Raw genomic sequence first — 111,918 nt, 5'->3', positions numbered from 1 at the left:
CTTCAGCTGTATCTTCCAGTGTGGTGTCCAGTGTGACTGTAAATAATTCAAGTTTAGGAACTTGACATTTGCCACAAATTTTTCCATTATCCAACCTAAGCTCCTGGTCTCTTATTTGTATGCTGTTATTGTAAGTGACCTTTCAGACCAGCCTAAATATCCACACATACACACAAAAAAAAAAAAAAAGAAAAAGGGGAAGCAGGCTTTTGCCTTACATGTCCTTAGCAGCTACAGTTTAGAGTCAATATTTAGAGCCAAATCCCCACAAGGTATCAGAGCCTTCTGAACATGCCCGTGGTCACAGACCAGGCATCACCGTGACCGTGAAAGGGAGCAGGGACACCAGCTGCAAATACAGTGTTTGTCACTAAGCTCTTTTTTTCCGTGCTGACGACATATTCCCTCTGAAATTGCACAAGGCCCTCTCCTACCTAGGCCTTCATTTTGCAGTCTCTAAGCTGTAACCAGCTATAGAACTATGAGCCAAGCTGCCATCCCTCACACTTTGGAAGGTGTTGGCCTCAAAAGTCTCCAGCCTGCTCTTGCGTTCTGGGGCTCAGAAAGACACCAGTATTTAGACATCTGGGAGCCCCTGTAACTTAAGTTAGAGATTTCAGGTCTTTCTGAGTTCTAGAGAGATTTAAGGGCATTGTCTGACCTTTGAAAATATGTCTTACTGTGTGTTCATCAGGAACTGAAATAGCCAAGCCTGAGCCACTGGGTGAACTCGAAAAATAATCAAGAGCGAAGGGGCTTTTTTAGCTGCTGCCTGAGAGGGTAATATCTTTCAGAAAGTTCAGAAACTTTCTGAAGCCCATGAAGGTCATAAAATAATGGGCCCCAGCCAGAATAGCTGTGTTTGTTTGGCTTGGAATATCAACAAAGTAAATCAGCAATGTTGTAGTGTCAGTATTGAAATCTGCTTGGAAAGCACACTGCGCCTCAGGATACATGAGCACACTTGAGTTTAATTCAAAACACTGGACACTGGGCAAAGCCCAATTAAAAAAAAAAATGTGCACAAGTCTAAGCTCCACACAACTTCACCCAAGGCTGGAGAACATTGGATGTGGAATACAGGATGAATGATCTGTAACTGAGATTAAAACAGACTTTGTTGAAAAGAAAGCTGTTAGCTAAAAATGAGGAAATAATACAGAGAGGAAATATGCTTTAGCATCATAAAACTTCCCCTTTGTAATAAAAATGTTGCTTGGCAGCATCATTGGGGTGAGCTGTAGGGTGCACTTGTGCTGTAGTTACCTTTGCGTTTGCAGTTGCAACACAGTAACAGCCAGGGTGCTCCAGAGAGAACAATGGAGGCTTTCAAAGACAACCTTTAGCCCGGAGGAGGGACAGGGTGGCCGTGAAAACTGTCTGCTCTCTCTGTAGCACGTTGGCTTAGGGGTGTTATCCAGCTCCTCTTTAAAATGATAGCTGGGATTACACGAATTTTAGTCCAACTTTTTGAAAATTAAAATAAGGATTCTTAAGAAGTTTCTTCTTTCCTGATGCTAGGAAAAAATCTGCTCTAAACATATGATACATATAGCCTTGAAATAATATTAATATTTGTTGTTTTAAAAGCATATAGACAAAGCTTAGAGTTTTTAAAATAAAGAGAGGCTGTGATGAGAAACCCTGGCCTGATAATATACATGCTGATGGAAAGGAGCATCTACAAAGGTAATATTTGCAAGAAACATTGTTCTAGGGTTATTAGGGGTTTTTTTTAAAGATACTGCTACTTGACCTGAAAATACTTACAACTTAGAAATGAAAAACTGGTGCTTTGGATAGCAGTAATGTTCCTGCAAGTGTTATTGCAAAAGTTTTCGTACAGCTTAAATGACACAAGAAGATGGAGGAAAATTTGTCTTCTGATGTGAAAGACTGGAGCAGAGGCATTTGGAAGAGGTATGAGTGCCAGAGCGGTTCATTGAGGAGGGAGCAGGAAAGCTAGAACATGGCAGGAGGGAGGGGAGCTGGCTTCTTTCTGGCGAGGAGAGAGGGATGCCAAACCTCTGGTGAGAAGTGTTACTGGAGAGGGTCAGGAGCAAATACCATGCAAGCAAAAAATGTATGAGCTGGGTAAACTGTGGAAGGGAGAAAGGCCAAGCAAGCAGTGTGGAAAAGAAAGAAATCTCAGTAGCTCTGAAATATGTGTGGGAGAAAGCAAGACTATATTGATGATCTTCCAGCGCATCCAGCAAGGAGGACCCATCTCAGGAGACCTTCACTGCAAACCTGACAGGGTTATACTCAACTCCCTTTCCAACTTGTATGTGGAGCAAACGAGAAGCTGGAGTGGATATTGCCAAGGTTTAAAAGCATTGCTAAGGGGTTTTGTTTTGCAGCTTTCCAAGGTTCTGCGCATTGAGCTAGGGGAAGTCAGCACTGGTCTGCACTTGCCTCTTGTACAGCCACAGCTGCGGGCCAGCAGCCTGACCAGTCCTGTGCCTTCTGAATACACAGCACGGATTACACATCTGCCGAGGACTTTTTTTCTAATTACATCAGTTATTTTCTACTGTTATGAAAAAAGGTGGACATATTCACCATAACCTGGACTTAGGGTTGTAATTAGCTTATTGTGGAGGTAATTATGGATAGTAAATGGGGCATAATGAATTCTGTAGTCTACAATATGCTCACCTATAAAAGAAGAGATATGTAGTACACCTAAAAGGCATGCACCTGTGTTTTACAGACAAACTCATGTTCTTCATATCTACTGTAATGCCTACAGATGCAGATTTGTCAAATTTGCTTTAGAAAAAAAACAGAGAGAGAAAGCATAAGAACCTGAGGTAGTCTTACCTAAAAAAAGTGTTTATATATAGCTTTAAAAGTTGGGCCCCACTGTTACTACTTTCTGTATTTTTCAATGGAAAAGTGCTTTCTCCACAGGGTCAGAGGGCTACGTGACTCAGCAACCACCCCTGGCCCACCCCCAGGCCATGCAAGGCTTTACCTGTCTGCTTATGCTCATGAATAGGCCCCTTTTTTCTCTCCACTGCCACAGCAAAAGTGATGCTCTCAGCTGGACAGATTCTGCATGTCGGGCTGGCTCCCCTCCAGTACCTGCTGCACCAGTGCAGGGCAGGACACCACGCAGCGGGGATGCCCATGGGGAGCCTTTATGGAGCAGACACGTGGCCTGTGGGACAGATGCTTTGGCAAAGAAGGATTGTTTGAACAAATTCGGGGTGGGCAAAACATGGCAGCCTGGGAGGGCTCTGAGCAGCACAGAGGCTGCTTTCTACCTATCGTGTGGGCACTCTCTCCTTGGGAAAAATGCGCCTAGCAGTATTGGTTACACAGTCATGTTAACTGTGGTTGGCAAAAGCCTTGGAAAGTACATGTCTTCTCTCAGGTTCTTCATTAAAGTCCGCAAACAGCAGTTAGTTGATTCCCAGACAGGAAAGAAATCAAAGGTAAATAAGGTGTAGCCCTGGACAATGGTCCCTGATCTCTCACGTGTTTATACCAACCACCCACAACAAATGTGTACCTTGCTCTGTCACTGTTTGTGCTCATGCAGACTGGTTGTAGGGCCTTGGCTATAATTTTTTTCTCTGTAGACACACATCTAAAAAAATAAATAAAAATCAGTGTAACATCTCAAGCCAAAGAAATCTCTTAAAACAACTGTTGTTAAATGTTAAATTCTTGTTAAATCCTCATGGCCCTGTGGTTTGGGCAAGAAGACACTCTCGTGACTGCTAACAGCATCACTGGCAAGGTTTCTTTCCTTCACCCTGGGCAATCTGCAGGATGTTTAGCTCCGGCTGCAAGCAAAGGCCCTGCATGACCTGCTGCCTTCACAAAAAGGACAGCAAACATCCCATAGTTTACACTGATTCGTGCTCTTGTCCTTTAAGCAAAGGCATCTTTACTGGAGTGGGACAGTTTAACTTTCACATCTGTGTCGCTTAATAACAGCTTTTTCAGGGCAAGAGGAAGTCGAAGAGGAAAACAGAAGGAGGGTTTGTGTGAAGATCTTCCCAACATTTTTTCCTCTTTCTGTGCAATAACAATAACTCTTCTGCTGAACTAAGGAAAATATTATTTTTCCCCCATCCCCTTCCAAGATAAATTAATTAATGTTTTTTTGGGAAAGACTCTATGCACCAGGTTTGCTGAAAACTGTACACATGCTATAAAGTACAAATCATTTTTGCTTTGGCTTAGAAGACAGTCCCTGAAAGTGACATCTCACTGACAAAGTTCAGATGAGAAATAATCCAGCAGTTCCATTTCTGCTCCCACATCAAGGTCAGTTCCACCTCCTGTAAATTGAGCAGTGAAGTCAGGGTAACATATTGCTTAGCTCCATAAAACCCAAAAACATTCCCAGACACAGAAAAGTCAGCAAAGGGTGGAGGGAAGGGAGGGTCCCAAAATAAAGGATGTTGCAAATGTGGCTGGAGGATTTTCTTGCCAAAACAAAGGCAAATACATTTGTTTTGGTCTTTCTTCATTACAACAGTAGCTGTGTTAATATACAGTGGTTGCTCATGGGTGTACAAGCTCTCCCCAGGTGGGAAGGGTTGAGATTATAACAGTGCAGGAAAGACCCATGAACACACACACAGACATAGACATTGGTGTTTTGCAGTATGTCTATACAGAAATAATCCTCCAGGACGGTGACAAGAAATTTAAGAACATGGGCCCTGTAAGGGATACCCCTAAAATAAGGGATATCTCATTGTTCGTGGTAAGGGGTTTCTGAGGCTCCCAGCATTGCTTTCCAACCTGCCATTTCTCTGGAAAGGGATACATCAAGAGATGCAGCCTAGCTCACTAAAACTGTTTCACAGTTTTGGTGTTCCACAGACAGGCATTTTTGGGTACAGCATCTACCCCTGTTATCACATACATTATACGTTATGCATGTATCATTACAGGTGGCCAGTTCTTCCATGTACATCGAATGAACTTGTTGCTGTCCAGAGCAAACATTCCATTTCTTTCAGTATGTATTCTTGCTTGTCTCTTCAAAACACAGGCACGCTGCTTTCACAGCCACACTGCTGCTGCTGGTGCCTGCACTAGACAGAGGATTTGGTCAGGGCTCACTAGAGGAGATAGATACTACTGATTTTGCCATCCAGGAGTATTAAAAAAAATAAATAAATAAAAAATAAAACCACACCTGAAAACGTGTAAAACTAACTTCAGGTTTGGTTATGAATATTATTCAAGAGAATCAGGCTATAAGTTTTGCAAAATCAAGCTTCCTAGGAAAACTCTGACCTTCCTCAGGAGTGGAAACAAGACTAAGCTGTGTTAGGATCTACAACAGGGACACCCTTACCTTGCCACACAGACTCAACCACTGGGTCAACAAATATTTCAGTGTTCAAGAAGTGCAAGTCTCTGTACTGGGTGTGGAACAACCCCAGACATCAACAGCTGCTGGGGTTGACCAGCTGAGCAAGTGACCTTGGGAGTTACAATGGAAATCAAGTGAAAATTGAACCAACAGCACACTTACTTACATTGTGAACTGGGGAAACGGCGCAATGGGCTATGTTTGAAGAAGCATGGCCAGCAGACCAAGGGAACTTGTTACTCCTGTTCGGCAGGGAGTAACACCACACTGGAGTCCTGTGACTTGAACCCTCATAGATCAAGAAGAGGGATGCCAAGAAGCTGGAGAGGATCCAGCAGAGATCTACCAAGGCAGTAAGAAACCTAGAGGACATAAGCTGTAAGAAGAGGTTGAAGGAAATGCGCTTGTTTGGCCTGGTGAAGAGGAGGCAAAGCAAGGATGTAAAGCAATCTATTAGTACTTGAAAATAAGTTCCAGAGCTAACATAACCAAACTTGTCACAGTAGTGATAGGTAGTGAAGCAAGGGCCAACAGGGCATCAGCATCATGCTGAGGCTTGGGAGATTCAAATTGGGCATTAGGAAAAAACTTATCAGGACAGTGATGCCATGCTAGAAATAGCTACTCAAAAAGGTCAGAGACACTTCCACCCTTACCACCTATGAAGACTTGGCTAGAAAAAAACAGCATGGTACCATGGTATTTCCTACTTCATGCACAGTGCAAATGGTGACATCTCCAGTGCCACCAAGACAGTTGTTGACAGTAGATGACAATTCAGTGGTACTTCTGGTTTTGCTCACTTTTAGTACCATATAATTTCTACAGGATTTTAAAAACTTCTTGGCATAAAGCCAGGTTGGATGGGGCTTTGATCAACCTGGTCTAGTGGAAGGTGTCCCTGCCCATGGTAAGGGGTCGGAACTAAATGATCTTTAAGATCCCTTCCAACCCAAACCATTCTCTGATTTTATGATTCTATGATTCTATAACGTGAAAGAATAACAAACCATTTTAGGTTCATGGGGATAGAAAGAAAAATTCTTCAAGCTAACTTTAGCTGAAGATTAGGAAATATTTTCCAGTTGAAGGCAATCTCATGCACTAGTTGGGGATTTAAATTCCATGTGGCCCTGCCTAGCTACAAGAAGCAGACCAGAGCAACTAACATTAGCATTAATTTGTTTTTGGCCAATGACAAGATGTTTTGACCTTCTAGTAGCATAAAGAAAATACTTTTCTTATTCCCCAGCACAAAGCTTAGCTACACAGCAAAGCAGATATTTTTTCACAGGTTTTGAATGCTTCTGTACTCCTGTGTTGTTGTTCTAATCAAGTCAAGAGTTCTTCCTCCATGAAATTTCATACAAAACTTACCTGAAAGGAAAAATACATGTTGAGAAAAAAACTTCCATGAAGTGGGACTTAAAATTGTCACTACAAAAGATCTTCCCCACACCTATTTCCAGAATCCACTGTATTTTTGCTTGAGCTTTGATTTTTCACAATGCTGACAGCTTCCTTTATCATACTTTTATGCTTTTGTCCTCTCCTTTCAGTATAACTCTCACATTACAGCTGTAATAGTCATCGTCAGTCAGATCAGGACAGTTTTGGAAATTCCTTTAATCAACTCACTAATTAGGGCCTTATATGTGAGCCCCACATCAAGAAGCAGTCTGATCTCTTACAGGACTTGGAGTCTTGCCTAAATGAGCCGCTCAGTCAGTTGTGAAAAAGGCCTCAGATAAGGAGGAAACCTAACCTTGTCCATTAGCTGTTTTCACCAGCTATAATCAATAGATGGCTTCCAGACAGATACAAATCTTGGGCCCTCCATGTAAATGCATAATGTGTCACTTATTTTTCTCGTTACGGTTTCTACATTAATGTTAATTACCATGTTCAGTAGGTAAAAATATTAAAGGTTGTCATTCGTTAGAGTGCTAGAACTTGGATGTATAGATTAATTTTAGTTTATGGGTCTTCATTAATTGTGTGTGGGGGGGTTCCCTTACAGATTAAAATCAGGGAGGAAAGGGGACAAAGATAATAACATACTGTAGAAACCACCTTAATTTGATTTTTTTGGAGCTTCTTTTGTAACTAATATGATAACTTAGAGATTATTTATTCATTTATTTATTTATTTAACAGCTGCCACTTAGAGACGCTAGGTATAAACAAGTGGTGGTTAAAGAAGTGTCCATGGAGATTGATCTTGGATTTTTAAACATATTTAGAAACCTAGTACCTACTTAGGTAAGGGGAATGGGAAAAGACCTAGGCCTGTGGGTAGCAGTTAATAGATGGGTAAAGTTGTATTGCATCTGTCAGTAAATGCTGAACAAAGAGAAAGGAAGAAATAGATATTGTAGCTCAGGAGAGAACAGCCCAAAATCATGTGAAAGAACTTCATACTGAAATAATTTCTTCGTTATGCCTCCAAGGCAGATTGCTACAGTAATCTATTTTAACAGCAGTAATGAAGTTGGAGATAGTTTGTTCACAAGATAAATCCTGTGTTTCTTTCCTAGTTGATGTAAAATTTAAGTAATATCTACCAAAATCCCCATGTCTCAGCAATTATGCTGTATTGGTCAGCCTCAGTTATAGTTCTGTGAAAATATATGAAATAGTCAGCAGTGATTACTAATAGAAGATTTGTTAGTCTTGTCCTTACAAAACTGAGATTCATGCCACTCTGCAGAGCCCAAGCACAGAGTCCAAATACAAGGTAATTGAGTAAGTGGTGGTAAGTGATTTAGGAACCACCAAAGACCTTGTCATGTAGGAAAACCTCACCCTGGAGTCTTCCTTTCAAAATGTTTGAGGCCTTAAGAAGCCTAGTTGCCACCAAGAGTCAATATATAAAAATTGGAATTTTTATTCCTAAAGAATGTAGGAACTTTAATTAAAAATCATATAATGCCACTTAGGAATAGAACTGCCCTTATATATGAAAGTACAGAGGAAACAACAACATGAAAACTATGCTCAAACTTCATTCTCTGTATCGGGGTCATGGTTCAGAATGTACTGCAGGAAAAGACCAACAAGTTTTACCTGTTCTTGAAGAGTTTACTGGATTCCTGTGCCCAAAGTTAATCTATTTATTGGTGCTCACCTGTCAGATCAATGAAAGGCTCTTGGCACTAGTAAAATCTGTTATGAACTAAGTGCCCTTCAAAACAACCAGTCTTCTCTGGCATTGTCTAGAATAGCAGTGGATGAATTAACCTCATCTTTGCCATCTCAAACACACAAGGACATAGCTCCATTCTACCCTAAAATATCCACCTCAAGTAAATTTCCAGTGACAATCCATGGCACTTCCTCAGCAAAGTACTCATGCAGTAGTTTGTTGTTGTTGATATTGCTTTTTAATCCTTTGAAAAAGCTTATTGAAAGGACTGTTGTTACACCAAATGGAATTTTCTCAGTGTCTGCTAGGAACACACATGTATGTGAAATGAATGTACAGGGCTGCATGCCACAAAAACAAAAAAAAAAGGTCAAAGATACTACCAAAGCTCTTCTTTAGGACAATGGGAATCTCCATAGCAACTCAGTGTTTCAGAGCAGTGTAACAGTTTAGAAACAAAACAATCACCATTCCTGGCAATACTCACTTGTCCCTGTGGAGCTGGAGGCAGTAATACGATATCAATCAAATATTTTCGTTTAAAAGTGCACAGTTATATGACCATAAACTAACTTGTAAATCTGCTGCCCTTTTTTTTTTTTTTTTTTAATTTATTTTATTTAACAGTCTTCTCTGGTTTCAGTAGATACATCACTTTGGCAGGAAGCTGTTCTTTACTGATATCCTGTAGCAGCAACGGACACTGTGGAGCCCTCCTGAGCATAAAGCACACGTGGGTGCAAGGCTATACATCAACTTTTCATCCTTGCTGAAAGAAATAAGGAAGGGAAGACCTACCTAACTTACAGATACAGTTGGGCAAGGATTAGAGAAGACAGAAATGTATTGGGTTAGGGTTTTTTTTTTTTATAATGTAGTTTGTTCTTACTATTTAAAAAATGAATTAGATTTTCCAAATGTGTAAGTAATCCATCCATACTACAGCTCAGCATGCCTGACCTCAGGTGTATAAACCGCCTGACTCAGACAGTCCTGCAGCCCAGAGTCAGCCTCAGCCTCAGATTGGGAAAATTACACGATTGCATCTCAGCCATGTGACCAAAGACCTGGAGAAATTTTTCAAGAGATCAGAAAGGCCACAAGCATATGGATAAAGCTGTCATTTAACACCACTTCTTTACAGTTCAGATTGACTGTAATTTCCGTGATTTCTCTCCCTGCTCTAACTTGGGCCACTGGATACCTGAAGATACTTGCAAGAGGGTGAAGCTTAGAAGTGCTCTGCTGCCTTTGAAAGGTGGCAACTGGCAGAATCACTAGCCCAGTTTATTTATTTGAAACAGTGAATATACATATATTGACATGGATTGAAAGTACCTGCTTCCGATAAAGAGCTTTTTTTGCTTTTTTCTTATAAATAACTCTTTATGGCTATTAAACAAACTCGATCATCAACAACAAAGAGCATTGATGCTCCAAGAAGCACTACCTGTGTTCATGAGCATTTGGACTGCTGTAAGTACAGCAGGTTCAGGAGTCGGTTGGTGTTACTCCACCTTCAAGGTCAAACAACTATCAACTTATTTTTTTTTCCTTTTAGATTTAGTATTTCTGATAGACAAATGAAGATTAAATATATTCAGCAACTCCCACACATATTTATTGTCGGAGCTTCTTCATGCAATATGCTAGCTCAAGGGGATTCTTTTGCCACGAGAGATTTCATATCAGCTAGATTGTTTCTAGGAAGGTGTGAAATCTATTCAGGCCCTCCAAATTCCAGTGTGTCTCTATATATACGCCTGTCTGTGTTTGTGTGTATCTATACAAATTTATGCCATTGGTTATAAGAAGAATGTCCTCTAGAATGTCAAGCATTGAAAATTAAGAAGGACCAGCAGTAAAACTACATTTTTTAGTCTGTCCTCTCATGTTTCCAACATATGCTCTGCATTGGAACCGAGAGGAAGAGCTTAATCTTGAAATTGAATTACAGTCTTAATGACAGTCTAATGTCTATGTTCACAAGAATTCACAGTTATTTACAAGTAACTCAGCCTGTGTTGGCAATAGCAATTTTTGACCCTGTGTTACTGCTCACGAACACTTCAGCTGGTTGAAACGCTTAGATGCCAGCTGCATACTAGCAGCAGATTATAGTTCTGAAAATTAGAGCATTTTCTTTTTCTCAGCGGTGTTAAAAACCACATGGGATAATTACGGCAGTTCTGCAACTCGGGCAGAACACTGAACCTGCCTGAGCCATTCTCACTTGAAAGTGACATATCAATTACAAGTTTCATTTGGCTAGAGGCTTTAATTTATTACATTTCAACATTATGCTGAAGTTGTAACTTCATTTCACACTGCACAGGCCCATCCCATGCCAAGAGAGGGCAAGATGCAAAGATAAATCCTGAAGAGAACTTACTTTGGCAACCCACACCCACAATCCTGGAAGGAGGCTTTTAGGTGCCAAGTTTAGATATAAGCTTCTGCTTCGTTTTGAATATTGCCGTTAAAACACATCGGTAATGTATTTACGACCACAAAGTGAAGTCCTATGCCAATAGTTAACTGTAGAAAAGTGAGAACAGGGCCTATTTACGATATTACTTTGAAATGCATGCTGCATGGACAAGACCAGCAGTGATTTATCCGCCTACCAGCTCTGCAAATTCACCTGGCACCTAAAAAAATACAAATATAGAAAAACAACAAGACACTGTTTCTCACTCATGTTGCAAAGGAGAATTCGAAGGGTAAACAGCTCAGGTAAACTAGAACAGCTGGTTTTTCTAGCCTGGTTTGGGCAAGGAATCCCTTGTTAGAAACAAACTGTATTTGAGAATACCCTTCTCATAATGATAACAATAATCACACATGAAAGCATAGCCTTCCAAAACATATTTCTGCCAGAATCAGAAAACTGATTCTTTTAACGTGTGAAATGTTGAAAAAGCTACTGCTCACGTAGGCCAGTTTTGAACATTTCCAGAGGGAAAAAATTTTACATTGGCTGCACCAGTGTGTCAGAACAACTCTCTGGCTCTCCAGACAGCCAGCAACAGCTTTCCCACAAGGTGTGCATGTGAGTGTTTGGTGGGGAGGTTGCCTAAAAGAGACAGTGTCTTTATAGGCAGCCTCAGTACAGAAATCTGCACCTGGGGCTGTCACTGAATATCAGCATGGTATTTCACTACCCACAAGGGTGATAACCCACTAGTGCTGCTACCATGCTGCTCTCCCCTGCGAACAGAAAGCCAGGCCTGCCTGTCAGGAGTACAGAATCCAACTGCTTTTTTAAGACCTGTCTGGAGATTCTGACTGCAAACTGCTCAGAGCATTTAAGGCTTTGTGCAAATGCAGCTCCTTTAATTACAACACTAAAAACATCTTTTAAGCATTCAAGAAAACTACATTTCACATAGAATGGAACATTCTACATTTCATGACCAGAATGGAAGAAAACAGCTTAATTAAAATGACCAGGTTTTCAGACAGAGCACAACGTTTTGTATTTCAGCTCTATAGTTTTATAGCTCTGTAGAAATTATTTCACAGAAGCTGAGATCTGCTCAGATTTCTTCTTAGGATAATATGTTTCCTTTCACACGGAATGCTCACCTTCATGTTTATGCTAATAAAATCATTCCTCATACTCTTATTTCACCTGTGCTGTATATTCTCTTCCACTTCTAAACTAAAGAGGCAAATGAATATAATTGTTCCAGAAAGGACTGTAGCATGTCCAGCCATGTAGCCATCTAAGAAGTTTGAACTGCATTAATTTCAGCAGCCTAACTGCTTTCTTGTTAGTCTCAGTACAGTACTAGAATTGGTCAAGACAAACACTAAGCTCTTTTTCAACTTTTCGCAAAAATGAAGCAGTGCTCTAAATTCCAGATCTCACAGCAGCTTCTGTCACCCAAATTTGAATAATTTTTCTGCCATTGAAATTAATCTGGAGCAAGGGTAGGAGAGTAGATAGATACCCTGATTTGCCATCACCTCTGGATCTTCACACAAGCTCAACAGAAAAAGACTGACAACAAGCAAAAAGATGTCCTGTGAATTAAGGTGAGATTTAATTGCCTTTGAATTGAACAGAAAGAGGAAAAAGAAGTGGATGAAACCAAAGAGTGATTGCCTCAAGGTATTACGAACCACCAGTTAATTGTACTTTGACTCTCTTTGTAAAGAGCACCTCTCCAGTTTGACCTGGTTGCTGACTAGTTTTTCAATTAGTTGCGAATGGCAAGCATTTGCAATGCTTCCTTAATGAGGTTATTCAACACATGACCATTCAGCAGTTTTATGGAGTGCTTAGAAGTCCAAAGCTTGCATTTTCACTGGAGGACATTTACTGTGGATAACAAAGTAAAGGCAGGGAGCCACAACAGCATCCTACAGGACAGGGAAATCCTGTGTTTCAATTTGGATGTCATTTCTGGCTCAGAGTAGGGTTTCACAATAGTTTAAACAAACTTAAATGGTTGCTTTTTCTCCCCAATGACTATACTTTCCCTTGGTCTTCTCTTGCATCAATTCCAGCATTTATTCAATGTCTCATTCTCTGTTTTTCAGCTTCTTTGCTGTGGCTCCTTTGAGCACGTGTAGCTCTCCAGACAGCTTGCCTGGGTGTCAGGCATGTGTGGCATTAGGCCAGGGCAGGCATACATGGTCAGGGGCAGGCTGAGGCTCTGCCTGCAGATGCCCTGGCACATCTGATCTGGCATGTCACCAGCCTTGGCTGTGGCTCTGACATGCATGACCTGACAGGCACCGTACTCATCAGAGGAGGAAGACTCTTGCTGCAGTACTCAGGAAAAATCAAGATCACAAGGACAGTAACTGGATCTCTTAGTGATCCTCTTTCTTGTTATTATTTCATGCAATTGATTTATATATGCCTTTTGTGACGTCTCTACCAGCTAGTCTCATCCCTGACCAGTTTGTGGTGCCACAGCTGCACGTCAGGTCTTTCAAGGAATGACAGAGTGAGCCAGGTCCCATGAAACCCAGTGTTAGCTAATAGGAAGAGAAGCACTCCAGGAAAAGTGTATCTCAATGTTTGCATGCATGCCTGTCATACAACACCATCATGCTCTGTCCATGCGGTGAGCCAGGTCATAACCTTATATATATGTCTGGAAAGAGCTTCTCCTTCCCTCTTTCCTTCAGAGGACAGGAGGAGTCATCCTTTTCAAGTCTCTTCTTGCTTAAAGCTATTTGACTCAGGTCCTAGACCTGTACTTCCTCCCTAGGGAGATGAGAAAAACCAGAAACCTTGTTGCTTGCATTGTTTCATGATCATGGATGATGTTAATTGCCCCCAAAGTAATTAATTTCAGGAAGCATTCACTTAAATTGCCCACTGAGTCAGGAGCACAACCACTAAACAAGCCATAAAGATACATATCGTAGCCCATTATTTCATTAATCCTGGAAAAGCTGCAGGAGCATGCATTACATGCTGTTTGAATATTACGTGGTAACTTAAAGCCTTGGTTCTGAACAGCTGGCCAAAGCAATCTTCTCCTCTGGATTAGCTGAGGACTTCCACCATGAAAAGCTGCAGCATCAGACCCCCAAGAGGGTACAGCATCTCGGTCACAGGTGAGCCATGCACTGCCAGTCCCTAGTCAGAGCAGTCATCCCACAAGAGCCAACAGGATTTAGGGAAGGAGCTGACTCAGTATTTTGACGCTTGAGAAAAGTAGAAGAGCACAAGTCAAAAGCTGACCTTGTTAAGGAGGGACCTCATTAGATACTGCCAGGATTCACTAGGACAGTTTCTGTGGAGTAACACGGACCAACTTTTGGAACTTCATTAAAAGAAAGGGTTGTGTATCAGGCTGTGTACTGAAATGCCACTAAGTAGTGTTATCACACTTCCCTGGTACCCCCTCAGTCTTCTTGAACAAGCCTTACAGCAAGAAAACAAGAGGCCTAGCTGTTCAGGTTTCAGCCATTCCAGATGTGGGATGGGAATAGGGGGTGCTCCCCTCACTCCATGGCTGCCTGAGCACAGAGGAGTTAAAAGCTTGGGTGGGGCCATATTTATGTGTTTGCTCTGTGCTCTATGCACTAAGCAAGGAATTGGCTAACACAGTTACGCTCCTCTGAGTCCTTTGTCTGTAGCTGGGATTTGGCACCACGAACCACAGTTTATCTACACTTGAGGAGTGGTGTCTGATTACTCGTAGGAATAAAAGGCTGTTGGGGCTATCTCATTTACAGCTGGCCAGCTTAACTCGAGGCAGGAAAGCCACACCCAGCCTCAGTTTCAGTTCAAATGGGATTCTCTGGGTTTTCACAGGTAATTTCCACTGAAGGTCTATCCTGTGCTTTACTGCAGCCACAGCTTATGTACAGCAAATCAACACATCCCTGTCAATTCACAGCTTTAAAGGAAATCCCCCTCAGCAGGAGGAGAGCAGGGCCCCCTCCTGCCAGCCCCAGCACAGCCCTTCATTGCTTCTGGGACCGACCATCGGGTTTGCTCAAAGCAGCAAGGGGAAACAAGACGCTGGCTCTGCCTTGGAAATGCCACCTCGGAGCCAAGCATGCAATGACTCACCTGGCACTGTTTCCGTTGCCCGACGCAGCAGGCTTATCAGGAGGGGCAATGATTTTCAGTAGAGCCACTGATAAAAGGACCCAGCCCCGACGCAGGGACCTTGTGCCTATTGCTGCCTTACCTGTCATAGCAGAGACAACAATAGCACAGCTGAAGCTAAGACGGGTGTACGGGCTGAGGGTAGAGAAGAGGACACAGGAGAGCACAGCAAGGCCTCCTGCTCTGCTGTGCCTTGTCTCCCCAGGAGTCACCTTGCAGAGGAGGCACAGCTCCAAGGGCTGCTCTGCTCTCCTTGATCAGAGATCTGATCAGAGGTGATCTCCAAAATGACCTGCAGACAGACACTGCATGTAACAGACGCTCAGGGGGCACTGCACGCAAAAGAGGCACTCCCAGCCAGCCTCGCGAGCCTGCGCTGCAGCTCCCCATCCCCAGCGTGCCACGCAGAATGGGAAGAGAGGTACCTTCCTTCCCAGTTGCAAGTTCTGTACCCCCAATTCCACTCAACCCTGCACTGTTTTCTGTACTTGCTGGGCATGCACTTCTCCACTGCCCCTGCAGAGCGGATCCCCAGTAATATTAACCATTTGTCTTGGAAGAAGCAGTGTGGTGGTTTCTCTTATAAACCACATGTCAATAGCATCAAGCGAGAAACCACCATTTCAGAAACACTGTAAAAGGTTTCAATTAAGATTTATAAGAAAAGGAAGAAACATCTCTTTTGGGGGGAAGGAAAAAAGAAAAAAAGTATTTTGGACAACTAAATATTTTCCTACTTCTAGCTTTTTAGGTTTTTTGTATTGCCAAAAGCAGAGGGAAGTGGAGGACACATAAAGACCTGAGATACACAAAAGTCACCAGTGATCTCAGAGGAAACACACCCCAGGGGTGGGAGAGCCACAGTTAAACCTCTGCAGCTCAAGTGCCCCAGAAGCCCACTAAGCACGTAGCAGCACGTCCCTCCGTGATGCAGTGTGATAGGACCAGCCAATCTCTCTTTCACAGATGATGCTATAAATATTTAGGCCTAAGGTAATGAAGCAAAACAGAGCAGAACTAAATACTTCCAGAGCACTGGCAGGAAGGATTGGGCAGTCGAGGATCTGTTCCAGTGAGCCTTTCTCATGAAGGTGTGACATAACGCTGCCAGGAGCAATTTGCCACAAGCAATTAAACAGAATTCCTGTGCTACTGAACAGCAAACTTCCAGTGGTTATAGATTGCTTCTTGTGAAATCCTTTGGTTAACAAAGGACTGCTAACCCCACCCTTCCCTGAGCAAGTCTTAGTTTCTTCAGTGGGGTGGACTCGTGTGCTTTCCCAATCATCAACATAGTCATCATTTTTCCAGAAATTTTGCAAGAGGACAGGTAGCCACACAAGGCAGTTTTAGTGAAATGTGAGCTGGTCCCAAGGGCATTTTGACATCAAGGTTAGTAGCCTTGACACAACAGAATCAAACTATTAAAGGCATTTCGGGTGTGGATGTAACTTGAAACATATTTAGGAAATAAAACCTGACAGGCTACCACATAACAAAGTAAGAGTATTGTTTTGAGTTCTCGTAGGGCCTCTGGTTCTGATAAGAAGGCATCCAAGTAAAACAAGAAGAATTCTGACAATAAAATTGGTGTTTACCAATCAAAAGTTAAGAACTGTAAGTCTGCAGTTTCCTGTGCAAGTATGCCCATTCCAACTATGAAAACTATCACTAAAAAAAATAGAAAAGGGAAAAAATGCATTCCCTAGGGCCTAATGGGGTAAATGCACTTTTAGCCAAACACTCTTATTCCTTTTTGCTATACAACACCTGTGATAGGTGAAACTCCTCTGTGGCAGTCCTTGGAGAGTCCTTTCAGATGGTATTGAGCACAAAAAGCTATCGGGGCCAGAGATGCTGCTGTTGGAACATGATCCTGCTTCCTTCAAAACAAGGATGTACAAACGAGGAAAGGAAGGAATTAAGCCAGAAAAAGACACTTTTGACCCTGGCACTCTATTCAACTTGCAATATTATTGCTGAGGAACTAAAAGCAGTTTAACTATGAACCCTCTCCCACATACCAACAATTAGGCTTTGAAAGGCATGATTTTAGTGCCTTGAGGCGGTTTTGCAAGAGTCACTTTGGCCAGGAAAACCAACATGGGGTGTAAAAGAGAGTGTGGGATAGGAGAGATCACAAAATAAAAGCAGCATGATGAGGCACAATATGGGACAGGAAGATGGCAATTCCAGGTTCATACGCTGTAGAGGTAGCTGAAGCCAACGGGCCTCTTTGCAGGAGGGTGCCTTTTAGCTCAAAAGAAAAATCTGGGATTTTTTTGGGACCCTGAAGACCCAAGAGAAGACACTGGTCTGGCAGTCCTGGACTCCTTAGTGCTCCCCAGATGAACAGCAGCTTATGGCCACACACAGCCTGTGGAGGTGCCCTAGCCAAAGCACTTCAGTGGTACAAACCCTATTGACATCTCTTTCTTCTGCCTTTTTTATGTTGTTTTTTGGGAAGTGTGGGGTTTTTTGGTTTTGGTGGGTTTTTTTAGTTTTGTTTTTGCCAGGTACCTGGAAAACACCTTGACATTGTCATTTCAAATTCAGCAGACCAGTTCCAGCCTGTTGTTTGCCTCCATTTTTCATTTATTTTTGTGAATGACTGCGTATGAACAGTCTGACCTGGACTTCAGTACATTTTCCAATGTAGATCCAGGCTGCTGGCATCAAGCTGTGTGACAAACATCCTAGAAAGCAAGAAACTGATTTCTGAAACTTTTTGATGAACTTTAGAAAGATAGCAACTCTTTAGGTCAAGAGTCCCTTCCCCAGGACTTCTTGCTGAGTGAGGAGATAACAAATGAGTGGCATAGGCTACCTTTCCTTTCAGTTACACACAATTGGAGGATATTTTCGTTAATATGGAGTATGTAAACTTTGATTCTGAGGAGAGTAAAATGCCAGGCAAAGGAAAGAAATAACTATAGCCAGCATGAATTGGGCAAAGGCCCCTTAGCCAGGCAGACCATGGCTAGGTACCCCACATCAAGTTTATAGAGAAGGATTCCCATTCTCCATGGGGGACAGCTTGGGGGAGAAAAGAGGCAACCTGGGGCAAGTTCACTTGGGTCCAAACCATGGAAAATGGTAGCTAAACAGAATTACTGGGGAGGGCATTGCTACCCAGCACAAGTGCTGTCATATCTTCAGCTGGATAGAGACAAAAGATAAATAAATAGCATTTCAGATACAAGAAATTCTGTAAGAAAATTGCGAGCAGGAAACAGTGGAAGATGCTGGGCAGCTGCCTTATTAGCACTTCACAACTGAGAGGAGAGCTTGAGGCTGGGCCCTTCACCAGCATACCTGAGGGGAATTCATTTATTGTGCTTAAAGAATATTACTCACGGAGGTCACCCAGACAGATGACCTGGGTGAAGTGATAAAATGAAAACCTCACATTCCATTAAGAAATCTGCATCAGCAGTTGTTTTCTCTGTGCCTCAGACTGAACTGCATTCCTGTATTTACGCCAAGTACCTTTTCCTATATCATATATCTTTCAGTTTAGCCAGACAAAGGGGAAGTAATAAATTGGAGCATATAGAACAAGGGAATAAAATGCAGAAGTTTTATATTGCTGTCCCATCAGCCTGAGAAAACAGATGAGATCTTGGCTCAAGCAATGATTGAGAAACACATTGAGCAGCATTAATTCCCCTCAAGTGGTTTCTTGAGAAACAGCTTCTCTTATCTTAGCCCCAAAGTTACCTCTGTTCCTTGCAAATTTCTGCCTTAATCCCAGCAGAGAGATGGTTACAATTTCAGTAGTGAAAAATTATTTGCAGAGATAACAAACATATTGTAACTGAAATGATAGATGGAACTGCTAACCTCAAAGGGAGGAAATGCACAGAACTCAAAATATCCCATTTTAATCATTTTTGTGCATCTCTCAGTCCAGCAATTCATCCCATATTAGCACCTATAGTGGGGTCACAACGGGTTCAAGACACACTCTCACCAATTACTGAACAAGTTTTTTGTGCTCTAAAATCTGTTTCCTCTCTAGATTACAGGAGGAAACATGATTTGCACAATCAATGTTTAGAAAACTGATGGGAGATTAGGACTGGTTTTATTGCAGCCCAGCAACAGATTTATCTAGCTTTGCAATATTTAATTGATATTTTTTTCACTCAGGGCTATCCTCTACCTCTTCTGGTTGGAACATCTGGGTTATAACATTCTGCAAGGAAGTCTGTGTGTTGGATATGCAGCCAAAATTTTAGGCAGATAGGCACAAGCAGGTGTTGAGTGAGAGTCACAGATGTGACTTGTGTCAGGTGAGTGTTACTTGTTGCTGTGCCAGAGCAAACTTCATAGAAGCTGGTGTGCTATCCTGGCAATATCAAATAAGAGAGAGACTGCTGCTGGGCTGGACTCCAGCACACTTCAGCTTCTCATGGCCCAGCACAGGTAGTTTTAAAACCCAAAAAGAGCAGGATGAAGTCTTTTGCAATCCTGTATGTGCATACAACCTTTCCTGAAAACCTCTTTACAAAAAATGGGCAAGGCCTTCTTGTCCGGGGGCAACCCATTGGCTTGGTCTGTTTACCTCAATATGAAATCATTCACAAACCTCATCTCTGTTTGTTGCAAAGAACTGACCTGCAGGTCAGGGGTTTCACTACTCCTACACAGCCTATCCAAGGAGATCTATTGTTTTAATATAGAAAAGCTACAATTCCAATTTTCATTCTAAGGTCTGCGTGAAATAAACCATGCAGTAAAACGACTGTGGTTTGCATGGGTCACTGAACACACTTGAAAGCTAACTTTATCTTTAATGTTTAGAACTTATATATATTTAATTTGCCATTTTTGCTGTTTTGAGAAACAGTAATGGGACACACACCCCTCCCCGCCCCAGGCTAATTTAAATTACAGTTTTGTGAACAAAGCATCTGCTTCACCTCTCCAAGAAAATGAGTTTAAAGTCTTTTACAGAGTGGATTGCAGTAACCTTTCTAATTGTTTTTCTCGTGAGAAAGCACTTCCAGATTTCTCCTGACAAAACATATTTCACTCCTGAAGCATATTTACCACCAGTAATTAAATGCAAAATGAGGTGCACACACACACACGCTCTTGTAAAACAGGCAGCCCAATAGCAGAACTGCAAATGCTGAAGAGCCTCACGGCTCCATACAACCTTGGAGCTGCTTTTAACTACAACTGATAACAAATTCCATCCAGCACAATATGTCTTCTAGCTACAGATTAACCAAAATAACCGAACCCCATTAGGTTAAGAACTGACACTGGGAATATGTTTAGTCCTCTCATTTAAAAAGTCCTACATTTGCGTTAAAAGCAGATGCTTGGCATGCTGTCTGTGTGGCAGAAGATTGATATTTACTGCCAAAACAACCCCAGGAACATCCACAGCATCTTTAAATGACTGAATCATATAACCATAGAATGGTTTGGGTTGGAAGGGACCGTAAAGGTCATCTAGTTCCAACCCCTCTAGAAACAGAGTGTCTGTCTGTCCTCCCTCCCTCCGCATACTCCAAATAGTTTACAACTCTGATTTAACTTACTCCACAGAGCAACTAAGACACTGGAGTGGTGTCTTCCTATGAGAAATACCAGCACATATGTTGGGAACTCAGCATGTTCACAAAAGTGAAATGAACTGAAGTGACAGTGCAGTGAGTCACCCAGTGGCTGCTGCCTTAGAAGGTATGTGAAAATCGGAGACAGCAAACTAGAAAGGATCACCTTTCCTCTGCCTCTGTCAATGCCATTCACATACCACTTGAAATTTTAGCTCAAATCTACAAAGGGAAGAATTCTTTCATAATGGTCACATTGAACTGAGAAACAATGGAAAATTGCTGATTTGATTCTATTATAAAACATACAGTTATTTTGGACTAGGCACAATAGTACTAAATTCTGTTTCAACTTGGTATAATTATAACCGGCCATTCATATGCTGAGCTTACATCAAAGAGTAATTTATTTTGAGTAATAGCACATAATTCACCCTAACGTGTGTAATTAGAAATGAAATGCAACGTGTCCATGTTGCTTTCCACTGAGGGAGAATGGGAAGTGCAGACTTTTGAATTCATACTTTGTAGGAACTGCTTAATAACACAACTGGTAAAGATTAATCATCCATCACAGTGCAACAGATCCAGTAATATTAAACAACCAAACAAAATTCAAGCTGCTCGGCACAGAGGAAACCCATTATAAATACAGTGGAAATTACATGTGCCAAAGCTCAACTAATTCCTGGTATAACTCTACAATTAGGGAGAGGGGAAGGAAAAAAAAGCCCCCAACATAAATAATGAACTTGGGCTTCTGCTGCAGCATGTGGTATTCCCAAACACTGGCTGAAGCTCTGCTTTGGCCAGAGATGGCCACCCAGCCTACCAGGACCACAGCTCTGGAGCAGCATCCCTCTTACCCCCCAGCAGCACACTTGGCTTGGCAGGACCAACAGAACAGATGGATGGCAAGGGCAGCCTGGGGCCCACCACTCACCCCTTCTGCAGGACAACTGGGAACACCATGGTGGGAAGGATTAGCGTGGCCACATCCCAGCACCACAGAGCACCTAACCAGCTGCAGGAGCCTCCAGCAAGCCCTGAGGGGTCTCAGCTGAACCAGCAGCAACTGCTTGGGCTACAACCATCCCCTCAGTGTCCACAAGCAGTGTGGGGGGCTCTCCAGGTGTCCTGTATTTGTACTGCTGCTGCTTATTGCACGTTATGGCTAGCCAGGTGAAACGATGTCTTCATTTCTACAGCAAAACCCTCCACACCTGAAGTCTTTTTCCACCCCAAAGTACTGCTGACTGGAAAGTCAGCTTCCCCCTTCCCCATATCTGCACATAGTTGTCATGATCCTTTATGTAAACACTAAAAGATAAAAGGACCATGCTACTGTGTACCAGGCAGCAAACAAAAATAATAAGCAATATGAAGGGAAGGTGCTGAAGCAGAAACCTCTTGTAAACTGGAAAGAGTGAGTAATACATATGAGCAAAAAACAAAAAGGCTTTCAGCTATTAAAGTCTTACCAAAAAAAAAAAAAAAAAAATGCTGCATGCAATACATGGTGACTTACCTGCTTCAAATAAAATTAAATAGAAATGTCACTGTGATAAAATGTCTATATCATGTAGCACATGGGGAACAGGCATGATTCACAGCAAAGCATGTACCTTGTCCCAGTAGCTGCTGCATGATATTTTGAGCTGGTGCGTCACTGAAGTTTTGTAACTTCAGTTACAAAAAGTCTAATAATTTTGACTGCATTTTAAGTATTTACCAGTTACCTTTGAATGGTTGCATTTAAATCCTTTCTATCCTGATAATTTACCAATGTACTCTTTAATTCTGTTTTGCTATCTGTCATTCAAATCAGCATTGAAATTTGGCTTCAAGAAGTAACTGTGCCTTGCAACAAAGCATTCTGGTAACAGAAGGAAGAAGGAGGAAGAAGCGGTTTTCCTCTTCGTGGATCCTGCTTTTGAAACAAAGATCTTTTTCTTACAAACCTAGCAGAAACATTAATTTTAAGATTTCTCCTCCTCCTGAATTCCATTCAGCCCATTCCATTCTGATATCTCCAGGATGTCTGATAAGAGAGATTAGAAACAATAGCACCTCGATACACAGCAAATCTCTAAGCATGATTAGATTAGAGCAACCTGAAATGTCTTTGGGAGCTCCTATCATCTTCTCATCACCAACCATTCACTAACCACCTACTTTTCCACATTGTTTATAGGTATTTCAAGCAGCACTGAGCTTCATGTAGATCCATAAGGGATGTCAGTTTGGAATTCCCCTCCATTGTGAAAAATGAACATTATTCTCTATCTTTTATCAGTATTTGTAGCTTGCCTTATCATGTGTGTGGAGAAGCCTGTGACCTGTTGGGGGAACTCCCACAGGGTAAAAGATTTCAGGTGGAATCCCATTCTTTAATTTGCCCTTATCACATGGCAATACAGAGGGTATGAACAGCCTGAACAGGGTATATTGATTAGCAACTCCTGAGAAGAAAGAGCAAGCATCTCCCTTTTAGAAGTGGAGCAGGAATGTAAATTATTACCCTTCAGACCACAAAGCCATCAAATTAATCACCTATGAACATCAGTGACAGCTATTTATATACATGATGCAGTACAAGGAAAATAATCACCAACCTGGAAGGGAAGCTGACACTGTTGTCTACATCAGGGAACATCATATTTCATCACTTGCTTAAATGGTCACCAGGTTCCTGCTCTTTGGTTTAGACATCTACTAAATACCTTAAATAAGAAACAGAAATGTGCACTACAACAAATATTTAGTATCCATGTCAAGATACACAGAAGAAAACCAAACTGCTTAATAAGAAAAGACACAGCATCATGTTACATATAAATGCCAAGTGCTGCAAAATGTTCCAGTTGTCTCCTGGAAATACAGAGACATGCTATTGACAGTTAAAGTTTACTCAACTTGAAAACTCTAGTTTGCTTAGAGTTTGAAAACCACATTTTGAGGTGTAAAAGAAGGAAGGGAAAAGGGAGTTGGAGAGAGTAAGGAATATTTTATCATCTATACCGTATCTTAAAGAAGATATTCTCACTCCAAATCACTGAATGCTTTAATGTGTCAAGTCAAAGCAGCATGACCTCTTCTGATATCAGATAAACACAAGCTAAGTTTCAGCAGGATTTATTTGGATGTTGCTATTTAAGGTCAATTAAAACTGACTTCATTGAAAGCTGATTCCCAGCTCAACAAATGCAGAACAGACAGACTGAAGACTGGAGGAACAGAGATAGAAGTAATTTGCTGCTCTGAATAGACCCTGGAGAGCACTTCATTCCCACTGCCCAAGCCCCATCCCAAGCCCCACTGAAAAACCTTGGCGTAGTCCAGGAAGATTTTCTGGGTTGTTCTTGGCAAGATAAGCAGAAATATTTCAGTAAAGCTTTCTGTGGCCACCTCTGAATGCTTACATCCTTTCCTCTTCTCTGCTTTTGCCATATCCTATCTATGCTAATGAACACCAAAATTTAGGGAAGACAATAGTGGCTGCTACAGGAAGCAGTACACTAAAAATACTCATTCACAGAGAGGAATTTACAATACAGAACATTTGGCATTTCCAATAATGGTTTTATTTTGCTGGAAGAAAAATATATGCTATGTAGTCTCTCTCCTTAGTGCTGTACTTTCAGGCTAGTGGTCATATTCTCTCTTCCCTTTTTAATTCTCTTTCCCCATATATACATGCTATTCTGTACAGTCACAGTTGTCAAGGTAATGTCCAAACACCTTGGATTAATAAAAGCATGAATATATCTTCTTCATTTAGGTGGACAGAAATACTATCTTATCAATTACAATTGACAAGGACTTGAGATAGCCTTCTGCTCATACAGCCAATTACATGCCATCTCTTAGAAATGGCTCACATCAGGGTTTATATCTAGCACCTCACCCATGAGCTGGTGAATGTGACTGGAGAAAGCTGTAAAGGAAAGGCAGTAACCACCCAGTTTCTCAAACATCACATCCCAAAGCTCACTTTCATTGCTTCAAACACCAGCCAGCTTTTTAAAGCTCATTTTATGTAACCTGCCAGGAGCACAGCCTGAGGCTTGTGTGGCTGCAGGCTGTGCACTGTGTAAACAAGAAAGCTGATACATGCATGTAAACAATTTTCAGAAACAGAAGAGGCTTGAGGGATTACGCACGTTTTCCAGAAGAAATCTGCTGTTATCAGCTTCGAAGACAAAGTTTGTATATCAACGGTCTAAGCAGGCAGCTTGATGTTAACAGATAAGGTTAGAGATAGACCACAGCCCAGGTGCCTTTCAAAAGTATGTGCCCCTGACAAATACAGGTCCCCATTTGCGTTAACTGTTAAATCTCATGGTCAGTATTGTGCGGAGGGCAGATCAGCCAACTGTTTCCTTCAAGCCTTATAAATTGTGAATCTCGAATTCTGGGAGGACAAGGGCACATGTGTGCCAATGCCCCTGGCCCAGCAAGAAGTTTGAACTGACACAGGCCACCAATGGGCTTGTAGAAGTAGCTGTATGCTGTTTGAAATACGCAGCAGTCTCAGCATGCGTGCCCACAGCTGATCTGACAGCCTGACACGCAGCTCATAGGCAGAATTTCATCTCAAATCTTTCTGATAGAAGTTCACATGTACTTACTTTTTCAAGACTCCTTACTGTGTTCCTGTCCTTTACACTGCTATTTATCTACTAAACCACAAACTTGCATGTATCTGAAAGACGTATTTGCTAACACAGTGACTTCACGATGTATCATCTGACTGAAAACAGGATTTCCCATAAAATGCTCAGAGGAAAACTGGTACCATGTCAAGAGAAGGCAGCAGCAGGCTGTTATCATGTTATGCAAAATAACAATCCATATTAATATATCCATAATAACTTCCCTAGGTCCAAATAAATACTGTGGTAAATATAGTGACATGAGACATCTGCCAAGTCCATAATCCATTTCTTAAGGTAGAATTTTTTTAGTCTATCTTATTTGAATGAGAAAACCAAACAAACACCCCACAAAAAAGCCTTACCTTCTGCGAAGCTGTGGCTTTGTCTTCTACTGAAAGAAGTAACATCAAAATATAAAATGTCTTAAAATACTTTCTCCATTGCAGTGGGTGGAAAACTAGTCCTTGAAAGTAAGTATAGAAAACAGATGTTTTCTATAGATGTTAATACTTTCCCTATGCCTGCAAACAACACAAATACTTCTAATTACAAGAAAGGTTGAAAAAGTCTGGAAATCAACTGTCTCCACTTGACACCACTTTAGATCCACTGTTGAATGTTTTTACAATGCAAGAAAACAAGCATCAGCCATACCGAAAAATGAATCAAAAACCTGGATGACAGAAGCAGACTTTAATGGAGCGAAGCAATCAGCTTTCTGGGAAACTCACACATATGAGGTGTCTAGGTTCCTTTGGACCTCGGGAAGGTCAGGACTTAAAGGCAGGAGAGGACTCACACTAGGACAGCTGTTTGTCACCAGTGCATTCCCTTACCTAAGATGTTTTGCTTTTAACAGCACCTGTGTTCTTAGCACAACATTTCTCATTGACTACTGGACCACTTACATACACATATCAATTATTAGTCACATAAAAGGCATAAATTATTGATCCAGAAAATCAGCTAGGTCTTGCTTGGCTTTTGCATTATGTCAACTATGCAGATGCGGAACACATAGTACACACTGGCATGCAGAGTTAGATTCTGCAATAGCACCGCAAATATATTTACTTAGCCGATTCCCCAAAGCCAAACCTGCGCGAATGCTACGAATACCAGCAAAATTGAGCATATCAAGCTCTTGTATTGCCACCTCGTGGCTAATTCACGTATAACTTCACTTTGTTGTGAGGAAAGATGAGGAATTCCGTGTGCTGCGTAACAAGGTAATAAATACTGGCCTAAATCAAAGCAGAATTTTAAATTTAGTTACATTTAATAATGCTGCTTTTCAATGGAATGAGGCTTTCCTGTGCAAGAAGAATAGGAATCAAATACTAGGTGAAAACTTCAGTAACCACCCCAAATGTGATGTGCCAGTTGTGCAGTCCTCCCTCAGCCTGGCATTCTTGCTGGTGGGACACAAAAGACAATGTTGCCACTAATAAGTAACTTCTAAATTAATCCAATTACGTAATTCTTCTGGGAAATTCTTGCAATAGTTTCCAAGGTTTCTGAGTGATTTGAAATTCAATTGATATAGAGACAATTATGGTTTACAGGAAATGTTACCTTCTTTTGAAAATTAGATCCCACAATACTGTAGTGGTTATACTTGACATGTCCACATCTAGTGTGGAATAAGGAAAGGCAAAGGATCAGTGGACCCAGTGAAAAGAGGGAGGAAAACAGCTGGAAGCGGCATCAGTGATTGCCCACAGAATTGTTTGGGTGCTCACCAGTGTCCACAGAGGCTTTTCATACTAACCTTTTGTATTCATTTTAATTTCACATAGCAGTTCCCTGAACTCTCCAAGTAATTTCCTTCAAACCACTAAGGTGCTTATATACCTGCACCGGCAAGCAGAGGGAGTTTCGGCTTTCACATATGTTTTTATAACCTGAAAGCAGAATTGTTTCTTCCTTCCCTTCAGTGTTAGCACCATCCAGAATCCAAAATCAGACAGCAGGGATAAAGGACCCATCCTTGAACAACTCAATTGGAAAAAAAAATAACATTCTTATTCTCATTATTAGCTCTTGTTAGTTCTTGTTCTAATTTTCGTTATTTACCCAAGTATGTTGCCATGAAAACAATTATCCTTTTGTGGCTATGCTATTTATCACAAGGAAGGCTAATCCTTTACTATCAGTTCTGTATTTTTTTGTGCAAATGCTTGCAATATGCCTGCAAATATCATTTTCTTACAAGGCTAAGTGAATTGCAATGTGATTAATAGGTAGATGATCACACACAAAGCCTGATGATTTATAATAAAAAGGCTAAGCACCTTGATCTTCTCTATGTATCCACATTTCTTCTGCTTAGGCTTAGCCTGTCTTCTGACAGGATAAAGTCCTGCATACTTCCTACTTTCCCTGATTACATTACCTGTATCCCATGATACAGCCAAGAGAGATCATCCTAGGCTTCGTCTTACTTTTTTAAGAGAACAGTTCTTACAACAAATAATTTGACAGTTACAGTATGGCAGGGTGGTGAAATAGTCATGAGAATTTTCTCAGTAATGCCACAAGCAAATATTTTTTTAGCAAGTGATTGTTACCAACTGTAAGCTTTGGGGGGAAAAAAAGATACTACATGCATATATACACATTGTCTGATTATTTACATTTTAGTGTCATTAACATAGCATGACACTTTTTTAAAATTATACACATAAAAATATACATAATTCCGTGATTAAAAAGGCCAGCATCTGACAAGTACAAACATAGTCACTGATAGGTAAGTTCTAGTATTATGCAGTGAGTTAGATGCAGTCTAACAACATTGGCTGGAAGAAAATCAGTCCTTTGAGCAGTCTAGCACCCTTTGTAAACTTCTCCTACACAAGTTCCTGCTCCACCTTTGCCAGGAGTGAAGGTCATGCACCTAAAACATCACACTGTGATGGAACTGCAATGGGGATTACTTTTCTGATTGTTTCATGGGTTTCTGCATCACCCAGGGAAAGCCGTTGCAGTTAAAATGGGAGATGCACAGCTTTCTTCCCAAGACTTCATCTTACTTTGAAATTGAGCTTGTGCATGATTGCTTGTGGAGAATGGAGAGATTTTTGACTTCTGATACTATCATGTTATTTTTACATACAGCATTTAGCTCGTAAAGGTCCTCTTAAAGAATGCCTGTAGCATGGCTTAGTTGTACTTACATTGCAGAATGAGTGGCATGTCCTTGGAAATTATGGCCACTCTTCAGGCCCCTGCTGCATGCATACACACACACACGCACACACTACCATCCTGTATCAAAATCCCTTTTTTGCTGCTGCTTTCTCTGTTTCCAGTCTAAGTACTAAGCACAGAGCCTACATGTGTTTTCATACCAGCTAACAGAGGTAAAGGTTGAAATGAAGAATAGACATTTGTCCAACACTTGCATGTACGTTGTGTGAGGGAAACAAATACATGCTCAGTAATAGCAACATCCACTCCAACATGAGTACCAAGTACTATCATGGCATAGGCCTTGCCATTTTGTTTGTGATGATGGTGTGCTCTTTTCATCTCCAAAGGGAACACAGTCAGAGGACATATGCTGAAACTGCAAACAAATTTATTTTTTTTTAAATGACATAACCTTCAATTTAATCCCATGCAAAACACTTTGAAGATCTCACTCTAAAGAGGCTGTATAAAAGGAATAATTGCTGAAAAGTAACAAGCCACACATAATAGCATTTTCACTATATTTAAAAAATCAAGAGGATTTGCACAATTGATTCTGTGTTTGGGGTTATCCTAGAAAATCCCAGTATTGAAACTGCAGTTGAGGGAGTCTAAAGGCAAGGACAAAGGCAGCTGTCAGCACCACAGTCTGCAAACCCCTGGCTCATTTAGAGCAAAATGATTTAGCTTGGAAAAATAGGAAAGCATGGTCCATATTAATTAATCTGGTGTTTCAAGGATGGACATCAAATTAAAATCTAAAACATGATCAACATGGCACAAAGACCAATTAAAAACAAGTATGTGCCTCTCAGAGCACATATAAAAGAAGCCCATGAATAAGAAACAAAAATAAACAGTGTATTTCATCAGAGAAGAAGAGGAGAAGGAAGCGGAAAGGACACACAAGCATCGAATGCCCCAGGGCAGAGAGAGACAAGGAAACAGGGAATTAGTTATTCTTCAGCTGAATAAAGATGGGGGGGGGGGAGGGGGGGAATAAAATGAAAAGGATATATTGAAAATCAAAACAAAATAATAATAATAATAATAAAAGTGAGGAAGGGTGGGAAACTGCAATAAAGGAAAAGGAAAAATCCTCATTTCAAATGCTCTGACTAACCCAAGAGAATAAAACCTCCTTCAGATGGAATGAGGACTGCAGAAAATAACCACTGCCTTCATGGCTACAGACACCACACAGTTGGGCATGGCTGCTCCTTAGAGGTACATTAGAAGCAAATGCTTTTTCCACCCCTAAGTCACAGAAAGAAACAAATCCTGATGGAGCACAGCAGAAGCAACAACAAGAAAAGAGGTGGCAGGGGTATTGGTATGAGGTGTGCTTCTGGAATGGGGTGGGCACATCCAGAGCAGCTGCCATCACAAGGTTATTATTCCAACACCACTGAGGGTCTGAGAGAATTGGATCCTAAAGCCCATGTTGATGTTGTGGAGCTTTATGCTGGTTCACCATTGGCAGCACCATCAGATCACCCCTCTGAAATGAAAGCAGAAGTACAGGAGACATGAATAAGGAACAACTGGCAAAAATGAGCTCTGTAACTGAATTAACTACTTCACTGCAAAGGGAGGGATGTTAACATCCCAAAGATTTCAAAGAAGTAATTTGATGCAATCGCTGTATCTTTTCTGCTTCCAAGTTGGTGTGAGCTGTCCCTGTTTCAACAGACCATTCCTGTCTTTGTCTCACATTTAGCACATGTCAAGACCTCACTCCATTTAGTTTTTTCCAATCCTCTTTTGGGATGGTCATATTTCAGAGCCATAATAATTGTAGCTGAAAGTTAATATGACTTGTCCTTTTCATATTTGCTATCATCTCATTTGGACATCATTACCTGAAGGATCCTCAGTTAATCCTCTGGATTGCTGATAAGAAAAGAAAACAACAGAGTAAGTGACAAATGTATAATACGCACCATTAAACAGTATGAGAGACTTTCTAAAACAATTTTCTGATTTCATATTTCTATTTTTGTATTGTCTGACAGGCTTTTATCTTTATAAACTAAATCATCTAAGGTGTACATTAATAGTGTGCTAAAAAGCCTTTAAAAATCAAGCTCATTAAAAATAATTTGTGTTAGTGAGCTATGTTTTGATATAGGAAAAAAGAACTCTACTTCACTAACTCCATCTCATGTCAATACAACTGTATTATCTCAGTTCTAGAGAGACCTGTGTGCTCACATCCACTGAGACAATTCTTTACATGAATGAAAACCAGTAGTCCCAATGCACTCTATGAAACACAGCTGTGTTAATGTAGATTCAACATTGTGACACAATTTATGTCCAGTGACACATACATTCAAACTTAGATTTCCTGCAGCAACTCTGTTTGACTTCTTGAAACAGAATATCACTTTCATGTTGGAAAAGAAAGCCCCTGAATTCATTTCCATGGTTTAATATTGAATGCCACTTTGTTGAGAAGTTCTCATGGTTTTTGGCTCATGGACCACCATGCATCCTGTGCTGCTAGTGAGAATTTTGCAGCTTCAGGAAATTATGAATGTGCTACCTGTTTGGCATCACAGTTCTTGGGCAAATGCATGTAAGAGGCTTCTTACCTTGCAATGGCATACATGTCATGCTGGGTATTTTATATCCAACCCTGTTCTCACCTAACCAGTCTCAATAAACATATTAAATATGTCTTTACTCACCAAAAAAGCGTTATTCTTCACTTAGATTTGGTGGTGAATCAGGAAACACTTGTAATCGCCTACGTTAGTGCTACCAGCACTAACCATCAGCTTCTAAACTAAGCATTTACCTGAATCCACAGCAAGTAGTAATTTTCCATCATTACTGCTTTTAGTAACAGTTCAATGTGCTACAGAATAGCAACTTCATCTGAGTGTGAAAATGGTGCATGGGAGAACATTACCTGGCCCTTTACAAGATAATGTCTATTTTTTTGATCTCTAATGTGCAACAACTAGATATTCTCTTCTTGTCAGTATTATTTGGATAGTGAATAATTTTTTCTCATTCTTTACAGTATTTTCTTAGTGTTCTCCCTCTTGTATTATCACCTTCGCACATTACTTTTAAGAATGACAAAGATTTTAACAATGTTTATAAAGTCCTTGCTACTGTCTTGAAGGTAGCTGCCCCTGGTAAGGTATTTACACTGTAAGACAGGCAAGACAGTTAGACCCTGCATTTCTAGGGAGACATGCACATGCCTTAGCAGAGCATGACCTCTTCAGAAAGCGTATGTGGCTTCACAAAGAGGGAGGAACTGCCACAGCCAGTAGGTGGACACCAGTTAGGTGTCCACCTACCCTTTCCCAAGATAGGTGAATAGGAGGTCAGAGCCCATTTTGGGAAGAAGGAGGGCAGGGTGGGCCTGTTGAAGCTCTAGCTAAAAGCTATGTGCTGACCTTCCCCACTTGCTGAAGGAGATGAAGGACAGATTGTGAGCACAACCTTTCATCCCCATCTTCTTCCCCTTCAGAGTGGCAGCAGCCACCTCTACTATCTATACCCCCATGATAAGTGTCCTTCTCCTGGCACTCAGCCCACCTCCAGTGGTGCAAACAAGCTGGAAGCTGGCAATGCAGAAGAGAGCCCATCCTGAAAGGGTGAAGAGTGTGCATTCCTCCCCAGCAAAGCAAAAGTAGAAGGTTTTTAGGAAGATGTCCTCAGGGAGGGGACAAAAGAACAGCAAGCCTTGAACCACGACACATGGCTTTTAACCATCTCTAATATCACCTACATTTCTGTCCCGGAGAGGCCAAATGACTTTCGCTATGTTCTTTGCTCGGATTAGTTTCAGACAGTCATGGCAGGGTTCACGTGTAGTGATGAGTTCAGCATTACACAGGTCTCTCTCAGAACTGAAAAAAAATCCAATATTGTCACTATTACAAACAAGGTGTGCTTGCAGGAGGAATTATTTCTCTTGGAATCTAGAGTGGGTTCTTCTCTTATTTTCTCTTCAGTCACTGGCCAAGGGAAGTGAGTAAGGGATTTCCAGCCCATGACAAGCAAATACTTGCAGTTCGTACCGTGAGCTTGCCAACTGAGGAAATGGATCTACTATTCTTTGTGTACTCACAGCACCGCAAAGACAGATATTGTGGTTTATGAAATGCATATCCAGGAATCATTTCACCACCAAACCACAATCACCTGCATAATCGAGTAGATGACAACAGAGCATTCAGTCAATACAATGCCCACTAAGCAGACAGAACAGGGTCGTGTCTTGGACCTGTGCACAAGCTTTTGCAACAGCACTGTCAGTCTGCAGAGAAACTTCCCATGGGCAGGAAACTTCATAAAATTCAGTCTGCATGTGTCAATGGACACAGTTCAAGTTGATCACCCAGCTGTGATGCTCTGCATTTCCAATGGCAAAGTAATACCAGAGCCCACCCAGAAGCAATAGCTCTGCTACTGGCTACTCTCATCCCCAGCACATGTGAAGACCCCTGCCCACGACTGCCCACAGGAACTGGGCTTACATAGGGTCAAAGACAGGGGACTAGCAGGAACCTCTAAGACTCTGTCGCATAAGTTGGATGCGTGTATTAGAATATAAGATCACATGGACCAAGATCTCTGTAAAAAACAATTGTATTCAGTGGCTTATAAGACTAAATCCCTTTCCATGCTATGTAACATTACTTCTCCTTTCTGCACTTCGAAATTCCCATGCTAGATTAGTCAGAGAACTATTTCTTCATTAATAAAGCACCCAACACCAAGCCTTCTTTTGTCTAATTCCTTCAAAATAATTAATGAGGTCCTACCTCATAATAAGTGCATTAGCTTCTGCACATACAATTGCATGCTGGTAAAAATCAACATCCGCCTTCTTGCAAAATAAACTATTCATTGCCCCTTTTAGATATCCACTGTAGCCCAGGGCAACCTTGAAAGAAACAACATACAAAGAAATAAAACGTAATGTTGTTCTGGGACCTTTAGTTATTTACAGCCTAATCCAGCTCCTAAAAGTTGTTAATAACCTCAGAGAGAGTTCTAATGTGATGCTGTTTGGTAATGTTTATGCAGATCTCTATTTCAAAGTGACTGATTATAGATCTCAATCATGTGTTTGTATGATATGTGAAGTTTCAGAAAACCATGAATTCTTTTTTCCCCCAAAGGAAAATTTGCTCTTGTTTCCAGAAATACATTTTCCTATGAGCAGTTCAGACATTTCTACAAGAAAAGCACAATTTCCTAAACCACATAAACCTTTACTTACAATGTTGTCTTCCTTGTAAATCACCGTCCCCACTCCATTATTATTGTCTGAGGATAAACAGTCAAATAATCACAATTATAAATTCACACAATACTATGATACTACAATAAACCTGCTGGTCAAAGAGTATGACATTCTTACTCATGCCTGCTGGTCCAGAGTTTCATTAATTCTAATGTTTCATTAATTACCTAACAGAATGCAAGGTAATCAATTAAAGATGGGAGGGGGGGGGTTGTTGAGTATATTACAACTCCAGAAATATGACTAACAATTGTGTAGGATTTTTCCACACTGATTGAATTACTGAACTAAATTTAGTAATATTAATTTACTTACCACTTCTGGATGCTAATAAATCACAGAGCTGTAACGCATGGGTATACTTGGGATTATTCTTTATAGTGGATTCCCTCTCTTCTAAGATTATTATTTTTTCATCTTTGCGACTTGCCAGAGATTTAAAACAGTCCTTTGCTGTAGTAAGATTTTCTTTGTATTTTTTCAGTTGGTCTTCCTTCAGGTGTTCCAAGTTACATTCTTTTAAAATATCCACATTAATTTTCTCATCAAATATAGATGAAACTGGTACTAAATCATCATTAGAAGATGCTTTTCCATTTGAATTAAGTATTTGCATTTTTCTTTGGGTGGCTATTGTTGGTACACATACTGCTGCAACAACATAGCTTTCTGTAAAGATGGCATTAGCATGTTTTACCAGATCAGGCTCTGAGTTTGCCATTGTAATTTCAATATTTGGCCAGTAATACACTTGTGAGACTTGTGCTGAATAAAGAAAACAGACATGCAAGATTAATATTAAATATGAAATATACTAGTGGTTGCTTTTTTCCATTAACAAACATAAAGTGATATAGAATATACTTAAGCAAGCTGCAGCTCTTCCTCACATTAGTAAAATAATATTAAAATATTTTTTGTTATCACAGTATTTTCAGAGTCAAAAGGGAAACTTAGTACACAATTCATTACTTCCTATTTTTTCCAGGTGATTAAACTTTTGTCTCTACTTATGTTCACCAAATCATAGAGATTTCCAAAAGGAGACTGTTTCAAAAAGATAAAGGAAGTTACTGAAGTTGTTGTAGAGGAAAAATATGTATATCATATTTGTATATTTACGTATATGTATATCATATTTGATATATATTTAGGCATCTAAAAACTCAGAAAATTCAACATATAGGTACTGTGTCATCATTTGTGAATTATTACAGATTAACTTGTCTGCAAAAAAATCTACCTACTTCCCCTGTTATCCTGAATACTAATACCTGAGGTACACTTCTTATCTATTAAATGACTTAAATGGAAATGGCTGTTTTCTTTTGGGTTTTTTTTTTTCTTCTCAATTATCTATTTTTTCTCCTTTTTTTTTTTTCCTCATTTAACAAGCTCTGATAGCTCTTTTTTTCATTTAATGACTTGCACTCTTCCTTCATGATCCATGTGTTAGTAAATACCAACAATTTGTACAATAACATTATGAATCACATCTTAATGTTCTCTAATAATCACAGCTACCTATTGTATAAGATACTTAGCTACATCAGCTTCTGACGGTGACCTGAATGATTCATATAAGAACCAACTGAGGAAAAATGCAGAGAGCAAAATTGAAGCAAATAAAGAGGAAGAGAAATGACTAGCATGACTAGTTTATCAGCCTGTGAGTATGCCACATGTGCAATCTTAGTCTAGGAGATATTTCAGTTCTGATACTGACTTTGAACCAGCAATTTTGCACAGTAATTGCAAGGTTTCCGAGACATGTAAACTTCACAGCCTTTCAGTGCATTAGGAAACCTTAACAGCACTTTTGCCACAGCATGAAGTTCCTTTGTTGAGTAGCCCAGGGCAATAATCCTTTTTGGCTTGCTTGGTTCACAGATGACAATTCCAGTTTTGCAATGCTGCATATACATACACAAATAAATGTACAGGTATACAAATGAAAGTACAACCATCCAGTGAATGAGACTCCACCCAGATAATATGTAAAGATAAAGCAACCAAAGGATCTCACAGAAAAAGAATGGCATTTGTTGCAAAAGGGGAGGGATAAAGCAGTCTAGAAAATTCTTCTCGATTTTCAGTCAGTTTTGGTGTGTCTACAGCACATAACTCAATTGTTGTATTCTAGATCAACAGGGCAAATACTTTTACTAGAGTCCAGAAAGGGTTAAGAGGTAGACAGACCTTTGGAAAGTCTGAAAGTGTGCGTAACATCATGAAAAAAGTAGGGAGATGGATATTCCAATAACTGGTCTACTGCAGACTACCAAAACAGGAGAAAGGAGTGACAAGGTGTAGTATCAAACAAATGACAACACTATTCAAAGGATACTCATAGTGGGAACCACCAGACATCTATGTAACTTCAAAGCCTCAAACAGCTTTGATTTACTAAAAATCCAGAGTCTAAGCATAGAATAGGTTAAAATCCTAACTGCAGGACTGTGGCCCACAAGCAACCCACACTGGGGAACAGACACTCCTGAGGAACCACAGCCAGCAGACAACCTATGCCAGGGCAGGGCCAGTAGGAAGCATGGAAGGGCAGAGAAAACCAGGAAAAAGTACAGAAGAGCTGCAGACAAACCATCATATACACAGCCCCAACCTTCTGCACCACCCATCACCTCACTGTCTGAGAGTAACCTAAGGTGAAAACAATGGAAGCTGAGACTAGGAAGGTGCGAGGGCAGGTGTTCTGCTTAAACTGAGAAAAATGTTTACTTTGGTACTTAACTCTTTAAGTTCTCTTTTTTTCTTCAATACCCAATTCAGTAAACAGAAGTTTGTATTTATTGGTAATAAATTAGATTGAGTAAAAATTCTCCAAATTAAGATCACTTTGCCCACAACACCAAGTCAATAATTTTTAAATCAAGATCCTATTTGACACTACGGCTTTTTTTAGCCTTGGTAACAATGAATATGCTTGAGATGCTTGAGTTGAATTAACTCACAGATTCCTGTGATTCACTTGGTAAATTTTCCATATGTAGTGCTAAAAAGATGCACAAGTCTTCTTTCTTCAGAAGAGGAACGGGAGGACCTAGAAAGAAACAATGGACAGAAATGCTAATCAAAACAGTCCTGCAGAAAAAATAGGTAATGTCATACAATTAGTAAATAATTACTGGTAATGAGATAGAAAGGATAATTATCTAGCTTTCCAGTCCTAGGTGGAAAGTTGGGAAAAAGGGTTATAATTTCCATGCACGTTGAACTAAAGAACTGTTTCTTAATAATGCATCAAAGCTCGATGAGCAAGTTACTCTGTAAAGAGTCTCATCTTCGCATTTTACCCATCAGCACATCTATTTATGCCTGCCAGTCCTCTGAGGAAAATGGTAATGATCATTCTAGGAGCCTCTGCTTGACAGAGTGCAGAGCTACCCTGGATCTGCCTTTTTTTCTGTTTTGTTTCTTTGTTTTTGTTTTTTTTGGGGGGTTCTTGTTGCTGTTGTTAGGTTTTAATGCTATCTACTCTTCTGGCATCGGCAATGATTTCTATTGACTTCAAGAGGAAAGAAACAGTATGTGAATATCCAATGTGCAATCTTAGTCTAGGAAATATAGTCTAGGAGATCTAGCCAATCTGGAACGGCCAATTCTATTGCTCTATGTCATACTCTTCTTCAAAATGTTTCAACTATCATAGTTGAAAAACCTTCCCTTTTAACCCTCTTCTTTTTTTTTTTTTTTTATTTTTTTGTTTAAGATTTCAATAACATTTGGTAAGACTGGTAACAAAATGGATACAATCACTTTTACTTCAAGTAAAATTAAAATTAAGACAAACATGTTGCCAGAGAGGTATGTCAGAAGTTCGCACATCAGCTTTCTGTGCTGTGTAATATCCAGTTCACTACTTTCAGGACAATTACATTTATTCAACCCCGTTTAATTAAATTAAATTAGGGAAACCAAAACCTATGATGATTAGTGAAGAGTTTACTGAATTTATTTCACTTTGCCTTCATCATTCATTCCTTCTGTTCCTACACTGTCTTCTGAATCACTGGGTACTGGAAGACACAAAAGAAAAAGGTTGGATTAGAAATAGCACATAAAAACAGATTACATGAAGTGTAGAAGTGTACCCGCCCTCCTCCTCTTATTATCAACACTGACAATCCATTGTGAGCTGGACATCTCAGAAGCCGCAACTGGTTTAGGACAATGTTTGACAGTCAGGCCATCGAAGTCCAGGCTCTGATACTTTATTCAGAAACAATCTATATGAAGATGAATGGGAATTGCCCAGATATAAAGCAATTAACTGAATTTCATGTAGAAATAAATACGGCTCCCTAGTTGTGGTGGTGACAAGGGGATGAGTTGGGTTTTTGTTGTTGGGTATCTTTTTAAAGTTTGAATTTCATCTTTTTAACCTGCAAATGCATAATGTTTTCCTCACATACAGAATGGCCAGTACTTACACTGCCTACTCTCTCCCTTTGCTTTCACACTCAAGACTGCCTCTTCTTGTCTTTGATACTGAGTCTCTGCTTGTTCATTTCTGCCATCCTGTCATCTTCCTGGTTCTTGCTCTTCCCATCAGCTTGATTTCATTCTACTGCAAATACACACTTTTCTCTTCAATTTTAAAATAATCTATCCGTTACTCCTCTTCAATTACACAGTTCTCCCCAGCTCACTTGTCCATTGTATCTTCACACTCCATGAAGATGTGGTCAACAAGGTTTTGGAGTTTCTATCTTCTAATGCAGTTTTGTTTCAAATCTTTCTTTCAAATCTTTCTCCCTTAGTAAAGAGCAGTGGTGCTTCAGCTTATACATCATTAAGATTTCAAATTTCTGCCTCAGTTCTAACTTTGTTTTTCCTTAAACCAAGCAAGAAGTATAAAGGATTTTGTGTATTCTCCAAATGTGTGGTGTTCTTAAAAACTTCTGTTACTTTTTACTGGTTGTCTACTCTAAATAAAATTTTAAGTTATTTAAGAAAATTTCAATATTGATAACATTATTCTGTGGTAGGTGACCTGACTTTCTAACTGGCATAAAGCCAGTGGCATGTGGAGAAGAGTCAAGTCCAATACCTCCAAAGATTTGGATATATCCATGTAAGGCTGGAAGAAATTCACAGAAAAGGCGTGAAATAAGAAAATTATCATGACGGATGTCAGTTAGTCATTTTGGGAAAAAAAAAAATAATGACTTAGCAAAAGAGCAGAAACCATTAACCTCAGAAACTTGCTATGTTATTCCTCTGTCTTTTCAACTGTAACCAATTATGGGATCTGGCCACTTACACACCAAAATGGTGACATTTCTGTATAATTCTGTCTTCTGCACATTCAGAAGTATTGTGGCAAAAACGGAATCTGCCGGGTACAGATATTTATAATGTATAGTTCCAAATGAAGGTTGGAACAAGCAGAACTAATTTAAGGGTAACTCAATTTAATTTACAGTAACTATATGCCATTTATAAACAGATTCTGTTGTATTTATTACATGCCGCAAAAAGGGCTTTAAAGAAAAATACTTAGTAACATACCATACTTCTTAATTTAAACACCAAGTAATACCAAAAGAAGCCAAATGGAATGGTACAAAAGGAGGAGGAAATGAATCTTAACCATACCTGTCATAAGTTGAGTTTCACACTGTTTCCACTGGAATAAACAGAAATAAAAATAAAAATATATATATATACTTAAAGCATATGTGAACATTTATTTTGTACATTCCACAATTTATCTGCTCATATCTGCCATTATATTTGCAACATGAAAATTTCTTGGGACCACTGGACATACATTGGTCCTTGAAGTCATTCTTGACTGTTCCAGTTCTAATGCTTTTCTAATGCTTTTGTTCTCTACAGGAAGATAAAAGTCAACTACATAGCCTACTCTCCTTTAAGCATTTATCCAGTTCATAAGTAGTTTTGTGTGTCCCAGTTCCCTCTTTTCCCAACTCAGACTGCTTTACCTCCATCAGATGTATCTTGAAAAGTGAAGCAATATTTTTCTACATCATCTGCTTCCACTTCTGACATGCCTTCTACCTGCTGAATTACTTTTTATTACATCCAGGAATGACTGGCTCGCAAAACTACTGATGAATGTCAAAATACTGACTGAAAACCTCTGATGTGTATATTCAGGTGAATACATATTTACATATCACCAAACGGTTCATGAGCACTCAATGTATTTTGATGAACTTTCCATCTATTGAAAATGTGCTTCTTAAAAACAACAAGGAAAAAAACCCAACCCAACCCAAACAACAAATAAACAAGGTAAAACAGAAAGATAACACATATCAGAGCTAACTATTCTATGCTTTTATTAAATGAATGTTGAAAAATATCTTTTAGTAATACAACCCTCAGTCTAATCTTCAAGATGCAAACTTACCTCATGATAGTCAAAGTTTTTCTTTAAATCATTTAGATGATCCTAAAACAAAAAAAGAAAAGGAAACAAATAAACCAGGCACGCACAGAATCACTGAGGTTGGAAGCCACCTCTGGAAGTCTCCAGTCCAGAGACCTCAAGGCAGGGTGAACTACAGCAGATCTGTTGGGGTTGTGTCCACTCAGATTTTGAGTATCTCAAAGGGTGGGGGCTCCACAACCTGTCTGGGGAACGTGTTCCAGGGCTTATCACCCTCAGAGCAAAAAAGCTTTTTCCTACATTTCAGTGAAATTTCCTGTATTTCAAATTGTGCCCAGTGCCTCATGTCCCACCACTGAGAAGGCTCTGGCCCTGTCTTTTTTATTCCCTCCCATCAAGTATTTATACACATGGATAAGATCCCACCTGAGCTTTCTCTTCTCCTGGCTGATCAGTCTCAACTCTCTCAGCCTCTTCTCATATGAAAAATGTTCTCATTACTTAATTGTCTTCCTGGCCTTTAGCAGGACTTGCCATTACATGTCTGTATCTTTCTCGTACTGGAAAAGCCAGAACTGGACACAGCATTCCAACCATTATCTCACCTCAGGTAGCTGTTAATCCACCTCAATGTCCACTTATCTAGTTCATACTTCACCAGTTTGTCTATTAGGATGCTGTGGGACATGCTGTTGTAATTGTTAAATTCAAGATGAAAACCATCTACTGCTCTATACTCATCCACCAAGTCGGTCATCTCACCATAAAAAAAATGTCAGATTAGTCAGGCATATTTTCCCCTTCATTAATCCATGTTAACTACTTCCGGTCACCTTATTGGCAGGTCCCATGGTCTGGTAAACATACAACTTCTTTAAATATTCCATAATCAGATTCTACTCTACTACCTTCATTGTTCCACATCTTCCCGCTCGTCTCAGGCACATGGGATTCCTGAGGGCAAACCTTGTCAGTAAAAAACAAGGCAAAGAAGACTTTGAACACCTTGGCCATGGTTGTCTTTATAGGGGTAGAATTTAATCTAGAATATGGGAATTAACTGGATACCTGGGCCTGAACCAACTCTGAGACATTGTCTTTCAGAAAGGTTTCTCCAAAGGCGTTCACAAATTATTTGATTTAAATTACATCCAAGTAAATCCTGCTAAGTAATTGTTGGACTTTCCTGAAAGGAATAATACTCCTTTGCAAATTCAGAAAATACTTCTTCCTTCCACTTCAGATTCATCACAAGGGTGATATCTTGTGATGAATCTGAGAACACTTTGTTTGGCACAGACCTGTGAACGGTAAAGCCAAACTCATTGGATGCTTCAGATATGTTAATGTGAGATTTAGAAAGGAGAATGTTGCATTTACCCTGAGGGATAAAAAGCGTGTGCAATGCAGGACAGAGGTACTCCTTCATATTGGAGGTCTTAATGAAGAATGCCACAGCTCCCCTCAGTATCTATGTCCAAGTGTCCTGCCTTTAGCAACCAAGACATATCAAGGTCTCACCACCATAAGAGTTCAGACACAGCCAGAATAACCATCCAGATGCAAAATCAGGGAGTAATACAGAGCTCTGCCAGATAGACTGAACAGGAAGCTAGACTTCTCCAGTGCAAGATCTTAAAATATATAACTTGTTCCTTTCCTGACTTCAGAAGTATCAGAGTGTAAAGATCTCCAAGGCAGAAAGCAAGCCATAAAATTCCAGCTGTATATGCGCATAAAGAATGAAATGTTTTGTAGATGATGACTTGCTATAGTTCCTCTCCTACACAGAAGGGTAAGAACTGATGTATTTGTCTGTAAGTCAACTACAAATAAACTGACCACCCTTCCCCCAAACATATAATTACATTATGACAATAAATAAATAATATTACATAAGCATACATCTTCACTTTGTTTGGATGATTCTTTTACACAATGAGTTGTCTTGATTTTCACATCCTTCAAAAGGTTCTGACAGTCACGACAGGGAGGTTTGATGCAGTAAAGTACATCGCTCTCTTCTATTTTGGACTTGGATCTGAAAAATGTATGTATTTGCACAATCAATTCATCTTCTGCAAAGCTAAAAATAATCTTTAAATTTCTTTAAAATAAAATCAGTATTTTCATTGAACACTATTATTTCTAACTAGCGTACTCTCTATCTCCTCCTCCAAGTTTCCTATTTCATCTTGATTTTCCCTTCAAATATCTGATCTTTGTTGCTTCCTCTACCTCTGTGTTTATAAATTGATAATATTATGAGCCATATGGTTTTACAGACAAATGATGCTCTACCTATTGACAGCTAGAGATTTAAGGGAATTGGCTGACTTGACATTACTCTTGCTAGCCTAAGGACCACCAAAGAAGACTGCCAAATCGAATGCTGCAGACTGTATCTTTCAAAACTCTTCAGAGCTTCATCACAATGAGACTGGGGGATAATTCTGGCAGTGTAGGAATACAAGGTAGTACCACACCTTTCTGGGGGTGGAGGAGAGGAAGCACACTCATTAAAACGTTGATTATAAGCTCACAGCTGTAAAATGTGAAGTCTTTGAAACTAGATTAATGGGTGAAGAAGAGACAGAAAGGACAAAGAGAAAACGCATGGTCAGTCACTGGCTTATTCACACTGAACACCATTCACATCTATTGTAATAAAGAATGCCTGTGAAGTCACTCATTACTAGATTCATTAACAATAACCTGTATAGGAGAGCATTTGCTTCAGCATGGAGAACAACTTCTCGTTTTGCAAGTTGAGTTCTTTTTCTTCTCTCAGTACAGGGCAAGTTTGCATATAATATGCCAATGGGGTATCCATTATAACCTGCCCCAAACTGCCAAAAAAAAAGGAAATAAATAATCAAAATCTAACAGATCCTTCCAAACATCAGCAACATTTTAACCATCTACTAATACAGCTTCAAAACCTAAATATATGCTGTCTATACATTTCTAGGTACATCTAAGTTTTTACAGCTATTTATATAAGATTTTTAATCAGATTTAATACTTTGCCACAAGCGTCTTACCACCCCATCATGTTATCCCTTTTAACGCGGTCATGATCTAATTTTGCTTTTGCATACAGCCAGGTCACTGCTCTCCATCAATTTCATCACCATCTTTTTGTCTCTCTACCTGTGCAAGAAACTTAGGATCCTCCCTTTAATGGGCCTTGGGGATTATTTTTTTAAAGTTAAATGATAAAATATTATCATTACTATAAGCCTATTTATTATGGGAGAACATGTTCATGAGGGAAATTCATCTCACTTAACTTCTTTACATCTCTATACCTGAACTAGCCACCCTAGACTCCCTTTATATTTAATAGAGAAAACCAAGTCTACCTGGCTCATTCCAGACTGGATTAGGATGAATGGTGCTCTAGATCTCCACCAACTATGAAGGGGAGCCAGGGCCAATAGCACAGAAGTAGGCATCTACACTGCAGATATCCATATTGAGTCAAATAAACTGCACCCCTTTGAGCACAGAATAGAAATTTTACAAGTGTTGTTACAATTGTTACAATTCAATGTACTTACAAAATATCCTTCCTGACTATAGAGTGTACACCCCACACCTCAGTTGGGATCATCTTTTTAGAAAAAAAGAAAGAGTTTTATGTCACTTAAAAATGCACTTTCTTCATATTTAAAAACATATATTTACAGACTAACATGTAGCACCTTAATGCATGGTCATTAACTGACTGACTATATGTTGAAAGAATCCCTCCATGCAGATACATTACCCAATTCTAGACAAGATAATCTTACACAGTAACACAAGGCATAACTACTATCAAGTACAACAAATGTCAGATTTCAGAAGAACACTACAACTTAAAATCTGACTCAAGATACACTTATTCTTTGATTAGTAATTGTAAAGTATTAGCTTGATACAAAATCTTAGTAACAGACTACAAAAGGTTATAAAATTCATCAAGATCTTCCATTTATGAGATTCTCTGTAAGTTCACCTAGGCACATTAACAATATACTAAGAATGTTTCAATCTATATCAATATATATTTACAATGTTCTTTCCCCCCTCCAAAATGGATTAAGTGATAAAACTTTATTTTCTATGTTTTCATAACATGTGTTTCCATCTTCCGCTTTAGGTTTAAGCTCAGTATTGCAACAAAAATTATAAACAATAACATTAAACTTTAGTGTAACAAATATATTAATGGAAAACATTTGAGCAGTTATGTTAGGAAAGGGTGCCAATTTCTCTGATACCCACATATTTTGTGAAATATTTACTCTTTGCACTAGCTGAATGAATCAATGGCAATAATAAAAAATAGGCAGTAATCCGTTCTTTATGTTTGGTTACTATTCCTTATATACTTTCACCTTAACTTACCAGATCTTGCTGCTAAAAAATAACAAAGCTGCAATGCATGTCGATGAACATCTTCCTTCGGTTCTTTTTTCTCAAGTTGGGAACATTCCAGTAAAAAATCAGAGCAACATAAAGCATTTTCCATCCGTTTGACATATGTATCTTTGCAGCTATGTATGTTAAACAATGAACAATATTTTTCAAAGTCTTCAGTTTGATGACTGAACAACCTAAAATTGCTGTTTGGCTGTCCTTTGCATCGTGTTTTTTTTGCAATCATTTTCACAGTTTCAAAGCTTGTCATGGGTAAGAGCACACTGCTACTTATATGACTTCCAAGAAACATACAGTCAGCTTGCTGAGTATCTTCTTTAACCACTGAATCATCTCCCTTTTTTTCAGGAGCCATTAGCCAGTAATAGACTGAAGAAACTGAACCTAGAGACAAGCACTGAAAGTCACATAAGGTACCATAGAGTTGGGGGGGGACTTTTAATTCACATGGTTTTTTATTGAAACAGTGGGCCAATTTTCTATTGCATTGCAATTCTGTGTACGCACTAGAGTCCAAAGCCTATACTGTTACCCACAGGCTTAAACCACTCCACTGCAACAGTTCTATATTCAATGCAAATCTGAATCTGAATATAGACAACCGGTACCTTACTTCCATCAACGACCTCCCACAGTTTGCAAGTCCTTTCCCACGCAAGCAGTCTCACTTATTTTTAAGAGACTATCTACATAAAAAAAAGGATTACTTCACTACTGGACTGAGCCATGTACCACATTTTTCTAGACATGATGTTTAGTGGGGTCACTTATGAACTTCTTATTCAGCTAAAACTGCAGTTAATACAGATTGATTAAGAACGTACTATATACCTTGAATGAGGAATGTGGTACAACTTGTGCATGGTTTCCTGGACAAATATACAGTGCAGTCACGCAGAGAAAAGGGAAGACTCAGAATGATATGTTGTACAGCATGCAGCCCAGGTTTGGAGAAACTCATAGCTAACATTTTGTGTACTTTGTCTGATTCACATATTACAATCCCAGTCTTATTGAACTGAAGGGAGGGGGGAAAAAAAAAAAAGGGCAGCTTATTTTTCATAGCAGATTTTATTTTAAAAGCATGCAGAATCAAGAATACTCTCTAGGTTTTGCCACATTGTATTACATTTAACTGCACTTTAGTTCCACAATCTTTAGATGACAACTTCTCTTTATGAAAAGTTAATGTAAATCTAGTACGAATTGATTTTTTATGTGCATTTTTTCCTCAAGAAAATTCCAAGTAAGAGACACATGAAACCAAAACTAGAATCAGTCAGAAATATCAAACTCTAGATTTCTAAAACACTCTCAGAAGTATTTGTTTCTTTTAGCCAAATTTGTCCAAGTATACACTCATACACATATATAAAGGTAGGTTCTTCATAAACCTGTATTAGCTGTGGTAGGAAAAAAGAGAAAAATGCATTGATATTAAAGTTAATAATGTCTCTAAATACCCCCCCCCCCCCCCCCCAAGTCTGGTAGATCCACTACAGAGTACAATTTACTTTGTGCACTATTGTAGCAACAGTGGGCACTAGAATACCTGCATTACACGGATGTACAGATTTAAAGAGCATGGACACTCATTATATAATAATCACTACAGAGTAACTTAGATTTTAGTTGGAATCTGAGAGGTTATCTAATCCACCTCCCTACTCAAAGCAGGGCCAACTTCAAAACTAGATCAGATTATTCAGTCCTTAGTTAGATAATAGTTTTTGCCTCCTCTGTCACAGAAGCAGTAGGAATAACCTATTCTAGGTGATCATCTACAGGTTCAACAGTGCTGAAGTTCAGTAACACCTACAGGGAATCACTCACCAAACGCAGGTCCGCTCCGCCTGCCCTGACAGATGTCTGCATGAGAACGGAATACCTTGTGATATTTTCCAGAAAAGAATAGCAGCTTTGGGATTCACTAACATCTTTCAAGACGACTGTAAACATGCATTTCTGTAAATTTCTCAAATAAATACTAGCATCAAGCAAGAATGGAGAGAGTAGTATCAGCGATACCGGCAGAGATCTATTACTGACCATCTCACCAAAAGGTAAAAGGCTGAAGTGCTTTTTTTGTTTGTTTGTTTGTTTTAATCCTTTGAGCAATTTTCTAATGCATTTAAGGACCTTTTGATAATGGTAGACTGACTTCTGGAGATAGCAGCTAGAAAAATAATATGTTCAGGATACACCCGTAGCTCTGGAAGCATGTTGCAGCCTATTTTTATTACAGCAATGAGTGAGAAAGCAGATATTTTACATTTGATTGTACCACAGAAGAAATGACCATAAATCTGAAAATGAAAAGTAATTCCAATAAAAACTATGATGATGTTATACATAAGAAAGAATGTTGTAAAAATAGAATGATGGTAATGATTTCAGAGATATATATATCAGCAAATTTAAGGAACTATTTGGAAATCTCCTGGAAAAGTATTCCAAGGACTATGAGAGTCTAACTTAGTAGAAGAGAATCAGCAGTAAAATATCCTGATGTAAGGGAAAAGTCAGTAACACCATGAGACCACTTTGGTTGTAACAACAGATCTTTACCAAAACTAGAACCAGAAAATAAGAAAGGAAGTAAAGGCAATGTGAAGAATGAGGATAAAGGAATAGTATACCACATACAGACAAAAATAGAAAGACTATATTATTGAAAAAATACAGATGCTTTCACTAGCAAGGGATACAAAAGGCAAAAAGAAAAGGGTATATATAAAATCACAGGAAGAAAATCAAAGGAGGCATAGTTACATTACACAACAGGAAAGGAGAGCAAATAAGAATACTGAAAAGGCTGCACAGCAACAAGATGAAACCAAAATCAAGCAAAACAAGATCCTGCTTTGGAAACATAAACTGAACAAGCAAACATGATCTAGAAAACATTTGATAGCCACAAGAGTCAGGAGACTATTGTGAACTACAGTTCAACAGACCAGCAACACACAACGTTACTATTGACCTCCTCGTATGATAGACATTTAGAGGAATTGCACAACTGTAGTTACTCGATCTGAAGCACAAACCCAAAAACCAAAAGACAACAAAAATCTGGGAGAAAGACTGAAGCTTCACCTAAGAAGGTTGAAAAACTGCTCCTAGAAAGCAGTTTGAAGATCAGGTTAGACAAGTGTCTGGTAAGGGTGGTGTAATTTGACTTAATTTTGCTTCACTGCAAGGAAATGGATTAGATTACTTCAGTCCATTTTTATGATTCTATTGTTTCACATTCATATCTGGTTGTTATTACTAGATCCTCTATCAGATCAGCTGTTTCTAAATTCAGTAATATTTAAGAAGTAATTCTTAAAGTTTGCAGAAGTGTTGCCATCACTGTTATTGTTACCCGCCAATTTGATCCCTAATCTGTTAATTTGTGCTAATTTGTGTAGTATTTTATTGATAGTTTTACAAACCATTCTCAGATGACCCGGAGTAGGAAAAACTTTCTACACAAGCCAATCAGCATGTGGAGTTGAAGATAAAATATTTAATATTTTCATACTCACAACTAAAATTAAGCTAGGATGTATTTTAACTGTGGAAATAAGAAAATGAATAAATGATAAAATGGGAGTTTGTTATTTCTTTTAGAAAAGCACAATGGCTCTTGGAGTGTCTGGGACCAATTTGGCTATCACCATCCAAGCCTGATCTGCAAAGTCTGTCACTCTCGTCCTGTGAGGAAAGGACTAAAAGAGCTCTGCTTAAGAAGCTACTGCTGCTACGGCTGTGCTTAGCACTGAGAAAGGTTTCTGTTTTCTCTTGCCTAACAAATGTTATCCCTAAACTGATCCTTACATGAATGAGTTCACAGCCTACAGCTCTGCTGAGATGCATCTGAGGAAGACTCACAACACTGAAAAAGTCTGGCATGCAAAAGGTAGAGTTGCATGCTGGTCTTGCTACTACATGTGATAGGTTCTATTCTCATAATATAAATGGACAAAGTACTAAAAAGTCTTCAGAAACATTCACATGAAGAATTGTACGCCCTGAGTTAGTAACATCCCCAAGGAGGAAACACATTACCACTGCCCATGCTGCCTAGTACCATTCCAGCTATTGACAAGACTGTCAATTTGAATACATGAATCTTCGTCTAGCTGGATGTTTCACCTGCTTTGTGCCAGTCCCAAAAGTAATGACAGCTGTGGCTAAATCACTGAAACTAGGTGCATCACCAGGATCATCAGGAACAGAAACTGAATCTGGTTCAGTACCCACAGGAAGGACAGAGGGAGGCCAACAACTGCCTCACAAAACGATTTACTTCTTTAAGTCAGAAGTAAACACAAATACTCTTCATAATGTCCCTACATGTAGAAAACTGAACATCATTTATCCCCATCTTTCAAGCAGGAAAAGCAACCATATGACAGTGCCACTTTTCCCTGGCAATCTCCTTCTATTTCTATGATTCTGTGTTTCTATGATTCTATGATTTCATTACGGGATTCATGAACAATTAGGACATGTCGGTATGCGTCAGCAGTATGACAGAGGGAAATGAAAAAATTGGTATTAATCGATTCTTAGGAATCCAGTATCTTTATGCAACTTTATCAGATTTCCATGAAAACTTTAACAGCATGGCTTAATACCGGTAACTTTCAAAACACAAGACTGGAATGGATAACCTCATCAGATTCACTCCACCATAAAAGTGGCAATCACACAATAGATATTTATGAATGTTTTGTTTGAGGGATGCCATTAGATGTTTTAAAGGCTAATTTTCAGTAAAATAGGCAGCAAAAATATTTCCTAGCAATGATACCCTGTTACATACCTCGTCAGATGGGGCATGACACTCCGGAGACTCCTCCAGAAGACGAGCTAGAAACATGTACAAATCTTTCTTTTCTAAGTGTATGCATGGATGACTTTCTGAACAGGTCCAAATAAAGAGGTCATAATTAGTAGGCAAATTCAAACAGGGTCATGCTACAGAAAAAAACGCTGTTCATTACTGCACTTTTGGTAATATGAGAAATGAAGGCAGAGTATTTCAATAAGGAACATAGAATTATTTTTTTTAACGTACTGCACATACAGATTACCTGTCAGAAAATAAAAGTGAGACAGACAAAAGCTTGTGGTGGCATTGCCTAAGGAGCACACCACTTATTGCTAAGGAACACTTTGCTGATTAACAGCCACAAAGCAATACATACCATGATTCAAGTAACAAAACTAATAAATCCCACAGAAACTAGTACTGAAAGGAGAGCTCTGGGCTGTGATTAAACTCCTGCTGCTGCTCATTCTACATACAAAGAAGTAGTCAAACTTCAGTTCTGATGTCCCATTTTTGTATTATTTCTGAAGCTGAAGAGATGTGCCTGTTTCAGTTGGCTGTATCGAGATGATTAACTGGAACAAAGAGATACAAACCATCCTCCATGTCCTCAGCTCCAGAAGGTCTCCTTTTCCAAGGCAAAAAAAAGTCTTCCTTTTAACTTACTTTCAAAGCAAAAACACTGTAGTGAAGAGGATATACATGTATGTGTGTGCATATGAACATGTAAATTATTTGTCTTTATTCACATTTAAAACATAATAAACACCCTTCACCCCACATAAAAGCAAACAAAACATAAAGGAAACTCTATCTTGTATTGCCTATCCCCTTTCTTCTTGCCAGCACAATAAATATTCAGAAAACCAAAAACAATTCATACCATCCCCGTGAAGCATACAACTACCAGTCCAATGACAAAGTATTTCACAGCACCCGCATGCTTTCTTGCAGAGCACCACTAGCACAACCATTATTTCCTGCTGACAGATACCTCAGCACTTCAGAATTAGCTCACCGATCCTTAATGGACTTTTCTGGATTTTTTTCTTCTTCTGTTATTTTCCACCAAACCCTCATTTTCTTCTTTCATGTTTATCCCACCACACACCATGTTGTGTGGTATAACAGAACAATCCTGTACTTCACTTACCTGCACGTTTGTTAGCAGGTAAGTCTTCAATGCCAATAGCCTTCAAGTGGTGAAACTAACACTTTTATATCTTCCTTCTCTCCTGTGAGTCATAGTCCTGTACACTCTCTGTTTCGCTTTTGACACTACCTTGGACCCACCCTGTCAGTATTTTTATGCCATGTGAATATCAGTTGGTGAATTGCTTGACCAGGACAACTAGACGTTGACCTATGACTGCTACCCACACATAAATGCTCTCCCTGCAGCTTAAAGTGAGGAATTAAAAGATGGATTTGCATTGGTGTCCTTATTTAGTGCTGCTCACGTCTCTCGAAACATCCTCTCCAGGCTGTGTGAACTTACAAGTAATTGGACAATCTAAATACCTCCTATTTTACCATTTCTATTCCTTTCTGAAATACGGTTTGCCAATACTTTCCCATGTAATCAATATACAAAGCCGGGCTGTCCAAGACTGGAAGGACTTGTTATAGTAACGATTAAATTTCTCTAAACAATATTATTTTTCATACTTAATCATGCTGTTCACACCATTTTTCTTTTAACTACTCCTGACTTCCTCCTACCACAGTGTTTTAGGGAAGCATCAAAGCATATCAAGCATATGGGATTTCCAAAATTTTTCTAGTATCTTTTACTACTGTCACTAAATGAAAGTAGACTCATTGTTTGGGTAAACTGAAGCAGGAAGTTGGTCAAAAGGAGGAGTGAATGGCTCTGTAAAACACCAGCAAAGTTAACACCAGGAACACTGTTTTCCTTGGGCTGGCAGTTCCTGCAAGCGGCAGGCAAGCGGTGCAAGCCCTCTCACGTGCTGCCATGTCAGAAAAGATTTACTTCAACTAAAAGACAACTGAGGAAAAAGAACAAGGAAGTTTATGGGCAAGTAAAATATATTGTGAAGACAGCGAACCCAATTTCCTATTAAATCCCACCAAGACAGCATTCTAAACAGGCTCAGGCTTTTAAAGTGTATAAATTCTGGAGTTTGTGAGTTCTGAAGCCACCCTGCTGCTAATTTAAGCACTTGGTATCCATTCTGCTGGTCTCCCCACTCGAAGCCGAAAGCCTAATTTCCAACACGTGTTTTAGCCTGAAAGCAGTTTGAAATCCCGTTATTTCGGGTTGATGGGTTAAAAAAAAAAACCACGAAGGAGGAGTCAACCCATGCCGTTTCTGTTTCTAACTTTAATATCCCGCAGGACAACCACCAGCACCCCACAGTCCGGGAGCACTCTCAGCGCCCACCCACAACGCCGTCGCCCCACCGGGTATTCATTACCACACCCTGGGCCCCGCCTCGCCGAGATCCGCGGCGGCGTAAGAACCTCCTCCCCCCAGCCGGGCCCGCCCCTTGCATCGCCTCCGCTCCGCCCCGCTCCCAGCGGCCCCCGGGCAAGATGGCGGCGCCCACGCTGCTGCGGCAGCGGTGCGGCCGGGCGGCGGGGCTGTGGAGCGGCTTGCGCCAGGCCCCGCCGCCGCTCCGGCTCCGCCGGCGAGCCCATGAGCAGCCGCGGCGGGCGCGGGGCGCCGGCGGGCTGCTGGCGGCGCAGTGCGAGCGCGGGCTATTCCAGGAGGTGTTCCCGGCGCAGAGCGCGGAGGAGCAGCTGCTGGAGCTGCTGGAGCCGGGCCGCCCGCCCCTCACCGCTTACTGCGGCTTCGACCCCACGGCTGACTCGCTGCACGTCGGGCACCTGCTGGCCGTCATGGGGCTCCTCCACTTCCAGCGCGCCGGGCACACCGTCATCGCCGTGGTGGGCGGGGCCACGGCGCGCCTCGGGGACCCCAGCGGCCGGGAGCGGGCGCGGGAGCCGCTGCCGGCGGAGCGGGTGCGCGCACACGCGCAGGCCCTGCGCGCCGGCCTGGAGCGACTGTTCGAGAACCACCGGGAGCTGTTCTGGGCGGCGGCGGCGGGCGGGAGGCCGCTGGGCCGCGCCGTGCTGCTGGACAATTCCTGCTGGCTCGGCCGGCAACCGCTGCTCGACTTCCTCGGCGGCGCTGGCGGGCGGCTCCGCATGGGCACGCTGCTGAGCCGGCAGAGCTGCCAGGCGCGGCTGCGCAGCCCCGACGGCATGAGCCTCGCCGAGTTCCTGTACCCCGCGCTGCAGGCCTACGACTTCCTGCACCTCCACCTGCACCACGGCTGCCGCGTCCAGCTGGGCGGCGCCGACCAGATGGGCAACATCATGTCCGGCTACGAGCTCGTCACCAAGTACGGCGGGGCCCGGAGGGGCGGTGGGCGGGCACCGCGGGACAGGCGCCGGCATCCCTTCCTACACGGGGGGCGGTGAGCGGTGGTGGCGGCAGTGACGGGGCAAGGGGAGCCCCAGCTCCGTGGGGACAGGGCGTCCGTCAGGTGTCCTGTCGCTGCAGGGCCAGGGTATCCATCAGGTGTCCTAGCTCTGTGCAGAGTCATCTGTATTCTAACTGTGCAGGGATGGTGTATCCATCAGGCACAGCTTCTTGAAAATCCCTAAAGCACCAGGAGCAGAAGTTGCCCCTCCAAGAGTTGGCATTGCATAAAACTGAGATTTGAGACGAATAATAAATTGTCCTGACCGTAATCCTGGCACATATGGACGTTTTGGCCATGGTTTTAAGGCTTCTCCATGAAATGTTAATGAATTTTTGACAAAAAGGATGGGTTCTTTTATTAGTTAATCAGAGAACCAAAATGAAGTATACTAAAGCATGGGTCAAAATTGAGACAAGTCTTCTGGTGGCAAACACATTCTAGTGCGGTCACACCAAAGTAGAAGCAGTTGTGGTGGATTGGTAAAGACGGTTGCATTTCTTCTCAAACCAAAACCTGATGATGCTGAGCTTTTGCTTATCCACCAAACTTGGTGTGAGTCTCAAATTGGCAGAAGTCCACAAGCAAATCAGTGCGGGTGACAATCACTGACAATGCTTTTACTTCAGTACATGCTTGACTATTACAAGACAAAGAATCAACACAGAAGAAAAGCCTTACAAGTGTCCCAGCCATGCAGTCAGCCTCAATTAGTGCTTAGAGCAGAAAATGAAAGGTGCAGCATATATTAATTTGCTAGTGCTGTTGCTCATGAACCTACTTAAGTACATAAACTTCTTTGTTACACACAAAACAATGTGTATTTTTAAATTCAAGGATTTGCTTGCTTGTTCTTCCGAAAGCACTCTTCATCATATTCTGGCATCATTTGCCCCTCACACTTCATCTTATTTAACTGCTTTGTATCAAGGATAGAATCTTACAGAATGCTTGTATTTTAGTCATCTTTACCAAGAGGGGATTTTATTTTTGTAACGATGTTTTTATAACATGCAGTGACTCTTCTCTTTCTCAGGATGACAGGAACAGATGTTTTTGGAATTACTGTACCTCTTATTACCAATACTACTGGAGATAAATTGGGAAAGACTGCCGGCAATGCAGTTTGGCTAAACAGAGATAAGACTTCTCCATTTGAGCTATATCAGTTTTTTGTCAGACAACAAGATAACATAGTTGAAAAGTAAGTAGGTTTTTTTGTCATTGTTCCTAAAAGCTGATCCCCACTGTTCTCTGTAACTGTTTCATTTGGATATGTGAAACATAAGGTCGTGTAGAAGTAAATGTTAATTATAACTGTACGTTCATTAAATAAACGGGCATGACTGGTCCTTAAGTATACAGGATAGTGGAACCTGTCTCTGTGTGCTGGCATATGCATCATAAAATGAGAATGTGGATGAACAAGAAAGCATAACGCATTTTGTTCTGCCAGTAGTGTGACTTTTATCTTACAAGGTATGTTAGTTTCAGTACTGTAACATCACAATATCTAATGAAATCTCTCCTGCTGATCAATAAGCAACTGCAGTTTAATAGATATTAATTACTACAAGTTTTTACTTAGTACAAGGTATCCAGAAACACCACAGTCAAATAGCAAGAAGCTACTTAACTGGTTTTAAATAAACATGTAAAACTCAGCTTCTAGAACCATGTCACATGAAAAACTGCATATCCCTAATCAAACTTAAATAGCGCTTTGTTAAGGAAAAGCCAGTAAGCTCATATTTGTGATTGTATTAACTCTCTAGATCAGTGATCTCTAGACTTTTTTGATCACATGCCCCATCAGTAAAATAATTTTGAGCATTCACTCCTAATACATGTATGTTTATATATTTATAGATTATATAAATCTACTACTGAAGCTCTAATATTTTCTTCCAGCACCCTATTGGATCATCTTGCATACCTTCTGGGGTGCTGGCACCCCACTTTGGAGACCACTGATGTAGATAAAAACATGCCTGGGAGACAGTTACACTGTGGTAGTAGTGCAGGTGAAAAGGGGAAAACATTATACCATTTTAAGCTCACAGCAGGGAGTATACAGGGTAGTATATGAGGAATTCGTAAGGTAGAGGTTTTCAGGGATCAGTTTTAAAACATTGAAAATAAAAAGGGGAGAGGAGAAAAACAGAATGGACAGTTAGTAGTAGTCAGCATCCTAGGCTACAGTTTAGGAGAATCATAGAATGGTTATGGTTGGAAAGGACCTTAAGATCATCTAGTTCCAACTCCCCTGACATGGGCAGGGGCACCTCGCACTAGACCGTGTCACCCAAGGCTCTGTCCAACCTGGCCTGGAACACTGCCAAGGATGGAGCATTTATCACTTCTCTGGGCAACCTGTTCCAGTGCCTCACCACCCTCACAGTAAAGAACTTCTTCCTTATATCTAACCTGAACTTCCTCTGTTTAACTTTAAACCCATTACTCCTTGTCCTATCGCTTCAGGCCCTGATGAAGAGCCCTAATAGTTTAACTGTAGTAAAAATGTCATGCAGTTTTGCCCACAAGCATTAATTAAAAACATTTGGATGATGGGAGGAGTGCTTGTTACATAAATGACCAGTAGTACTAACATGGTGAAACCCTAAGGCTGTTTTTTATATCTTGCATGGAAATCTTGCATGGATCTTTTTAAAAATTGCAGATAGGAACGATTTGCATCATCCTGACTCTACTTAATGTTTGAGGGTTTCATTGATGTTAACTGTTCACCTTTCCCACCTCAGAATGTGGAAGCAAAGATTTCTGCTTACAATTATAATGGCAAGTGGATTGATCTGTAAAGCAGATGAGACTGTAATGCACCAAAACTTGGAAGGACATCCAACTACTGCTTAAAGCAGTAGCATGTACAAAGACAAAATTCTGAACAGTCATTACTTAAAGCAGAGCAACTCCAATGAGCTAAACGTGTGTTTCTGAATCCAAGCCAACCACACATAACTCACATTCTTACTGTCTAAGAATGTGTAAAAATATTAAAATCGTACAAGAACGTGAAAGGGTAGGGAAATTGTGAGAAATACCATTTGACAGGTTTCCTTCACTGGTGGCTAGCCTCCGTGCTGGTGTGCCAGGGACGTGGCTGAAAATAAAAAGCCAATAGCTTTATTCAGGGCATTACATAAATTTTAGCAAGTTGCTATATGCTCTCTTTTAAATCTGCTTTTAACTTCAGTATCACTGTCAAATCTGAGTCTTCATAAACCTCAGACAGGTACTTCCTTTTCATGTTGTGACCTGTCTCGTAACTCGGTTACCTCTCCTAAAGGTTCATTCGCTGGTATTTCTGACTGTGGTTCTGCATCCACAGAACTTTTCAGACTGAAAAGAAGGGTATGTGAGTATTTAATGTTACCATATTTCATGCATTCAGACTCTGTACCAGTAAAAGTACTTTTTTTTTAATACACTGCATTTCATGGTACTGCAAGCTCATTAAAATGAACTTTGTAGTAAAGAGCATGGTTAGATACACACCTTTAAATTCTTGATTACCCTAAATAATCTTCCTGCTGAGATACTTGTCAATACATCACATACTTCCGTGCCACAGGCTGGGAGTGGTATTTTGCATTAGTGTGTTGCGCAGCTACTAAGAATATAATCTAAAACGTTGTTACTCGACACACAATAAATCCTGTAAACATTTCAAGAGAAAACCAAGTTGTTGATTGCAATATAAGCTTCAAAAAATGATGTGACACTGTTTTATGTTTGAAGACATAACCCTAGACAGAATATTAAACAAAACATGAGCTATGCTGGTAAGCGGAAGCATGTGGGCAAAAACAAAGAGTTGTTTGAAAGGACAGAACATCTGCAATATAGTTTTCTTAAATTGACTAAGAATCATTTTAGTCTAGTTAATGAAGCTTGAATGACAAAGGCAGGTAATGTTTTAATTATGGCTGTATAGAAAAATACTTTTTTTCCCTGCTCATAGATACCTGAAACTCTTCACCTTCATTCCTCTTGAGGAGATTGACCACATCATGGAAATGCATGCTAAAGAACCTGAAAAATGGGGCCCTCAGAAACGACTTGCTGCAGAAGTTACCAAGCTGGTTCATGGTAGAGAGGGGTTAGAATCTGCTAAGAGGTGAAGTTTGATTTGTCAACCACTTTTCTTTCAGATTTATTCAATGGTAATTATCCATAGCTTTTCAAGGACTATTTTCATGTAGTTAGTTGTTGCTCAGCTGTTAGAAGAAAAAAATGTAATAATTCTGTAGACTTAAAAATACAGTAACATTATTTTAAAAAATTGCAGAGTAGCAAGTTATGACAAAAAAAATAAATGGGGTGTGCTTTAAGTACCTCTGTAACTGTGTGGACCCTCAGAAGAAGTTGGGGAAAGGAATCTGATGAGTTGAGTAGCTCTTTGTATGAAGATGAGACTAGCCCTGTATTTTGAATGTTATTGTTCTTTGTTCTCACAGGTGCACTAAGGCCCTTTATCACAGCAGTGTGGAGGCATTGGAAGCTATGTCTGACCAAGAGTTACAGGAACTTTTTAAACAAGCTCCTTCAGCTGAATTGATGCTTGAACCTGGAATGAATGTTCTTGACTTGTGTCGCAAAGCAAATGCCATTGCAGATGGACCTAGTGGGTATGTTATCACCTGTGCTCTCTGGCAATACCTCACTTAAGCAGGATGTAGTGGTATGCTTTCAGCAGTTAAACAAAAGATGAGGGCAGCCAAATCAAGTAGAAACAGGCTAGCAATCTACGTACCAGCATTGAAGAAGTGGGGAGCATGTGGCCTTATTCCATTTTGAAGTAAAAGTAGGATAATGCAGCCTCATGTATCTTAGCTGTAAAATCTACACCTGATGAAGGGACAGTCTAAGACAACAGCCTGTTTCCTTATACCTCTCAGTAAGAAGTGGAGTGGTAAAGAATTAAGGTTAATTTCAGTCACTCTTGACCTGGACTGAAAGTAAGTGCAAGATAATTAATATTTACTTGGTTATGGATCCAACCAAAAAGCCCTTAGCTGAACTTTCAATACTTAACAATAACAAATAGCTGTTACAATTTGCTTGTTACAGTTGATCTTGCAATTACCCCTTTTTCCTGTTTGTTTTTTTTTAGGTACCAGAAAATTACACATGGTGGAGTTTCAATAAATGGGATTCGCGTAACTGATCCAGAGACTGTTCTTATTCTTGGACAGCATATTCTCAAGAATGGAGTATCGTTACTTCGGATTGGAAAGAAAAATTACTACATTATAAGATGGCTGCAGTTGTGACAACAGAATATCTCCCTAAAATGACAGATCATTTCGACTCTGTTGCTTGAAGATGTTTCTAGACTGTGCATTAGTACACAGTTCAAAATTGCTTGATACCATAGTTTCATTTTCAGAATACACCAACAGAGTTCAAATAAAGGCAGCTAAATTATACCACTGAAGATATTTTAAATACTCTGCCTTACTCAAAGTACTGTTCGTAAGAGGATAGGCACAAGATGAAAAGATTAATTTCAAAGTCCAAAGATGAAGATGCTCTTCCCCTCATTTAACAACCTTCTGTGTTGTAGAAGAACAGTGGCCAGGTACTCTACAGCATAATCCACAGCAAGATGAGCAAAAGTATATTCAAAACCAGTACTTCTTACAGAGGATGTGTGGTGCTGTCCAAGTTTGACTTCACCCTAGCAGAGAAATCCACGTGAGCGGGTAAGGACAACCAACCTACGAGCAGTGTTTTTTTTCTGAACAAGTTTGCTTTGAAGAAAGCTACAGGATATTCACAATAAATGAGCAGAATGATTAAGACCCAATATGTAATCTTATTCGTTATGTACAGGGGCACATCGTATAAAAGCTTTCTAGCCTTAATGTGGTAATACAGAGCAAATTCACTTCCTGAAATACAAGAGAGTATAAAGCCTTTCAAAACTTAAATCTACCTGATGAATCCCTCTACCTCTGTGCTTAATGTGACTTATGACGTGGATAACACTCATTCTGCTGCTTCAATCCTGTGAATTACTAGGATGCATCTGTGCTATCTAGAATCTTTGTCAAAGGTATACCTTGATACTAGTTTGGTGGGCTCTGCTGTCAGTTGCAAGATAGTATATTATACCAGAAGATTTGAAGCATGTGTATGAAAGCTGTTCCAATTTTAGCTGCCTAGGAGTTGTGGGTATCTGGAGTAGGAAATGTGAGGGAAGCTATAGTGCTTTTGCAATTAAAGTAAGTCAGACCTTTCAGATAGGGCAATGTGCAAAAGCTGCACTTTTTGGCTCACAAAAGAGCCAAGAGCGATCCTACTGCTTATGGCCTAGTCAAACATTTGGGATCATAGCTTCCTCATTTTCTTGTGAAGACAGCATGAAAGTGAGACTGTACTTCCAAGAGTTCATAGAATAGCAACATCTACATTTCAAGGTAGAATTGCTCCAAAACACCCCCCAACATACTCCCCAAGCCCCTGTTTCTATTACCCACCACTACAGGTGCTTACACACTTGGAATGAAATAAGCATGGAGTACCATGTCTTGATAAATTCCCTTCCAATGGTGGGGAGTTGATATTGGGTTGTTTAGGCAATACAGGTACCATAGTACTTGGAGCCAGGTCACCTGGGAAACAACAAAGCCCACATGTAGTTACACCGATTATTTGGTAACTACAAGCCCATACTTGAATTGCACAGAACTGGTTAACTGACTGCCAGAATACAGTAATGTAGCCAGCTGGCTTAGAGCGTTTTTATTAAGAGACCCTCTCTGCCTCAGTGCAAAGATGTATGAAACCCTCAGTCTGATTTATGAAGTGACTGATGGCTTTGGGTCTTGACTGCAGTGTTGTTTTAAAGGTTTAGGGTAATCCTTGCTCTTGAAAGGAGAATCATTTCCTGGTCCATGAAACTGCTAGACAATACCACTTTTCAGTTACAAGGGGAGAGGCCTTAATCTTGCATACCTGAACATGGTCACTCAACATAAGAGCTGGTGATGAGTAACTCATGGTATTTCAGCTGGTTTAAAAACCACCCAGCCTACAAGAAGAATGGGAAAATTAGAATATAGATATTCTAGAGTTGGGTAGGAAGTTTCTGTTGTTTCTTTAGTAAGGCTTGGTTTGGGGTTGGTTTTTGGTTATTTGTTTTTTTGTTGGTTTTTTTTTTTTACTTGATGTTGATCAACTTGATGTTGGCTTTATTTGCATTGTCAGTCAAGATTTCAATAGTAATAAATAATAGTGGCTTCCTGCTTGCATATCACAGTTTCTTCAGATTATTAAACTGTAATATGGTAGTACTTTCAGTAGCTCACCCCATGGAGTTATTAGTATTAATGTCAGTTTCTAGATCCCACTTATCTGCTTGATAATGAGGTATCTCTATTCTAATCTGTTATGTAAAGAAAAATGAAAAGTAGTTGAGTTATTCCCACCTTAATGGTAGCTCTCGGAACCAGTCTGTGTTGCTTGTGACTTTGTCTTAAGCTGTAGTAATGATCAGAACTATTCTACAAAAGGCATATGAAGGAAAAAAATCACAACAAAGGGTAGAAGAATGAAAGGAAAGTTAAGTTCATCCACTTAATACAGCAGCCTTGTTCCTTAAATGGCAGAAGCATTATAGCAATACAGAAATATGCACCTGGGAACAAAATATACCGCTACACACCCATATTAGCCTCCTGAGAAATACAACAAATCAGATTTGACAGCTACTTTCTGGTTGCAGGAAATGAATTCCTAGTAGAGTAAATGTGTTTTGTGTCTGATCTCTCTCCTGCCTTTCTTCTTTCATCTCTAAATGGTGCAGATGATACACATATATCCACAAATTTCAGCTTTTTGTAAAAAGGATTAGTACCCACTTTGATGAAGCATTAGAAGGATTTTTATTTTTACAAATACAAAATAAAAAAGGGAATTAAATTCTTTGCATACAAGCGTTTTAATAAGATCCACAAACTCCAAGCAATTTAGTCTGTGCTTCCTTTTGACCAACTCCTAGCAATCCAGACCCTTCCCTGACTTTCCAAAGAAACAACAAGCGAGATACAACCACTACTCTTTGTGACTGTACTGGGTCATCAGAACTGAACACTTAAGCCGAGAATCAAGGATGACCAAAAAATCTGAGTATTCTTTCTTAGCCTGGTCTCATTTCACATATACTCCAAAGCAGGCATGTTCAGGTAATCAGAGACATAGCTTGTTCAAATGTAAACCAGTAGTAAAGTATTGAACATGTCTACAAATACGTGATTTGGAAGTACAAGAAGAAAAAGCCATTATTTAGGCCGGACACTAAAAATAAAAACCAAACAAAACAACAACATTTGTGCCGTACCTGGGGACAACAAAACCTGGAGGACTTGAATTTAACATCATTGTGGCAGCTAGCAGTGAAGAGGTAAAGGGTGAAAGGGCATGCAGCAAGGGAGCTATCAGAGCATGAAAGCACCTTCACTAGTTTAAAGAGTTACAGGGCATAAAACCATATTCAGGTGGTCTATTCTGTTTTAAACTTTGAAGAATCATCCAGCTCTCACCTCAAAGCAGAGAGTTCCTGGCAACAATTTAAAAAGCACATGCATTTGAGATCTTCAGTATCTACAGAAAGCACTAGCTAGCAGTTGCTCTCATAGCTAAATGATTTAACTGTAACAAAAAAGCAAAACCCCAACAAAACCAAACCCCAAAACCTCAAGATAATTCAGGTTACCAACAGGGGCACAGGCTGACAAGCTGTTTACCTTGCTTGTATTGCATAAAACAGGGACCTGAGTTTTCAGTATTCAATCTGGCATCTTTCAAAGTCAATCCTCCATAGAGTAAAGGCAAGTTGTATGTATGTTTTATTAAGCAAGTTTGAAGCAGCGCACAGGCACTCCCTCTTACCCATCTATTGCACTAAATTAAATTTGAAACTGACTACTAAAAACCCCCAAGTAATTTATTGTCAAACTCTGTTCATTTAGGGATACTAAGTTTTAGTTACAGTAATATCACATACAGGTCAGGTATTAATGTCAAACATTTACTCATCTAAACTTAGCCACAGTGGTTTTTCTCCCCCATGATTGTGTGTTTCACTGGACAGCAAGTTATTTTAAGTTAGCTGAAATTTATGCTTTGATGACAAAAATATTTCAAGTTTAAATTAAGTAAGGTGGACTAGAAGACATTTGTAAACCATCAGTCTAATCTGAGATTTTTTCAGTTGCTGCCTTCATTAGGCTTTTTGTTTTGTTTTTTTCATGGTTTTCCCATAATTTCTTTTAATGGTGGCAGTAACAGAAGCATTTTAAGTATTTTCAGTCAATACCAGACAAGTTGTTTAAAAACCATTAATAGCCACTAGAAGCCTGTCTACGCTATCACTTATGCAACTATACAAGAACTAACAATGTAGAATTGCACCAGGGCAAATGCAAACATACATAAGGCTGTACAAATATAGGTAGTTATACCATTAATTTGTAAGAGCATGTACGTCCTGCCACCTGAACTACAAGTCAGTTCAAAACTTTATTTCTAGGATAATTAATTTTGTGTATTATTTCTTTATTTAATATCAGGATTGTTACAGCATGGATTTTTAAAGACTTGCATTAAGGATTACAAATCAAGTTCATTTCTTGGCACTCAAACATTACCGAATTGAAAGTTTCTGTGAAACAAAAAAGTCTTAATGTTTCAAAACGAATTAACACTGTGGAAGTTTCACATGACATTACAGAGCCAGTTACCACTTTCAGGGTGTTTTTAAATAAATAAAATTCATTTGCTTTATGCAGCAGCATTTCAAAACTTAACATGTCAGAATACTTCTTCACAAGAGACTCTTGACTGAACTTTGGGGGTCAAAGCTTAGGTAGCAGTTCACTTGTGGACAGCTCTACCTTGTTGCAAACATACTTCTTCCATGTCAACAGTGAAACGGAGAGAGGTGTCAGGTGAATTCCAAACAGAAATGTACTGCTGTTGACAACACTATTAAAAGCTTTTGCTGTTCACCAGAATTGATTGGAAAAGTGGCTTGTACTTCATTCATTACAGACACATTTCTTAAATCTGAGAACTACCATCCCTGGATACAATGCAAGAAGTTTAAATTACTTCCTTCGTATTCATTACTTGTAATACATACATCATGACTTTTTAGGTTGTTTAAAAATACAGAATATATTTTTGTCTTCCGCACGAATTGCTTTGGATCATGCGTAAAGTATCCAAAAGTTGCATCTGCCAGACTTAACTCCTTTTGCTTATATTGGTGCCTAACTGGAGATTACCATCAGAAAAATACATTTTTATACAGACCTTGTAAACTGAGGTCTTAGCAGGATTTTTTTAAATTTTCAGTCTTTAGCAGCTTACAGAAGGAATTCCATTTCTTTTAACTGATGAAATGAGGAAGGAACTAAATACGGTATTAAAAATCTCACTATATAGGCCCAACATCATAAAAGCAAGCCATGGGTGTTAACAGCAGTGTCCCATTTTTCATGCAAGTTGTGTTAAAATATTGGCAACACTATAGTAAACATTTTTACTTTATACAAAAGTGAATCTGTTTGAAAAGTACATGCAAGTGTGCTGGCTGGAGTTTAAATAAATTTTTATTCATAAAACTTAAAAATGTTTACTTTTTAAAGGCTAGTGTGATCAATATTTATCTGTATAAATTATAATCAGAAGAAAATAACTCATCAACTTAATTTTCAATATAGAATTCCCTCATTTTAAGATTGTCCTCAAAAAAGGAAAAAAAAAAAAAAAAGCAGCACTACTTACAGCACAGTAATATTTCCTCAAAGTAACTATGATCTCTGATATAAATACTCCAGTACCACAGACTTTCTGTCATACTGTCATACATTCCAAAATTTGGAAGAAGTTGTGGGGCTCCCCTTCTCCTTGGCCAACTTAAATCTGTTTTTTAAAGAAACACTTACTATCCTCTTACAGTTTTGAAATCCACTTTTATTTTTCAACTGTGCCAGAACAAATTTACTATCATATAGTCCATGGGCTTGGTCCCAAGGGGGAGAAAGGGGAAGGTGTTCTTGTACCTGATTATAATCCCCAACATTCATACACAAGCTCCAGTGCACATGAAGTAACTTTGCACCCACTTCTTAGTAGGCTGTTATTGTTCGCAAGCTCCAGGCTAATTCTTCCTACACGATACTCCATTAATGAAGTTCCAAGTTTTGTCTGCAGTTTTAACATTTGAGGAAAAAAAAATAATAATGGGGACACACATACATATTAATACGGTAGACATCTCTACTGTGCTATAAAATTGATACCTCCATCTGTCATAGTGCATGCAATATAGTCATGAAAGAAAATACTCGGTGCTCTCTTCTCTTCACAGTATTTAAACTTCTATTGTAAAAGCAGCTTAAAACTATGCCACAAGACTACACCATCCATCTTAACCACAGGCAACCTGTTTAGCAAGTCAGGCACTGGAACTTTAATGTTTTTTCCCCAAGTTCAAATGAGACTGTCACTGAAACAGTAGACTTGGTCTGCTTTAATTTGCTCCAGAAAGCTGGTAAGGAAACATTTAGAGCCATGTATTATGTGGATTAAATACGACTTATCTTGCAAGATACAGCATATTTTTCTGTTTGCAAATCAAACCAGCTGTCTTTACATGAGCAGATTTACACAGTTGCAGTACACAGATGAAGAGTTCATAAATAAAAACTGTACTCCGTATACCATGCCTAGCAATTTTCAAGTCAATGTAACCTCCAATGCGTATAAATAGTGTGGCCGGTACAGTCTTCACCAAAGATGTGTCTCACGAATCTCTGCAATGATCTGACTGGCTCGCTGCAGGGCCTGCACACAAAGACAGAAAAGCCAAAGTTAGTTTTTGTGAAGAGATTTCTCAGAGAGGTAACAGCAGCAGTCTTGGAAATGTAATGTTAAAAATCAAATTAAAGCCAATCATTTTCATTATGAAACACATGGTACCTGCAATAACACTGATTAACAGCTAACTCTGAAGCCTTCTATCTGCAAAAGATTATGCATGTAGAAAATACTACAAAGCAAAAGATAATAATAAAACTTAGCACAGTTTTATTATTAAAAGTTAATATTTTATTTAATAAATAATCATTATTTAAAATTAAAAGATTTCCCTATACAGATAAGAATTAAAAAATGAAAACTGATCTTCCACTTAGAAACAGAAAAAGCTCATTGTCATCGTTTGGAGCATATCCTACATACTCGGTGTTCCCATTAACACCTGTGTTTGACTTAACATTCTGTATTTATAAATAAATTCTCAAGAAGGGCACACTTTTTCACCACACAGTTTTAATGCTTTAAACCTTTCTCAAAATAAAAGAAACTGCACCTATTTTATATCATGTTCAGCATTCTGATGTATTCATTACAGTCTAACCTGCCAAACTTTGCAAATTGAAAAGCTCAGAATACCAACTAATACTACATTATTTAAAGTATTACTTCAAGTTGGAGAAATCTGAGCTAAGTTTGGTCCTGTGAAGATCACCGTTTAAAAGAGTGTTAACAGACAGCTGCCTTCACTCAAACGTTCATCATATAATAGCAAAGATTAAACTTCCTGCAGGTGGTCTTGGGCAAGCAGTATTCTCAGGATACCCAAATCTCTCAAATACGCATTGTCTGACCACGCTGCATGTGAGAGAGAAGCACCTCTTGCTCTTTCAGCGAGCTGAACTGCCAGAAGAACTCTTTTCTATGCAGTTGAGTGCGAAACAGCTTATTTCTGATGCAGAAACTGATACGCCACATAACGAACAATGAAGAAGCGAGTTCTGTAACATGGACATCTTACAAATGCACTGTCTTACAGATGTGCACAGGGGTCATCATAAGTGAGTCCCAACATTCCACTGTTTATATTACAGTGTACTGTCTAGATACACCAGCCATTGGCCAGTAGGCTCTGTGTGAAGCACAGACATGAACAGCACTAAAATACTGTAAGCTTAATCCCCCGATAGAGAACTGCTGAAAACTATAAAGTTAAATAAAAGCAAATTATTAAAACCAATGTATGTATAATTGATAATAACACCAGATTAGAGCTTCTGCTTTCTGCCCAAAATATAGTTTAAGTCACCTCTTTCCAAGTACTCAATCTACATGACACTTTCTGGTCACGTATTGCTTTTAATTCTTCTAAGAGAGAATACAGTGGCATACATTTAAAGCAGCAAAGAAAAAAGGAAAGCAAGTCTTCAAAAAAAATCTCACATTTATATGGCTTCAACTTAATTAACTACTCCCATGAGTTCCGGATCTTTTTAATACCTTTAGCATGTCAGCTGCCTCTTTTCTGCGCTGTGCCATGTCCTCAGATTCCGTCAGAAGGTCATCCAGCAACAAGGATTTATATAGCTGGCCTACGAGCTCACTCTGAAGAGTATCTTTCACGTGGTTCACCAGAAAATGCATCACTGCTTTTGGCACACTGCAAGCACAAAAAGATTGCTTCTTCAGAAAAGATGATTCAAAACCAGCTCTGTCCTAGATTGAAGAATGCACAGTGTGAGCAAGTAGCTACACACGACCTTGGCTCAACCTATCAGGAATTTACCACTACCATAGATAAAAACTCTCTCTCAAGTAAATACAGTATCTTGTGCAATTTAAGAACTGTTGATTTTCTTCCAAATAGGATAGCTGTATTGTAAAGACCATGGATATATATATTGTATAAGAAGTCAGAATAAATTACTTAGCTCACTAGAGACCAACCCGAGTCTCCACTGTGCTAGGCATGACAAAAAGCTAAGTATTTCAACCCTAAAATCAGTCTTAACATATGAATGAGAAAGAGGCAAAGGAAGAATGAATGTATTTGATCTTACTTAGCAGATGAACTGGAAACAGGATCACTGTTCAAACACTGGGCCACATTATCTCTGACATCTGAGAGCATAACATGAGAGCAATTTAAAACTGCAGTTGGAGATTGAGTATGAAAAATGTATCTGCCTGGAATGGACACAGGCAGCAACAATCCCTCAGAAAACACTACAGAATCTGTAGAGCAACACTTAAGCTTTATGTCAGGCTAAGACACCTGAAAGAAGCCACTGTCTCAGCTTTGATTTCCATGCCACTAAGCTCCCTTAGAAGAATTCCAAGTATTGCATCTAGCTGAACCTGATTTTCTTAGGGAGTTAGGATATGTACAGCAGTATTTTTCTGAAGCAGTTGGGGAAAATATTTACATAATATCGGCAAAATCAAATCATCACACTAACGCAGTACCAAAATCTCAGGGTATTTAACACAGGATCAAAAAATGAGTTAGTGCAGCTCAGGTGTCTTAGGTTCTGCTGTAACAGTTATTTTTCTCCTTCTTAGTAGCTGGTGCAGTGCTGTGTTTTTGACTTTAGCCTGAGAACAACACTGATAACACACCAATGTTTTTAGTTGTTGCTAAGTAATGCTCACCCTGATTGAGGACTTTTCAGTCTCATGCTCTGCCAGTGAGGAGGAGCACGGGAAGCCGGGAGGAAGCAGAGACAGGACACCTGACCCAAACTAGCCAAAGGGGTATTCCATACCACAGCACGTCATGCCCAGTATATAAACTGGAGGGAGTCACCCGGAAGGGATGGATCACTGCTCGCATCAGGCTGGGTATTGGTCAGCGGGTGGTGAGCAATTGTATTGTGCATCACTTGTGTTTATTGGTTTTTTCCTTTCCCTTTTTAGTTTTACATTCTCTCCCCTTGTCATTTCCCTTATAATTATCAGCAGTAGTTGTAGATTTATGTTGTATTTTAGTTACTGGACTGTTCTTGGAGTTTACATTCTTTTGATTCTCCTCCCCATCCCACCTGGATGGAGCGGAAAAGGGGGGCAGTGAGCAAGCGGCTGCATGGTTCTCTGAGTTACCGGCTCGGTTTAAACCACAACATGAGGTTATTTCATCAGACTGACAGTAACTGACAACAAATACACTGCAAGTTGTTCCAAACAGAAAAATAAAACATGTTAGTTCATACAACCTTGTTGGTGTAATTCTTAGCAGCAGTATTTTGTAACTAGAGTGGACTGGGAGTTGACATATAACCAGTACTGACTCATTAAGTAGTGACTGCATCACTCTTCTCATGTACCCATAGCCCTAGATCTAAACGAAAAGTAATTTTCATGCCCAGATCAAGAGTTTTTGCTCGTTGTCAGAGTGCTGCAATTGTCACTGCAGAATTAACCTGACAAGGACCATGCGTGTCAAAATTAATTCCCTGCCATGAAATACTCAAAATTATATTGAGGAGAATATTAGCTTGCTGGATAGAATAAGACTTCTATGGCCTCACAAATCTGCCCTAAACCTGGTTTCCAGATTCCTGTATTTCCTCCCAAATTTCGCATATTTCTTTATATATATATACACACACACACACACACACACACACACACACACACACACACAGAAAGACTTAAGCCAAGTTTTCGTTCTTCATTAAAAAAGTATGACAATTGTTAAACAAAACTTTAAAGGCATTTTCCATAGTTGCACACAGCAGAAACATTACTTTTATGCTATTTCCATCCTTATGGTTAAGTACTAGAAGGCTTAGCCACGATAGTTCCTATGTGACCTTCCCCTTTGAAATACCAGGATGGCAAAGCTAAGTTCTCTTAAGGCTACATAGCACATAGAATTTATTCCGGTTTTTTTGCTGCAAATCATCCATGTGAATTGCAGTATCCTCCAGAAAAGCAGGTATCTGCTAAATAATTAACTAAACCTTTTACTTACTTAATATAACACAGAGCTCAAACCATTTGAGAAAACAAGTGCTTCTTCAGGCTTCTTAATTCTGAGAATGGTCAAGTTTTACTACTGCTGCCCCTTCTAAAAAAACAAAATTGTACTTTCTCTCTGCTTACAGACATAAGAACATGATAAAATAACAAGATTATATACATGACTCTTGAGATATCACAACATTGTATGGCTTAAGCATTTCTAGGAAGTTTTGTTTTACCTGTCCTGAATGTTCTTCCTGACAATAAGGAAGTATGATTTAATAAGTCGTTCAATCACTTCACAATCTCGTTGCTCCCGGGCAGAAAGCTTGCGTGCAACAGGTACAGGCTATATAAAAAATTTAAAACCTCAGTTTACCAATTCTGTTCATTTGCATAAGTAAATAAAATTCAAACTGCAGAGTATAAAATAAACTCTTTTAGTCTGATAAATGTAACCTGTCTTGCAACAAACCTCTAACTCTTCAGCAATAAAATTAGAGACATTTCAAAATCCAGATCTGTGAAACAAAAGTCAGAAGGCACCACTATTTTTTAAAAGCTCACTAAACCAACTAAGCTCTCCAAACACTTAAAGGATCAACATCTATTTTAAACTTACATGGTTTTTGTCTTTAATGATTCTTTTCCTCTAATATAAAAATGCCAACTTCAGAAAAAACAGAGCAGGAAGCTGAATTGAGACATGACCTAAGATTTGTCTCTGTACAGACAGCAATTTAGACAAGTTCACTTGCCTTAATTATCCCAAATTGTAAGCTGAAACTGGAGGGGGGGGAAAGATAAAGAATTGGGCAAGGAGGAAAGCAGAGACACTGGCTGGAGCTCCCTGTCCCTATAGTGGTAATTATTTACGAAGATATATATTAGTAGCAAAGTTACAAGATCTGGATTTCAATGTTTTCTTTCCTGAGCCTGAACTATGAAGAGAAGGTATTTGTCTGTCATGACTCACCACATCTAATAGGTTTACAGCATGTCCTTTTTGAGGACTAGCAGGTAGGGCTGCAGCTGGCTTGGATTTTTCCTCTGCCGATGCCTCTTCTGCTTTTGATTTCAGCATTCCTCTCCAGTTGCCTGTTCCAGGCTCCTGAGACATATCTCCTGCTCCAGGAGCAGCCTGCACAAACAGCACAATGAAAAAACATCGGAGAGTTAGGACTTGGGCACTACAAAGCAATGTCTAATTAAATCTCCTATTACTAAGCTATAGGTAAGACTCACTAAAAACGAGATTTTCGTATGTATATTCCCTTCATTCTATTCTTCACAGCCTTCACCTTTATTTTCCCTTTGCTGCTTACAGCTGACATGAAGTACCAATGAGAAGGCGGCTTTTAAAACTCGTATTCTTCCTGATAATGGTATGAAAAACCTTCACGTAGAGAAGCTCCCCAACATTGTAATAGTCTATAAATCAATTCTGAAATATGGAATGGTCTTCCTAAATCTTTCAGCTTTTACCACACATCTTTGGAGCAATAGAACCTACACTATCAGGATCATTCTGAAAATATGTTTTGAAGATCACCACAGCTCTTTTTGGTATTTTATTTAAATATAAACTGAAGTTTCTTGCAATAACAGCTAAAAAAAGAATAAAATAAAATATTACGCACATTTATGTTTCCAGGTACTACAGCTATGAAGGTATTTGTGCTCCCAGACCTCAATTTCCAGAAGGGTTTTTTTTTGTACCAAACCAAATCAAAACAAAACAAAAATCCCCATCCTCTGGAAGATGAGAGTTTCTGGAAAGTTCCAGATAAAGAATGACTCACTGAACTCCTAAGAAAAGGATGTAACACCCAACTATTAACCATCAGGAATCACTGGGTGAAAGAATTATTAGCAGATGGTATCCACCACAGGATAAATTAGTATTATTAAAAAAAACCAAAACAAAACAAAAAAACCCCCAAAAACCCAAAACAAAACTTAACAAGCGAGCAAAAAAACCAATATCCCCAAACACACAAAACAACAACAACTAAAACCCCCAGTTTATTTTGATATGGAATAGCGGTAACTTTTATTCTGTACCTTTCCATAAGCCTCATATCTGTTCTATTTACTACTGTGCTTTAAAATCTATTGTGCATATTGCAAATGTCTGCAAAACATTCAAGGTCATTCAAGGCTCTGAACTGCTACTACTTATGCCTTGTTTCAGATATAGGAGGAAATTATATTTATGTATTGTGCTTACAGTGAAAACACCACAGGCTATCTTGAGTCTAAAAAAAAAGGCAAGAAATGAAGCATGGCAAATAGAACACCAACAGTTGCATACTGGGAGGAAACCCTGCTAAACTCTGCACATCGAAATTTTCTTACAACTGTGCAGCTGTTCAGAGGCAGTGTAAAAAATACACTGTAAGAATTCAAATCAACCTCTGCTAATAAGAGGGAACCACTAGGAGGAAAGCTCCATTACACTACTTCTGATTGCAAGACAGCTATTCGAAATGGCAAAAATGCCTATGCCACTCTCATTCGGTATTACTGTGGAGCCTCTGTCTCCAAAGTAGTTTCAGAAACAAAGCTACAATCTTTCACAAAACAAAGAGTGGTGAGTACATACTACGTAGTAAAGGACAGTTATTGTGGGAAACGCAAATTAAACTAAACTTGGCAGCTTCCTGCAACGTAAGTCACAACAGTATCCTCAAAGTAGCTCTTGATTTCTTCTTAATGTTTGCAGCGTATCAGAACCTCTAAACTAGGACAAAAGCAACAGTTAAAATTTTACTACTCACAAGATTTTGACTTTAACTACTTTGCTCAGGACAGAAATAGCAGCTTTGCACTAGAAGCTGAATATGTACATGCAATGAGGCAGAAAGCCCGAGTCCTCTTGGTACTCCTAATACCCAAACTTGTGACTACCCATCTTTTCTGACTCCAAGTGAAAGCAATTAGCAAAAAAATCTTTACAGTAATAAGCTGTTATTTTAACATGAGAGACAGCACACCTAAAGTGTAAAAAACCACTACAGAACACGTTTCACAAATATAAGTAAACCAGAGACTGACCAATTACATGAAACAACAAAAAGAAGGTTCAGTTTGAACAAAGCCTATAAAGATTCCCTGCAGGAAGCAGGAAACTCACATTTTTAGCTTATCTTCTGTTCTCCTTCTTTAACTGTCAACACATTAAAAACATGCAGTTTAACAACCATGCTGAACACTTCTGATTACAATACTGTTGTACCAAACAATCTGTTGACTACAGTCTGAGGCAAATTATGCCAGGTACTTGCACCACAATATATTGCAACCAAGAGTTCAAACAGAAAGCAGTGACTTTGCCACCTAATGGCACATCTTTACCTGCCACTGGACATACTAAAATCAGGAATGCCAAGTAGTCTATACTCTGTAGGGCATACTGTATCAGTGACAGAGCACTAGATACAAACTGCTTTCCATTCTATCTGTGGTGCACCACAACATAAATGTGCATGCAGTGCTTATAGGAAATAAATCGAGACAGACCTTGCCATCAGCCTCAGCAGAAGCAGCAGTAACAGTCTCCTGGGAAGCAGGTGTCAATGCACCTGGAGCTTTAGTAGACTAAGGGAGGTAAAAAATGCAGGAAGGGGAGGGGAAAAAAAAAAATTCAACTGACCACCAAATCTACCTAGCAAATTTCATACACTTTTACCTACTAACATCTTTAAAAATCCAGAAAAGGAAATACGTTGAATTTGAAAGCAAAACATTAATATAAGCAGAACAAAAGAAAAGCATCTCCAAGACAAAAGTTAAGAGACTTTTGGTTTATTTAGCCTTCAATTTCATTTCAGCTCATACACTGATGATACAAATATGAAATCCATAAAAAGAAGGATAAAAAAGCACTGAAAACAATCTCTAGATAGCTACCTTAAATTCCTAGTTCATCTATCAGCTGGCTTCTACTGATTGAAGGCAGTAATATTAGATCCATCCTGTAACTTTGCCTCACTTTTTAAGCTAACCAACTTAATGAACCAATTTCTATTGGTTCTAGTAACTCCTTTTACATGCTGTAAGTACCTTAAAGTATATTCTGTGTATTTGGATTCTAAATACTTCACATAATATTAAATACTTAACTGTCTAAAACTCCAGCTGATTGTCAGACCACTCAGGTCGACAGCCAAGCAATGTTTTCCACAACACTTGGTTCTTCCACCCACGTACTTACTTCTCATTGAACTAATCCCAAAACCTGGTAAAACTAAGCAAGCTCTGGATACAGAATACATGACCAGTTTATGATGATCAACTGAAAATGCCACCTCCACCATCTTCTTCTAAAGAAAACAAGACTGCAATAAATTGCAGTTTTAAGAGCAACTTAAACCCACAAACCAACCACCAAGTCACTATGTGGCACACTGAATATTGTAAATAATTTACTTTTCAAAATCAGCGTCTTGGCCATAAATTTAAGCATGCAAGCTCTGCCTCCCTCTTTAACATCTGCTGACATCTTAAACCTTACCTCAGATGACATTCAAGCAAGTGTAATATTAATGTAAATTTATACGCAAGTCTTCAGAAATCCCAGATTCAAAACCTGCCAAAAATTGCATCTTTGGAAGAAGGAAAAATAACATTCTGCTTCTATATCAAATTGAAAGAAAAAAGACAATACCTGGAAGCTGCCAAGACACTTACTAAGGCAGCATATCAAAGTTTCCAATACTTCGATTGGATCAAAGGAGAATCCATTAAACTTTAAATGAATAAATAAAATCAATGTCTACTTACCTTGTCTCGTGGCACAGCAGAAGGCAATTCCCGGGCTAATCTGTTACGCCTTTGTTCCTTTAAAAACAATTCAGCAAGACCTCAATTATGTATTACTCTGTATCAACACATATGCAAGATTCATATTTTACAGATGACTTACATATTAGAGACAAACACTAGTAATTTCATCTCATCCAGTCTCATGTAGTCATACTATGATCCTATGAAAACCTCAATTATTTGGTTTAAATACTCTGATTACCTGGTCAAGAGTAAATTCTCAATATAAAAATTTTTGCAAAACCTTTTGCAACATGCTCAGTAATCAAAACTAGAGCTTTTAAAAAACAAGATCAAAGCTACACAGTTTGGCTCACCATAGACCCTATAGCCCTCATTAAGCTTTAAATGTTCGAAGTATTCTAAAAGGATATTATTCTGTGGGCATCAGGGTTAACTATGATTAACTCAAAAGGAAAAAGGAGGAGGCAGAATTCACTTTATAGCAAAATAGAATGTGAAGCAATCAGGACAAATACCTGATTTCTCTTGAAATTAAGAATTAACTGCCCACTGTATAAAGATAAGATGCTTTATGTACTTTGTTTCTTCAAAAATTTCAATGTCCAGTTCAGGAAAATGTTGGGAAGGAACCAGTTTAAGTAACACATGATAATACAATAATCTCATATGTTCAACTTCACAATGTCCTAATTTTTGAACTCATGGCAGTTTGCATACATGTTGTTTCTGAATTCAATTCAAGAGCAGTCTACCAAAGCTAATTCAATTGCATACCCAGTCAATACAAAATTTATGCATAGAAAACAGTTAAATGTTAAAACTAAAGAGCAGAAATGATAACATAAGGATTTAAAAAAAGAACACTACTATGAAAGAATGCATTGGATAAGCAGGGGAACAGAAGAATATTAGTGAGCTTTTAGGCAGATGAAGTACTGCAAGAAAATCAGACTGCAAGAAAGAATTGAGCAAATCAGTTGTAGAACAACTGCTTCTCTAGGATGATGGCAGCAACAAGTATTCTCAAAGCTGAGCCTGAAAATAAAGAAATATTACTAAACTTGTATATGGCTTGTGGGAGATTAATGGAGAGAATTGTCTTAGGGAGACTGAAGTGTGTTAAGACAGAGATTCAAGAACAGCGCTGAAAGGACACACAAATTAGAACCTGAATAGAGGAAAAAATATTTGCAGTATCCTTTTGCAAATGACAGGAACATTATAGCTATTAATACATTCTGTCAGAAACAAAATGCAGTTACTTAAAGAGTATTTCACAACTATCTATTTAAGGTTTCTCTTCCAAAAATTTCATTTAATAGCCAATACTCAATTAAATGCCTATCTTGTTTTCCAGACAGAAATACAGGCAGAATTGTTTTCAGTGAAATATCAACCACTGTTACTGAATGTAATACGTAATAGAAATCTAACAAATCAACAGGTCACAAGAGTATACACCATATTTGTAAAATACATCACATTTTTATACTTAAAAATGTAGAACCATGTTTCAATGAAATAAATAGAGGCATTTGTTCTTTTACCAATTATTTAGGCTCTCACTTAAAGGAGTCAAAAGACTTTTTAAAAGAACACATTTTCTTACCTCTATGTTGTTATTCATTAACCCACAGGCATCAGCAAAGTCTGGATGTTTGGTATTGATATAAGCTAACTCAATGGCCACTAGATTATGAACCTGCAATGCAACGTGATTCAGAGTTCAAAAATTCTGTGAGTAAATCTAATGCTAGTGAAGAGCAATGATCTATAATCTTAGAAAGTGTAGTTAAACTGTCTGTAGCAAAAGATCCAAAGACATTAAAGTTCTGACCCAGAAGTCAAGAGGAGAATTCATTCATTCATTGGATGTTACATCAGTTTAACTTGTTTGCTTCATCAACCTAACCCCTCTCCAGCAATAAACAAAACAATTTATAGCAATTTAATAAGCTATATATGATATGAGCTATTAATGAAGTGAGCTAACTATTCAACCTTCAGCGACAAGCCACATAACGTTTGACCCAGTGAGAAACAGCTCAATATGGGGGATAATGAGCATACAAAAAAATTTTTGCTTTTCACATCAAACACAGAGAGTCAATAACTGAAACACTTTGTTTCATCCCCAATAAGCAGCCTAAAGCAGACTTCTATATTAAAACATATTTACTCAAACTTAGAAGGTTTAGTTTTCACTAGCTAAAAGGCATTATAAGGAAAATCAACATTTTGTGTTGATTTATCTCCGAAACACACAGAGTGAGGACAATAATTTAATTTTCATCATTGCATCCTGAACTCTACAGTAAACACGCAGCTTCTGTTACAAGGGAGGGAAATAAACCTACATGAGAAAGACTAGGAGATGTTAAATCCAATTTTCACAGCATTCTTCTTGGCAAATTGAAACACAGAGGACAGTAAGATGAAGAGGGTTCCCTACACCCCTTTGGTCTTTTTTATGTATCTAACTTTTAATATAGAGGAAATTTCAAACAATGTAGATGTTATATACCTAGCCATACAACAAATACAAGTTTTCTTTAATAATCTGGGTTCTTGACATTACAGAGCAAACAGAAGCATGAAGAAAGATTCCAGAAAACACACACTTTTTCCAGCAAAATTATAGTAGATGGTAAATTACCATTTCATTTGTGACAGGAAGTCTTCTACGCAGAAGACAGGTTACTACTTCAACTATGGCATCGTGCAATTTAGGAAACCTCAATAATTCCTAAAAACAAAATAAAAATTCAGCGATGAGACTCCCAGAATTTTTTAGGGAAGTGGGGAGAAAAAAAGCCCAATAATTAAAACATAATTCTATTCATGCATTTTTACCTGTGTACTGTAATTACTACAATGCTGGATAATCCTCTGCATTTCTTCATGAACTAGCTCCACACAGCGCAAGCTAGGTTCTTCTAAACGTTTGATTTGCCTTTTTACCAGCAATTCAAATGAGACTTCAGGAACAAACAAGGCAGGACGGGGACCCTGGTTCATAAGGAGGGGAAAAGCTGTTAAATCCTGTGTTAAAATACTACATATTTCTAAGTAGTAATAGCTGATGAAGCCCAGAATAAATCAGGTCACAGTGCTTGCACTGTGAAAGAACACTCAGAAACGGCCTCAAGAGTAAGATATGTTACAAGAATATCTAAATATAAAAGCTATAAAATATAGTTACTACCTTTAAGACAAACTCTGTATTAAATAATGATTAGCCAGCACCCTTATAGAATTCTGAAACTTTCTACCTGCTAACGTCATTCTAGGCTTAGAACTAGGACAATTCTTTCTACATTTTTGGATCCAAGTTTAAATGAACTTATTAATCATAAAGGCAAAGACATCCTCTTCCTAACTTCAGAAAGAAAAGTTTGACAGTCCTGGGCATACAATTCTTACTGCACGATAGGTGGGTTTTCTGTTAAGTATAATCATAAGACTGTGTCACTGATTTACAGTGTTTGGGATAATTTAATTTATGACCATACAGACCAATGCTTAGCTATACGTAGAACTTTTTTTACCTGAAATTTAGAAACACAAAGATATGTCACATAAAAGAAGACTTTTTTGTTACTAAATGCTGTTTTACATTTTACATTTACAGAAGGATAAAAGCATGCACATAGATCATTGCCACAGAGTACCTAACACACTCTAAATTTAGAGTAGTTACTGACCATGCAGAAACCTGTCTGTCCACACCTAAAAGGATACAGTACAAAAGCAGGCATGAGTGTTTGACATCCAAAGTCAAGCTCTAAGGCGTGAACATTCTATATACTACAGAATTTAAAAGTGAACTTACTCTGTTAATTCTTAGCAACACCAATTCCCATATTCACAAGACACCAAATCTGTCACGTGCACACTCAACCATTGAAGAGTCGTGTCCTTACACAGAATTAAAATAGCTGAACTTGTCCTAGCCCATCCATCTCAGCTTGAATCTTCATAATTAACAAAATTCCTTAATGCAAAATAATTAGGCAGTCTTCCATCACCATTTCTGTAACATATAATAGCTTCAGCATAGGGTTGCCAAAGCTGGGCATGAGCTTTCAGCCTGTAAGTAAGAGTAAGCATTCACCTTAAACTTATTCCATATAGGCTAATGGCTGCAAATTTGGATATGGTAATTTTTCCACTTAAAATACCAATAAGCAGGATTCAGCCTCTCCATATTAACTCATTCAGCCAAGACCGTTAATACATAGGACTGAAGGAGCATGAATTTGTTGAAACCTTATCTTCAAAGCCAAGGTACAGCAACAACACTTAGAAATACAGAACACTCACAGTGGCATTTCTAATGGCAGTCAGAATATCAATTGTGTTAAGGCCACCCAGTGGGTCAACAGATTCTAAAGTTCTTCCAAAAGTCTCATGAAAAATGTAACAGATTCTGGCTCCACCGCATCTGAAATAATAAAATAACAACTGAAGTAGCAAAGAAGAAAAAAGCTCTCATTGCAAACAGTCTGGAATCAAACTTTTTTGAGCATGTTATGTTCTAGTATAGTAGTATTGCCAAGGAAAGCCATCAAGGGCCACCGCATCCATCTAATTGCTTAGTCAATATTCTAGAAAACCACTTAGTACTTACAGCTCTGAAGTCTCTATGTATTTTGCTGTTCCTTCAATAGTGTTACAATATTCTGTGGCAAATTTGGTAATAAGCTGCAATAAAGTGGCACTTTTGTCTTCAACAGGTTCCCCATAGCTGTTTAGTAGAGACTGGTACTGAGCAGCTAAAACATTGATTCTGGTTTTCAGTTCTGGCAAGCAATCCCTGATATGATGCATCAGCAGTCTAAAAATGGAAAACAGTCCCTCATTAGAAGGGAGGAAAAGTTTCAGCTTTATAATCTCCATTAAAGCAGAGAAAAGACAGAAAATAATCACCAAAGGAAAACATTTACTCCAGAAAATTACAGTAAATTCAGAAACTGAATTCCTTAATTCAGTCAGAAACAGTTTTCCTTAATGTATCACTGTATAGCACCAAAAGAGAAAGGAAAGGTAAAAATAAATGTCTACACATATTTCTAACACACCAATATATATCTTAGAGTATCTTTAAAAGCACACGTTTATTTTACTTCATGTGATATGTAATACCTGTTCAGTGTTCTAGCAAGATACTTGGTTCCATTTCGATTGGCTAGGGAAGGATACTTCTTTTGAAGAAAACCATACTCATCACGAATGGAATCAGCTACACTCTTCTTGTTGTTAATATCCAACTGACTCCTTAAGTTAAAAGGAAGAGTTACACACTAGTTAATAGATGCAAAGTAAAAATAATTTACACTTTTGCTTGTCTGGGCAGGACATCTAACAGCTGCTTTTTGCTTTCTGCACGTAACTCATCTTCCTTAGACAATAAAGGGGTTTATTTGTTGTTCCATGCAGCACAGTCAACAAATCAGTAAGGGCAGCAGCTGTACACAGACTAAGCAAGACTTTTATTAAAACCACATGAGATTTGACCTAGCTAATGCAAAAAACAAAGTGAACAGTATGATAGCTACATATATACTGGGCTGCATCGAAAGAAGCGTGACCAGCAGGTTGAAGGAAGTGATCCTGCCCCTCTACTCTGCTCTTGTGAGACGCCACTTGGAGTACTGTGTACAGTTCTGGTGTCCTCAACATAAGAAGGACATGGAGCTGTTGGAGCAAGTCCAGAAGAGGTTCCATGAGGATGATAAGGGGGCTGGAGCACCTCCCGTATGAAGACAGGCTGAGAAAGTTGAGGCTGTTCAGCCTGGAGAAGAGAAGGCTGCGTGGAGACCTCATAGCAGCCTTCCACTTTCTGAAGGAGGCCTACAAGGATGCTGGAGAGGGACTCTTCATTAGGAACTGTATTGATAAGACAACGGGTAATGAGTTTAAACTTAAACAGAGGAAGTTCAGGTTAGATATAAGGAAGAAGTTCTTTATGTGAGGGTGTTTTCAGGCACAGGAACAGGTTGCCCAAAGAAGTGGTAAATGCTCCATCCCTGGCAGTGTTCAAGGCCAGGTTGGACGGAGTCTTGGGTGACATGGTTTAGTGTGTGGTGTCCCTGCCTGTGGCAGGGGAGCTGGAACTACATGATCTTAAGGTCTTTTCCAATCCTAACTATTCTATGATTCTATATGCAGTTAGCACTAATACACATAAGATCTGTAGTGGATCACTGCTAATGTGAACAGCAGACCACAAGGATCCCTCAAGCTAAAAAACGAGAGCAGAAAGAAGTGGTTTCACTACAGTTCTTCTAGAAGTGGTGTCCCTACTCCTTTCTAAATTAGCAGCTGGTTGAATGGAATAAGGACAGACAGGATTTTGAAAAGTGGGCAACAAGCTTCTTGCTTGCCTGTTCTTAAGTTTATTTCAATATCAAGTCATCTTATTCTTAAAACCATATTCATGGTTAAAAAAGCTGAAAGCATCACTTTGTATTAACACGATTTAAAAAATAACATCAATGTGCCCAGACCAACCTGTTCACTACTCCAATGATACCAAGTTTGACTGGAATCACCCTTCCCATGAGCACATCCATAGCATCAGTGCCAGCATCCATGAGATCCAACTTTGTAATAACAGCAAGGGTTCTTCGACCTACGAAAAGGAAAACTCGGATGTTTTGTCTTGATCAAAAATGTAGCTAAAACTCATCATTCAAAAAGCTCTTTAGATGCATGAAGTTTTATACTGCAAACCAGCAAAGACTAATGCAAGAACATGTGGTATTTGTCTCTGGAGCCCCTTATTAACAGGTGTGTAAGAAAGTATTTGCCAGGTACTGTTCCCCTCACATACCTGGTTAAACAAAAAGGTTTAGGCACCATACAGTTTGAAATTACAATCACTACTGACTACAACAAATATTTTTGCATACTACATGAGGTTAGAGGTGTTACTAAGGACTTGTGGAGAACACTAAGAAATTGCAACAAGGGGACTCACAAGTGTGAGTGGACTGAACATATTTCTAGCATGTACGCAGAACCAGACATAATGGCAATCTGTTTGGAACTGTATTTGAAATACCACTACCCAATGGAGAAGCTACTAACAGAGGCAACAAGCCCACTTTCAGCACAGTGCATCATATACATAGGCTCAAAGCCCCAAGAGACTGAACAGCTTGAAATCCATCTACTGAAGAAGCTTTAGGGGATTGAATTTTGCTAACGAAACATATTATATTGAATATGTGACTGAAAGTTTTCTGAATAAAAACTAAGCTTCATATTGGACACGGTGGAGGAAAATGTGACCTCAATACACTAAACAGGTAAATATTGCACATCTAGACAGGGAGGTTAACGCGGACACAGGATTTGTCTGGCACCTTGATATTTCCTAGGCTTTTGAGTCTGAAAAAATAGGTGACAAGAACTTTTTCTTTAAAATATAACACACTTTTAGATGTAAGAATAAACCATTACCTCAAGAAAATCAGTAGGTTCTCGGGTCTTGAAACTTTCAGATGAATGCAAGTCAGAAAGTCTACCTACTTTAGTACTTCAGGTTTTCACAGCATACCATTATTCCAACAGAACCTACAACATGAGCTGCCACTCCAGATCTTTACAGTTTAGAATTTTGGGAAGTGATCCAGAAGTCACAGCTGATCATTTTTACAGGGGTAAATTAATTCTTACTAAAAGTCACCAGACTAACAGCTAGACAGTCAATTACTAGCTGCAGGATGGCATATTCTCTCTACTAAAAGAAAAAACCTTGGACACTAAAGATTCATCACTAATTCATCCTAACAGACCACTGTAAACTACTAAAAAAACCAAACCATATCTCAAAACTCCCAACATTCTGTAACGCCATTTTGCTGCTCTGGAAACAGAAGTGGCTCCTATGACTACTAAAATAGTTGTTTGTAAGCCAGAAATCCATTCGATATTAATTCATCACAGCATTCTCCAAGTTGCAGAGAATTCGGCAGGAAGTCCTTAGGCAAACAGAATAATTGCATTTTCTAGGAAAGGCAATGACATTTGTTTTTCTTATTACTTTTTGCTCAAACAACTTTAGTTTTAGGACTTAATTTAAAAAAGAAGTTGCATTACAGGATCCAGTTTTTCTTGCTGCTTACCATCTGGATCCACCTCCCGTGCAATTTTAAGTGCTTCTGAAGTGGCCATGTCTGTGTTAGCAGCTGTGACTGCCAGAATAATTGAATTTGGGTTGCTGATGAATTGAAGGATTAGCTCTCTTATTTGAAGTTCAATATCCTTAGGCTGATCACCAACAGGCACCTAGAGGAAAAGAAAACAAAGTAGAACCATTCAAAATTGTATATTTATGCCTGTGTGAGACCACTCACTGAAAGTTCGTATCCTTTACCATGAGTTTTCCAGCCGTTTCCTTCCCCCTTCACAAACAAACAGGAAAGAAAAGAAAGATCTTGAAAGGTATACAAATCAAAACCACCCTTAAAGAAATAAGAATCCATTCAAATTATTTGATACTGTTGTTAAGAACTTATTAACTAACTCATTATTAAGAAGACTTAATATCCAAGAACCACCTCCACAACTGGCAGAGTGGGGTGTGTATATGTACAAGCATAAGAAAGAAGTCAATTTGCCATCTCCGTGCCATAGAAGATTACTTACTCTAAAACCTGAATAAACATGACCTGAACATTTCTTCTAGTTGTCCTTACTTTACACAACTTCTTATGCAAAATACACACAGCAACTTATGGAAAAGCAAGAGGGAAAACGTTTTCGAACTTCTCAAGTACCCATCTATATCTGCAGGTGCAACTTTGAAACTTCCAATGCTACTGCTTCTACTAAAACAACAGGCAGTCTGCACCATGCTTCCAATCCCTCAGTTGTACATAGGAAGAGGAAGAACTTAAGCAAATCTACCCGTTATAACAGCAAAGAGCACCAGAAACCCAAAGCTTACACCAGAAGATGGTGACATCTCAAATTCATATAACTAACTACTTAACCCAAGGAAAGCTGTTTAATAATACAGAATAATGCCAAAATATGAACATACGCTGTTCACAGTGAATCAGAAGAGAAGCATTCCGCATCTTACCTTTGTCATTCCAGGTAAATCCACAAGAGTCAGATTTACAACATTAGATGAAAAAATCTTAAGATGAATAGGTTCAGGACTGATCCCCTAGAAATATAATAATAAAATTTGATCACTGTATTGGATTATGTGAATGCACCCTTCAGAAAGCCAAAAACTGTTGTTTCATACTAGAATTCTTCCATCAGGCACATTACAACTATATGGTGAGGAAAAAGACAGCCACATCTGCACAATTCCTTCACCTCTGGAAGCAGCCTTGTTTTCCCCCTCAGTATAATGCATAAACGCTTTTACATTTCAGTGATTATACAGATACGCAAGAGCAGAATATTCAATTTTCTACTTACACATAAAGCCATGTATGTGGAAAATGGAAGTAAGTTCAACTCAAAGTTTAGTTTTTGCACTATTATTAAGGAAGCTCTGAAGTAAAGCAACAGCAATTCTTTTCATTTTCTTTTAGCTGAAGTCATTTATCTCACAAACTCAGTGAATAAAAACTCAAGCAGCATTACTGTGTTCTTCATTAGAACAGTTCAATGCTTTTCACTTCTAGCTGCCAAAACTGTTGAAGAAAGGTTTAAGCAGCAAGAGAATCTATAGCAAGACAAAGATGGATAGTGCAACATTTACCTTATTATTTCCTGAAATCCTTTCTGTTTCATTTTCTATTTCCTGACGAATTTCATCAAAATCTGTATAGATCTGAAGTATGGAAGAAAAAATTGTCTAAAAATCAAAGGCAGCATCCACTTACCCAACTGCAAAATAATGCTCTCTTCTCCAAGAGACACTGAAAAACTCTCTAACTCAGTACACAGGAGGTGAGAAAAAATAAGAATGACTATTAGCCCCTAAACTAATGCTAACAGCAATACAGTGCTAAAAATTACAGAATTTGTAATCTTGGTATTTAATCTGTTGATTAATACTGTGAAATGCAGTTATTAACCCACCGATGTCAGACAACGTATAAAATAGTGTTCACCTAAAGAGAATTTCAAACACTTAATTCCATTTCAAATCTAGTTGCAATCCTTTAAAGTTTATAAACAATATGTAGCCTGAAACTCTTCTCATCTCTAAGAGCATGAAGAACAACAACAGTTTCATTTCAAAGTTTTTCCATTCTTGTGAAAACTATTCTCCTTGCACCAATCCAAGTATGTTATCACAGAGCTACCCTTGCACAGGTTCCCTCTGCATTCCTCTCTAGATTTCCTTCAATTACTAGCACTCTCTAGAAGGTAAGGAAATCAGATTAAAGTAATAAACAAAATTCATCTGCCAACAAAAAAATTACTTTCTTGGAATAAAGGTTTAAGCTTTGACTCTCTTACTGAAGTCCTAGGTCATCTCAGCCTGCTTCTCCCCCCTGATGCTCATTAGGCTCTTCCTTCCTTGTCATAGCTTTCTAATAGATCTCTGAAGTGGCCAATTCTTCAACAGACTGAAATGACTTGTGATTATATACTTGCTTGTCTTTACAACGCCCTTTCTAATTTTGCCAACACACAAAAAGAAAAAGAACCTAATAAAATAGCACAAAAAGGATTAAGATAAATAACTTGGCAGAATCAATGACTCTCACTACAGACAACCCCTAATAAACTTTCCATCTTGAATTTAAAAGTATGTTTTCGGAAGTTTTCTACTCATAAAAAGCAAAACAGAAAACCTTCAATATTGTGGCATTTAGTATAGCAGGCAGAATAATCTCCTTTTTGGGAAAGTCAAGGGAAAAAATATATAATTAAGTATATATATAACAGCATATTTATGACACTGATACTCCATCATCAGAGTAAACGTACCTTATTTTTGGTGTGAAGAAATTTACCCCACTCAGCAGCATCTATCTCTGAAAACAAAGAATTGATACATGAGGAAGAAGAAATAGATCTTTCAATTACATTTTTCCAAGACCCTGTTTGTTGAAAACTACAATATGATTTTTTCTCCAAGCAGCAAGAGAAAAATTAGTCTGCTTTTTATAGTTAGATGTTAAATAGCTCATACATTTATGATTCTGCTTATTGCTGTATGACTCTGCTGTATGACTGCATACATTTATGATTCTCCTTATTTAAACACTGCATCTCACTACTCTTTAATTTGCCTCTCTTGCACAAGTCCGCCTTCCTAATTGTGACTGAGCCAGTCATAAGCTATCCTACCATTTTTCAGAAATGGTCTAGTCCATTAAATATCAGCTTGCAACAGAAAACAAAAGAATTATTAGCAATAGTTAAAAAACCTGAAATAAATACTTGCTTTTAGCATTTTTTCCTTTACCATGCAAGTGAGATCAAATTACAGCTGAAAGAAAAAGTTAGAAAAACCTGTAGAGTGAAAACCAAGCAAACAGAAAATACATAAGAATTCTGCATAGCAATGAAGCCTTAGGAGAACATGTCTCTTCCCAAACCTGTCAAGGACCAAACATCTTAACTCTTGCTAGTCACCACTGATGTCCAGAATGACTTGGGGCTATTCAAGAGCAGTCCCAGAAGCAGCAAAGTTTTGTCAGTTCCTGCTTGGTAGCACGGGCAGCAGTCTGAGTCACACTGTGAAATACTGACACTTCCACAAGTAGGTTTCCAAGTAGTAGTGATAAAATCCATTTCAAATTTTCACTTTGTGGCCATTTCCCCTCTGCTCCTCAATACAGCAATCTGTTCTAGAAGAATAATCTACAAGAAATGTGGCCATTCGGCAAACACATTGTTTACCTACAATCAAGTAATCTTGCAAAGCATTTTTTCCACTCAAGTTGAATTTCAAGATGCTGATCAATGGATTTTTTTAAGGATTTGGGAATTAAAAGTGCAGGAAATTCTATGAAGCAGCAACGGCACAGAAGAAAAGCAAAAGTCATCTCATTCTAATGCAACAAGGTCAGAAAACTAAAAATCAACCAGATCACAAGACTTAGCAAAATAATCAATCAACACAGTAGCCAAAGTGTAAAAGTAAAAGTGTAAACAACAATAAAGTGCCATGAAATGTACGTGATTAGTGTATATAAGCATGCACTTTATGCGTAGGGAGAAAAAGCAAGTGGATAAAGGCAACCTTTAGAAAGGTGTCTTGGATTTTTCCATGTAGCAGGGTCTGCAGTTAAAGAGAAACAGCATTGAATGATGTTTAAATTTTTTAATCAGATTTAATAAAGCATTTTATTAACTTTCAGTACCAGACTGTATTACAAAGATCACAAATGCATGCAGACAGATGTGCATGCTGTTCTACTATTGATGAGAATGTGTAACATTAACAATATGCACAGAAATAAGATCTTAACTGAAACACTGATAAATTATGCATATTATTCAGATACTCTATAAAACAAAGTTTATTTGATAACTTTATTATTGCTGTTCATCTAATTCCAACAGCTCACAATATTTTTAGCATAGCACAGGAAACAGCATCATTAGGTTCTGCAAAGGTGAACTTCTTTGGTGAAGTATGTTTCTCATCATTTACTCATGGCAAGAACAATAAAAACGTTTCCTTATTCTTTCTTGTCACTGGAAGTAATAGTACTGTATGGGAAAGAAACCTGAGGTTTTGCATTAATCTTTCTAATGCTTAGTTTAAAAACCTCAATATTATGGCAGTTCTGAGACAGATTTGAGAAGAGACAACATTAGCTATCACCCTTCTCAACTTTTAATTTTCTTAATTTATGGAAATCCTCTTACCAAAAAAAATCCCAAACTTTTTATTGAAGGGTTGATGAGTTTACAACTCTATTTTTATGTCATTTCAGAACCATGGAAGTGCAAGAATCAAAACAAACTGGTGAAGACATCTTTGGCACATGCCTGTTTGGCACGAAACGCAAGTAACACAGCAAAAATCAATTCATCAGTTTGGAAAGCCTAGTACATCTGGGTAGTTATTTTAATACCTTGCTCGGGTCAGTAAGTTAAAGGTTTATCACCAATGGAAAACTGCTGATTTAGATGGATTGAATCCATTAAGGAAAAAAATTTTAAAAAACAAACTACTTTTATCCTTTCTGTTCTGCAGGCACATGAGCTATGAAGAAACCATTGTTAGGAGTCAGCTTTTGCTTGTCTTTGCTGGTAAATAGGCAAAATTACATACCAGCCTCCAAAGTAAGTACAAAAAATGAAAGGGCTCATTAATTCCAGGTTATTAAACACATTTAGTATACTTATAGTTCAGAGGAAATAAAGCAAAATGCACATATGGGAATAAACTACAGTATCTTCAAGATTGCATTGATCATCCCCTCTTAAAAATTAAATATAATAAAGACAGGCACAAAGCCAGGAAGAAAGAGATACAGAAAGATAGTCGCCATTACATTTGAAAGGTAAGGACCAGCACTCTGCTGTTGTGTCCCTCAGAGGGAAATGTATCCTCCTAGGACACACTGGTTTAGTCTTAAATTACTGGGTTTGTGGTGATATTGGAATGTACAGCTATGTACTAGGCTTAGTTCTAGGTATAAAGAAATGCTTTGGTTTAGTGTGATCTGTTAACTTTTTAAAATACATATAAAAAGAGTAATCAGAGGCATGGCATTTTAACTTGTTAATATCTATGGATCAAAGGAGAGTCAACGTTTTTTAAGCTTTAATAAGCCACATTATATATATATGATATATATGTATTTGTTTGCTATATATAACATAAGAGTGAAGCCATGACAAATGGCTCAGTCTTAACCTCAGCCTTGGTGCACACAGAAAGAAGGAAAAAAAAAAAAAATAATAAAGTGAAGGAATAAATGCAGTCCCCTGAGGTGTAGGGGCGGGGGGGAATCTCATCTGGTCCAAGTATAAGCTTTTACAAATTTCATTTTATACAGCGGGGAAACTCTTGCCCCACACTTCTGAGAAGTCTATATAGACACCCCTTTAATATTTGAGAAAAATTACCCACTAGCTTTAATTTAATGCAAAAGAGTTTTTAGGAAAGGAGGAAGGATTTGCATTACTCCAACTAAAAGAATGCACAAGGCAAGGAGAAAATATTTTGATTATGCTACACTGAACTACCCAATGTTCTGATTTACATGTAGAACTTTTTTTTTTTATCACTAGTTTCACTGGTATATCAATCTTCCCCACATTATGTTACTTTCTTTTAGGCAAAACTTTCAGATGAATTAATCACCTGTTACATTCAAGAGTCAATTCTAGTTAAAAGTGTGCAGAAATGACATTTTGGTCATTAAATAAAGTATTACAGATTATAAAAAATTATTACAACAATAGCTATTAAAAATAAACAGATCCTGCCTTTCACAGAATCACGGAATGGTTCAAGTTGGAAGGGACCTTAAAGATCACCTAGTTCCAACCCCCCCTGCCATGAGCAGGGACACCTTCAACTAGAGCAGGTTGCTCGAGGCCCTGTGCAACCTGCCCTTCAATACTGCCAGGGATGGGGCAGCCACAGCTTCTCTGGGCAACCTGCGCCAGATTACGTATTTTTCTCAAGACTGCCCTCCACCAAATTCTTACTCCTATAGCTCCTACACTGAAATGCACCTTTAAGAAGCTCAAATACTGTACAACGCTAACTGACTTTAGTTACTCGTGTACCTCTTCTCCCTAAACAAGTAGAAATGTTCTTCATACACAACGGAAGCACAAAGAAGCTGTTCAGAGTCATAGACAGCTACCACCATAGAGAATTTCTTGCAGAACAGGAACAAGAACTTCCCAAATACTAAAAAGAACAAAAAAACAGCAAAGCATGAAGAATCTTAGCTGTTTTCCTAGCATTCTAGTTCCCATATCTTCACAGCTCTCGGACACAGCAGACTACCATCTAAAATCTTTTCCCCCACCCCAGCACCTCATCTCTTCCTAGCTCTCTTTCTCTAAACACACACACACAAAATAATCCAACTTGTGAAAAAAACATGCACATCTTCCAATCCCTTCTGTATGCTGCACCATTTTTTCTATCCTTGGTGCTAACTAGATGGCAAGCTCTTGAGCGAAAGCTCTTCTCCTCCTGTGCTTCTATAAAGCTAAGTACAATGAAGCAGTCCACATTGTTTGGGAGCTAGGCGTAAGAGATTCCTATTTGAAGTAGAGAGCAAAAAGCTGACGAAGCAGTGTTGATTTATCAAGCAACAGATCTCTGTTAATTATTCCTGTGTTCCATATCAATTCTATCTGTTCAGTTTTGAACAATGTTTAGCTTCCCACCTTGGGGGGGGGGGAGGAACCTATAAATATTTACTAATGGACCATTCATACGTTCCCTCCTCTTTTCCATTTCCTAACAAATGGATAAGCTACCACAATAGGTCTTAGCTACAAGACCGATTTAATAATTCACAAGACCAGACATGAACACCACTTCTCTTGCAATCTGATAAGAGAATACCATAGTGTGGTAACACCACAAACACACCATATGTGCTGAATCACTAAAGAGTAACAATAAACAGCAAAAGCCTAATGAGAACATTTTCTTCACATCATACCACATACATCTCAGTCTGAAATAGCATATTATGAAAACACAGCATTTCATATTTAATAGAAAATTCATCTCTATTTTCTGACTATGTTGATTTATTGCGGTGACCACCGTACAAGGGTGTCACACAGCTCATTAGTGACTTTGAGGAACAGAAGAGATGATCTTTAATGTTGCATGTTAGAAAATCAGAAGTTAGTTCAGATGTCTGGCTGCAATTCTTTCTCAAGCTTTGTATTAAAACCAGGGAAGCTTTCTAGAAGCAAACACTCAGACAGAGGTAAAATCTAAGCTTGTAAGAACACAGACTAGTACTATTTTTAAATGAATATATTTATATGTAATACTAGTATATACCTAGAGCAAGCATTATGATGGAAAAAGGTGACAAATCACAAAACAGAAATCACAAAATAGAGGCAGTTGCAAAAGAACTATCTGTGCATACAGAGAGTTGTCAGCACATTCAGAAAACAGTAGCCAAGACTAGCTAACCTCTTGTCCAAGATTCAATTTGTAAAGAAGAAAACCCTCATGTGGAGAAAAACTTCTTCTGCAAGACCATGGATACATTTCCCTCCGAGAAATCCTAAACAAATTCAACCCTACCTCAACATCCACCTCATAACAAAACACAGTTATGATCTGTAGCAGTATAGTGACTTATTACAATGACAGAAAGCATAGCCCAAATAAGAGGTTGCCATCTTTTTTCTTTCCAAGCTACTTGATCTCATCTTCTCAGATCTAACACCACAATCCGTACATATGCTAAACCAGATCAGTGACAAAGCCATTTAGACTGCTATTTACTTGGCTTTTGGAGGCAGGAGAGAGACATTTCAAATGCAACTGGTAAGTCACAAAGGTTTGTCTGTTCTTAGCAACAAGCCCATGTCTTTCTCAAAGGAACGTTAGGAAGAAATTATAACACGTACATATTAGATATTGATTTCTCCCACAAAAAGATCTAAATGGGCTGCATAAATACTAGTTTAAATTATATTATTAATTTATTACGGAATAATATTGTCCCATTTTAAACTTAAAAGTCTGAATCCCCAGATCAAATGCAACCCACAATAGAAAGGCTCTGCCTTGACTCAGAATGCTTTAATTACGAAACTGTCTTTTAGACCTGTAAAGTTACAGAACAAAATCATGTTTTATCCAACAACTCAGAATCAAAGCATTCTGAAAAGTACTAGAAACTTACACTGCACAATACAAGTAATGTAAAACCACATTTAAAGAGATCAAATGTGTCATTTCTAAAAGGTCGCCCAGAGACTTTCTGAATTCACCACCCCCGGACGTTTTCAAAACCCAACTAGATAAAGCCTCAAGCAACCTCACCTTGAGTTCAGAGTTAGCCCTTTTTTGGGGGGGAGGTTGGACTACAGACCTCCTGAGATCATTTCCAACCCAAATTTCCAACCAATTTCTCACAATCCAGCACACCTTGGATTACACACTAGCAGTTTTTAATTGTTATAAACCCAAATTGCGTTCTGATTGTTGCAATAACGAAAATTGGAGCTTTAAACTCCATAATATTAGCCTCTGTTCTTCAGAAACTAAAGGCTATAAATATTACTGCAAGAATGAAGACGTTAGGCCCACTGTAGGGGAGGATGAAGTTTGAGATCATCTTAGGAACCTGAATGTGCACAAGTCGATGGGACCTGATGAAATCCATCCGTCGGTCCTGAGGGGGCTGGTGAATGAAGTTGCTAAGCCACTGTCCATCATATTTGAAAAATCATGGCAGTCAGGTGAAGTTCCCAACGACTGGAAAAAGGGAAATATAATCCCCATTTTCAAGAAGGGGAAAATGGAAGACTCAGGAAACTACAGACCAGTCAGTCTCACCTCTGTGCCTGGCAGGATCGTGAGCAGATTCTCCTGGAACCCATGCTAAGACACATAAAAAACAATGAGTCTGTTGGTGACAGCCAACATGGCTTCACTAAGGGCAAATCATGCCTGACCAATATGGTGGTCTTCTATGATAGGGCTACAGAACACCAGGATAGGGGGAAAGCAGTTAATATTGTCTACCTGGACTTGTACAAAGTGTTTGACACTGCCCCGCATGACATCCTTGTCTCTAAACTGGAGAGAAATAAATTTGATGGATGGACCACCCAGTGGATAATGAATTGGCTGGATGGTGGCATGCAGAGAGTTGCTGTCAACGGTTAAATGTCCAACTGGAGACCAGTTACAAGTGGTCTTGGGTGTTGGGACCGATTCTGTTCAACATCTTTGCCGGCAACATGGACATTGGGATGCTGATGGCACTAAGCCATGTGGTTCGGTTGATAAAGCTGGAGGGAAGAGACGGAATCCAGAGGGACCTTGACATGCTTGCAAGGTGGGCCAGTGCCAACCTCATGAAGTTCAACAACGTGAAGTGCAAGGTCCTGCACCTGGTCAGGGCAATCCCAGGCACAGCTACAGGCTGGGAGGAGAAGTGATTCAGAGCAACCCCGTGGAGAAGAACTTAGGGGTGTTGGTTGATGAGAAAATGAATACGAGTCAGCAGCGTGCAGTCGCAGCCCAGAAAGCCAACTGTATCCTGGGCTGCATCAAAAGCAGCATGACCAGCAGGTCAGAGGAGGTGATCCTGCCCCCTTACTCTGCTCTCATGAGATCCCACTTGGAGTACTGTGTGCATTTCTGGTGTTCTCAATGTAAGAAGGACATGGAGCTGTTGGAGCAAGTTCAGAGGGCCATGAGGATGATAAGGGGGCTGGAGCACCTCCCGTTTGAAGATGGGCAGAGAAAATTGGGATTGTTCAGCCTGGAGAAGAGAAGCTACATGGAGACCTCATAGCAGCCTTCCACTATCTGAAGCGGGCCTACAAGGATGCCGGAGAGGGACTCTTCATTAGGGACTGTAGCGACAGGACAAGGGGGTATGGATTTAAACATAAACAGGGGAAGTTCAGGTTAGATATAAGGAACTTCCCTACTGTGAGGGTGTTGAGGCACTGGAACAAGTTGCCCAAAGAAGTGGTAAATGCTCTATCCCTGGCAGCGTTCAAGGCCAGGACAGAGTCTTGGGTGCCATGGTTTAGTGTGTGGTATCCCTGCCCATGGCAGGGGTGTTGGAACTATATGATCTTAAGGTCTTTCCAGTCCTAACTATTCCATGATTCTATGATTACATTAAATGAAATACTGTAAAGAACTTCTGATACTGTGACCTACTATTGCTAAAAATAAAAAAAAAAAAAAAAAAATTTGAACACAATGAGAATAATTATGGCCCCAAGTTTACCACACCATCAAAAGCCTGTGTACTTTTTACTGCCTACATGATAAAGCTAAGAGTTATCTTACAATCACAAGGTGGCTATGACCCTGATGCTCTTTCATAACATCAAGTGCACTAGTTTGTATAGAATTGAGTATTTAAACTCCCAAGGGACAACTGAGATAACTTTCTTGATCTGCTAGAGATAAGCTTCAAACTAAACAGCTTCAGTATATTTCAAGTGTAGTTCTTGATGTGCTTGGAATCTCCCAGTGCAGTCCAGTAAGGTAGCATCTGTACACTACAGAACATGCCCATTAAAATTTGTTTACATCTACTACATTTGTTTTCCTGTTCAGAACTTACCTAATTCCTAACCTCCTTTTAAGAAGTCACATACTCATCTTCTCAAGGGAAAACCTTATTTATACAGCAAAAGAGGAGTGGAAGAAAACACACACACAAGAAAATCATGTTCTCTGCACTCTAAACAATCATCATCATAACTGAAATGCTTTCTTTGGTCTGCTTTTCTCAAAAGTGTTTCCTAAGAACAGAAAAGCTTAAAACATTAAAGATAGTTCGAATATCCAGAAGGTTTTGACTTCTAAATGACATTCTAAATGGACAGAACAGATGTGACAACAGCCATTTTTTCCAACTGATTTTTCAGTCAAATGAACAAGAAAGAATCAAAGACTCTTTCCTACAAGGCAAAACACACTCTTGGATCACACTTACCATTTTCATCTCCAGCTGTTTTCCGACCATCCTCTGGGGAAACATGCACCAGCTGCAGAATAAGGGGTCTCCGGGTGACAACTCCAGTACCTCGTGGGAGCAGATCCCTCCCCACAAGACTTTCCAACACAGAACTCTTTCCACTGCTCTGAAAATTGGAATACAGCTACATGATTTTCTTAAAAATCAAAATGCTATAATATTTTTGTTTTAGCTTGCTTTTATCACCCCTGCAAACAGTGGTCTACAGCAGTCTGGTATACAGTGCCTGAAGAAGTGTCTGATAGACTTGCTGCATATAACAGTGGTATCACACTGCATAGGCACTGAAGGACACAAGTCTGCTATAAACCAGTAACTGTCTAAACCTGACTGGGATACTTAAAAGCCATGGGACACTTAGAAGCCATGTAGAAAGATGTATCTTCTATCTCTTAAGACTAAATTAAACACGTGATAGGCTTCAGAAAAAATTAATATCCTATTGAACATTTTCTACCCCAAATATTAATCTCTACAGAAACATTTTTGGAACAGAAAAAATTATTTTTCTTTCTAATGCTCAGAAAGAAATTCTATGATGTCTTCTACCACATAATTTTCTAACATCTTGCAGTAACACTTCACTCTGTAGACTAAGGAATTTAACTTTCTGTTAGTATTAACATGGACTGGCCATATTAATACTAACAGGAGCATTATACAAAAGCTGTTAACTATGTATACTTGAATACATTAAGCTATTACAATCTTACGTTCCTTTCAGTTTGCCTTTTTTGGTATAAGTGCAGACATTTTTTGATATGCTAAATATATAAATAAACAAAGTTTTATACAGTCTCTCCCACTCCGTGTGTGTACATAGAAGTATTTACAACTGAACTGACTGCAAACATCTGTCTACATAATAAGAAACTGCAAGAAGTTGTGAAATACTTAAAGGCTGTGAAATTACAAATTTGCTTTGAGAGTCTTAAATTTAAAATGTTCTCCTGTAGTATTTTTGCATAAAATGCAGAATTGGGCTATATGGTCCAATAAGCAGCTGTGAACATACAGGTTTTAAGCATGATTCAAGACTACTACCATGGTAAAAACCAACCATAAACAAACGATAGACCCAGATATGTCAACCTAATACTTTGAAAGTCTGACCAATAAGATTTTGTCTTCTTAATAGAACTGTATTAAACTCTTACAGTTTCCTTCAGCTGGAAAGTCAGCATGGGCACACCATGAGAAAACCTGCTCTGACAATCACTGCCATCAGCTAGGAAATGTTTCTATAACAATGCTGCTACCAAATAATTCTCTTAAAAAACCCAATGAAACAAAAAAACCCCCAACAGATGCTTCTGACAGCTTGAATGTGTATTATTGCTCTACAACCTCAATTCAGTTTCCCAGTTCTTAAAGATTCGAGCCTTCAAGTAAATCATAGAATGTGTACGTAATGTAGCACACCATAAAATAAAAGCAGTGTTAAATAACTTTTAAATATCACACATTTAATGACATCATATGTGACTTTTCTAAAAATTAAACATAGATCAGCAGAGATGAAGCAAAACAGCATTATCAAACAGCACATATCTATCACTGTCATAAGACAAAATGGGAACATATTACCTGAGAGCATTAGAACCTATTAAAATAGGACTTGTATGCAGAAGCACAAAGCAAATATTAAAATACAAAGCCAAACCCATAGAAAGCTCGAACAACAACAAATGAAAATCTTCTTTTCTTCTAACACTTTACTGTATAACTACGCTTTATGGCACAGAATGTCATTTGTCCCAATAGGTGACTAACAAACCAATGCAGATTGTATACATTTTTCAAAGTAAATCTAAGTCAAATTTGACAGCAGTGAGGTCAACTATTTAGAATGAGGAGGGAGCACAAGGTCACAGGAAACAGAAATACAGCCTTATCACGATTTTTTGCTTCAGAAGACTCTCCTAGAGAGTAGTTAATAATTTTCTTATTCAGTTGATCTTCTCCAACGAACTCTGGGCACCTTCCATGCAAGGAGCTTATGACAGGACATTGGGCACTGAAATGCTATCAAAAAGTAACTGAAGAACAATCTGGCCAAAGCACAAACTAGCTCTGGAATCCTCCCTGCAAGAGCTCCCATTGTAGCAAACTTCTCAAGAATTAATAATATTACAGAATGTGAAAAAAACATTAATTTCAGAGTGACAAACAACAAACCACTTGTTAACAAACTGCATAATTTAAAACAAGTGGAATGCCTGCTCAAAAACATGAGACATGATAAGAGTTCATCAGCTGCACTGGGAGGAAAAAAACTCCAAACCAACAGGGTTTCACTTATTAAAAATATTTTGAACATTTCTTGAGCCAGATTTCTTACACATGGGTAGAACAAACAGTCCCAAAGGGCTGGAAGTGAGACTTAGAAGCAGTGGCTTCTCATGAGCATATAATCCAAGTAAAGAAGGGTTAGTATTACTCAGCTGCAGTCCTTACGAAAAACCTCAACAAGACAGGAAACCAAAATCCATGGCACTATTTGTTGCACACTACTGCTCATTGCTTCATCTTTCCAAAAGAGTAGTATTGAAGGAAGCTGAGATGGGCACACACCAAACTATGTATAGAACTAAAATGCTATGTCTTACACCATTCTCACAGTTATCTTTGGATGTAGAAGGAATGATCTGGATCCTTTGCAAATGTGAAGTCATGCATTAGATGAGACACTATGGAACTCCACGTATCAGGAAATTTGTTTCAAATTGCATTACGTTCCCTGTTAAAGCAATCTGTTCTTGGAACATAATACACTATCTAATGACGCACTCCTTAACCTGGGCCCCACATACATCCATTACTAAGAATTGTCTGGGAAGTGATAAGGAAAGCAGCAAACACAAAAGCTTATCTTTTTTCTGCCATTGGGAAGAAGTGAAGTATATGGGTCTGTTCAGAATATAAATTCAGTTCAGCCAGTCCTTCATACAGCAGATGTAGACAAATACTGATGACCAGAGGTACCACAGAATTTTTAGGAATAAGTCTGCAGCAGCATCACACTTGTTTTGTCCTCTCATTGGAATGGCTCATCATGATTTTACCCATGGACTGAAATCCATAAACCCATTTCATGACAGGTCCAGAAAAGCAAATTCTAACCTCTTATGGCAGATCAGTCAGGTTTTCCTCTGGACCCTAATACTTGACCCTTATTTGAAATATCTAAAAGCTATGATATTCAGAGGAACTTTATATAGATTGCTCAGAAAAAAAGGTCAGATATAGGAACATCTATCTGTCTGTCTGTTGCTTCTTTAACCATTGCACCAAACTTCGACTGCCGAGTGTTTAACACTCTGTTTTGTTGACCATGCTCAGTCTCACAGATAAGCACCTGAGTTTGATGAATGGTAAAACCATTTTTCCCAGAAGTACTAAGATGATAAGAAATGATGCACGCAAAGACTTAAATGTTTTATTTCAAGACACTCTGTCACATATATGATGTAAATCTTATCAGCTTTCGCACTGCATCCTTAACAGTTATATTTTCATCATTACCAACATCATCTTCAGGTTAACCTAAAATAATCAAGGATGAAGGGCAGAACAACACAGAAACGATTATGCAGTTACTCTCACAAATTAAAAAGCTGAACTCTGTAAGAACTGTGATCCACTCCAAAAAGCCAGCAGCTCTACTGTTCAACAGTCCCAATGCTCTTGCTTCTGACTATCCTTCATTCCTTCTTTACTTGTTCCTGCATATTTCAACCTTGTGCACTTCTTGAGTAGCAAAAGGCATCTGCTCCCATCCATTAAGCTAATTCTTATGAGAAAACTTGTTTTGCAACCTGCTGTATTGCTAACCACATTTTTCAGGAATTCAGCAGCAGTGCATGACAGAAGCAGACAGCAGCGCGTGACTTTATAATTGTCCAGCTTCATTAACAGCAAGATATGTTACTTTAAAAACACTTCAGAGTTGTTGACAAGCCAAATGGAAGAGAGTCTGTATTGAAAATTTAAGTAACACTATGAAGAACTGTTCCCATTTGTCCCAAACATTTACTTCATGGACTTTCTTACCCTTTTTCCAAGTCTTCATTAGCATTCCTAATTTTAGAAGACCTGCACCCTATACCAAACAGCATGCAAAGATGCCTTCTTCATATCCAAAAGAGAACCCCGACCCAATCCTCTTCCACTATGGATAGTTACCCTCTCCTTTGAGCCCCATATGTAAGTACAAGGGCCTAGAAGACCCTACTGCTGAAGACCAAGGCAAAAAAAGCACCAAGTGCCTCAGCCTTGTTCGTATTCACTCTCACTAAATCACTCACCACAGTCAACAGCAAGCCGGTATTTTGTTCATCACTCTTTTCCTCTTGAACTTCCAGCACCACATCAGCAGTTACTCTTGTTGCCTTTGATGTCCCTTACCAGTTTCAACTCTAGTGGAATGTTAGCCTTAATACCATCTTTGCATATGCAGCCCATGCTTTTACATTCTTCAGCAGCTTGTCCTCACTTCTACCTCCTGCACGAGTCTTCTGCATTGATGCTCAGTCAGGAGTTCCCTCCACAATGCTCTCCTTACATGAGTATTCATTTTCCTGAGCATCTGTATGGACTGCTGTTTCATGCTCCAAAGAGATTATCCTTAAAGGCACATCAGGCCACTTGAGCTTCACTGTCCTGTAACTCAGTGGATTCCACCAATTAGCTCAGTAAATTAAGCCAAAGTCTGCTCTTATTCTTAAGAGGTCCATGCAGCAAGAAGGCATAAACAGAAGACACACCTGGAGTCTCACTAATGCACAAGAATCATGATTTTTTTACAGTCCTTTGCTCAGATTGTTGATTGTTGCATATTTCAAGTATTATTAAAATTATAAGGGACTTGTATTGGCTGCAACAAATTCCAAGTCATCTTACAACAATCTGCTGATTTCCCTCTGTCTATCTTTAGACTTCATAATCATTTTGTGGAGCCAATGTAAAATAAATCATCTGTGGAAAAAACCCTTTATAAGGAAATCTGTCCGATAAACTACTGGGGAACATCCAGCAAGAAAATTGGTTAAAAGGGGCATAAACTTTGTTCACTGCTTTTGATAGGACAAATTGATAATTTATTATCTGATCAAACAGAAAAAACTGAAAAGAACTCCTGCAACACAATACAGATTTACTCAGGAGAGCACCAGAAAATAAAGAGGCAGTGGTATCAGTATTCCCTGTATCTTTTTCAGTGGCACAACAATAACAGACCTTTGAGAATGGTAGTAAGGAATTGTGAAGTAGGAGAGATTTCTCAGTGAGACATAATAATTCCTGAAGAGTTCTCTTAAGAAAAGCAATGCATCTACTTTGACACCCAAGGCAGAATGGTTGCAATTTTGCAGTTTCTGTCATACAAGAATTATAAAATCCCTGCTGGCTAGATCATGTTCTTAGCAATACAGACATGTACAGTTTACTAAATTTGAATTCTATTATTGGAAAATATAAGTTAACGCATTTTTACTGGGCTCTCCTCCTCAGGAATATTACCCAGATAGGTGCTTTGAAAAGAAGTTCTCTGCAGTAGCTATCCTGGAAGAGTTCAGCATGCTAAAACTAAAGAGCAGCAAATTTCATGTTCTTTTCTTTCCATGTTTTGCAAACATAAATTATTCTGAAATAAAAAGTCAGCACACGTGCAATTCCAGAGCAGTTCCACAAGGGAACTGCTTGGGTTGGAATACCTATTGTGCAAAAATTTTCCTTGTGAACCATGCTAGGCTGGTCCTAAACAGCCAACAAATTTAAAAATGTATTTACTAATCAGAAGAGAATTTTGAAGTTATACGCAGGCAAGATGAATTTATTGTAATACATTCTTTGAAACAAAATTATACTTCTAAAAAGGTGCAGACGAGCTAACAGGCTGATTCCAACTTGAGAAAGCAGTGAAACCAGCATAATGCACTGCTGGCTTTTGCAAAATACATTTTCTCCGTGAAAGATCTTGACTGGATCACAAGACTGTTGCTCCTGCAGGCCATTCCCCATTCACCTGAATAGAGAGCTTTCCTGAAAGAGTCAGAAAGAAACTGGAAGCCACAGGAACTCCCTCCACAAAAGACAGCTTATGTACAAGTAAGGAAAGCCAGAATTTGCACAGCCCAGTCAAACTTCTTCAGGAATCCTGTATTTACACCGTATCTAAATGTAGATACATGCCAAACAACAGCAAATAGATAAAAGATTGGCAGATGAATTCTTTCTCAAAGCATCAAATCCTGAAGTCCTCCAATAATTCACTTAATAAGGAAATATCTCATATAATTAGAAACAACAAGTATAGAACTTCCTTATGTTAGATCATGGAACTGTGATATTTGAAGATCCACATTTCAAAGCCGTGTAGGCTGACTTCACGTAGTATTGCTTATCCTACTATGTTCATTACTTTTTCAGTAAAATTATTCAAAACAAAGCCAATTTGTATCTTTAAATTGAAAAAGTCCCAAACAACAGAGATTAAAAAAAAAAAAAAAAAAAGTCAACTTTGACTGCTCTATGAGCAAATCTGTTTGAAGAACTACTACAAGCCATTCTCTCTCCAGATGCTGAAACACATTTGCCAGGGCAGTCTGCCTGAATACTCTTCCCTTTCATTCTCCTGAAAACATATTTCCTTTGCCCTGTCCTCCATGGACAAGATGTAAGATCAATCTGTTCTAATTAATATACAGGTTTTCCAAGAAAAATAATTGCCAGTCACAAGAAGAACAAGACCCTGGCAGGAAGCATACAAAACTGGGGGGGGGGTGAGGGGCAGTGGGGATGGAAACCAAACCAATTACATCCTTTTACAATTCTCCGCTCTTCCAAAATAACTGGGCACTTGCAAACAAAATCAGTATCTTCATTTAAAAATGCCAACCTTAGAAGCCTTCAGGACCTAGAAAGTACATTTGCTCAGAAACTGAGAGAGAAAAGAAACAGCACAATGCCAAATGTTGTTTGTACTATATAACTTTAGCAGCAAAATTTGTATTACATCTGGTAAATGTAAACAGCTAATAAACGTCAGCCTCACTTTGCTGCTTGCCTGAAACAGACACCAGAACAGTCAGGGCATGATTTGACAGGAGCAAGGGATGGTAAAAAGGAAAACGGTTACGCCCAAAATCGGATATAGTGAATGTCAGAACAAAACAAATGAAAAAACAAACCAGGAAGTTGAAAAACATTTGGGAGAAAAACCAAGCTGTCCCCAGCCAGCACAACCAGCACTGAAGCTATGCTCTAGTTACATCCCATTTTACAAATCTAGTTACAAATGTCTTAGGGAGGAAGACATTCCCGAGTTGAGCTTGGCATGGGGTTTTCCAGTTGCTTGGTATGAGCTGGAGTTTCCTTCACTTAAAACTGGCTTTTTGCCAACACAATGGAGGGTACACTGAATTGAGTGAATAAGATGAATTGGTTTAAATTTCGGTTCCCTTGACCTTCCCTGGCAGGGAAAGGTCACAGAAGCTCTGTAGAGCACCTGAAGTTTAAGATCACAATGCTAGTCTCTCTCAAACTGGATGCTTTGATACAGCACCCACTGGATTCTTTTCCTCATCCCCGTAGCCAGGACCATACATTAGGTTGCCATAGCTGTCAACTTCTTAACATGCAAATTGCCATCTTAACTGTTTAGCCTAACAGAATATAGAGTTATACATATTCAAATGCTCAGGCTATCTGTTATCTCAGATCAAGAAACCTTCCTCCTTGGCAACAAAAATTGGCTGTTGAAACATCAAACGCGATACTTATGCCAAACAGCAAAAAAAGAAATAAATGTAATGCTCATCTGTGAGCCAGTCACAGAGACTAACAACAGCTCTTTTGGATAGAAACATCCAACAGAACAGTCTACGCTAAATACTATGAACCACACCTCCCCATTTAAATTTCCAAAATAGCATTATCTGAAGACTGAGAAAAAGTACTGTATAAACATTAACCTGCAAGGTCATTTAAAAATCTCATTTTGAATTTCATTAGTTGCTATATCAACTTCACCTGATGTCTCTACTAGAATCAACATTACCAAGTGCAAATAAAGTCCACAACTTGTTTTTATAATGTCAGTATTCGATGAACCTTATTACAAAACGGACACTAAAGTTTGTATATAACTAGGTCAATGACTTCTAAAAACCCAAAACAGAGTCAAGAATTAATAACCTGAAAAAGATAAATGCAATTCATTTTTACACATCTCTAGGCAGATATTTTGTGGGGTTTTGTTCTGATTTATCCTAAAATTCACGCCCACTTTCATAGCATAGGCATTTCATTTTTGTAATAGTACCTATGTGCCCTTAACATACAAAAGGCCTTAACTAATCAAACTCTTTTTTTCTTCCCCTTGCTTCCTTTTATCATAGTTTAAATGTGTTTGGTTGAGGCACTTCAATACCACCTTGCTATTCCTTACAAGCACAGATCACAAAGCATTTCTATAAAACACATCAGAAAGTTGGGTATTACAGTATTATTGAACAAATATTGTTTATACAGTACTCCTCTGGGTTCTAAAAATGGAACTAAAATACTGAATGAGGCGGGGAAGGGTAGGTAAAGGGGGAGAGGCGGGGGAACAACAGAACACCTAACTGGGAATGGCAAAAAAACCCTCTGAAATAGTGAGGAAAAGCTGGGAGTCTGAGGGTGCTCTCTGAGTTCTATCAGCACTGAAGTCTTCAATTTCTTAATAGACCCTGTACTAGGATACAGAAATAACTTAGATGGTATTTATGTGGAGAATGAGAAGGAATTCTCAGATGACTGAGTCATAGGAATACCACTAGAAGAAGCGTGAGGCCACTTCAATTGCTCACAATACAAAGACAATAGGAAATGAATTGTGAAATAACAGAGGGGCAAAGGGGACATGGGAAACAGAAAACATTCAAAGCTAAATGAAGGATTATAGGCAGTTTCTAGTTCTACATACTCTAGAATATAATTAACTTGATGCACAGAAGTAGAAATAAATGAGAACTGAAGAAAGACACAAGCACAAAACAATAAAAGGGTAAAAAAAAAGACACAGAAGACAGGTTAGAAAAATAAACAGCAAAGCTATTCTAAAAAGCATTTTCCTTCTACTAGCTGAATGAGTGAAAAAGGTCATTAAGCAAAAGACAAACTGGAAGGGAAATAAAAAACACAAAACCAAATATAAATCAACTAACAGAGACTTACAGAAATCTTAAATGGCAGCATTTTTTTCCTACAGAGAAAAATGGAAGTGCAAAATTCAAAATTATTTGTGTAGATTACTGAAAGAAGAAAAAGTAAAGACTGCATATAGCCAGTACTCTACAGACAAAACAACTGTGTGAACAAACTTAAAGGCCACATAGCACTTAGCCAAAAATACCTCCAAGAAACAAGTTTGTTTCAAGGCACATTTCAAAAAACCATGGAAGCAAATCACCAGCAGCAGAACTATCAGCTCCAAGGCCATCCATGAGACCTCTCAAAAAATCTGGTCTACAATAAACTAAGTTCAAATGAACAAAACAATAAAATAAAAAGACTGATTGTGTGAAACAACCATCTACAGAACTACTATGTCAGTAAAGACACTTATTTCTTCCAGCAACCCTGACTAAAAACAAAACAAAAAACACCCACAAGATACAGCTTGCTAGACATATTGCTATGTATCTTCCTGGAGTCTATAAAGGATTTTGTTTTGGCATGCTAAGAAATACCATAGTAATTCAAGGGGTTTTATGAATATACTGAATACAGCACTGAATAGATCTTAATACTGATGGGTATGACTACTGAAGTGAAAGGCGTGTCAATACTGTCCTAACTTCTCATATTATGTACAGTAGATGCTGAGAGTTAACTAGGACAAAGTTGTTTAAAAGGATGATAGTTTTTAAAAAATGCCACTTCAACCCATTTTATAACGTGAAACAGAAAAATATTTCCTTAAATGTCATGCCTCTGGCCTTGCACTTTCTGTTGCAGAACTTAAACCAGCTTGCTTGTATGATTTTTAATGCAAAGGAGATTAAACGTCTTTCTAAAGTGATCAACTCCTGTTAGCTACAAAAACAGCAAGTACCTAACAGAGCTTACCAGTGCAAAGTCTCTCACACCCATGCAAGTATTTCAGATCTATTTTATAAAGTGGCTGGTATAAAGTGAATTAATTTATCTGATTTATATTGATAAAACAGAATGACAGTTGGCTGCCTCACAACCAGTTTGACACTGTAGCTGGCTTTTACCAAACCTACTCCATTCTTCAGAGATGTGCAAGCTTTAAATGCACAGCTCCTATGGTTTAAGTCATATAAAGAGATCCCTGATTGCAGAGTAGTTGGCATTACTGTCTAAGGTAGGCATGCTACTGTCAAGTAACATTACACATTCAAAAAACGCTGTTATTTCACAGAAACAAAAAGAGAGATCTGTTAACTTTAATTAACTCCATTAACAACTAAGTTTTAGTTGTGTTTAACTTCTTGGTTTCAATTCCCTTATGACTGTTGCAGTTCTGGTCACACATGTTCTGCTGCCAAAAGTTTTGCTAAAGAATGGCATCCCACTAGCATAGATCTGAAAGAGCATGAGCTATCTTGGAGCCCAGCAGCAGCACTATCGGGCTGAGCAGCACACACTGTAACTGTTACTTCCAACAAAGGCTGGCTTTGCCTCTCACCTTCATTCCCTACCAGCAGCTTGGCTTTGCCTCTCACCTTCATTCCCTACCAGCAGCTAGGACAAAGACGTCCAAAAGGCAGAAGAACTCCCAGCAAGGAAAAACGATCCACGCCTGCAAGATGCCGCTCCGCTCCCACACCCCTTTCATCCAGCCCCCACTTCAAGGCGGCTGTCAGAGAAGGGAAGCCACCGACTAGCGACGGCTGTCATGCTATAGCCCAGGGCCGGCAGCGGGCCCACCCAGTTTAAAGAGCCTACGCGGGGCCACGGGAGAGGGGGGCGCAGGCCCTCCCGTCAGCCCTCAAAGCTCCTCGGCCGTTCAAACCGCTACGGAGAAGCGCGAAGGGGAGGGAGGGCGGTGGAAGAGGTGCTCCCACTGCAAATGGTGAAGACGTAGAGGAGCCCGGGGAGGGAATGGGGGTCGAAGGAGGAGAGGTGCGGGCAGCTTTAGGCGTCCCGCCCGCCCTCGACTGCCCGCGTCCCCCCATGCCCTTGGCGGGGGCAACCTCGGGTCAGCAATACCGAAGGAACGATGGACGTCTCGACTTTGCCCTCAGAGCGCCGAAGGCCCACGCCGCCCGCTCCCGCTCCCCTACCCCCGCCTGGCCTGGCCTGGCCTGCCTCGCCGCCCCGCTTCGCTTCGCCTCGCCTCACCTGAGTGCCCACCACTACGATCTGCGGCAGCTGGATGATGTCGGCCCCCACCGTGTTGAACACATCCTGCAGCTTGTTAATGACGGGGATCAGCGCCTCCATAGCGGCGGCGGAGGGCAAGGGTCGGGAAAGGCGTCGGCGATGAATGGGCGCGACGGGCAAACGGCTCCCGTCAGCCGCCCCCTCCGCCTACCGCCATTGGCGCTGGCCCCCGCGCACGGCCCGGCCCCCAGCAGCCTCTGCGCGCCCGCCGGGCGCAGCGCCGCAGTTGCCAGGCATCACGGGAGTTGTAGTGCGGGGTGAGGGAGCGCGGGCGCCCCCTGAGGCGGCGACCGTCAACCGCCACCGTGCCCCGGCTGCACCCGCACGGAGAAGAGCTGCTCCTTGGCGAGCGCCCGGGTGATGAGGGCGTTTGAAGCCGTAGTCCGTGTGGTCTTGTATTATGAGCCATTCCCAGGTTTTATTCTATCCATCGGTACGATAAAGCTGATCCTCTCCAGGGACCACCAGTAATGGCGCAGCCTGCGGGTTGAGGAAAGGTGCTGAATGGCAAACTGCTAAACCTTGTTGGCAAGTGGTGTCGCAAAGATAAAAAAACCCAAACAAAACAACATTTTAAACGGCACTATTTATTGTGTCTGCTTTTTGGTGGGCTGCGTTATACAGAAAGATAGAAGAAAACTCTCTCATAGCAGAATGACTTGTGATACAAGTTTGCAACAAGAAGCTGTCTGATCTTTAAATGTCTTTCACCTGCGTGCATTTTCTCGAAGACTAATTATGACTATGCTAGCACTGAGTTGAATTCTGGCTTTGTCCTTTCCTGTAAGCTGACAGAGTGAAAATGTTTCCAAAAGTTTCAAGAATTTGAATTCAAGGCCTTAGAATTTGTATTCTTGTTCTGTACAAATTAGTCTTTGCCAATCTTCATGTCTTGAAACCTTCAAATGTTGAAGAAAAGAACGAACAAAAAGAAATACGTTCTTATCTGTATTTCTTTATTACAAAGTTTCTCATTCTTACCCATGAAATTTCGTACTGCTTGTCAGAGGACAAATATTTTGTGATAAAAGCACAAAGATGGCTAAGCAAACTGAAACATTCAAAAATTAGTGTATTCAGCACAGAGAAACAGTTAATGGATGTAAAACTTTGTGAAGAAGGTCCTGAATGATTGTGTTGGTGAGGGGTTCTTGTCATTGCCATGCAGGCACAATTAGCCAGTGGCTTCACACATTAGCTTTCATTGTGCTGCAGCCAATTGCTCTCAGAGATCATTAATACCAGAATGCCATTTGGCATCTTCCTTTCCAGCTTCTGGGACAATAGTGAATGCTCCCCACATTGTACACCTGACACAGAAAATACTCTTTTTAAAGGATTTTCCATTCTCTGTGTAGTATGGAGCCTCATCTCTCCTTCACTGAGTCCGTGGAAGGAAAAGAAAAGAAAGAATTCCATTTGCACAGGAATAGAAGCTGCGGACAGCTGAAGTAGGTAGATGACACCAGCTTATTCCTCTACACAAATCTCTTCTCTCCTGCCGCTTTCATTTTGCCATATGACCTCATGGACACCACTGTGAAATGGAGCAAGTGAAACCTGGTTTATATTTTAATTTAGACCAGAAGTGGGACATCTCGGAAAGAATGTAGAGCTGGAAAAGCGTCAGAGAGGGACAACAAGGATGGTGAAAGGTGTACTTCAATACCAAAACCAACTAAGTAACTAGGAGTCTTCACTCCTAGCAAAATAAAGCTGAAGGCTAGGGAGGATTAGACATCTGTGTAATCGTTAGCAGACTGGAGTGGGAAGAGGAGTCTCAGTTTTGTTTACTCTCCATTCCAATACATGTACTTCGGAAGCATCTAATGAAACTGGGAGCCAGGACAGAACAAAACAAAGACAGGAGCCTCTCATGGGTGGGTTGGTGATCTGTTTAGCTCCTTGCCAAAGGATGTTGTAGACGAAGTTTAAATTGATTCAGACAGTATTTGGACAAGTTTAAGGAAGAGAAATGTACTGCATGCAAATGAATAGCTATGCAGGAATCAAATCTAGCTCTGGATGTTTGTGAGCTGGCAGTGGTTGGAAAGTGTTGTGCAGAAGCACTTGTGTGCTTGCCCTTTAGTCTGTCCCACTATGGCTGTTCTTAGAATTCTATCAGTATAATGCTTCAAGAAGCACACAGTTGCTGAACCAAGTGGAGATAGCCTAGCCTGCCCAGCAGAGTGGAAAGGCCTATTTAGAGCTGGATACTCAAAGGGAGATACTCAAAGTGCAAGTGGAGGAAGAGAATCAATGAAGGGAAACAAGAAGGTACTGAAGAAGATATGAGGCTGAGAAACAGCAGAATGCAAAGCTTAAAGATTTTACATTTCTGGCTAAAACGTGAGAGACAGAAATGCCTCTGCTATGAAGTGTCATGTCCTGCACCACCTTACAAAATCCAGCACTTAGCCCAGTTGGGGACTGTGCCAAAGTAATAAACATTTTACCAAGCAGTGGTCTTCTGTAACTTTAACTGTAACTTTCATGGCCGACTTACATTGTACTGAGCATGGAACTCAAAGATCTGATAAAAGGCAGTAGTTGTCACACTGGTTATCTACTAAAAGTTAATTGACAGGAAACAAGAACTGCCACACTGAATCTGACCTGGTATCAATCTATCTCAGAATCTCATCTCTAAGACTGTCCAACATCAGGCCTCTGGGGAAAATATAAAAATGCAGTAAGAAGATTTTCTGATTCCAAAACTGTATATTAAATAATTTTGATATTGCTGTATGATCTGATGTAGACAGTTCAATATTTCTTGTGGTTTATGCTACTGGAAACTAGATTGCTTTATTGCCGTATAATAGGTTTTTTGCCCATCATGCTACATTCTTGACTCCAATGACATCCTGTGACAATAAATTTCATGATCTAATTATGCATAGTGCAAAAAATCAATTTGGTGTCATTTTTAAATTTGTCATCTTCTAATTTCATTTTAAGCCTCCTATGTTTGAAAGTCAGCAGAACAAAATTCCCACTCTTTCTTCTGCATGATATGAGTTTCTTTATAGTTTCGCTTCATCATCTGCTACCACGTTTGCTCAGACAGCCAGTCTCTTTATATTGACATACTGACAGTAGTGGAGAAGTCATTTACCATTTAATTAATTTATGTCAGACAAGATGGCCACAAACTAGCACCTCAGTAAAGCACATTTCCTTGCCATTATATTTGTCTAGAAAAATAAGTATTTGATTACTATACTGAAATATATTAAGTATGTAACACAGCATTTGCACTGTATGATTATATGTAGTCACACTGCTTGGTACTGCACAAACACTTAGCAAAATAGTTCTGTAAATTATTCCTTGGTAATGTCACCTTCTGGAACCATGCAATACAGTAACTATATGGGTCTGGCAGAGCCTGATTTTTATGTGAAGCCAAACTGAATGGTGTTTTTGTATTCTCCAGAGCAACCTCATCACAGATGTAACTGTAACACTTTCTCATAGCACTTATACCAGACATCTGCACAGTGAACACCATTAGAAGCCGAGATAAGTTTCTGAAATCCATTGACAGAATGACCCTTTGTTTGGATGTTCTACACAGATTTTCCAAGCTGAAGGATTCTAAACCTTGCTCTTTTTTTTCCAGAAAAAACAGAAATCAGAGGTTTCAAATCCATAGTGCAGGGATTCTGCTGAATTGCCAAACTGAGCTCTCCTACGCACTTCATCTGGCTGTAAGAAGGTCACAGTGCTGACAGGAATCCCCAAGTTACCTGTTGCCTGTGCCCAGCCCAGTCTCTGATGAAATAAAATAATCCTGCAGCAGGGATGTAACTTTGCTGGACAATACGATGAACTAAACGATTAAGAGTTCTTTATATTCTCTCACTCTGTCCACAGGGAAGTTAGGTATCTAAATTCATCGAATGTATGGGGCGTCACACAACTTCTCATAAAACATGCTTGCAGAACTGAAAGTAGATTTCAAGTTAAGGAAAAGGCAGGGCATAGAGGATAACAGCCACAAGCAAACACAACATTCACACAGTTCATCAGTCAGTAACAGAGCCTGAGTACTCTGGGGTTTGAAAGACATCAGCATTTCTGACTTCTTGAAATAACAAACAGCTGCTTCAGTGAGTGATTTTCACCACTCCAGTGGTTTGCAGTCCAGCTTTAGGGTGAAGACTTTTTATGTTTAAGGACCAAGGTTTTGGGAATAAAGGCAATAATTTCCTGTCTGCTATCAAGAAAGTAACTTTTTATTGGAAAACAAAATGCATACTTGGTTAGCAGTCAGCTGATGTACTGTAAATAGAAAAAGAAGAAAACCTTACCCCAACCAAAACTTGCAGGCATTCAGGAAGAATTGAGCTTGTATCTTTTACTTCTAGATCTAATATCTTAAATTGGGCTCTCTCTTGTAGTCTTTTAAAGATAAAATCGTATGCCAAGAGGAGCATATTTTATTTTCATAATACGTGTTTTCTTACGCACTCTGCTTTTTGTATTACATTTAGCATAATTTTAAGTCTAAATTGGAAATAATCAAGCACATGTGATTTACAACGTCACAGCCTATGTATAAGACTAATGGATACCTCAAGTGTATCTATCTTAAGCTTTTTAGTTCAGGTCAAGGCTGCAGTTCTGGAGTGCACAGTTGGTGTCTTACCTGCCATGCTTTGCAGGTAAGAGTTGTCTTGGAGTGCACAGGTGCAAATCTTTTCAGTTGAAACAGAACTGCAAGATGCACTTCAGTCACTAAAGATCATTCAGTTAATAGGACCAACCCAGTGCTAGTCTGAAAATTAATTCCAAAATATGACATAGGTAAGAAAAGTCTTTTGTAAATGCTGTGTCCCAAAGCCTTGACATAAGAGATTTGTATTCCCTTTTGCAAGCCAAGGAACATGTGAGTAAGGTAGAACAGGCAAAGCAAGTAGTTCTACATAGCTAGGCAATAGGTCTAAACAGAATTATGGTTGAAATCTTATCTTCTTCCATTGCGGAATCATTCATTTAATTTCACACTATGGGAAGGCTTCTCTATTCAGTAGCAATCAGAGTCCAAAAACCATCTCCCTGAAGCAGGGACTCTGACCTAGAGTTTGGAAAAATTAGGTGGGTGTATTATGTTAAAACATGTCCAAAAGAGAGTACAAACATCCAGCCTTGCTTTAGAACACAAGCTCATGAAGTCAGAAACACAAGTTCAGTGACCAGTGGACCCAAGAGAGCATTCATTTCCACTCATTTCCACATGTTCCCCAAGCAAGACTGCTATGAGTGCCTGGCTCCAAGACAGGAGTAGGAAGAGGCAGAAGAGAACATGAGGCTAGGAGAGGCCAAAGAAAGAGATGGTAGTCCCAGATTCTGCTCCTGAGACAGTTTCTGTTACTTGAACCATGGGCTATTTGAATATTACAAATGCATAAACCAAATTTAGAAACCTCTGGAATCTTCATGTTAAGTAGGGTGGTATTCAGTAAAATTAATGTGAAGAAGTTTTGGGATCTAGAAATCTATCATCTGCAGCCAAGTCCTACCCTACATTCTTAGATAAGGCTCTGTTCCATAAGGAGATGCCTTCTGACAGCAAATAAAAATAGATTGGGATTTGGTGGTTGAAATTCTTAATGAATTCTCTTGATAAGACTCTGATGGTTAGAAGCTGTAATACAAGGAAATATAACAGTTTGAGATAGAGAGCAGGTGGGACATCCTGCTCATGACACCAGAGCATGATGTTTTTGAGACAGAAACAGAAACTAGCAACACAGACATGGGGTAGACCTCGAGCAAACAAGCTCAGCTGGTTGTATCCTGATTTACCACATGAACCAGGTCTGATGAGGCTTAATGTTGTCATGGCTTCCTAGCACACAGGGCCAAGGAGGCAGAGAATGAGCGACTCCAAGACAAAGCAGCCACAATCATAAGGATCTCTCTGCTTGTTCGTTTGACACACCACAGGACCCTCCAGGGCAATTTCTCTAAGGAAAACAAGCTCCAAGTATTGTGTTTACCAATGGCCAGTGTGCTGTTCTCTCTCACGTCAGGAAACTCATACAATGCCAAGAACAATTGTGTGGTAATGAGGCAGTATTAGTCAGCCTCTTTAGGGAGAGCCAGAGGAAGCAACGCCTACCACTTACTTACGAGCCCTGTACTTGATGGGCTCTTGGACAATTTGCTACCAAGCAGAAATATCAGTGCTTATTAAACCTGCTGATATAAAGGAATTAAGTAGGAGCTTTGATTATGGATTTCCTGTAGTTTGAATTTTATAGTTGTGTTTTCTTATTAAAGTACAATTTACGGTAAAGTCTGCTATTTTTGTCTCCATGTAGAGGGCAGTGCATTGTGTTTAATGAGGAAAATAAAGGCTTTGGAACAGAGTTAATCACAGGGGAAAAAATAATTGTAAAAACGAATGGAAAAAACTATGTAAATAGAGAGGGAATCAATATTTTCTGTGGTTCATCAGTACTTATTTCAAGTCCTAGTTTGTTTACTGTGTTTGCAAAGAGAAGAAAAACTAGAAACTATAACAAAATCCTTGTTTGCAACTCCTTCCACAGAGGAACTTACAAGTAATACAGTAAATTTTCCTCTTTGTATTACAGGGGATATCTTTTCTGCAACATTGTGCCCACCTGCAGATTAATACCAAAAATAAATCAGATACAAAACAACTTTATTGTGTACAGATGATGGAAATTGGAGGTAAATGCAAATGGTTCTGTCTGTTAAAGGACACTTAGAAAAGGAGTAGCTGCAGTTTAAGTGGCACTTCCATTAACTAAATGTGTGCTTAGCTAGCAAAGGAATTTAAAGAATCAAAGGTGCCTATGCTTAGGATGATGATCCAACTAATTACCTGATTATTTTTGCTTTGCAGCACCACTTTAATTCAGTGCACAAGAGATTACGCTGAGCAGCTGCTCAATGTTTGCTTCAACCTTTTGTTCAGAGCAGTACTTGAGTAATAGCAAGCAAGAGGTAGGGCTACGCTGAACATGTTCCTTTTCTGCATCTTTCTATGGGGGTGGCAGTGCAGAAGCCCATAAAGTGCTCTCATAATGTCCTGGTTAATGTTCAGGAGAGAACGTTATTATTCCCATTACAGAAATCTGGATTTAAACTGTGAAGGATTGCAGAGATCACTTTATCTTCCCAACCTAAGATGTCATAGCATTATATACAGTCCTTTACATATTCAGAATATATCTTCCACCGACTTAACAGGACTTGTGTGTAGGCAGCGCTTCAGCAAATTAGATACCACTGTTCCAAAGCAGATGGGTCCCTACAGTCACACAGACAATTGGAAATGTAGTTTAAAGATTTCATTAGTAAAATAAACAGTAGGTGGACAAAAAAGTCAACCAGCGATACTTATTTAATGATGCTTTTATTTTACAGGATACAAATTTCTTTTTAAGTACTCAACAGGAATTAAAGTGCTTAA

At 39.2% G+C, this 111,918-nt stretch overlaps 3 protein-coding genes and 2 long non-coding RNA genes across 10 annotated transcripts; 2 read left to right on the top strand and 3 right to left on the bottom strand.

Annotated features, from left to right (window-relative positions):
• Window positions 1–29,613: 29,613 nt before the first annotated feature.
• On the bottom strand, window positions 29,614–36,816 carry LOC115604865 (cytidine and dCMP deaminase domain-containing protein 1-like). 2 transcript variants are annotated; one of them, XM_030478359.1, is made up of 7 exons: window positions 36,743–36,816; window positions 34,086–34,535; window positions 33,747–33,793; window positions 33,286–33,407; window positions 32,247–32,367; window positions 30,358–30,388; window positions 29,614–29,996 (listed from the first exon to the last, which is right to left on the bottom strand). In XM_030478359.1, the coding sequence occupies exons 2-7, from the start codon at window positions 34,489–34,491 to the stop codon at window positions 29,989–29,991; spliced, it is 735 nt and encodes a 244-aa protein (XP_030334219.1). In that variant the 5' UTR covers window positions 34,492–34,535; window positions 36,743–36,816; the 3' UTR covers window positions 29,614–29,988. The 2 variants fall into 2 exon arrangements, with proteins under 2 accessions (XP_030334219.1, XP_030334218.1); XM_030478358.1 differs by lacking the exon at window positions 36,743–36,816 and adding an exon at window positions 35,497–35,563.
• Window positions 36,817–51,729: 14,913 nt separating this feature from the next.
• Window positions 51,730–62,755, top strand: YARS2 (tyrosyl-tRNA synthetase 2). Its single transcript, XM_030478356.1, has 5 exons — window positions 51,730–52,767; window positions 53,885–54,052; window positions 56,831–56,986; window positions 57,327–57,497; window positions 57,983–62,755. Exons 1-5 carry the CDS (start codon window positions 51,956–51,958, stop codon window positions 58,140–58,142), a joined length of 1,467 nt encoding a protein of 488 aa, XP_030334216.1. The 5' UTR covers window positions 51,730–51,955; the 3' UTR covers window positions 58,143–62,755.
• On the bottom strand, window positions 60,740–104,649 carry DNM1L (dynamin 1 like). 5 transcript variants are annotated; one of them, XM_030478351.1, is made up of 20 exons: window positions 104,424–104,649; window positions 93,027–93,174; window positions 85,622–85,660; window positions 84,361–84,407; window positions 83,180–83,251; window positions 82,544–82,630; window positions 81,582–81,744; window positions 79,963–80,083; window positions 78,595–78,726; window positions 78,080–78,286; window positions 77,773–77,893; window positions 76,303–76,458; window positions 76,106–76,195; window positions 75,059–75,151; window positions 73,444–73,500; window positions 72,181–72,258; window positions 69,635–69,799; window positions 68,898–69,007; window positions 66,196–66,355; window positions 60,740–64,725 (listed from the first exon to the last, which is right to left on the bottom strand). In XM_030478351.1, exons 1-20 carry the CDS (start codon window positions 104,523–104,525, stop codon window positions 64,669–64,671), a joined length of 2,205 nt encoding a protein of 734 aa, XP_030334211.1. In that variant the 5' UTR covers window positions 104,526–104,649; the 3' UTR covers window positions 60,740–64,668. The 5 variants fall into 5 exon arrangements, with proteins under 5 accessions (XP_030334211.1, XP_030334213.1, XP_030334212.1 ...); XM_030478353.1 differs by lacking the exon at window positions 72,181–72,258; XM_030478352.1 differs by lacking the exon at window positions 85,622–85,660.
• LOC115604863 lies at window positions 69,740–72,508 on the top strand. Its single transcript, XR_003990430.1, has 2 exons — window positions 69,740–69,892; window positions 69,986–72,508. It is a non-coding gene; the product is annotated as an uncharacterized LOC115604863 (long non-coding RNA).
• On the bottom strand, window positions 101,339–103,958 carry LOC115604864. Its single transcript, XR_003990431.1, has 2 exons — window positions 103,805–103,958; window positions 101,339–103,767 (listed from the first exon to the last, which is right to left on the bottom strand). It is a non-coding gene; the product is annotated as an uncharacterized LOC115604864 (long non-coding RNA).
• Window positions 104,650–111,918: the final 7,269 nt, after the last annotated feature.

This window comes from Strigops habroptila, chromosome 3 (assembly GCF_004027225.2).
Source record: "Strigops habroptila isolate Jane chromosome 3, bStrHab1.2.pri, whole genome shotgun sequence".
Classification (NCBI taxonomy): Eukaryota; Metazoa; Chordata; class Aves; order Psittaciformes; family Psittacidae; genus Strigops; species Strigops habroptila.
The sequence above is the reverse complement of the archived record's forward strand: the minus strand, read 5'-3'. Positions and strand labels throughout refer to the sequence as shown.

Coding starts and splice junctions, on each gene's coding strand:
- LOC115604865 (XM_030478358.1), bottom strand. CDS start 35,542: ATGTCTCGGAAACCTTGCAATTACTGTGCAAAATTGCTGGTTCAAA. Junction 34,536..35,496: donor TGCAAAATTGCTGGTTCAAA/GTCAGTATCAGA, acceptor TTCTTTATTCAG/CACAAGTCTCACAAGTGTAT. Junction 33,794..34,085: donor TTTATTAGCATCCAGAAGTG/GTAAGTAAATTA, acceptor GTTTATCCTCAG/ACAATAATAATGGAGTGGGG.
- YARS2 (XM_030478356.1), top strand. CDS start 51,956: ATGGCGGCGCCCACGCTGCTGCGGCAGCGGTGCGGCCGGGCGGCGGGG. Junction 54,053..56,830: donor CAAGATAACATAGTTGAAAA/GTAAGTAGGTTT, acceptor CCCTGCTCATAG/ATACCTGAAACTCTTCACCT. Junction 56,987..57,326: donor GGGTTAGAATCTGCTAAGAG/GTGAAGTTTGAT, acceptor TTGTTCTCACAG/GTGCACTAAGGCCCTTTATC.
- DNM1L (XM_030478351.1), bottom strand. CDS start 104,525: ATGGAGGCGCTGATCCCCGTCATTAACAAGCTGCAGGATGTGTTCAAC. Junction 72,259..73,443: donor CTGCTGTGCCACGAGACAAG/GTAAGTAGACAT, acceptor TACCTCCCTTAG/TCTACTAAAGCTCCAGGTGC. Junction 64,726..66,195: donor AGGCAGCTGACATGCTAAAG/GTATTAAAAAGA, acceptor CTTTGTGTGCAG/GCCCTGCAGCGAGCCAGTCA.